The 144,179-nt window shown below is 36.9% G+C and overlaps 4 protein-coding genes across 6 annotated transcripts in view; 3 read left to right on the plus strand and 1 right to left on the minus strand.

Moving 5' to 3' along the window:
• Positions 1–23,477: 23,477 nt before the first annotated feature.
• LOC142334532 (uncharacterized) lies at positions 23,478–65,771 on the plus strand. 2 transcript variants are annotated; one of them, XM_075382631.1, is made up of 11 exons: positions 23,478–24,423; positions 33,429–33,701; positions 34,330–34,618; positions 41,684–41,823; positions 44,996–45,421; positions 45,815–46,139; positions 46,392–46,696; positions 47,368–47,469; positions 47,710–48,214; positions 58,941–59,292; positions 65,289–65,771. In XM_075382631.1, exons 1-11 carry the CDS (start codon positions 24,116–24,118, stop codon positions 65,378–65,380), a joined length of 3,117 nt encoding a protein of 1,038 aa, XP_075238746.1. In that variant the 5' UTR covers positions 23,478–24,115; the 3' UTR covers positions 65,381–65,771. The 2 variants fall into 2 exon arrangements, with proteins under 2 accessions (XP_075238746.1, XP_075238747.1); XM_075382632.1 differs by lacking the exon at positions 23,478–24,423 and adding an exon at positions 32,099–32,513.
• Positions 65,772–65,794: 23 nt separating this feature from the next.
• On the plus strand, positions 65,795–88,872 carry LOC142334533 (C-signal-like). The gene is made up of 2 exons (XM_075382633.1): positions 65,795–66,200; positions 88,258–88,872. The coding sequence occupies exons 1-2, from the start codon at positions 65,897–65,899 to the stop codon at positions 88,695–88,697; spliced, it is 744 nt and encodes a 247-aa protein (XP_075238748.1). The 5' UTR covers positions 65,795–65,896; the 3' UTR covers positions 88,698–88,872.
• A 16,341-nt stretch (positions 88,873–105,213) lies between these two features.
• LOC142334534 (kelch-like protein 10) lies at positions 105,214–117,020 on the minus strand. 2 transcript variants are annotated; one of them, XM_075382635.1, is made up of 6 exons: positions 116,795–117,020; positions 115,936–116,278; positions 107,915–108,255; positions 106,652–107,627; positions 106,123–106,303; positions 105,214–105,924 (listed from the first exon to the last, which is right to left on the minus strand). In XM_075382635.1, the coding sequence occupies exons 3-6, from the start codon at positions 108,197–108,199 to the stop codon at positions 105,354–105,356; spliced, it is 2,013 nt and encodes a 670-aa protein (XP_075238750.1). In that variant the 5' UTR covers positions 108,200–108,255; positions 115,936–116,278; positions 116,795–117,020; the 3' UTR covers positions 105,214–105,353. The 2 variants fall into 2 exon arrangements, with proteins under 2 accessions (XP_075238750.1, XP_075238749.1); XM_075382634.1 differs by lacking the exon at positions 116,795–117,020 and having other exon boundaries at positions 115,936–116,344.
• Positions 117,021–141,765: 24,745 nt separating this feature from the next.
• Positions 141,766–144,179, plus strand: part of LOC142335372 (diaminopimelate decarboxylase-like) — a 22,990-nt gene continuing 20,576 nt past the window's right edge. The window contains exon 1 of the mRNA XM_075383836.1: positions 141,766–142,822. Coding sequence (XP_075239951.1) covers positions 142,019–142,822 — 804 coding nt within the window. The 5' untranslated portion in view covers positions 141,766–142,018. The remainder of the gene's footprint in view (positions 142,823–144,179) is intronic.

Here is a 144,179-nt window from a genome sequence, read left to right on the forward strand (position 1 = left end):
GTATTAGCTGACGCTATTAGACATTTAAACAAATTGAAACAAGTGTTTTACAATAATAATTTTTAATACTCATATAGATGATGCAATCGATCACGTGGTTTACAAAATCTGCAATGAAATAACATAACAATTAAAAAAATTTTGAACTTATGATAGTCATAACTTTAGAAACTAAATAATTTGAAAAGAAATAAACAGCAAGACTACAGACGCATTACAGTTTTGATCAAGCAGATAACATAACATACATCGCGATTTAACTGACTATTTGAATGAGAACTCCATTAACACCACAAATTGAAGAGGATAAACCATTAAAACGCTCTAAGCTGCTGAGACTAACTGGAAAACTTATTATCTAAACTAAATTTTTAGCAAACATTTTTGTGAAAAAAATCTCATGATTATTAAAAGGCATTAAATTTTTACTCTGAAACCGAAAATAATAATTATAAATTAAAATTAACTAGATAAAAACTTTGCAAAACTAACAGATTTACATTATCATCTTTTCCTATAACAACCACTATAACAATTTCTATTTTAGATTGAAAACTATATGTTGACTTTACACTAAACTATTAGTTTTTGCTGCAGCAACAGTATAAGGTTCATTTTCAAAAGCAATCCAAACTGAGGGAAAATGCTTTATAAAATACTCAAAGATGTACAATTCATCTAAGCACATTCAATAAAGTGAGAACTTGAATCAATTTTATGATCAATCAAAAGAGCATAAAACACTCTATGTCAATGAATATGATGAATTGATTAAAATACAAGAAGAACATTAAACAAAAAAATAGAAATGAATATTATTTAAACCAAAATTTTTACTAGTTGTAACATTTTATCGTTGTATAAGAAAACAATTTATCAATTTAGAATTACATCTCATATTCAAAACAATCGTTTTCGAATTTTACGTTCATCGTCAGGTTAAAACTGTTTCACAATTTGAAAGAAAAAGGAATATATATTTACATTTGTCTGGGACCACAATTAAAGCAATTCTAGGAACTATCTTAAAAATTTAAACTGAAAATTTTTTTCTGTATACAATATTTTTCCTATTCACATCTCATTTTTATGAATGTTATCAATTTCTTTAAAATCATTCCTATAGCAGATTTTTGAATTTTGGCCATGTTATTTTGTTTTTCTAGGTTAAATCAGAAGTTACCCTAACCTTTATGTTTTGAACTGAAATTTTACCGTGAATTACCGCCCTTATATTCATCGCGTTTGTTCAGTGCCAACTTCAGCTTTCTGGTGTATATAGCTTTGATAGTCATGAGCTCTCCTACTCTCCGACAGCCATCCAGAATGTTTTATTCAATGTCATTCGTGGAGCCACAACTTTCAACAAGAAGTTGTCCCACCTGTGATTCCTTCTATTCAATTTTTGTATCATAGTGGTAACAAGCCGGCTTGTCTGCTCAGCATAGATGGCTACGCATCCATTATATTTTTTCGCATATACAACGTGGGATTTCAAGTCTCCATTGAAAGCTGATTTCAGGGTGGGGAGGCATGATATTGATTGTCGCGTTATAAAAACCACTTGCAAGTTGCATAGTTTCTTCAAATTGCTGGCAACTTTTTCAGTATTGTTGAAAAACAGTTGGTTTATCATGAGATCTAGACTTATTTTTGATGCTTTTTGGGTTATGTTTTCAATTGATCTTCACTGCCACTTATTATCTTTTCTAAATTCTAGTTCACTATTTCTAAGACCAATCCTCTGGACACTGATTTTTGGTCCAGCTGGTTTTGTTTTTTTAAGAGCCTGATCGATGGCCAACCAATTAGATGTTGCATTAATTACATGTGGCGTATTCCTCATTTGTTATCTTTTGGCATTTTGCACGAAAACAGTTTTTACATGACACACATTCTATTCCACTTCCTCGGAAGGTCACTGTCCGCTTGCAGTCTTGCTCTACCCGTTTTGATAAGATCTAGAGATTTTTGCACTAGGCTCTGGTTTTTGAAGTGATGCCTCAAACAATTTTTATCCACATGTTTTCTAGTATTACAGCCAGTGATGCACTCATAGTCAAACCCTCTGATTGTACATACCAGACAACGTTACCTTTAAAATGAACATTTGCCACCGCTAACTCTAATGAACTTTTCGTTGCGGACCTTGGGATCTCTGGAGATATGTTGCTTGAGTAGAGTTCTTTTAGAGCAATTTCTTTAGCCTCTCCAACCGGCACGTTGGTGTGCAAACTTTTACGTCAAGAGATAATTTCTGTTCGTTTCCCTGATTAGTAACATTTATACATTAACTGTTTTCCACTGAAGGGTATGCGTGACGTCAATATCGCTCTCAATGGAGCGAGTTTTTATTGCTCATTCGCGTGATTAAATTTTCGCTCACACTTGACTTACCTCACTCTCAAAAATGACTTCCTCTCAACGAAATTGACTTTTATTCACTCTAATTCAACGAAATAGGGTCAAATATGTGTATGTCACTCCAAATGAAGTTGATTTGCGAACAACTAATAGAGGCAGCGAAATTTTATACAGATTTTAAATCAAAATATAACATATCAGCCTTCAATGAAAAGACGTTTTTTATTGGTCAGTCTTTTTTACTAATTTTTTGATACTGCAGATCTACCAAGATATTGCGGCTATTTTATGGCAATCTGCCAGCTATGTTCTGTTCTTAGTACCTAAGTTGAACAACTACCTTTCTATACATTTGAATCTTCGGCAGTAGTATCAATTCTTTTTAATAATTGTATCTCAGCTAATATATTGTTTAGGTAACAGTGATAGTAATATTAACAAAAAACAGTAACTATGTTGCAGTTTTCGTGATGTTTACCAATAGTTGCGTAGTAGCGTCGCTTATCATTAACATATAACCATTTACATTTGAAACCTTACCAGTGGCGGCAATTGAAATAACGATGATGTCAGAGCTAAAAAACCGTTTTGAATGGATTTTTGTCTACTTCCTTAACAATAAGACCTGTAGTTTTTGAAAGCGTTTAAAGAAATTGTTTAAACTCTCCTCTTGTTCTGTAACTAAAGGTATTTGATTTAGTTTTATCCAATTTACTAAAATTAGTTCTTAAGCTTTTACTACCGTTAAATCTATTCATACTACAAATATTACTTAAACCAATACACTTGTTCCACTTTATCAAATCTCTGAAACAATATGAACTATGCCGAAATTTTTGAATCTGTGTCATTAAAAAAAGGAATGGAGTTAGTTAAATGTGATCCTTTTGTAAAAGTAACACTTAAGTTTGAACCTAAACTTATCCAAAAACAATTGATACTCATATAAGTGCTCAAAAAAACGGTCAACAGAATGCGTTATAAAATACTCAAAGATGTACATTTCATCTAACCACATTCAATAAAGTGAGAATTTGAATCAATTTTATGATAAATCAAAAAAAGATAAAACACTGTATGTCAATGAATATGATAAAATTGATTAAAATACACGAAAAAGATTAAACAATAAAGAGAATTAAAAATGAATATTATTCAAACCCAAAAAATTTTGCTAGTTGTAATATTGGTATCGTTGTAAAAGAAACAAATTTGTCAAATTTGATTTTTTTCTGATATTCAAAACAATCATTTTCGAAATTAACGTTCATCGTTAGGTTAAAACTGTTTCACAAATTGTTAAAATAAAACGGATATATATTTACATTTGTCTGAGACCACAATTAAAACAATTCTAGGAACTTATCTTAAAAAGATAATCTGATTTTTTTTTCTGTATAAAATATTTAGCCTATTTACATCTCATTTTTATGTCTGATATCAACATCTTTGAAATCATTCCTTTATCAGATTTTTGGATTTTGGCCATTTTTTTGTATTTCTAGTGTAATTCAGAATTTGCCCTAACCCTAAGTATCCCTCTTGTGGATGTATTTGCAATTTCTGTTTGGTCATGCACAAAATGTTTTTGTCCTGTATATCTATTTCAATTCAATTTTATGATTTGAACTAAAGTTTTACCGTGAATTCCCGACCTTATACTCATCGCGTGTGTTTAGTGCCGGCTTCAGCTTGCTGATGTATATAGCTTCGATAGTCATGAGCTTTCCTACTCTCCGACAGGCATCCAGAAATTTTATTTCAATGCTATTCGTGGAGCCACAACTTTGAACAAGATGTTGTGCCACCTGTGATTTCTTCTTTTCATGTTATGTATCTTAATGGTCACATGCCGTATTGTCTGCCCAACATAGATGGCTACGCGTTCATTATATTTTATCTCATATACAACGTGGGTTTTCATTGAAAGATGATTTCAGGGCGGGCAGGCATGATAATAATTGTCGCTTGATAAAAATCACATAGTTTTTTCAATTTGCTTGCTAAAATTTGAGTATTGTTTGAAAAAAATTGGTTTATCATGAGATATAGACTTGTTTTTTGATGCTTTTTTCGTGTTGTTTTCATTTGATCTTCACTGTCACTTATTTTATTTTCTAAAGTCTAGTTCACTATTTTTGGAGACCAATCCTCTGGACACTGATTTTTGGTCCAGCCAGTTTTGTTTTTTAAAGAGCTTGATCGGTGGTCGACCATAGATGTTGCATTAAAAACCCTGTGAACATTCCGTTGAATCAATTTTTTTAATGCTGAAGCAATGCCCGGCTGGGAAAATTCAGTTTTATTCCAATGTCAGTCGATTTTTGGTACCAATGACAGGTGAGATTGCTTTTGTTTTTCATATTTACGCTGATATCAAGAAAAGCCAAATCCTCTTTCATGTTAAATTTTTCTAAGAGAAACTACAAGTTTTTGTGTACTGAATTTGAAAATTTTAAGTACTTTTCCGGGTAACCACGACCACTGCATATAATATCATCCATACACCTTTTGAACAATTTCATCTGCTCAAACCGCCTCCATGTCTGTTGATTTCTGCAATACGTAGCAATCGAAACAACATCCTGCATGTTGGCGTATTCCTCATTTGTTATTTTTTGGCATTTTGCATGACACCAGTTTCTGCCTGACACAAATTCTATTCCTGTTCCTCTGAATGTCACTCTCAGTCTGCAGTCAATGTTCTTCCAGTTTTGATTAGGTCTAGAGATCTTCTCATTAAACTCTGGTTTTATCAGTGAGGCCTCAAACAATTTTTATCCACACGTTTTCTAGTATTACAGCCAGTGATGCACCCATAGTCAAACCCTCTGATTGTACATACCAGATACCGTTACATTTAAAATGAACATTTGCCACCGCTAGCTCGAACGAACTCGCGGACCTTGAGATCTCTGGAGATATGTTGCTTGAAAAGAGTTCTTTTAGAGCAATTTCTATAGCCTCTCCAACCGGCATGTTGGTGTACAAACTTTCACGTCAAGAGATGCTATCTGCTCGTTTCCCTGATTAGTAACATTTATTCATTAACTGTTTTCAACTGAAGTGCGTGTGTGACGTCAATTATCGCTCTCAGTGAAGCCAGTTTTTATTGCTCATTCGCGTCGTTAAATTTTTGGTCACACTTGACTTACCTCACTCTCAAAAATTAGTTCCTCTCAACGAAATTGACTTTTAATTACTTTAATTCAACAAAATAAAGTCAAATATGTGTGTGTCACACCAAATGAAGTTAATTTGCGAGCAACTAATAGAGGCAGCAAGTTTTTATACAGATTTTAAATCAAAATATAACATATCAGCCTTCAATGAAAAGACGTTTTTTATTGGTCTGTCTTTTTTACTATTTTTTTGATACTGCAGATCTACCAAGATATTGCGGCTATTTTCTGGCAATCTGCCAGCTATGTTTTGTTCTTAGTACCTAAGTCGAACAACTACTTTTCTATACATTTGAATCTTCGACAGTAGTATCAATTCCTTTTAGTAATTGTATCTCAGCTAATATATTGTTTAGTAATAGTAATATTAACAAAAAACAGTAACTATGTTGCAGTTTCCGTGATGTTTACCAATAGTTGCGTAGTAGCGTTGGTGATCATTAACATATAACCATTCACATTTGAAACTTTACCAGTGGCAGCAATTGAAACAACGATGATGTCAGAGCTAAAAAACCGATTTGAATTTTAGTTGCAGCAAAAGGATCAGTTTTGCTAGCTCTCAATGAATTTTTGTCTACTTCCTTAACAATATGACCTGTAGCTTTTGAAAGCGTTTAAAGAAATTGTTTAAACTCTCCTATTGTTTATAAATAAAAGTATTTGATTTAGTTTTATCCAATTTACCAAAATTAGTTCTTAAGCTTTTACTACCGTTAGATCTAATCATACTACATATATTACTTGAACCAATACACTTGTTCCACTTTATCAAATCTCTGAAACAAGATGAACTATGCCAAAAATTTTGAATCTGTGTCATTTTAAAAAATAGAAAATAGAGTTAGTTAAATATTGTCCTTTTTTAAAAGTAACACCTAAAATTGAACCATAACTTACCCAAAAACAATTGATGCACATATAAGTGCTCCAAAAATTGGTAATCAAACCTTCTTGGGTCTTTTCTGTGAGTGACACCAAGCTGAGTACATGCATAATATTTGCCGATAGCATTATGAGCTGTAAATTTGAAAAAAAATTTTCTATAAAGCAAGAACAGTATATATATATATATATATATATATATATATATATATATATATACATATGTATATATATAAATATGTTTATATTTATATATATATATATATATATATATATATATATATATTTATATATATATATATATATATATATATATATATATATATATATATATATATATATATGGATATATATATATACAAGGTCTCTTAGGAAATGCAAAAAATTGAGGAATTACTAACAAACATTTAATCTCGACATCAACAATTAAAGCATGTTGAGGATGTCATAGTATAAAAGGATTTTGAGTAATCATCTCAAGGGTTTGCGCTCATTAAAAAGGTCCAATTTCATTTAGTTTTAGTTTATCGAGTGCATTACAGTGTCCACATCTGCACATGACTTTCCATGTGCACTTGTTGTCTAAAGTGAAGAATTTTTCAAAAAAATGATGGTAGATTTTTTTCAGTGTAGTTTTGTGCAAGATCGTTCGGTAGTGCTTGTACACTCGCAAAACTTAATTGAACAGTATTTTGGTTCGTAGAAAAAGTTGTCGGTTTCGCGGAGTCCACTTTTCAGAACTTTGAACTCCTTTCTCTGTCCTTGTCGCGTCTTTTCAGCAAGTTCATCAGATTCAGGTTGGATGTGTACGTCATACTAGTTTCTGTGGAGCACCAGTACGAAAAGTAAGCCGTGCATTTCGATGTAAAGACAGAGGGGGAGTAAATTGAGCTCTAGGAGTCTGTCTTTGTATGCAGCATTTGTTGTCAAGATCCATTTGGTTGCCATTTTGTGGACATTCGTGGAGGTTTTGCTTGTTTGGGCACCACGATTGAGAGTCATAGATAACAATTGGAACGAGCGAGCCAGTGTATGCGTCGAGTTTTGTTTTAACAGAGCAATTTACAGCAAAATTTCTCCTATTTTGGAAGAGGGCACTCATGGTTTTTTGCTGATTTTTGATGAATGTTGGAAATCCAGGTTAGGTTGCAACTTACTATAAAACCAAAGTCTCTTTTCTCTTTACAAGGTTCAGTGCAATTATCGAAAAGTTGGGCGAATAATTCGCTTTTGATGTTGAGCAATTGTGTTTTACTGATGTTAGGTGTTTATGATTTTATTCAGCCATTTTCCCGCTTCTGCAGTTAGGAAGTTCTGTTTATTTTGTATGGAGACGACTGCTTTAAAATCGTCAGCATGTCCGAAGCTCGTTATGTCTTGCAGTGACATAACGGGCAAATCGTTAATGAAAAGCAGAAACAGCAGCGGGCCTAGAACGGAGCTCTGAGGGACACCACTGGTAACTACGGGAGTCCTTGATAATGAGTTATTAATTTTTACAAATTGGTGCCGTGCAGAGAGGTAAGAGTCTTTGAGTTTAAAAAATTTGCCACTAATAACGAAGGTTGCAAGTTTATTTATGAGTCGGGCATGGGGGACAGTACCGAAACGTTTAGCAAAGTCTAGATACAAGACAGCCAGGTGACCAGTCGCTATTGCATCATTGTCTTCCTAGATTTTGTCCCGAAAGAAGAGGAGCAGTAAAGTAGCAGATCTTCTTTTTCTGAAGCCAAATTGATTTATATGAAGTAATTTTCAGACATGTTTGTATACTACACCAAAGATTACCTTCTGGAAGACCTTCGAGAAACAGCAGAGCAGACTAATTGGTCTGTAATTGCTGACGTCGGCTTTGTTCACCCTCTTTGAAAAAAGGAGTAACTTGAGACACTTTCCGACAAGTGGGGTAGGTATTTTTGTTGATATAGATTCGGAATATTAGTGCCAGACATTTGCCCAGGGTTTCATGACAGATTTTAAGAAAGTTATTCCGAATATTGTTGGGACTAGTTGATTTCTTCGGGTTAAGGTTTCTCAGTATTAAGGTTACCTTTTCTGGTGTGCATTTTAGGGAATTAGTTAGAGAGTGATCGATTTCAATTTTGGTTGAGTCTTTTCTACCGAACATGCTAGTGAAGTTTTTATTGAAATGCTCGGCTTTCGCAACATCTTTGGTTGCAACACAACCGTTCGGTTTCTTACTATGAGAGATGGACGGAGTTTTTCTTATATTTCAAGTATTTTTGGATTTCATTGAAATTCTGATTGTTGACGACACTACTTTCAAATTCGGTTTGATCGTTGTTAGTTTCAGTGCAAATCTTTTTCTCTAATTTTTTGATTTTCAAGGTTTTCTGAAGGTTGTGTACAGCTTTGAACTTCAATGTTTTCAGTCTTTTGATGACGTATGAGGTTGGACTACTAATCCACGGAGGTAACAGAGCCCGATGGGAGGTGTACTTAGGGATAAATTTGTCACCTTTTGCCACAGCCATTGGTACTGTGATACCTGATGTATCTTTATTTTATTATTTCACTTGATGCAGTATATTTTATATGAAGCCCTAAATTTAATTCATTTTTTTAACCTTCATATTTTGTGCAGTCCGTGTCTTGTGATCTGCCGTTAACTTTCTGCTTAGTTTCCCGCCTCGTGATCAGACATGTCTGATCACGCATTCACGTTGTTTATGAGTGTTCATATTTCCATAATTTCGTTCTCTGATATTCTGCAATTCAAATCAGTTCTGCAAATCCTCTTTTGAATTCCGGCTCCGCGAGTAAGCACAAGTAAACTGAATTTGGATCTCGCACCGCGAACCACCAAATAATATCTTCTCCGCATACTTACACTGCAAATCACTACTCTAAATAATTAAAGTACAACATGGCGCAGCCAGCAACCAAAAGAACACCCCTTGGAATCGATCTTTCTTGGACAAACCCACACCGGATCGCTCACTTCGCTGGGAGAAATGGAGAGTACAGTACAAATTGGCACTCCTGGCTAAAGAAAACATCATTTTGGACACGCTACTCGGGCCTAAACCTGAAACGGTAGAGCTTCCTCTTGAGCCTATCTACGAAGAGACAATAGTGGGTGCATCCGCACAATCAAAGAGGGAGAGGAACGCGCGCAACGCGCAACAAAAAATGAACTGGCAAAACAAATGCCAATGGCTCCTTGAAGTGGGTATCATGTGTGGCGACAAACCGTGGTCACTGGCGGACCGCAAAACTGTTTCCCTACTCTACCTAAGCATCGGAATAGAAGGTCGCCGCATTCTCAACTGCAAGAATCCGCATATCCTGATCGATACTCTCGCCACGGTAGACTTCTGGAAGATTGTGGAGGAGGCATTCATCCGCCCCCGCAACATAACCTTCGATCGTCACGTCTTCTGGATCACAAAGCAGCTTAGAGGGGAAACTGTTGAACACTTCCACGGCAAACTAAAGGAGTTGGCTGAGAACTGCGATTTTGAGAATAAAGAAGAGACCCTGATACCAGATGTCTTTATCACTAATCTGATGTACCCTGAAATTCAAAAGGAGCTTTTCAAACAAACAGTCGAACCGCGGCAGGCGTTAGAACTAGCAATCAATATGGAACTCGGGATGCGGAATCAACATCAGATACAGCAGCACAACAAGATCGTTGTTCCTGCAAATGTTAACGCCGTTCAGTTCTACAATGACCCACGGAAACCATATTGGCAGAACACGAATAATGAACAAAACAATCGATCGACACTCTATTGCTCAAATTGCGGCGGCATTTGGCTCCCAAATCATCGTGAAAAATGCATTGCGAAGGGGAAAACATGCAATAACTGTGGGTTACTAAACCACTTTGCGAAGGTCTGCCGTAAACAAAAGAACTCGAACACAAAGCCTCAGGATCCCAAGAAAAAGATGGTCCGTGTGGTAGAAGAAGAGCCACACCCAGAAGACTCTGTTAATTTCCTTCAACCAGCTAAACTCTACGAATCGGACTACAGTAGTGGAGAGGAGGACAATACAGTCGCTATGATTGAAACTGCTGTCGAAAAAGTTGAACCACTCAATATGCCTCTCAAAATGGGCAACGTCAATACCACACTACTCGTGGACTCTGGGAGTGCATGCAGTATACTCAACCACTCACTCGCGTCGCAGGTGGTACACAGCAGCCCCGTGCATTCTGGGTCAATGAAACAACGCCTCCACAACTACGGACCTTCTCAAACGAACCTATACAAGTCGAGGGAAAGATTCAAGCTCCAATAACAAGCAAAGTCTGGGCATGTGATTCAGCCACTTTCACAGTCGTAGCCGACGGTTTAAAGTCCTTAATAGGTCGTGATTTGTTTGCTCAACTTGGACCTGCTGTGACTCAATCTACATTTCTGAAAGGTAACCGTGTCAACAACATTGCATCTCCGGAATTTAAAGAACAGATAGCCACAACTTTTCCTGGTTTGGTATCACGTATTGGACGATCAAAAAATCATGTCGCAAAATCTAAATTTCACAACGATTTTCAACCTAGACATCAAAAAGGTAGACGTATCCCTATTAACTTTCAAGAATAAGTCAATACTGAACTTAGGAAATTGCTAGCCGAAAAAGATACAATAAAACTTTCTAGTTGTCCCGACAACTATTTCATATCGCCCATTGTCGTTACGGTAAAGAGAGACCAAACGATAAAGCTTGCAATGGACTCAAAAGTATTAAACAAAGCCATTCACAAGAATAAATATCAGATGTCGAACATCGATACTTTAATTGAATCTATCTCTCAACAAATAAGTGCTCCCGCACCGCAAAACACAACATTTTTCTCGACAATTGATTTGAAATACGCGTACACTCAGTTAAATTTGGATGCTAATACAGCTAATCACTGTAATTTCAATATCATTAGTGGTGATATGACTGGCACTTATAGATTTCAAACAGGATTTTACGGACTTACGGATATGCCAGCTGAATTATGAAAGCTATGGATTATACTCTAATTGGCTTACAAAATACATATTGTTTTTTGGACAATATTCTAATAGTTAGCAAAGGCTCTTTGACTGAACACAAAAGTTATGTAATGAAATGCCTCCAACGATTAGACGACGAAAATCTTAGGATAAACTTTCCTAAATGTCATTTTGGAAAATTACAAATTGATTGGCTTGGGTATCACATCTCACAATCGGGTATCTCGCCCCTCGAAATTAAAACAGCTGCGATTTTGGCTCTTGAGGCTCCAAAAACTCTAAAGAAACTCCGTTCTTTTTTAAGATCAGTCCATTATATTGGAAAATTCATTCCTAATCTTGCTCAAATAAGTCATCCTCTCCGTCCATTACTGAAAAAGTCTTCAAAATTCATCTGGACAGCAGAACATGAGAATTGTTTTATCAAAATTAAGAATCGCATCGCGAACGCAACTGCAAATAGTCACTATAACCCGCAACTCGCGAACGCAACCGCAAATAGTCACTATAACCCACAACTCGAAAGACGCGTTAAATGTGATGCGTCCCGATCCGGCTTAGGGGCAGCTCTTGAAGAATTAACTGTAGATAGCTGGAAACCAATTGCATTTGCGTCTCGGTTTTTAAATTCTTGCGAAGAACGTTATAGCACAAATGAACTTGAACTTTTGTGTGCAGTTTGGTCAACAGAATATTTTAAGAATTATCTGTATGGAAAACATTTTAAAGTAATTAGGGATCACCGTGCACTCCTTTCGATCATGAAAGAAAATAGATCTAATAAGTCATATAACAGCAGATTGACCCGTTGGGTCGATCGTCTTCTCCCTTTTCAATTTGACATTGAACATCTTCCTGGGGCAAAAATGGGTCTGGTCGACTACATTTCCCGAAACCCGTCTCAAAGAGCTAAAAAAGTTTTTGCATACGACAAGGAATTTATCGTTGCAAAACTAAAGCTAATTTCAAAATCGATTAACGCACTAGAAGTAGATATCACACATCCTGCATCCCATTTACAACATTTGTTAGAAAACCATACTCTCGCTTGGCAAAATACACCTAAAATTGAGGCACATGACTTCGTATCGCAAATTAAACCTAAATTTGAGTCTAGCACTAAATCAATAAATTCAATTAGCACACACGCAACTCGCGTGAACGAACATGTCTTTTGTAATTCACTCGCCCCGCGAAAACAAGCCTCAAATAGTATTTGTGAATTAAACAATTTAAAATATGCAACACCCGCGTCGCAAAGTCCAATTGACATTTATCTCGCTCTGCAAAATACCAACAAAAGTAAACAATTAATCCAAATTAGGAATAAAGTAGCATTCGCGCAGCGCGAGTCTCAAAATTTTTAATCACAATACCCGCCAATTATATCACATTCCACAAATATCTCTAAAAGTCATCACCCAAAATTAAAATCAGCGCTTTTTGCCTCTTGCAACTCTACGACTCAGTTGCATCCTTCTCAATCTAAAAACTCAAATTTAAATCACTCATTGCCTGTATTAAAATACGTCAATACAATAACAAATAAAATGCCTTCTAAGAAGCGAATAATTCGTGTCCGATTTAACGATGCCTCCCGCGTAGCGGATCAGCAATCCACAAGTTGAAACGCAACTCGCCCCGCAAATCAGCGATTAAATTCGCCAAGCAACTCCCGCGCGGTGAATCAACAAGCCGAATCCTCAAATAATCCTCGCGAAGCAAATCCACCACCCAACGTCACTCCGACATCCCCGACCCCCTCATCAAGCCATAGCACTCCACTAACCCCCAGTCCGCATGTTCCGACATTCGACTACATTGTGTCGAAAATCTTTAACAAATCGTTAATAGCTTCGTTAACGAGTAAAGATGCAGTATTAAAAAAGGTCAGGGACTGCATCCTGACAAATAATGAGAGCCGATTAAAAGCTCTCAACCCTTATATTCATTCGTACTGGAGGGACCTCCACGTGCGCTCCGGGTGCGTCTGTATTGACAAGAAAGAAGCAATACCGAACGTGTTACGCGAGGCGCTAATCAACGATATCCACGCAAGTCACCCGGGCACTTGGGGAACGATTTGTATGGCCACACATTGTTGGTGGCCCTACATACACCGCGAATTATTCGTTAAAGCCACTGAGTGTAAACCCTGCACAGTCATTGGTAAGAATCTTAAATCTATTACTCCCGCCAAGCAATTCAATCCTCACATACCATGTGTAGAACCAAATCAAGAAATTCAAATTGATTTTGTGGGTCCAATTTTTGATGAAAAGGGTAATGAAGTGTACTTTCTGGCAGCAATTGATCGTTTCTCTAAATACCCTACTGCATTTATTTATGATAAAGCTAATGGACCAAACGTTTTGAAGTTTTTGGACATGTACATTGAAAATCATGGAATTCCAATATCCATCCGTTTAGATCAAGCAAAATGTTTAGTCGAAAATCAAGTAAAGACTTTTTGCAATAAGAACAATATCGATATTATTGAAGCTCCTGTAAATGACCATCGCGCCATAGGGTTGGTAGAAAGACTGATTCAAACAATTAAGAATAGACTCGCATGTATCAGAAAGGAGAAATTGCCTACACGCGACTTTCATGTAAAGCATGCATTAAAGATCATAATACACCAATTGCGAATATGTAAACAAAGAACAACAAAGACCTCGCCCTTCGAAGCATATTTTGGAAGAAAACCTAACACCCCGCTAAGAGTGATTGCAATCAAGCCTAATTTGTTAAATCTAACATATAAGCATATTATAAATCATTATTTAGACAAGGACACAGTGATGCCGGAAGAAATTCTCCCTGACGACAAGTGGGTGAATGGATATCGTAGTGATATCGAGGTGGAGATCGGCATGACCCGGGCATCCACAGACGCGAGGAATAGAGAGAGGGCTAGTACGGACGGAGAATCCCGGTTCTTGAGGACAAAGGCAATCCGACCCATACCCCTGAGGGAACGTGCGGTGGAGCTAAATCTTGCACAAAAAGTGCATGGCAAGAGACGCTCCAAAAAGAATCTTGAGGGACTGTATGAGGTACTTGCGCCGGGGTCCCATATTTTAAAAGTAAGCCCTACAACATCCACTATCAAAGAACCCGGGAAACCAATTGTGACGCTACGCAATAGCGATATTGCAAAATTTGGCACACAGTTGGAACGCCAAACTCCCCTAAAGGCCTATGCAGACCGCAGAGGGCCTCGATCTGGCGAAAAGATAGTGGAAGAACTAATACAAAGCCACATCAAAGAATTCACCCGCAAACAAAAGGAGACAAAAAGATGAAACACAGGAAACGAGAACCGGGCAGCGGGGTCTCGTAGACCAAATCGAACATTTCGCGCGCTATGCGAGGACGAGTTCCAAAAGTGCCGAATTTTCTCCCCATGCGAAATCAGCAACCGACAGCTGTAACAACCTCGCATAGCGAACATCACGCATCATCTTCATCCACTACTCCGGCCGCGGCAGCTCAAAACACGCGCACTTCCGATCGTACCCGACGCAGCCCTTCCTATTACGGATTCGAAAGTTCTCCACCCAACTCCACTATTCTGCCTCCAGCAAAACAACCCCGCCGAGCGGGAGATGTGGAAAACTTTCAACCACCACCCGAATCAATCGTCGAGTCAGGGCAAAGTATAGCTGAAAATCAGCCCGAAGAACAGAATATATCTCCTTTTATTGGTCAAGTGTCACCATCCGCCCCTCGGAATCCACCATTAATTGACATTGATACTCCCACACTCGTTCAATTAATGACAGCATTCAAGGCGGAAAAACAGCACTCGGATAATTATGAGTGGGATATGTAAACTGTACCAAAACTGCAAAACATTTCATAATTTATTAATCATCTAATTTTTTAGTTATGATAACAAATATATCGCTATTATTTATTTAACCGGGGACCTCGTATTAATTTGTAAAAATTGTTAATATTTATACTTCGAAAATTGTATTTTACAATTTTCTTTCTCGATGTAAGGGGTATGTGATACCTGATGTATCTTTATTTTATTAATTCCCTTGATGCAGTATATTTTATACGAAGCCCTAAATTTAGTTCATTTATTTAACCTTCATATTTTGTTCAGTTCGTGTCTTGTGATCTGCTGCTTAGTTTCTGCATAGTTTCCCGCCTCGTGATCAGACATGTCTGATCACGCATTCACGTTGTTTATGAGTGTTCATATTTCCATAATTTCATTCTCTGATATTCTGCAATTCAAATCAGTTCTGCAAATCCTCTTTTGAATTCCCGCTCCGCGAGTAAGCACAAGTAAACTGAATTTGGATCTCGCACCGCGAATCACCAAATAATATCTTCTCCGCATACTTACACTGCAAATCACTACTCTAAATAATTAAAGTACGACAGGTACCATTGTTTCCGCAGTTTGTCAAAATTACTGTAACCGTAAAGATTGAAGGTAATTTCTGTAATGTTTTAGTTTAGGGAGTCCCAGCCGGCTCCTTTAAAAGCATTTATCACGGAGGAATTTGTATTGCATTTGTTCGTAGCAAATTGAATGTGTGTTAGGATCGGCTTGTGATCAGAGCAGGGCTTGTTTTTTTTTGATATTTGTGGTAGAAGTTGAGATCAACACTTGAATTTATTGCGATGTCGGGATTGTTGCAGAGTAAAACTTCCACTTGAGTACTAATGAAATTTTACAGATTTAATTCGATAAATTGTCCCAAGAAGTTGCTTTCATCAGCGTGTTCAGAAGCCATATTGTCCCAATTGGTTTTGGAGAAGTTGAGATCACCGGTAGTTACAATGCTGTCGCAGAAGTGAATTTAGGCTAACAAATGAAGTGTCTGAAACAAAAAAATGATTCAGTTTGTTCCCACTTATAGATACTTGGAGCGGGAGCATTATAAATACAACAGACTAAGATAGATTGAGTTGATGACAAGAGTTTGAGCACGCAATGATCTGGAATTCTGATATCTGTTTCCAGAATTTCGAGGTATAAATTGGAGTGAACTGCTATTAGCACACCACCATATTTCGTCTTGTGAGAGACATCGATTGGACATTCACTTTTGTAGATATGATATGATGACAAGAAGAGTTCTGATTTTGGAATGGCGGAAATGAGCCACATTTCAGTAATGCTGAAAACTTTTGGGCTGTTGGAGGTTAGACAGAAAATAAAATTGCACTCGGCGCCTAAGGTCTAGAAGAATTCCTACGTTTAAGGTTAGGATTGACAATATTGATAGTCATTCCTGGCCCTGTTCATCTGTTTCGCTGCTTAGAGTACTTTTGGAGTATCGAGTTGTGCCGAGAGGTGTCCAGGTGGAGTTTTCCAGAAACTCAAGGCTCAGCTTTCGAATACGTAGGTCCTTCGCGGTAAGGGAGTTGCTAACGTCGTCGAAAAATTCACGGCGTGTTTTCAAACACTCGTTGTGTTTTTTTGTGTTCTCGTTATTCAGTTCAGGACTGATGAAGACAGGGATGTCATCAGTACTGAAGTGTTTTAACTTGTGCGCAGATTTTTTTTATCAGCTTTTTGCTAATGTCAGGGGCAGTTTTTATCAAAAGGAGACAATTTTTTTGCGAATTGGTTGTATTTTGCTAGCCGAATCGCTTCATTAAGATTTCGATCTTCGATGTCGAGAGAACTCAGAGTTGCATCGACCTTAGCAAGGTCGGTGTTCTTTCGGTCAATGGGCTTACCCTGTTCTTCAGGAATACCTCGAATAATGACTACGAGTGTTGATTTGTCGGTTTGCTCGGGAACGTACACACTCCTTCCAAGAGTGACATTTCCGACTACATTGCGGAAGCTAGTGCCCTGAGCCTCTTTAAGCTCTCGCATTTCTTTCTTAACTTCAGGCACCTGAATGAGTCCTCATTTTTCTGCGTGGGTGATGCCATTGCTGTTGTAGGGCTTGCAGTTAAGATTAAATGTTTGAGTCACTGCTGGTGCCGGTGCTCAGAAAGTTTTCTTCTTTCCGGTGCAGCTGTGAAGATGTGGAGATGGCTATTATCCAGTTTGGCTAGGACTTCGATGCTTGCTTGACCGAACTCAGTTAAGGCAATCGTTGGGTGCATGATCTTCCTGCAGAAGCAGCAGGAGAACCGTGGCCCCTTGACCTGTTTGCCGCAAGCGTCTCGAGTCATGTTACCGGTCTTATGAGATTTGATTTCGCTTTTTATCCGTTAACAGTTTTGAGGTTTATGGATGGTGTTTAAACTTAAGATTTAAAAAAAGGATCGTCAATTTAAAATTTTCTTACGAACGTTTTCGAACTCAGAGTTCATCGTCAGGTTATAAACAATACAAAATACTAAATTGAAAAGCCAGAAAATAAAATGCAAATCACTAAAATCAATCAATCAAGGAAATTTCGTGTGCCGAAATTTTTTGAAAATTCCTGTTCCGAAAACAGATGTTTTTTCGGATCAAGCGGTGCATAGTTTTCAACTTAAATTATTAAGGTCGAAAAATTCCAAAGCATCTGACACGCATCATAAATGTGACCAAAAGCGAGCTGCTGGTCGAAAAGTTCTCCTTAAGAATTTAGATAACCTCCTATTGCCCTCCGTAATTTTTGTTTTGCGCAACCATGTAGTTTATTCTGAACGAAAACTTGCCAAACTTTCTGTAAGGCAGGACAAGCTGCTAAGAGCATCTAATGAGAAGACTGTAGCGGTTCTAGATAATATCATTTTGCCGGGATTCGTTAAGGACTTGCTCGCGTTTGGTCCAAAGCATCAAATAAGGAACAAATTTAAAGAGTTGCATTTCTTGGCGGCTATAGACAGTTTGATAAGAAATCTACGTGAGAACAATGTACCAGGTGAAAAAATTGATCAAAATTGAAGCGGCAGCAAAATGGTACTCAAAAAACATCAGAGAAACACCTTTAGATAGAGCACTAGCAAAAGTGCAAAAATATCTGCGTGACAGCGCCCTGATTGCCAATCCTTTTGATAAGGGTGTTATGAAAAAGAGCACGTACGCTGAAAAACTGGAAAAAGTTGTAGATTGCGAACAGTTCAGAAAACTTGAAAAGAGTTGTGATAATATTGTTATGAAAAATGAAAAAGAACTAAACAAAGAACTTTTGGATATGAGGGAAGATACCGGTTAAGGTTTACGAAGCATTAAAGAACACTGGAGCGCAACCGGCAAAGTTGTATGGGTTGGCTAAAGTACACAAAAAAGAAACCCCTCGGAGAACTGTTCCCTCTATACCGAGAAGTTGTTACCATAAACTTAACAAGTTTCTAACACCCTTTTTCCAAACGATTGAAGGAGCAAACATAGAAGCTAACGCCAATGACGCACGAAAGACTCCGGAGCAAATAAAACGTGAAAAAGACGATTAAATCCTATCATTAGATGTAAAAAGGTTTATACACCAACGTTCCCGTAAAGAAGCCACTAACATTGCCCTGCGATCGCTTTATGCTAGGGACTAAAAACCAGACATACCTAGAACAACAATGAATCGTCTGCTTGAATTAGCCGTGAAGAACGTCCATTTCAAATGCAATGAAAGTTGGTACTGTCAGAAAGACGGGTTGGCAATGGGTCCGTCCTTGGCGGTGATACTGGCAAACCTTTGGATTAAACCGTGGCAGCCGCAACTGAAATTACGGACACCGAAATGTAAAACCAACACACAACCTAGCACTTGGCGCAATTGTGAACACCGTGTGACAGCACGTTCCAGGGGTGTTGAGTGTGAAGTTTGTAATAGATGTTTCCACGCAAAATGTCAGCAAATCGGTAACACGGAATATGATAGCGTGGAAAACCAGTTCTGGATGTGCTCATTCTGTCGTGAAAATGATCTGACTGAAATTAACCATTCGCCGAAACTAAAGTTTTTCTAAGATATGTCGACGATATTGTGAGAACAGTTAGAGGTGACACAAAAGAGCTGTTAGATAAGGTCAATAGCCTTCATCCAAATCTCCAATTTTCATTAGAAGCTACAGATGATAAGAACAGTTTGCCATTTCTGGACATGTCAATCAACGTACAACCGGAGGGGGACACTTTTTGCACATGGTATCAAAAACCATCAGATATTGGAACAATTCTGAACCATCGTAGCTGTGCACCCCTACAACATAAGAAAAGCATAATACAGGGAACAATACACCGCCTGTTCCACCAGCAATTGGGAAGCGTTCCATGAAGCATTGACAAAGAATGAAGAAATTTGGGAACGTAATCAATATCCTAGGCATTGGGTAGAGAATATTGTCACGGATGCAATTAGCCAGCTGCCAATGAAAGAACAAAGAAAAGCACATAGATATAACGTGGGTGTAGCCCTAAAACAACAGGAAAATACAGAGACAACAATTTGTTTTACAGTACAGAGGCAACATCTCTAATGAATTTGTAAGGCAGTTAAACAAAATTCATCCTGTACAGACGATCTTCACCACTCGGAAACATAAGAGCTGTTTACCTAGCCTCAAGTGTAGCTTTGTTAAGGATCTCAAATCCCACGTGGTTTATGAACTCACTTGTAATGGATGCAAATCAATCTATGTAGGGCAGACATGCCGACATATTACCACAAGGGTTGCAAAGCATGCGAAGGCGGACCTATCGATGGGAGTACATGCAATCGAGTGCAACGGTGATAGAACGGCTTTCCAGTGGAAGATATTAGACCACTGCAGCAACCAATCTAAGTTAATGACACTAGAGGCGCTCTAAATAAGAACATTGAAACCAGCCATCAACACGCGCGACGAATACCGAACATGAGAGTTGACACTGAAAGCTTAGTTTGGAGATTAAAATCCAACTTGAAAGACACGTTAAGATACGAAAATTTTAACTTTACAATTGAACAAAAGCAAAGTGAGTTTAAAGCAATATATGTAGTGTAAAAGAAACCAATTTGTCAAATTAAAATTACTTCCAATACTTAAAACAAACGTTTTCGAACTTTACGTTCATCGTCAGGTTAAAACTGTTTTACAAATTGTTAAAAGATAAAATGAATATGTATTTACATTTGTCTGAGATGACAATTAAAACAATTCTAGGAAACATTCTAAAAAATTCAATCGAAAATTTTACCTTATATACAATATTTAGCCTATTTACAACACATATTTACATCTGTTATCAATTTACTTAAAAACATTCCTATTCCGGATTTTTCGATTTTGTCCATGTTCTTGTATTTTTAGGGTTATTCCGAATTTGCCCTAACCATAAGTATCCCTCTTGTGGAGGTTTTGCAAATTTCGTTTTGTCATGCACAAAATGTTTTTTGCCCTATGCATTCTCATTTAGTCAAAATTATGATTTGAACTAATATTTTAGCGTGAGTTCCCTCCCCCTATATTCGTCGCGTGTGTTTAGTGCCGGCTTCAGCTTGCTGATATATATAGCTTCGATGATCATTAGTTTTTCTACTGACCGGCAGGCGTCCAGAATTCTCCATTCAATGTCATTCGTGGCGCCACGACATTCAACTAGATGTTGACCCACCTGTGAATCCTTCTTTTGATGTTCTGTTATCCTTGTGGTAACATGCCGGCTTGTTTGCCCAACATAGATGGATCCGCATCCATTACATTTAATTTCATATACCACGTGGGATTTCAGATCTCTATCAAAGGATGATTTCAGGATGGGGAGGCACGATCTTAATTTTCGCGTTGTAAAAACTACTTGCAATTCGCATAGTTTCTTCAATTTGCTTGCGAAGTTTTGAGTGAGGTTGCCTCTGTATTGTAGAAAAATAGTTGGCTTATCATTAGATTTAGTCTTGCTTTTTTGATGCTCTTTTGGTGTTGTTCTTAATTGGTCTTTACCGCCACTTATTATTTTTTCTAGAGTCTGATTCACAATTTTTGAAGACCATTCCTCTGGATATTGATTTTTGGTCCAGCAAGATTTGTTCTTTTCAAGAGCTTGATCGAAGGCCAACCAATTAGAGGTTGCATTAAAAACCCTGTGAACCGTCCCTTGAATATGTTGAAGCGGTGCACAGCTGCGAAAATTCAGTATTATTCCAGTGTCAGTTGGTTTTTGATACCAATGACAGGTGATATTATTTTTGCTGCTCACATTTACGTTAATGTCAAGAAAAGCCAAACCCCCATCCATGTTCACTTTTTCTAAGGTAAGTTGCAGGTTGTTGTGTAATGAATTTGCAAATTTTAAATACTCATCCGGGTCACCACGAACCGTGCAGATAATATCATCCACATACCTTTTAAACAATTTCATCTCCTTATCGTGTCCCACTGTCTGTTGGTTGCTGCAATAAGTACAAATCCAAACCACATCCTGCATGTTGGCGTATTCCTCATTCGATATTTTTTGGCATCTTGCAAGAAACCAGTTTTTGCATGACTCACATTCCACTCCTTTTCCTCGGTAGGTCACTCTCCGGTTACAGTCTTTGCAATTCCCGTTTTGGTCGCATCTGGAAAAGTTTTTACTGAGCTCTGGTTTTTGAAGTGATGCCTCAAACGATTTCATCCACACATTTGCTAGTATTACAGCCAGTGATGCACCCATAGCCAGTCCCTCTGATTGTACATACCAGATCCCATTACATTTGAAATGAACATTCGTCACCGCAAGCTTTAGCAAACTTTTCATGGCGGACCTTGGGATATCTGGAGCTAGGTTGCTTGAATAGAGATCTCTTAGAGCAATTTCTATAGCCTCTCCAACTGGAACGTTGGTGTACAAACTTTTTACTATCTGCTCGTCATCTTCAAGAGTGAGAGACTCTAAGGCTTTTCTAGCATCTTGCGTGTTGGTTTCAATGTTTGCGCCCGGTAGTTTCTGGAAAAATGGTGTCAAAAATCTGTCATATATGTAGGTTTTTTAATAAAAAAAACATGTCGATATGCATCTGCTACATCAAATCGAAAAAGTATTACTCAGATGTAAATTTTTTGTAGATACGATTATAGATATGTAAAAATTCGTTTTAAGTTTCCTTGAATGAGTGATTTTAGTGATTTGCATTTTATTTTCTTGCTTTAAACTTAAGGGAGGAGGCACTCGTATTTCTCACAAAGTTCAACCTAAAGGTGCATTTAGAGAAACAAGTGCCTAGGGGATCTTATAATTCTCGCCAAGTGCACCTGAAGGTACGTTTAGAGAACTACAAGTGGAGGGTGGACAACGATTCTAGTATCTTTCTCGAGTAGCACCTGAAGGTGCTTTTAGAGAAAGCGACTAAAGTTTTTAATAAAGAGATTACCACTGCCACTAGTGACTGGAGTTCCAAGAGGCACAGGGTCAGACGCAGGAGTTCGTGTTGCAGGTGATGACTTCAGTTTTGCCTGCCAGATAAAGTTCACGTTTGTACTGCTTGTATAACACCTTCTCTTTGATCAGGTTTTTGATGTGATTTAACCGTCGTCGTTGATATGTGTCTTGTACTTTCCTTTATGCAAATGACGAAGTTGTAACCCACTGAAAAACTACAGAGAGAGTGAAAATAAGGGTGGGTAAGAGACGCGTGGTTTCCCGAAAGCCTGTTCTACTACAACAGAAAGATATCCCTATTTTTCTGGCGAAAAAACGCACAATTAGACCTATTTATGAACAAGAAGTTACTTGGTTTCAGTTACAACGGTTATGCATCAGTTATTGTCTTAAAACTTTGATTATATTCATGATTTTATATGACACAAAAAAACAATAGAACTGATTTTGCTATATGTTGTCGCAAATAGAATTTGTCATTTTCTTCTTACGACTCGAAATTTCGTTTGCAGCCCATAGTTTCAAGTCAATAGGGCACTTAAGTCTTAAAAATGACGTCAATATATTGTACAACGTTTTTCAAAACCATTGAAAATTGATTTAACTCAATTTTTTTAAACACTAGCCAAGTGAAAAGCGGATTATTCCAGCTGTGTTAAATGAATTGTTATTGTTTTTTTTTCAAGTCGCAACCTAGCAACGAACTCTGGGAGTCCACTGGGTGTTTTTCGAGTGTTGATTATCAGTGAACTTCCATTTTGCAGTCCGATACCTTTTAATTGCTTTTTCATTGATAAATATTTTTCGAATCTGTCCAGAAATATCAAATATTTTAGTATCTGAGTTACTTTGCTATATGATTGACTTTTCTATTTGATGTACTGTTTGATGCATCATTTGATCTTTTTGTGCAGTAATTGACATCTCAAAATGTTCCTCCCTGGCTGGCGCTTGGCTTGCGCGATTTTTGACATATGAGTTGCGTCATCTGTCACCGGTGAAGAATTCCATTGGGAATTAAGATGAACCTTTTGTTTAATGGCAGTGTTTTTAATATGAATTTAAGCTTTTGTACTTTTGTGAATTGTTTATTGTTGAATATTGTCGGTTTTGATAGGAGCTGTTGGTTGGTGGTCGCTACCTCTTTGTTCTGAAGCGTTCTTTGCTACGCTTTTGCCAACTCATGCGGATTAGAGAAAGCTGTGAAGCGTGTTACAGGAGACAGGTTTCTGCTTGCATAATTGAAGCTGAAAACAATAATCGGACAAATCGAACATTAAAGCATTCTTTTTTCAAATCACACCACTCGCGGATATGCTAGCTGTAATACCACAATTATTAATTAAATTTATTTTACTACAAAAGTGTGCTCACCAAATTGAATAGTAACAACTTGTACATATTTTATCTTTGATTTTCTCTTTTCTAACGAAAAAGCTGTTGTTAAAACTTTATTTATGTCTCTGAAAAGTTCACAACAGCTGAACGTTAGCATGCCAATCCGGATATCAAAACGATATCCAAAGAAATCCTCAACTTTTACAGCAAGTAATTCTATAAACGCTAAGCCTGGTGCAAAACTAGTTGTTACCGAAGATAAAGAAAATGATACCCGAATTGACATTAATGGAGCATTGAAAGTTATTGATTTGAGACCTCAGGAGACGTTTCGTAGCAACGAGCTTGCAATTATTATCGAGAGAGATGTTGTTGAATCAACAGATGCTAGTGCAATCAATAGTCCATTGCAGTCTTTCATTGAGACGTGAGTACAGCTTGTATTGAAATCCACAGAAAGACAACACAGATTAATGAATCTAGTAGGTGTGGCTAGAAATATTGATAAATGATATATTCTTAATATTTTGAATTATTAGTATGTTTGGAATCATAGGAAATCATTTTAGGAAACGAAAAACATTTGTTTGTCTTTGGGTTTGGGATTCAATCTAAAACTAATTATAACGAACATGATGACATCAATAACTATAAAATGTATCGTTATATTGCAGTATACTGTTTAATAGCCGCAAAGCGATAGCTGAGGCTGTTATTGACCTTCCTTGGTTTTTTTGTCATCAAGGTTTTTGTTACGACCATATGACGCCACAATCACTTCAAATTAATTTTTCGTTTAGTCATTCGTGCAATTTCAACTGAATTGCGTGCGTGACGTCATTTTTCACTCTCAGTGCACAGAGTTTTTTTGTTTTTTCGCTGGATTAAGTTTTTGGTTACATGTGACTTACCTCACTCGCAGAAATTATTTCCTCACTCTGAAATGGATTTTTCTCCACATTAATTCAATGAGATAAGGTCAAGTGAGTGCGTGTCGCTCTAATTGAAGGGTATTTGAGGGCAACTAATGGAAGCAGCAATAAGTGAAAAGGATTCTTAATCAAAATATAACATCTCAATCTCAGCATTTATAGAAAAAAGGTTCTTTTTTGGTCTGTATCTTTTTGAGACTGCAGATATAAGAAGCTATTTTTTGTCCACTAAACTACTACTTTTCGTTCTCAAAAACGGGATAAAATGGTGGCGCCCGGAGGGAATTAAGTTTTTACGAGCCTTTCAGCTCTCTAGTCTCCAAGTATGCAATTTACAGAAACTGGTTTGAAGACGTATACTCCTGGTGTGAAGGGCGGTTTTTAGAGTTTGACCCCCACGCTCCACCCTTTCACTTCTTCACCCTCTCCCACATCAGCCCCCCTTTACACCCCTCTGCCAGATCACCCTTCCCTCCGCCACTTCACCCCTCTCCCATATCAGCCCCCCACTTCTCCGCCATCCCCACCATTGCACGTCGTTCAGGCATTAAGGATGTGGCCCCGTGCAGCCAAAGACCCCCACCGTTGCCCCTCCCCATAAATTCACGACATCGCTGCGCTCACGTGCCTTTAATTAAGCTAAAACTAGCCTCACTAAACCGTAGCTAGCTACTTACGAAGCCAAACGTTCGGCGGTAGTTTGAGAGCAATTCGCCCGACGTTAGTCGGTTGTGTTTTTTTTTTGTTTTTGAATGTTATTGGCAAGAAAATTGATTTTCTATCTCTCTAGACTTCGAATGTTTAAATGTTTCGAACCTTTTTTCGATTTATGAGTCAAACCCACAAAGGTTTCCATACAAAAATTTTTGCAACAAAATTTTTGCACAAAATTTTTAGTACAAAATTTCTGCTGAAAAGTAAGACACAATTTTGTTAAGAGACACAACAAGTTTCTTTCGGTTATTTCTTGCCTTGTCAATTCCCAAAACCAAGATTTAGAAGTTTATTTCAAGCCAATGGTAGCGTTTTGAACATTACCGTTGAATGCATATACAACACTTGAACATCCAAGCGCTGTATCAAGATGGCGTATCAAGTTTAACGTGTAGCAAATAAAACAATAATGGAGCCATTACAAACAAAGACATCAAACTTTTGTGCTGAGAATGATTTTTTCGCAAAGGAAATGCGAAGAATTCAGAGGCTTGAGAAGTGAAAATGAAATTACAGCATTTTAAGCTGCATGTCTACAAATTATAAGATTTCTTACCGGGAGGGGTGACAGAATCATTCAAGCGAGATCGTAGTCTGCAATAACACTAACAAAAGTAGAAAATAAGTTTCAAACAAACTCTATTCGTACAGAGGCGCATTTGATTTTACTTGATCTCTAGTAATAGACACCATTTTTAGCACCTAACTTTTTTGCGTCTAACTCAAGAAAGGTGATCTACGCTCAGAAAGATTTTCGATATTTGGCTTGTAGTTTACAAATTTATACTTCGCAGCTACATGTCATCATTTGAATTAGTTTAAGCACTGTAATTTGTGAGTTTACTCAGCATTTTAAATCCCACACGAAAAAATTTGGAAATAATACTTAATCAAATTTAGACCGTTTCCTCCCGATCTTGTCTCTTTTTGTTAGTTTGTTTTTCCAGAGACTGTGATGGTCATCAATTAGAGTTCATCCAGCTGTATTGTGGGTGCGAACTTCAATGCAGATTCAATTTCTTTAGTGATTGTTTCTGTACAAAATACTTCTTTTCAAATGCCCGCCTGTTAAAATTCAAGAGGCTGTTAGAGATCTTCGATGAATGTGGAAGCAAGTTGTAAACTTTTGCGAGAAATTTGGACAATAATTTTAACTGTTCCCTCATCTTTAACTCATTCACAACATTTGCATCAATTGTGCGTCGTAATTTTTTAGATTTTATTTGCTGTTAGTTTTTCAAGGGAGCAGTTGATGGCAGTCAAGTTTGAGTCATCAGCAAACTGAAAAGCGCCGCTGGTCTAAAACACAAGCGGTAAATCATATGCGTAGAGAAGAAAAAGAAGAGGACCTAATACTGACCCTTACGGTATCCCACAATTAACTGGTTTCTGGTTAGAGTAAGCGCCATTGCAGGAAACATTGCATCCTATCGGATCTTTTCCGTTTGTGCGCCCCCGAGTACATCATGCTTCCCCAATTGAAGAGCACGTGTCATTACATGATAAATCATGTAAAAATATGGCACGTGCTTCTGGGGCCGCAAATAATATGCACCCACTAAGCTGGGGGTCAAAAACGGAAAAAATCCACCCTATCTTTTAAGTAGCTGCTCAACCATTCGTTGCATGGTCCTTTGATACTAATGAAATCTAGTTTTGGATAATTAGCGTGATCGATACAATCTAAGGGCTCTGATAAATCCAAGAATAAAGTGGTAATGTGATTCGATTTATAGTTTTCTCTTAACTTCTCTGTGATTTCTGCAAAAAGCGTCGACTGTCAAATGCTTTTTTTGAAAACCAAACTGCTTTGTGTGCAAACGATCAAAACTGTCTAAAATTGATTATACTCTGTTGTGCATTGCTCTTTCAAATACTTTGCTGAAAACAATGATTAGAGAAATTGGACGATAGCTATTCAAATCGCATTTGCAATCACCGTTGTGAAGTGGAATTATAATTGATTTCTTCAACTTTGATGGGAAAATAGCTGTTTTGAATGAAACAGGCGGTATTTGCTTGGAACAGCTTTTAACAATCATATTTCTTATATGATCGGCACCAGATGAGGTTTTGTTTTCGAGATCTTGAATGATGTTTTCTAGTTCCGAAATAGTCGTGGGTCTCAGCCAAATTGAAAATTCATTGAATTCTAATAACTGTTCAGAACTGACATTTGTTTCTTTTATAGTGCGATGCAATGTCTCCGCAATGTTAGAGAATTGCTCAATAAATTTTTCTGCAATCTGGATGTCATCCATACTGCCTGTCTTTGAGCAGAGATGATCAGTTCGACGAGCTTCAATACTCTTACCTCTCTAGTCTTTCAAGAGTTTATAGATTTGTTTTGTATCACGAATACGCTTATAGTATTGAGAGAAATAACAAATTTTTGATTTTTTGAGTTTATTTTCTGCATGTACTGTGGGTTTTCGCTATTTTTCCATTTTCGCTGCATTTAGTATCGCTTGTTTACTACATTAATTATCCTGTTATATATTTTGGCACGGAGAAAACCTTTGATGGAGCTACGTGTTATATCGGGTCATGTTTGTTTAAAACTGCGAGGAAAAGGGAATGAAAAGTCCCACTATTTTATTTGGTATTAAGAACAGGACACCCACAGAAGGTACTGATGCTTTCATCTGATTTTAGATAATTGGTGTCTCTGAAAGTACTTTATTTTCTGGACGAATGGTTCTTTGATTTGAGATCCGCTTGGAATAGGGCAGGAAAGTGATCACTATAATTTTCTTGCAATAGAGATTATACAGAGGTCAACCCTGTATCAAAGTTTTTGCAGATAGCATGATCTAAACATGACCCTCCGTTTGAGAAAGGTCGGGTTGTTTTGCTGCTTAATAAATTTTATCCGTTTGCTTCTATAGTTGACGGATATCTAAGAGTTGCATCGTTTTGCTTTAGTAAGTTATTTTTGATGTCTCCTATAATTAGGACAGGCAAACTCTTATATAAATTTTCCCAACAACTGATCAAATTTCGATAAAACGCAGTTTATTTATTCTCGGTGGATTATAAACCACGGCAATCTTATTTTACCACGGTATTTGACCTTTAGGAGCAGGCATTCGACAAACGTAGAGTCAAATTCATCAACTACAGAGACACAATTCAAACATTGTATCATTACGCTTCTTCCACGAGTGCCTCTAGGTTTGTTAAACACTTTGTAATTTGGAAGAGCAAAGCCGTTGGGTTAATCATCAGAATTTGACCATGTTTCAGTGATAGCTAAGATTGTTGATGACTTAGTATAAAGGCCTCTAGTGTTTTCTGATAGAACGAGAGGTAATAAGTAGCACCTTCAGAACTTTTTGGAGAGTTTCCCCACACCCAGCACAAAGTCTTCCAGTGTTTCGGGGGTCTGATACGTTTTCCCTTAGGTTCTGGAGTAGAGCCTGATAACGGTCTTCTAGGCCGGAGTAGGCTTTCGAGCTCTTACCACCAATATTGTTTATTAATAGCCGCAAGGCGATAGCTGGGGATATTATTGGCCTTCTCTTGGTTTTTTTATTTCGTCGTCAAGATTTTTGTTACGACCATATGACGTAACAACCATTCTTGTTCATTCGTTGATGCAATTGTTACTGAAACACGTGCATGGCGTCATTTTCGCTCATAGTGGAGCGAGTTTTTTTGTTCATTTGCGTGATTAAATTTTTGGTCACACGTGACTTACCTTACTCTCAAAAATGACTTCCTCAGTTTGAAATTGACTTTTGTTTACTTTAGTTTACCGAGAGATATGGTCAAGTGGATGTGTCACTCTAAATGAAGGTTATTTAAGAGCTGCTGATAGAGGAAGCTAATCTCAGCCTTCAATGATCACACTATTTTTTGGTCCATTTTTTAAACTGCAGATCTACAAAGCTATTGCGGCTATTTTTGGACAATCTGCAGCTATGTTTGTCAGTTGGCAATAGGATGATGCATCAATGATCATAGTTGAAGGTTTGAAGCAGTGAAGCTGTTTTAACAAACTTTTGGATCGCCCAAAGCATTTACTTCCATTGGTTCTGACGGTACAGAGTTTACTTTTCTGCGAGTCCTCTTAGTTGCCACGTTTTCAAATGTATTGACATCATTTTTTTCGTACCTCCGGAAACTCTCGTCTCCTTTTACTGTTTGTGACTTAAACTTTCACAGCAAAATTTTTCGTAGAAACTTTGGGATGTTTCTCGGCTACGGCATTACGGCATACTTCCAAATTTCTCTGTCTTTTTAAGGGAGGTGCTCTTTCATGCTTATAAACTCTTGGTTTCTTCTATTCTTAGCTCCAGAGAGAATTAATTGAGATCTCCACAAAGTTTTTGTCAGCGGAAAAAACAAATTTAACAATCACTGAGTACTGCCCTTCTCCACTCTTAATGAAATGACAGGCTTTCAGATTTTCCGGCGGTATATTTGAATTGAAGTTGTTGTTGATGAAATCGATGACTTGGTTTTGCAGTGTCTTGTTAGATCTCGGATCATAGGAAAAATTTTTGAATATGAGACAGTCTTGTCTACTCTAGTGCTCTAATTGCAGCACCTTCGAAAGGTCATCTACACAGTTGGTGAGATACACGATGTCTTCTCTTCGTCTTTTCTATGGATGTCATTCTTGAGGGCAGTCATCTCACTTCTCACGAGATACAATATATTTCCCAGGCTGTGGTTATCAATACTCAGTTGATCAATAGTTTAACCATGTTGTAGGGGCTTTGAAGGTTAACCATGTTGTAGAAACCCAGGTCTCAAGCAGTATCTATTTAATAAGTTTATCACAACGATCAGGCTACTTTGAATAGTTTGAATATTTCAAACTTCCACGATTTTTTGGTGACTTTTCAGATGTCGTTTTTTCTACCGGATATGATTTGTCGCCATCCTAATAAGATAGCTTGAATCGTAAACGGTTATTTGAATTATGCCAGAGATTTAAAGGATTTACTTTTGAAAAGTCTAGAAAGTGTGCAATGTTAGTTCTTCAGTTTTCTTTTCTCTAACAGAATGGTTGTGTTCTACCTTATCCTCCAATTTCACTTTGCATGTGAGCGCAATTATGCTCTCTGAGTCACTGATCAGCTCTCTTATAGCTTTACTTGCCCTGCTGTAAGAGTTGGGTTCATCGAAGCTGCTGAGGAAAGCTTGAGTCGGCAGATATTCTTGGTTTGCAGGGTGATTTCGCCCCCTCCCAAAAAAACCGTAGCCAACCCCTCGCCTATCGGTTGAGAGAATTTGTACGATGCTAGTTGATTTAAGTATGTTAAAGAAAAGATGACTGGTTACAATTTCAAAGAAGGTTAATGTTAGACATGGTTTGGCATTTGACAGCTTGGAACATATGCACGAACGCACATTGCCGATCTTTTTGCCATTCATATGGGCATGCTCATTAAGTCAGTTGTTGATTTCAGTATCCAGGGTCAAAAACTCTAGTCTGGTTCTGATTCTGAATTCATACAACCTGCTTGGTTGTAAAAAGTGCTTAGATATTCTCTGGATCGTTTGAATCTTAAGTTTTTATTGTACTTCGCTGGACTTTCAAGTGCATGTTGCGTTTGAATCGAATGTGATATTGTGACTTGTTTGACTCCATCATATGACTGATTAATAATTTGTGCCAGAGGGAAGCATTAGATAAATCAATGCAATGGTAGAGTGGTTGGTGGTGGTGGTTGAGGTAGTATTACTAGTGAAGGATTGAGCTGATGATCTTTGTGTTCACCTATGAAGCGACGTTGATTGATGGACGCTTTTATGTGTCAGGTTTAAAAGGGGCTGAGCAGAACAAAAGCTAGCGACGATTAAAGTACTGCGAGGCAGTTTTGTGAATGCTTCGCTTCTTGCTTCCAAACACCTGTTCAAAGCACCAGTCTCTCAGCCACAAAACCCATCGCAACAAAAGCAACACTTTGTCAATTCAGTCTCATTACCTCTCGTCTCTAGTAGCCGATGGAAGCCGGGCAGGATGGTTTACATAGGCGTTTTGTTCTGTCAAATTAACTGAATGCGTAATGTTTATAATAGAATTTGTCCATTTCCATGGGATTTTTTTGCAATTTTTGAGAAAACATTTATTGTAATGTCTCATCGTCGATTTGTTCGTTGCAGGGTATACCCGAACTCGAGAGGCATTTGGTTTGTTAATTTTGGTTTTAAGAAAAGAAAGCTTGCCAACTTCATTAGTTTAATAGGCAATAATTTAAATGAGGTTGATCATTTTTCCCTGATTATAAGAGTTATTCGGCGTCATGTGCTCTTCGGTTAAGCCACATAGCATCAGTGCCTAACCTTTATTAGATTTTTTGCCTGTTACAAACGTAACAAATAATGGCTTTAATGTTTCGCTTCTTTGCTTCGCTTTTTCTTCAATGCACCAATCCTGTAGTGGATTTAAATTTTACTACATAGAATATAGTAAAAATTTTATTCCAATGGTGCAAAAAACACGTGCGTTAAATTGGCTCGTTTGTTTCACTGAAATACTGTGTTAAACTTTAATTCTATCAAGAGAACTCAATCGTACACGCACTTGGTAAATCTTTACTTCTATGTTTATTTTCTTTGATACACGCGTTTTAAAACAGCGTTTGATGTGCTCTCCTTTAACGTATTTAAATCCAACACTGTAGAAAGTGCAGCCAACCATTTTTTGTCATACTCTAAATTATGCTTCAAAATATTTAGCCAAATTACCGGTTTATGATGCCTTAGTTGGCGAGCCAGACGAAGATCGCTGACCATAATGAACCAAATGTGTTGGAATTGTTTGTTGAATAAATTTATAGAATTTTTAAAGTTTAGTTTATTTGCGATAATTGGTTTAAATTGTCCCCAGAATGGCAGCTATTCTCGAAAGCAGCAAGTAAGTGACGATTATTATTAATTTCTCTCAATTTTGGCGTTTGTTGCAGCCATTTCTCCAACTTTTTTTATTGCAGGCATTTTAAAATTGATTTATCGTACGTATAATTCACCTCAATTCGTTGCCTATAAATGTGAAATTTCAGTATGTCGTTGTTCCAAGTCAACAACGTTGGCGTGGTGAATATGAGTTTTATCGGTTCTTAAAATTATTATAAAACTAAAAATAAAACTCAGTTCATAAAACTCAAAAAAAAAACATTTAATAAATTCCCTATGACCGGGTCTATACTCTTCTCTACAATGTGGGCATTTGTAACAGAGTAGAAAAATGAGGCTTGCTTTTAAACTACAGCCATGAATATATCGTTTTGTAAAGTGAACGTATCATTTGAGATCTTACAGATTTTGGGGTCTTTCCCATTATAGCCCCCCCAAGCTTAGTGGTCAGATAACCTATAGCCTACCCCCCCCCCCCCCCAATCATGGTAAATATACCATAATGGAGGTGGGGGCTATAATGGGAAAGACTCAGATTTTGTTTGATTGGTATCCGCGAGAGTCAACTAATACTTCGATTTTGTGTAGTGTGAACCTTCGTGAAAGCTAATCAAAGTTGATTAGACGTTTTGTTGTTAGAGTAACGTTCAAAATTATACTACACAAATTGACTTGGATTTGATGCCTTCACCTACGAAAAATCTCGTTGTTTGTTAATTTGCAGTTAAGTTCCAGTTAACTTTGTTCAATTGCACAAACTATAACGGGTTCACAAAAACCTCAAACGTTAGATTTCACCTAGGCGAAATGTGAGTTTGCAAATAAAATGTGCAGTTTAATTTTGAACATAATTGGAACCATTGAAAGAGGACAGAGACTTGCCTAATGTTTTCTTATTGTTCAAGTTTTGATTCAGAGCATCCTTGAATGATCATGGCTTTCCGTCGCCACTTTCCACCCCAGTGGGGGACGGGCCTTCTTGTGGGACTACGGAAATCAGGAGCCGGGCATCCTCATCGGGGTCTATAGGCAGAGTGAGGTCTGCGAGAACACGCAGCAGTGGTGCGACAAGGAGTAGGCATACAAGTGGGACTTTTGGATCATCCGCTAGAAAACAACGGAATTCGCAACTTCAATCGCCAATTGAAACTGACGACTACGAAGCGTACCTTAGCAAAGCCATAGAGAGGTAGGACATATAAAATTTTTGATCTATTGTTTTGCCCCTCCCCCCAAGTGTTTTTATCCCCCCCCCCCCAAGTGTTTTTATGCCCCCATATTTTTTTATTACCCCAATTACAATTGATGTGTTGTTATATAAGTCGTTTCTAGTATAAAACGAGCACGTGCGTCTTCGGGCGAAAAGTTGAATCTTTTCCGTTGGTGCCCCCCGCCCCCCGTATGTTATGCGCCCCCCAGTTACAGAGCACGTACCATTACACAGTAAATCATCACGTAAAAATATGGCACCTGCTTCTGGGTGGTGCAAATAATACGCGCCCACTAAGCTAGGGGGGGGGGGCACAAACGGAAACGATCCGTTAAGTTATACGCACAGTAAGTCATGGGGTTGCAAAAAAAAACTTATTTCGTAGAAATTAATCTTTTCAATTGGCTCTTTCGCCCTTGCCTTCATTTAGTAGATACAATTCACGATTTTGGCGAAGGAGCGTAAACCTTCTAGTTCATCTGTGCTCTACACTTTCCGCTATTTCTTCACCTTCTTGTTTTAAATATTAATGAAACTCGAAATAGTAGCGAGGACGTTGTCTAAATTACATAAGAGCAAATAGTGAATAAGCAAACTATGGTTTTAGCTATGGAGCTGAAGAGGGTGGTTTCTCTCTCGATGACTCTTTTGAGGACAGCTGCAGTAACCGAGTGTCCTCTTACTTCAACAACTACCCTTCTATAGAGGAAGGCTCACAACTGGGAGGGCTCAATGCAGCAAGTGGCGGCGGAGGAGGCTTTGCTGGGGGAGGTGGTTGGAGCCGAGATGTAAGTGGAAGCAAGAGTTGGCGAAGACAGAGGAGCACCAGGATCTCAGCTTTACTCACATCTGGAAATAGCACCGACAGATCCAGCACGTACTCATGGGGCGAAGATGTAAGTTGATGTGGGCTTTTCGGAGAAAATATTCCAATTTGTTTTAGTTTTATCCAGGCCATATCCAAATGTTGAGTACATATACATACATATATGCATTGGTATTGCTTTTTATTATTTTCTATTACAATTAGTTCACGCTGTCAGTTCTTTTGTCTCTCCGTTCAGCTGTGACGTTTAACACAGTGACTGGTCCAGTCAAGTTCTATGACGCATACGTATCGCAATCGCTGTTTTGGGCGGAGTTGAAAGAACGAAATATGAAGAAACATGATCAATTGATTTTTCTCGAATAAAGTTTGAAGCAATTATTGTAAGCGTTTGTGTCTTTTAAAGCAGTTTTTGCTCAACCGTTTTCTTACTTTTCAGAAATTCTTTTTGCTCGGATGCGCTAAGCAATTTAAGTTGGCTTTCCGTCTTAAAAAATGGGTTAAACAGGTAAAGCCCGGAGGTCATTAAGTACCTTAGAGCGTTTGTAGGCTCTAAGTATACGGTTCATCGAATCGGCTGAGTAATGCTTGAGGAGGTGCATTCATCGTATAAAGGCTTATCTTAGACCCCCCCCCCCCCCGCTTCATCAACGGCCCTTGAGGCTAGCCACTCTGTGCTTTGCTACAACCATGCTGCTTGTTACGACGAAGGCCAACCCCTCGACTATCATTCGGGTTAAAGCATTATCAGTAAATACTAAAATTGGATGTTCCAGTTTAAAGGAAATCTGAAAATTTTTTGTTCATGCTTGTACTGAAGGGCAGGATTATCAGTCACTACTTTATCTAAGCGTATATGGAGTTCTTATTTCTTCAATATAGTGTTCGATAAAGATTTTAAAATAAGGCCAGGTTTTTGTCTTTTTCTTAATTATAGCTGCGAAGCTGTAAGCTGAGCGTAGCTATATTGCGGTGCTCTTGGTTTTTTTTGTTTCGTCGTCTGACGCTCTTTTTTCGTTTTACATTTGTTCACACAGCAAAGCTGAAAAAGTCAAATATTCTGAATGACTTCTTCCTCTCACTAACAGCGTTTGCGCGCGTGACGTCATTTCTCACTCGCTTTAGCGGAGGTTTTTTGGTTATTTGCGTGATTAGATTTTGATCATACGTGACTTACCTCACTCAATAAAATGACTTCTGTACTTTAAAACTTGAGTTTAATTTGAATTTGTTTCAGGTCGAAGGAACTCATATGTGCAGTAAAGGTCCCTAATAAGAGGCTTCTGTGGAATGAATGTAACAAGCTTTATTAATTAATCGCTGAAAGTTTTTTAGCCTAGTTTTTTGAGCGGAGTCGATTTTTTTTCAATTTAGATCTGTATCTGTTTCTATCTCTATTATATGGCACGCAGGTCTATTCTTTTGCAGCTATTCCGGCAATCTGCCGGCTATGTTTTTAAATAGCCGCCGTCAGCCTCTCAATAGCTATAATTTAAGCGCTCTGCTTTCAACTCGTTCAACTGAGTGGAATTTAATATTGATTTAACATTTTTACTTAAAAACATTCAAGGTCAGAAGGCGAAATTAAGAAATCAAACGAAACAGGATAAACTAATAAATCGTGGGCACTAAGAATTAATGTTTAAAGACTTACTGCATTATGTAATCAAAGTTCCTTAGAGTATATTGCTAATCGGTATTAGTGTTAAGCTTATTGTCGTCCATTATAGACGCTGACTTTGCCAGGTTTTATTGAATCTAATGAAACTGCGGGCAAAATTAGAACACTTTTTGAAACTTAAAAGAAAACTATGCTGTCGTCAACTTTCTATTTGTGCGTTAAGTAAAGAAAGTTCCTTATAGTATACTGCTAACAAGCGTTAGTATTAAGCATTGCGTTGTCCAATTTAAAAGAGGATTCATAATTATCTAATCTAATGAAACTGTAGAAGAAATTAGAACACTTTTTAACAAGTAGAAAATATATTAGACTGTCGTCAAATTTTCTCTTTATTTTTTTTCTAACAGTTTCATTCCCAAAGGAGGTCTTTAAGGTCAACGGCAGCTTTTTGCCGGCTATGCTTAAAGTTTTTTTCCAAGGTAAAAAAAAATCGAGCTAATTAATATTAAGTTTAGCTATTAAGTTTCGCGAAATGAAGTGGAGCTAATCCCTGATTGGTGAAATGAAGGCGTTTTTGTCAGAAAAAAATCTCTTCGATTTTTTTCAATGCAAATCTAAGAAGACGAAAGGGTTGGAGTTGGATGAAAAAATGCAATTGTGAATGGCCCAAGTGTTCACGACGTTTGCAATTTTCTAGCAATTTGCTCACAAGTTGGTTTTATACAAAGGCCCACGTTATTATACTTAATACACTCTTAATCAAAATAGAGATCACCCTATTTGTGTAGTAGATATAAGCGAACAACTGATTGTTTTTCTTTCTTATTAGTTGATATTTTCTCACCGTAGTTCACTGCTCAAGGCAAGCAAGGCTTTGCGAAGTAATTTTACAATTAAGAAAAAAGATAACTTTGTCCTTTCTTTGAAAATTTTTTTAATAGTTTATCAGCAAATTTTTTATAATAGTTTATCAATGAAATTAGCAGTTTGCTAATAGTTTTTACATAGCTGTCTGATAAATTTGCTCTCGAACTATGTTTGAAAGAATTATTGTAAACGTGTTGATCTCTTTTGGAAATTTTTGCTTGACGTTTTTGACTTTCAGAGTGTGAATACTACGCCTTTGATTTTTCGTTTTGTGTCACAAGTTTCAGCAGCTAAAGAAGTTCACTACTAAACGTCAATTGGAAAGGGAGCTAAAATTGGTGAATTTTCTCACTTTTATTTTTATTAGTGGTATAATAAACTTATTTCGGCGTCATTTCAAGCCTACTTAGTGAATTTAGCTACTCTCACGACTGAAGCAAGCTGCAATAGATAACAGCTCTCACTAGTTGATCGAAAGCAATTTTTCCGACCTTAGTCGCTTCTGTTTTTTCATTTTTTAATTTTTGCTCAGCACCGTGTTGAGGTAGAAATGTGTTATTAAGTTTTATTTGTTTTTTTTTCAAAGAATTTTTATAAGTTCGAATCCGGGACCTGTCGTTTGTTTGATTTTGTTGAGATCCAACAGATGTTCAGCCAGATGAAGTAAGATGAAAATATGGTACGTCCAAATTGATGTTTCTTGCGATAACCTTGTTTTTAACGTAAGAACTCAACAGAGTTTGAAAACGAAGAATTTGCTTTCGTCCCAGTTGTGTTATGTTTTCTCGGACATGGACGACAACGCTATAAAGCTGCATATATTTTGTCTTTTATGGACTTGTATCTAATTTGAAGGTATTGAGATGTTTTCTAAGGAGATTTTGAAGTCCTTAACATTCAGAAAACCAGTTAATGCTACAATCTTTATTTTGTTTTGAATTTAGGTTAATTTGAAAATGAACATTCAAATTTATTGTCGGTCTGGAGATTTTTGAGGTTTTATCAATTTCTGATTGTTTATATTGAAGATTTATATTGTCACTTGGATTTTTCGGTCTAAAACTGAACAGCTGATCTAGTTGTTGAACAGCTGATCTTAAGATTTTTTTCTGATTTTGATAACGCAAAAACAAGTGCGTGGTTTTAGAATAATCTTTTGTATAGTGCGTTCTCAATAAAGCTCCTCTACAAATTTAACTTTTGAATTGAATTCTGAAACTGCTTTTAGCTTGGCAATTATCAAAGATTTTAGCTTGTTTTAACATTACTCACATTTTTTTGTTGGCGAAGCGATTGCGGAAAAAATTTAACGCAGAGTATGTGGTTTTAAGAAAAGTAACGGAAAGTACATCTATTTTTTTTTCTATTTTGAATTCTGCGTTCTGTCTTAATTAAGTTACTCTAGACATTTTTTTTTGAATCTCAATAACTATGATTTTCAGATTCCTAAATTGCTGAAGCAGTTGTTGTAGCCGGGTGTGTATGCCGCTTGACTGTTTTGATCTAGAATAATCGTTCACTTGCTGACTGTGTCCTAAGAAATCATTTGAGATCGAATTTGTCGAAGTTGTAATTTCTCTCGAGGAATTTTTTGTTTCTATAGAGCAAAATCTCCGTGAATTATTGTTGTATCTTATGCAAAATTTTGGTTTAACTATTTTTGCAATTTGATCTAAATAATTTTTTGCTTCAGTGATTTAACTTTTCTTCACGAGAATTCGGTTTCACTGATAAAGCCTGAGGAGGGCATTTGATTTTCTGTAGACTAACTATATGGATCACCGAAGTTACTGAGGAAGCAGAGCTTTGTTTTAATTGGAAATTTGAGTTTTCGTAGTGCCAAAGCCGACCCCTCGTTTTTTGTTCGAGAGCTGTTCATTCAAAGGTTTTAGTTTTGTTTTTTGAATTGGTTTAAAGCTGTTTTTATGCTTTTTTATCCAGAGCATTTATCATGTCGGGTTTCCCCAACTCTAACATTGGCTCTGCCTAGAAATAAATTGCTTGAGGTTAAAAGAACCTCTGAAAACGCGAATACTATAACTTTGAGCTAATATTTTCTATTGTGGATTATATCTGGTTTTACGCTCTACCTTTCTTTTCAAACGATGTTAAAATCGCTTAAATATATAAAACGGTATTAACCATGCTTTGGCACTTTAATGGTTATTTTTGTTAATTTTCTGATTTTGGAAGGTATTGTAAAAGATTGTTTTTATATTGATGCTGTGGATAAATAGGAGTTTTTCACTGCATTAATTTAAAATGTTTGCGTTTTCTTTCCTTTTATCTAGAAGTTCTGTAGTATTACGAGGACGATATTAATCCATCATGTTTTTATCATCCAAAGATTTTGTACTATTGTTGCTATCTTTAATTCCGTTGAGATTGATAGAACCAATAGAAAAATGATGGAACTATAAAGGCCATGATGGCATTGAGTCCGTGCGGAATATGATTCGGATGCTAAAAAATTGCAAGGTAAACTAATTTTGCTAGATTGACAAAGGCGGGGGGTGCAAAAGTCTTTTTTCTTATTTGATTCCTTTTATTCGAACTCCAATTTGAATCTTTTCGCTTTGTGCAAAATTGCTGAAAAAAGTCTGCGTAATTGCTAAGCTATAATGCAATTAGTTTGTATGAAATAAATCAATTTTTAAAATGGAAATCACGGAATTGATCTGGTCGCATTTTTTTTGTTACAAACCTTGTCCTAAAAAGTGTTTTTCGCTACATGTTCACTTTGCAAACATTTAGATTTTCCTTAAGGTTTTTTGCTGATTTTCATGAGTTCAATTGGTGGTCATTGATTGTGTGGTTGATCTAGCACTTAGTTGAAGAAAATTGTTGTTTGAGTTTTCGTGAAACTTCCTGATAACATGAAAATGACTTCCCTCTTCCTCTCAAATTGACTTTTCTTTCTTACTTGGGATAATTTGAAGTCAAATAAGCTCACTATAACCGAATGATATTTGAAGGCAATTTTACAAGACATCTGTCTAATTCAATCACAACGTTATAACATTTTGAAGGAAATCTGGTCTTCGAGGTTTTTTATTTCGGAATATTGTTTTGTGGACATTTGAGTTCCGTGTGAATTAAAAGAGTTACATTTCACAGCTGTAATTTTTTTCACTTTCCCGTGTCTGCTAGCTGTTTTATTACGGTTCTAAAAATTAACTAATAAAGGTAAGATGATATAACTTTTTATTTCAACATCGGTATGCGAATTTTTAAGTTCGAGTTGTGCACATAATGAAAACCAAATTTCAATTTTCTTTTCTATTGATGAGTAAATTTATGAATTTTGAGTTTGTCATATCTTTGTCGTTGAATAGCTACCACAAGTCACTTTTCACTACCAGAAGTCACCGAGTCACATATTTGTTGTGTTTTCTTATCAGAGCTTTTATATTTCCCCGATTTCCAAGTGCTTTCAATTTAATGGGTCTGATCCTTCATATGGGATGTTCTGTAAAAAAAACTGGGAGCGTTAAATTGTTGTGCTGTAGTTTTATTGGTGGGACGCAGATGTGCTGTAACGCTTGAAGTTCTTTCCAATTTACGATAGAAACAATTTCAGTGACGTGAGCTGTTGCTTTTCATAATCGCAAAAATCCGGTTCTATTAGTTTTATTCTCGTAATCTCTGAAATTAATATAGCTGCTTAAATTAAATTCGCAACTCTTTTGTGCCACTTTCAAATCAGAAGAAAGGAACTGTTGGCCGCATCTGCGTGTAGGTTTAGCTTTGAAAAATGTTTGAAATTCAAAGGTGCCATTCTAGTGCGCAAAGTGGCAACCTCCAGGTGTTTTTTATGCCTTTCAAATGTTTGTTATTGTTTTGTGTTGTGAAAACCATCGAATTCTAATTTATTCTCCCATGTGTGTGAGCAAACACCAAAATCTCTGTTCCTCAATACCAAAGCAAAGCCAGATTCCGTCATAAAATTTTTAATCATGTCGCTTCTGAAAAATTCACAACCATTTCTATTCTTTGATAGCGGTATAATTTGTGAATAAGGACATTTTTGCACGTTTTGATATATTTTTTTATAACTGATGACTGCAGATTTTATAGTGACGTGTGTTGTTTTTATGGTCAACGGCAGACTAATTTCTTTCCAATCAAGACATCAATCTTGAAATGGTGATTTGACTCAAACAATACATTTACAACCTAATTGCGCTCAATCCAACTTTCTGATCTCAGTCTGTTTTAACTTGGTGTCTAAGTTTGTAGCTAGGAGGAATTGGTGGAGGCATTGTAAAAAGATATGTACATTGTTTTGCATTTTGTGCTCTTGCAATAAAACTGACAGATGATGCGATATTTGGGAGCAAATTCATATTAAGCTCAAAAACGAATAGCTTTTCATTTATGTTCAAACTAAATTTGCTCAAAGATTCGGCTTCAAAACTATTGGAATCATTACTTGTTTTTTTTCATACACTGTAAATTATAGGACTAAAGAAACTGCATGATCTACAGAATAAATTGCCTGTATAATTTCTTTGCTTTAATTGCAGAAGGAATTATTGTTTCTGTTTATTGATTAGTTTTGTGTAACCGCACGCTGAATTCAAAAATATTAGAATTCACCTTTTTTCAACTTGTTTCTGTGCAATGTGAAATGTTTTGTTCTTTTAGGAATTCGACAAGCATGCAACCAAGTGCGTGGCCTCAATGTTTGGTGAGATAGACAAGGTTCTGTACGAGAATTTCAAGTCACGCAACGCGGTGCTCAACAAGGAGTGCAAAGAATGGACTAGGGAATTTGTCTATATCAGGTTAATTTAACTGCTCATTTTCGTTAGTCAATTTTATTTGTTTATTTCCGGCGTCAATTTTTTCACGTGCGTCTATTTGACTTCTGTTTTCAGAGTTTCTTTTCCTTGAGTGCTTTTAGCATGATAAATGTGTTCTAATTGCGCCTAGTTGAAATTGCTAGAATCCATCAATGAACAACAGAAACTTTTACGACCTGAAAACTTTTTGTCAAAAAACAATAAAGAATATTTGATGTTGCCCCCTTTTAAAAATTATTTCATTGTCTTATCACTTAGTATCATCAATGACAGGTCTCATTGGTTGAAAATGAGGCGCAAAATAATTTAATCTTGGTCCGATTTAATAGCTTCATAGTTTTCATGACTTTCACACTACTTTTTCTCAAAAAAGATGAGAGTTAGTTTTCGAGTTTTTGTTATTCTTTTGTAATTTTTGTTTGACTGATATTTCGCTGCCCGTTTTTAAAAAACTATTAGTGAATTTTTGAGTTTTGCAAGTTTTTATTTAACTTACTGCTGTCTTATAACTTAACCTCATTCATGGCAGGTTTCATTGTTTGATAATGAGAAACAAAGGGATTGAATTTGCGGCATTGGTTCTTAGAAATCGTCTTTTGATTTAAAAATCTGATTTTTTAGTCTTGATCATTTTTTTCTTATTGTAGTAAAATTGCTTAATTTCAATGGGGTCAAACGAATTGTTCTCATTGGACATCCAACATGGTCTATTTTGTCAGGTCAAAGCTAATTCAATTCTTTAGATTGTAATTCAGCACTTGTCCTGCTATTTTTTTTAATTCGCTTTATCTTTTGATCACGTTTTTCGTTTTACATAAGATCAAAATCCAACTGAAACTGCACGCCAATTTATAACACTTTTTGACTCTGAAAAAAACTGGAAAAATGTTGGTCACTTTATCTCTTTTTTTTCTGTTTCAATCACAATGTGCATCAAACGCGTCAACAGCGGGTGTTTTCCGACAATCTGCCTGCTATGTTTATTTATTCCGATTTCGTGCTACCTGGCTTCGACTCCCTTTGACCCTCTTGTCATTTCGACCCCCTAAAATATTGATAGGAGGAAGGTTTGTGTGGCACTATTGAAAAACCTCTGGGGAGTAAAATTTTTCTGCAGAATGTATATTGAATTTCTTTTTGATGAGATACCAGGTTAGTTAATGATCAGGTTTTCTTTCAAAGTTCATGGGAAAAGTAAAATGGGAAAAGAGAGTTTCTAATCCTAAGTTTTTTTCGATGATTGTAGTTGCTGATGTACAATAAGCAGCATGTCAAAAATATGTAGAGCCATATAAACTTAAAAGGTTTTGAAAACAGGAGCTCGTTCTCAGAAAATTGCTTCTTCTATTTTGAAACCAGTTTGAAATTAAAATTGAAAACTTATATCCAACTACGAAAACCAATGCCACTCCGGGTTTTTGTTTTCCTGGCGTCGCCTAAGCGATAATAATTTCTGATCTTTCAAAGAAGCTTTGTTTCGACTTTTAGTTATTTTTTTCTTATAATCTGGAAATAGTAAAATAAGTACTAAGTTCAGAATGTAGTTTGAAGGCAGGAAACAATCTAAATGTTTTGAACTTTTCGTGAAAACCAGAAGTGCAGTAATATGTTTTTGCATGTTTTTATCTTTTTGTCCAACGTGCTCTTCGAAGTTTATAGTGGATGCAGTTTAACAAATGCGCCGTGGCTGAACTGAACAAGTTTTTACCGTTAACGTATTTACCATAAAACAGTCAAATTTGATAATTGAAAGAGAATTATTGAACCTACCCGGTGATTTATCTGCCAAAATAAATGCCATAAATCTTTTTAATTGCCTGCAATCGAAGTTTGTAGCAATTATATTAGCCCTGTGGTCTTTTTAATACGATTTTTCGCTTGACCGATTTATCGTCTGACCCTTTTAACTTTTGGTCCTCGAAAACAGGTAAAGCCCGGATGGCATTAAGTGATTGAGAAGCTCTTAGAGCCTTACGCTTTACTAGTCTCTAGATATGCGAAATAGCTTAATGTTTTGAGGAGGCAAGTTCATTGTGTGAAGGGCGGTTCTAGTTCTTAAAAGTTTGACCCCCTCAGTCGCCCCCTCCTCCTCCTGAGTAACCCCCAACACGCCCCTTGTCCACCCTCCAACTGGTGATCTGAACCCCCTCCCAACGTTTGACCCGCCCCCTCCCAACGCTTCTTGTCCCTCCAATCAGGTCGCCCCATAATGGTAGCATCTCTGAGACAATATCTCGAAAATAACTTTCTGCTAATCAACACATCCTGTCAGTAAGCTCGCCTTCCAATTGTCAAAAAAACTTAAATTAAGAAATGCCCCTCCCCAACACTAGGTGAATATTGGGTGACCGGGGCGCTTTCAGCACTACGTCTTCATAAAGCATTTCAAATTTTTCATGTCTACCAGTAGAATGAAAATATTACACAATCATCAGCTGAGAAAAATGCAAAACAAAATGCCCACGACTCGTCCAATCATTAGAGCTGGTGATGGAACTCGAGGAGAAGTTTACACTGTAAAAGCTCCTTACATAGGCTCAGTTGTTTAAGTAATGGTTAAGTGACTCTGCTTGAAGTCGCTGAGAACTTCTGGCGTTTACCGAGAACCGCGAAACATTTATCAGAATTTCAGAGTGACTTCTGCAGAGTCACTTAAACTTGCTTAAAACACGAAACGCCCACGTTTTAAAATGACAAAAGTCAACGGAAGTCAACTTCTTGCTAAGTAACAACTTCTTGCATTTTAACTTTAGCACTGCAGACTTTCGGCATTTTAAAATGTGCACGTGATGTTTTAATCTTGATTAATGATTGATTTGTTTTCTAGCGTAGACCCACCGAACGACTGTACTGCTCTATAAGCCCGGAGAGGTGTATGCGGTATAGAATTCGCCGCAGAAAAAAATGATAAATGCTAGATTTAGATAATTATCGGAAAGTAAGATATTTTAATTTTGGTGACCTATTTAGAAGTGTTTTCTGGTCTTAGAATTTCCACAATAGCTTTTGAATAGCACGCAAGTTGGGGGAGTGCGCAGTACCAGAGCCGTTTAAAGCATTTTGCATCGTAGTAATTCTGTTCCTCATGCCTGAGCGTGAACTGAAACGTGTGCCTTAACGAATGATTGTAGCTTGTAAAGAGTTTTGATTTTAGGGTGCTGGGGAGCAGCCTGGGGGATAATGAATTTTCGGACTACTTGTCATCACTAACCACCCCAGTGTCGGCAGCTGTCACGCCTGTACCACCGAAGTACCCCTGTGGAAATTCTAATATGAGAAATTATAATGAAGAGCACGGGAAAGCGAGCAGCCATTCTATCTCATCAGCTGCACCTTCAGCATCAACTTCGTGCAACCACCATCATGGCTTAACAGAGGCGGACAGCTCCAGTGGCTTTTACTCTCAAGAAACTCCAGCACAGATGTCCACTACTGCTGACTCGTCATTTAGTGGAGATATAAACGATTCGACAGTTAATTTGAAAAGTCCACCGTCTAAACGCAATTCTGGGGGTAATCTTCAGCTTAGGGCCTCTTCAGATCTCAACCAGGCTGATCACCCGTCATCATATTTAAATGAGTGAGTTGTCAAACAGTGTTAAAGATAGTATTAGTGGCTGCTTTGAGCTTTGATTCCTGAAGTGAAATATTTTTAAAGCTGAGTGTGTTCCTTTTCTTTTTTGGGTAAAATGGTTGACCCAAGAAAGACGGGTTATTCAAAAGATGAGATAGTTAGGAAGTAGTGTTCAATCCATCACATAGACTGAGGCCAAACTCTAATGGAGGTCAAATTGATTGAACAAAATCGATAATTTACATTTGCCAATCCAATATCAAATAAGATGTTTGTTGAATTATTGTCAACTAATAGAGACAAAATGCATGTCCGAGGTTTTTTCTTTTATCCACATGCAATGCGGTTCTCGCTTCTGGCTTGTGGTTGTTCTTTCTTAGAATGCACTCTATTTTCCAGGTTTTCCATAACCGGAATATCGATTCTTATCAACGTAGTGCCAACTCCAGTAGTTTCTTTTGACGAGTACGAAGCTTCTACAAATCTGGGCGCACTGGACATGTTCGTGGAGGAGACATTTGAAAAAGATGGCGATATTGAAGAAGTTTTTGCCTATGACAACCAAGAGCTATCAACAGAAGATATCTCTCAAACGACAGAGGTAGATTCAGAGAAGAAGTTTCACGTACCTAGAAGGAAGAAAAAGGGATATCCTCCTGTGACCCCTTTTGCTTGTACCAGAGATACAACTTTTGGCAATATGCTGCTGACATGTTGGCCTGAGGTTAGTTTAATAATCATACTAAAGGTCCGATTTCTCGTCGTTCGTCTCTCTCTAAGTGTGAAGATCTTTACAATTCGTATGTATTATCCAATTGAAATTATTCATAAATAACGAACTCCAAAACCGAACTTGGGCACAGTGCACACGACAAGTTTCACAAAAATGCAACATTTAGCTTCCAATGACAGATTTTCTTTAAAGTAAAATATGAGCTTGATGCTATGGCTAAATTTCTCAGTTTCTTTGTTTCAGGTTATTCGTCTGGCTGGGGATTACCTTCGTAAACGATGCTTGAACATTGCAGAAAAGCTAGCTGATGAGTTTCAAGGGAGCTTTGTAACACCGGAAGAAGAGCAACTTTCGCCAACATCCAAAGACTTAATGGTCGTCATGCAGCATCACCAAAACAGAATTTCATCTGTTATTCCCAGTGGATACACGACGTCACAAGTGAGGTTGAACACTGCTAATTCGCAGGCTGCAGAGCTGAGTGACGTGCTCTCTATTGCTCCCAAGAAAATTGGCCGCAAAAATGAACTGGGTCGAGGACTTTACAGGTAGGTGCACAAGACTATTATTAAGGCGCTCTCCTTTTTTTCAATTCAAAGAATTTGAATTGTATCATTGCTTCAATTCAATTTTGAAGCAGGAAATGAAACGTGTGAATAAATGTGAGTGATTTGAGTGTTCACCGAAGAGTGCAGCGGAAAGATAGTGGTGTTTGTTTATATCGCTGCCTTAGAGAGAGCGAGAACATGAGGTGTAAAATTTTTTTCTCAAAGCGAGCAAATTTTTTTTATTACGCGCGGCTTTTTAAAGCATTTGTTTTTTTTTTGTTTAGGAGGTTTAATTATGATATTATTTTTGCTCTCAAACGAAGTTTGTAGTAATTATACAGTCATTTTATGCAATTTTTCGCTTGCTTGATTTTTTGTCCTCAAAATTGGGATCAACAGTTGACGACCACTGGGCATTAAGTTCTCTGAATTTTTTTGGCTTACTAGATTCTATTAATAATTGATTATAATAATAATCTTTTAATCTATTAATAATAATAATGGATAACAATCTTTTCTGTTTCAATCCCAATGTGTGTCAAGCGGGTCAACGGCGGCCATTTTCCGACAATTTTCCGGTTATGTTTATTATTTAAGCACTAAGCTACTGCCAGGTTCTTGTTAATTGTATGTAAACTCACTAGTTGAAAAAATGGACTTGATTATTTTAGTGAAGATCAGTCAAGTACAAGCTCAGCAGCCAACTTCTACTATCATTCCAATTTGAAGATCCAACAGCCCTCTATAATTGCCAATGGCATTGCAATATCAAGGTAAGGGTGTGTTCAGTTGTTAAAATTTCTTGTTTCTTTGAAAAACGTTTCTTCATTGTAATGCTTTTTTGGAATCTCTGAATTACATTGTTTTTAATTTTTTTGCGAAATAAAATGTAGAATAGTCTGTTGATAGAGTAGTTTATCCTTTTCGTTTGGTTTACACTTTTTTTCGTCATGTTAGTACTGTTATGATGATAAATTGAGAAATAATTTTGAACGTTTAGTGCCTTATTTCAGCAATGCCACCAAAAACAGGTACCCTTCAGCCAAAACACGCCTGCAGCCAATCTCAATAGCTAGAAACAAACAGCGGTCCACGGCTATCACCTCAATTTATAATACGAGCCACGTTATCCACCCTAGTGTGACCACACAAGCTATGGCCCACAACCCAATGGTGGTGCGGAAGCTATTCCCCGAAACTCAGATGACCACTGACCGTATCATGACACCTCCTATATCGCTGGGAGGAGGAGGCTACAGGTACAACCAGTTGCCTCCTATCGATCCAACCCAGGAGTCTGACTTTCATCATCAAGCAGCAACCCTCAATCACACCTCAATTGGCAAAGGATTGAAGGGAGCAGTGAATTCTGGGATATCAAAAAACGGAGTTAATTCGCGCGTGTTCAGTGCTAGAACTGATGAGGTGGGCGTGAAACGAGCGGTGAAAAATTTTGCGTTGCAAAAAGAGAACTATTTCCTGGACTACAGTCGGCCGAGCACCACTGCAGAGATTAGAGTAAGTTGTATAAATTATTGGCCCCGTTTAAATTTCAGGCTTTTTGGGATGGCTCGCACATTTCGATTTCCCGAAAGTGAAGCGAAGAAACATCTTCGGTATCTCAGAAATTTTATAAATAGCCGCACTCATCTTCTCAGCCGGCTATTATAGCAGGCCTTTTCTTTACAATTCAAAGAATTTGAATTCTATTGGGGCGCTGTCTTTTTACGGCTCGAAGAGGAGTGATGGCGATCTATTTGTTAACAATTCAAAAAATTTGAATTCTATTGGGGCGCTGTCTTTTTACGGCTCGAAGAGGAGTATTGGCAATCTATTTGTGTACATTTCAAAGAATTTGAAATTTATTGCGGCGCTGTCTTTTTTTAAAGGTCTGTTCACCCATTTTCATGGTTTTTGATGTCAAATTGAAGTGATGATTTTGGTCAAGCCCGAACAGGATTTGGAGTGGAAAAATAGAGTGAAAAAAAATTTTTTTCACTCATTATTGGAAGTAGTGAGACAAAACTGTGTATCCAGAAATTCGCATTCTCGTTTGTGGTTTTTTGTTCACATGCGGCGATTTGACTTTGATTTGTACTGTTTTTAATAGCCGCCCTCATCTTCTCAGCCGGCTGTTATAGCGCTCCTATTTTTTTTTGCTTCGTCAAACTTTTTTTTCGCTTTACCCAATTTGCGGCTTCGACATTTTGCGTGAAATCTTTTTGACTTCTCTAGGCTAGTTTCACTCTTCTGTCATTCTGCTCAAAGTCCTTTTAAACATTAGCTGCTCAGCAAAGCAATTCAAATTGAAGAGAGTCAGTATAAAAAAAAATCAAAGTCAGAAATATGAACGGGATAAACCCATAAAGCCCATTTTTAGATGCCCGGTACTTGAAATTTGTTCTAATAAGTTGTAGTTACTTTCTATAATGCTTATTGGTATTGATACTAAACCCTGTAGCCTCTCACGGAGAGACAAGAGTATGTTCAATTACGAAACGACATCAAAATAAATCGCACTTAAAAATGTTTTTATACAAAATCAATTTTTGTTGATGTTTTTTTTTCTTTCAATCCCAATAGAGTTATGGGAATCAACGGCGGCTATTTTCCGGCAATGTTTTTTTATTTTTGTCTTAATGGTATTCCATTCTATTAATGGACCATTCTGTGTCTAGCTTTTTGTATGGTCAATGAAAATTCTTTGAAATTTAGGTCAGGACTTGTCTGTTATGTTTTTTTTATCTGCGAGTTTGATGTATAGAGGATGTGTTTCAGAGGAATTCAAATGCCACACGAAAGAATTGTTTAGGTGCATCTGTTGTACAAAGCCAAAATTTCGAGAATTTCGAGGGTTTTGTGCGAGCATCGTTCAGCGAGGGAGGGAGGGAGAGAGAGAGCGTGCGAGCGCGAAGAGCCACTGTAAAAAATGAAGAAAATGGAATAATTTTGAATCAATTTCCGCCCTGTTTTCATTTTCAGGTTTTACGCCTATATCTTTTTAATAACCGCACAGCGATAGCTGGGGCTTTTATTGGCCTTCTCTTTTGTTTTTTTTATTTCGTCGTCATGATTTTTGTTACGACCATATGACGTCACAGCCACTTTTTGTTCATTCGTTCATGCAATTTCAATTGAATTGCATGCGTGACGTCATTTTTCGCTCTTAGTGGAGCGAGTTTTTTTGCTCATCCGCGTGATTAAATTTTTGGTCACACTCGACTTACCTCACGCTCAAAAATGACTTCCTCACTTTGAAATTGACTTTTATTTACTTTAATTCAAAGAGATAAGGTCAAATGGGTGTGTGTCACTCTAAATGAAGGTTATTTGAGATCAGCTAATAGAGGCAGGAATAACTTATACAGATTTTTAATCAAAATATAACAGATCAGCCGTCAATGAAAAGACGAATTTTTTGGTCTGTCTTTTTTACTGTTTTTTAGACTGCCGATCTACGAATCTATTGCGGCTATTTTCTGGCAATCTGCCAGCTATGTTGTTTAATTGCTCAGAAACGAAATTTGTAGCAATTTTATTAGACCTGTCGGTCTTTTTTATGCGATTTGTTGCTTGACCGATTTTTCGTCTGACGCTTTTGTTTTTTTGTCCTCAAAAACGTGATAAACAGGTAGCGCCCGGAGACAGGAGTATGTTCAATTACGAAATGACATCAAAATAAATTGCACTTAAAATGTTTTTATACAAAAATCAATTTTTGTTGATATTTTCTTTTCTTTCAATCCCAATAGAGTTATGGGAATCAACGGCGGCTTTTTTCCGGCAATGTTTAAAATTTTTTGATCTAATTTTTGTCTAAACGGTTTTTCCAATCTATTCGTGGACCATTCTGTGTCAAGCTTTTTGTATGGTCAATGAAAATTCTTTGAACTGGAGGTCAGGATTTGTCTGTTAATTTTTTAATCTATGAGCTCGATGTATAGAGAATGTGTTTCAGAGAAAGTCAAATGCCACATGAAAGAATCGTTTAGGTGCATCTGCTTTACAAAGCCAAACTTTCGAGAGAATTTCGAGGGTTTTGTGCGAGCATCCTTCAGCGAGGGAGGGAGAGAGGGAAGGAGAGAGAGAGAGAGAAAGAGAGCAAGCGAGCGCAAAAAACCACTGTAAAAAATATTGAAGAAAATGGAATAATTTTAATCGAATTCCGCCCCATTTTCATGATTTCTGGTTTTGCGCCTCTATCTTCTGTTTAATTGCTCTCAAACGAAGTTCGGTCCTTTCGATTTTTCGCTTGACCGATTTTTCGTCTGACTCTTTTGACTTTTGGTCCTGAAAAAGGGGATGACAGGTAGAGCCCAGCGGGCACTATGTGCTCTTAGAGCCTTTCAGCTCTGTTTCGGATCGAACTGTTTTGGAGACTAATACTTATGGTGTGAAGGGCGGCTCTTAGAGGTTGAAGACCCCTCCACTGGTGACCCCCCACTATTGCCCCCACTCCACCCCACTCTTGCCCCCTCCCCTCATCAGATCTCGGTGCACCCCCCCCCCCCTTTTCTAGCTACTGATGAACAGCCTGTCGCTAAAAACGCAAATTTATACTGTTTTGCATTTTTTTCAAGTTTTTTTCTAATTTTTGACATTTTTCATTACTCTGGTCTTTCCGAACCCTGGGGCCAGAAAACATCCTAAGGATTGTAAGTTACTGACAATTTTTCATTGGCCATGGAATTTTTTTCAACTTTTTAATGTCAAAAATTTTAGCAAATTTTAAAAAAACTTAAAAGAATGTTTTTATAAAAAGTTTTGTCGTTTTTCAGATTCTTCAGCCTCAAGAGCCAAAGAATCTCGTCTAGTGTTTGAAAATAGGTTGCTGTACAATTTCAAAATGTAATTGAATGTCTGGCAATATTTTAAGATTTTGAATTTTTGCCAATTTTTTTCCAATTTTTTTGAAATTTATAGTCATTATTCAGGTTTTTTGAGCCTCAAGTTTTTTGATAATAAGTTACTGAACATTTTTTGTTGGTCATGGATTACTTTTCAACTTTTTAATATCACAAGTTTTAGCAATTTTTTCTATAAAACTTGCAATTTTTTTTCAGTTTGAAATTTTTTTTCATTCGTAGGTTTATCTAGCCACAATATCCACGGAACTTTGTCTACGGTTTGATAATGTGCTACTGCATGGTTTATAGATGTAATGGAATGTTCAAGATTTTAATATCACGAATTTAAGCAATTTTATAAAATGTTTGCAATTTTTTCATTTTTTTTTCCGGTAGCAATGGCCCTGGGAATGCTTCCAAGAATTGATAATAAGCTGCAGCATAGTTTATAGAGTTAATGGGATGGTGATTACTATTTTCTATGACTCTGGTTTTTCGGATAAAACTTAAAATTTTTAAATTTTTGGAAAAATTTTGTTCCAAGTGTATGGATCTCTGAGCCAGTGACACTATTTCAGACTTGAAACAGGTATACTCGATTGTCTCTTGAGACAATGAATTGGTTCTTAAGATATTATTATCTTGAATTTTAAGCAGGATTCTGTTAAAATTTGTAACTGTTTCCATAATTTTTCAATTTTTCTCGAGTTTAACGACCATTACTGGCACACGAAACTTTTTAAGTCTCGGAGATGAGTTACTTGAAAGAACTTTCGCGACAAAAAGTGGTTTTGATTTTTTTACTACGAAGGTGAAACCTTTTTGAAGTTTTGCGTTCAGTTTTTTCTATATGATTTTTTACTAACAAGGCTAGAAAACTAGAAGTTGCAGAATCGAATCCCATCATGGAAATTTTTCCTATTTCTCTTTCTCTCTCTGTCGGTAAGGGTTTCTTTCCTTCACGTTCACGTTTATCTCTCTCTCTCTCACTCTATCTCTCTCTCTCTCTCTCTCTCTCTCTTTGTTGATGCCTCACTTCAGCTGCTGTTATGTGGCGTAATGTCATCATCTGATCCTCATTCACAATAAGTTAACGTAGAAATGTTTTTTATCCTAAATGACTTAGAAGGCACTTCATTGCTATCAAATCCTTGTTAATTGCTCTGAAAAGCAATTTGTATTAAATATAGTAATCCAGTTTGTGTCTTTTCTACAATTTTTTGCTTGGCCGGATTTTCGTCTTACTCATTTGACTTTAAGTCTTCAGAAACGGGATAAGGAGGTAGCGCCCAGTTTGCATTAAATTCTCCTAGAGCCGGTCAGCCCACTAGCCTTAAAATCTGCGATTAACAGAAACTGTTTTGGAGACTTATACTTATGGTGTGAAGGGCGGTTCTTGAAGATTGATCCCACACCCGAACGCCCACACATCAGTCCCCCCAATCCACTTTTGCACCCCCGCTGCGCTCACCTTCGACCCTTTAATTAATCTAATGCTAGCCTCACTAAACCATGGCGAGCTACTGAGGAAGCCAACCGCCCCCGGTCGTTTGAGAGCAATTCACCCGACGTTAGTTGGTTATGTTTTAAGCTTTTTGCTGTTGATTTTCTTGTTTAATTTTTAATCGGGAAATTTTCGTAACGTTACCGTGAAGTGTCACTTCTATGTTATACAGAAGAATTATCACTGAAATAAACTATCACATCTGTTTTTTCTCAGGTTTTTGTGGTTTCATTTAACAGCGATAGCTGGGGCTATCATTGGTCTTCTCTTGTTTGTTTTATTTCAAGATTTTTGTTACGAACATATGAAGTCACAACCACTGCAAATCTGCATTTTGTTCATTTATTCGTGCAATTTCTTCTGAAGTACGTGCGTGACGTCATTTCTCACTCTAAGGTCATTTCGCATTTGACTTGTCTCGCTCTCGAGAAATGACTTCTTCACTGAAAAGTTGTTGTTTCTTTACTTCAATTGAAAGCAATAAGTTCAAGTGAGTGTTTGTCACTCTAATTGGAGGTTATTTGAGAGCAGCTAATACAGGTAGATTTAACTTATACGATTCCTAATCAGAACTTTACATCTAATGCTTTAATGAAAAGAGAATTTTTTGGTCTCTTTTTACTGTTTTTTTAGACTGCAGATCTAAAAAGCTATTGCGGCTATTTTTTGGCAATCTGCTGGCTATATTAGTTTAATATGTTTCTGAAAGTATTAAAGTGGTTTACTGATTGAGCTAACGAAGTGTTAATAGCCTTTCCCGGAACAATTATTACGTGCCGCATTGCCTTTTTGTACGAATTTTTTGAAATTTTTGTGAAAAAAATTAGATTTCTTCCTTTTCTTGGGTTCTCTCCCTAACAACCGTTTTTTTAATCTATTGATAGTCGATTATTGAATGAAAACTGTTTTTGCAGATTCTTTTCCAAGCAGTTCTTTTGCAGTCGCAGCTCGTGAAGCAGTTTTTCAGATGTTTTATATCAGATTTAGCCGTTCTAATTAATGTTACTGTTATTGTTTCAAAATGATTAATGTAATGTTTGAGTGTTTGTATGCAAATATCAAATTCGAGTTTGTTCAGGAGTCTGCAAGTGAGGTTTTTTTATAAGATCTATTCACTCATTTTGCTTGATTTTTGAAGTTGAATTGCAGTGATGATTTTGGTCAAGCCTAAACTAAATTTCGAGCGAAAAAAACGACCGGTTTTTCGGCGTAAATTTTGTCACTCTATATCGAAATTAGTGAGACAAAACTGTATTTCAACAAATTGCTTTCTCGTTTGTGGCTTTGTTCACATGAGACTATTTGACTTGATTTTTACTGTTATTTTCAATTTTTTCGATCGAATTTTCTTCCTAATGGTTTCGCAATCCATTGATATTCTATTTTAGGTCTAGTATTTTGTATAGTCAATAAATTTTAGGCCAAGATTTGACGTTTAGGCCAGGATTTGTCCTGCTCTTTTTTCATTTCGTCGAAAATTTCTCTTTACCTAAGATCACTGCTCGTTCACCAGTTTACTTTCACCAGAATTCTTTTCTCAAGGCTAGTTTCATTCCTCTCTATTTCTGCAAGTGCTATTAAACAGCAGTTGCTCAGCGGAGAGATGTAAATCTAGAGCAGTCAATACCTGAAAAGGAAGCGAAAAATTGAAATGAGATAAACCCATAAAGCCCAATTTTAAATGCGCGTTAGTTCAAGGTTGTTCTTATCAGTCTTAGGTACCATTTCTAATGCTTTTTGGTGTTAATACTATTCTTCATCCTCTCATTATGAAACAGAGCTAAAACAAACTGAAATAAAGTTTCCACTTTAAAAATGATTTGTCTACAACAGTCAATCTTTTTTGTACTTTCAATCCGAATCGGGGTTATAGCAATCAATAGCGGCTATTTTCCGGCAATCTGTGGGGTATGTTTATCTGGACTCTCATGTTCTTCACTTTTCTTTTCGCTTCCTTGTGGCTTTTAACTTTCTCATTATGATAGCAATTACTGCTTTCTGAAATTAGTGTTCTGAGCGGGTTGTCAAATATACTGAGCAACATTGCCTTAAAATCGCCCGGCACTAAAGTGGCACATAATTTAAAGAGGCAAAATAATCATGAGCGTAAAACGTTTTTGCTTCACTGTCTATATATGAACGATAATGAATATTACCACACGGTTGTTATCGCCACCGAGAAGCTATCAAACTCCGAGGCGAAGCCGAGGTGTTATGATAACATCGGGGGCGATAACAACCGTGTGGTAATTTTTTTAAATCAACATTGCGATCATTTCAACACAGTTTTATTGGTTTTTCATTTTTATTTTTTGTGGATAAGTACATTTTCAAAGGTAAGTGACATTTCCTTCGGTTCTGTTCTTCGTTATGTCCTCATCTGCCCACCCCCCTCTCCCACACACACACACAGACACAAACAAACACAGACACACATACACTTACACACACTAAAACACTCACACGCTCGAACGCACACACACACACACACACTTAAACACTCACACAGACACACACACACAAACTTACACACACACACGCACACCAAACACTCACCACACACAACACGGACAACACACACACACACACGCACAAACATACACACACCACACACAAACCGCGCATACCACCCACACCACACACACACATGACACAACACACACACGACACAAGTTTTTTAGATTACAAGTTTATCAAACTGTTTCCATCATTAGACTACAACTTTATCACCACTCTTTTATCGCCACTGTTTACATAGTAACGGTGGCGATAAAAGAGTGTGAAAAACTCGTAGTCTAATGCTGAAGTGTTTTTCCAGTGTCGATCGGGCATTAAAATTTATTACACTGGCAGCTTATTTAACTGCTAAAATCGCAACAGGTGTTGATTAAATCCTTGGTGTGACACATTTGTACTCTGTTGTTGTTTCTTCATTAGTCAATATTAGCGGTTTCTATGATATCTATTTGAACTTTTTTAATTAAGAAATGAAATTACCATTCAGCTGAATAAAATTTCACTGGTCGTTTGACTCATTTGAATTTTCGTCTTCAAAAATGGGATGAACAGTTAGCGCCCAGAGGGCATTAAGTGGCCGAGCGGCTCTCTTGGAGCCCTTCTCCTTAAATGAACACTAAGAATGCGATTCACAAAAACTGTTTCGAAGAAACAATTTCAAGCCGTGTAGGGCGGTTCTAAGGTTTAAACGTTTGACCCACCTCCACCCCAACGCCGCGTCCAGCGTCCTGGAATCCAGATATTCGGACCCATATCTCGTACAGCTCCCATAATCCTTCGCCCATCACTTGACCCCCCCCCCCCCCCCCCCCCCCCCCCCAATTTGCTCTCACCCACCTGATGCATCCTGAAGCCCAAGCTGGCTACTACCGATGTCCGCCAATCGTTTGCGAGCAAATCGCCCGAAGTTAGTTATGTTTAATAGCCGCCTAAGCTTCTCAGCCGGCTGTTATAGCGCTTCTAATTTTTTTTCACAATTCAGGAATTTTAATTGTATTGGTGCGCTGTCTTTTTTTAAAGATCTGTTCGCACATTTTAATGATTTTTGAAGTCAAATTGGAGTAGTGATTTTGGTCACGCCGAAACAGGAAATGGAACGAAAAAGCGAGTGGTTTTGCGGCGTGAATTTTTTTCGCTCTAATTTTAAAGTAGAGTGAGAAAACGGTGTTTGAACAAAAATTCGGTTTCTCGGTAGTGGTTTTTTGTTCACATGCGGCAATTTCACTTTAATTTTAACCGTTTTTTCGTCTTTTCGGATTGAGTTGTTTTTCTTAATGGTTTTCCCAATCCATTCATAGTTAATTCTAGGCCATATCCATTCATAGAATAAAAATTTTTCGCTTTACCTTAGTTCACAGCTTGTTGAACATTTTGCGTGATATCTTTTTGACTTCTCTAGGCTAGTTTCACTCTTCTCTCGTTCTGCTATAAGTTCTTTTAGGCAGCAGTTGCTCACCCAAGCAGTTCAAAATGAACTGAGTCAGTATCAAAAAATGAAATCAGAAATTGAGACGGGATAAACCCATAAAGCCCAGTTTTAGATGCCCGTTACTCAAACTTCGTTCCTTTAAGTCTTAGTCACCATCTCTAATGCTTATGGGTATTGATACTAGCCCATATGTGAGCTCACTACGAAACAGGAGTACGTTCAGCTCTAACATGACATCAAAATAGTTCGCACTTTAAAATTGTTTAAAAATAATTTTTTCACTAGTTTTTTCTCTTTTCAATCCCAATCTTGGTTATGGGAATCAACGGCGGCTACTTTCTGGCAATCTGCCGGGTATGTTTTTATTTCATGTTGCAATGTTTCTAAGTGTAACCTGTCATTTTAATCGGCGGTCTTGAAAACAAAAAAATTGTTTATTACATGTATTTTCCGGGCATGAAACTGCTCATGTTATAATTTCAGGTGTGAAATTGCTCGCAAGTGTGACAAAGCTGTTAGCTTAGTAGAAAGGACAGCTGAAGAGCTCGAAAATGCAACTATGTCAAACATTATTGTTGTCACCTTATTATAGAGAAAAGTTGTTGAAAGCCGCTGTATCTAAAACCACAATCGGTCTGGTTGTTAAAGGAATACTAATTATTTTAACATGAAGAGTAAATCTTATGCATTGAGTTGTACGTCTGGTACGTGAACAAACTTGCTGCAGGCAGATTTTTCACAGATAACCAACCAAGTAGTACGTGAACAACGCTCATTTGGCGTCTAGCGTGTTGCCATTACAACAAATTGGATAGTTATTATGGCGTGTACATGGTATAATTGAGCAATTTCTTGGCTATGAGTGTGATTAGTAACAGCTTGTGATTGTCATTTTCTTGCAAATACACACGCATCTCATTTTTACTGCTTGCCGAGCTCTTTGTAACTGAGCGCGCCTGAAGAAACTCCTTGTAGCTCAGGTGCCAAACATTTTCTCAGCGCACCAAATCACCTGTAACAATTGCTGTTCACATTTGTGAGTTTTAAAAGTAAAGTTTTGTCGGTATGCGTAGATTTATGGTGTCTTCTACACGCCTATGAGCACCATTATTTTACGCTCTGAGAGTAAAAATGTATTGAATTTTTAATTGAAAGTGAGCGACTTGCTGTTTAGATTGGTTGATGAAAATAAAAATTGAGTACCATTTGACTGATATAAAATGGCTATTCTTTGGATAACATATTTAGTTTGAGTAAGTAGGTGGCTTGTCATTTATACAAGACCGAAGTTGGCAGTATGAAAGAGTGCTTTGACAGCTTCATTCCTCCCAAATGTGCAATTTTCTGGCCCTTAGCGGAAGAGGCATTGTTTAAATGGCTCTTTCGAAGCACAAAATCCAGCCTGTTTTGATAATGAATTATTTATTGCTTCAGGTCTTTTGAAATTGAAAACAAAAATCAAAAATGAATAATGCACCGCTTGGAATGTTTGTTTTGGATACTAAAATGTTTAGGGAAGCTCTCCAAATTGATTTTGTGCAGTCCGCCTTTTCCTTTGTACTGCTTTCGAAGGCGGCAGTTGGTGCATTCTGCACATTTGCGTACAGTTTAAATTGAAATTTGAATTATTTATATGAATGTTGTTCAATTTGAGAGCTGAGTTTAGGAAACCTATCTATACAGATGTGTAGTCTGTCTCCTTCATTCGAAATTAGAATGAAATTGAGCTAAAATTTTGGTCTACTTCAGTGTACTTCAACCGCAACACCTGTATTCACAGCACCAAAATTTTCGAACCACTGCTGAATTTTTACAGCCTATCCTCAGTAAAAACAAAAGAGCGTATAAAGAAAACAATAAGGTGTCTGTGTTTTTTTCGTAGCTCGAAAATTGCTCAAGTAAACACGTTTTCATTGATGTTATGAGTTGATGTTGATTTTATTTTAGGATGAGATCCCTGGTTCACCATTGGGCAATTCTAAATGGAACCCATCATCAGTTCTACACCACCAAACGCCCCAGCAGATTTCACCTTTGGCAACTACACAGCTCAAGTCCAGACACTCCCAGGAGTTTCTGAGCCTCAGTCATGGTCTAGTTGGCGTATCCATGAATTTGAACAACCGCGAGGACAGTACACTGAGTGACGAAACGATAGGGCACTACGGTGGCTCACAGCTCAGTCACCACAATGCGAGCAACAGCCATAACCACCCCAACTATTACCCTTCGCATAACCATCATCAGCAGCAACAGCATCACTTGTACCACATGCACCATTCCAATGAAATTCAATACGGTAATATTGACTTTCAAGTCAGCAAATAAGTAAAATCTTATCATGCGATAAACACAATAAATTTGATAATGGGATTTAATCGTTATGAGCAGCCCTGTGTTTTACGTTTTTATGCAATTCGCAGAATAGGCCGCGTAACTTTCTGAGAGTTGCTTAATTTTAAATTTATCAGGATAAAATTTTCTCATTTAAATCTGATCTCTAGTAACAGTAATCTTGTTGATAGGAGAACATAATATTTCATCCTATGTTAGTCCAAATTTTGAGCTGAGTATGATTTTTTTCCTGTAAAAGTTTTCACTGCCAAATAATTTAGCGAATCGGGGCACAAAAAGAAAATTGATTAGGATCAACCTATATGTTCGCAAAGTATCCAGCGTTTGTAATAAAGGCTATTTTTATCCAAAATTTAAAAATTGGTGTGTGGATAAATTAAATACAGAATTTAATAAATTAAGAACCACCGTGCATAAATTAAATACAGAATTGGCTGAAAGTTGTGAGGTCTGATTTCACGGTTACAAGGACCATTTTCAATTTATTTGGTAGCTGGATTTCTGGTTTTGTTAGTTTTGGCCATGCAATACGAAGTATAATAGCCGCAAAGTGATGGCCGATGATAATATTGAGTTCGGGTTTGTTTTTAGACTTGATGAGGAATATCGGTTATGTGCCGGGCTTTAATTTGAAGCACGTTTTGGCAACTCATTTATTCAGGACTTGATTTTTCACTCTTTTGTTTAGACCATTGACTTCTGTTTTTGAGGTTACATGACATTATACCCAATGCCATTATACCCAATGTATTTTAATATTGTCGTTCAATAATCCGACTGCAAATTAGCCGCCGCTATCAAATATATGTTTTAACACACTCAAGCGGATAATCTAATCCCATGTTCGGTTGTGATAGTTTCATCTGAAGTCCCACGGGTTGCTGAGGCATGGCCACGGCCATTAAGTACGTTAAAACATGTTTGTAATAGCGACTGCTAATTGGTAGTCGGATTAATGAACAAAAATATGAAAATGCATTGGGTATAATGACATTGGGTATATTGGCATTTGTTATATGGGCATTGGGTATATTATCCTGACACCTGTTTTTGAACATAAGCATTTAGAGAACGCTGCACAATTGCTCTGCTTGCCAAATTATTACAAAAGCTTATTCCTTCCTTTTCGCAGCTGCCTGCCATTATTCCTGAAAGGTGAAAATGTATGTGTTTATTTTTTTCTGTAGTATTATTGGTACGTTACTTTAGTTCTTTGTTGTTCTCTATTTCAATATTTTGATCTGTCTGTTTTGTTCTTTAGGTGGGGTTAAAGTTCAATTTAAACTAGGCAAGCTGTTTCAGTTGATCTGTCGGTTCCGTTTTAGCTGGTCTTTGTAGAGTTTTCTTGCGATCATTTCTTGATCAAGTAGTTTGTCACCCAATGAGAGAGGACAAGCAACTCAAGATTTTAACACAAAGACTTTGATCTCACCCATTGAGCGGAGAGATTGACATCCGATACGATATTTCAATTCCAGATTACTGGATCTGTGAAGAGAACAAATAACCCTTTCTCTTTGTCCGAATGGTGAATTTACCAAACATTGCCAAAATTGACGTTGTCGACATGAAATTGAAACTATTGTTTCAATTTTGATTTTATAATCAAAACAAGGAAGCTCGTTAATGTGCGTTCGAACATGATGTTCTGACCCGAGCTCATCTACATTTTTGACTTAATTGTCAACTAATTGAAGAGATAATCAAATATCAAAGTTTGAGTTGAAAAATCTTTGCATATACAAACTACTAATTGAATTGCATAATGCCATGCCTCATTACTGCGCTCAAAAGATCTACAATTAAAAAGTCTGTAAGAAAAAAGTAAACAACAAAATCAGCAAAAATTAAAATTTCACAGCAAAAATTCGATATCTAAATTTGAAAGCACCTGATAGCAACGTCAAAAAATGCAATCAGATAAAACCTTAGCTACCCAAACTTCCTTTTTAATAGCCGCACAGCGATAGCTGGGGCTATTATTGGCCTTCTCTTGGTTTTTGTTATTTCGTCGTCACGATTTTTGTTACGACCATATGACGTCACAACCACTTCAAATCTGCTTTTTGTTCATTCGTTCATGCAATTTCATCTGAAGTGCGTGCGTGACGTCATTTTTTGCTCTTAGTGGAGCGAGTTTTTTGTTCATTCGCGCGATTAAGTTTTTGGTCACACTTGACTTACCTCACTCTCAAAAATGACTTCCTCACTTTGAAATTGACTTTTATTTACTTTAATTCAACAAAATAAGGTCAAATATGTGTGTCAGTCCAAATGAAGTTAATTTGCGAGCAGCTAATAGAGGCAGCAAAATTTTGTACAGACTTTTAATCAAAATATAACATATCAGCCTTCAATGAAAAGACGTTTTTTTTTGGTCTGTCTGTTTAATGTTTTTTGAGACCTCAGATCTACAAAGCTATTGCGGCTATTTCTGACAATCTGCCAGCTATGTTTCTTAACTACACGGCCGATGGGTCTTTTCCTTAATGGGACTAGGTAAGAAGTCAACAAAAAGAAATAATGATGTAAAATTCAAAAAGCAGTCAACAATTTTAAAAACGTTTCATTGCTTCAACGTCTTAAAAACTCAACCTTCAACGAAACGATTCTTGATAAATTTACTAAAAAGTTATTATGAAAAGACTTGTATTTGCTCCGACTAAGCCATGGAAGCGAATCAAATTTATAGAAAAACTAAAAAACACAAATTGCGAAAACACAAATTATTGAAGCCAAAAAAATCCATAGCATTTATCTGAATAGTGTTGCTGAAATCAGCTAAAATTACACTGAACCATTAAGTAAGTTCACTTGGTAAATATTTGAAAATGATTGGGATCTGTTATTACGCTAATATGCTAAAAAGAAAAGAAAAAGAAACACAAATACTGACCAATCGCAAATTTTTTATGAAGACGCATATCGTCCAGCAAACAAAACATTAGTTATGATATAATATCAGTAGTCTTGTTTACTTTTGAATTACATGGAATTGAATAGGACCTCTCAGTGATGAGAATAAGTTACAATTTGACGAAAAGAACAACAAAAATTGAAAAGTTTGAAAAATTTTTGAAAGCGATTAATATCGAAAACATTAGGACTTTTTGCTTCAAACTGACTGCATTGAGAAACATCATTCATTCATTCCTCAATCAGAAGTTTATGAGACCTCTCTGCACTTTACGACTGCAAAAAATTTAATAAAATGCTGTCTAAAACAACAAAGTACAAAAAATTCAGAAAGAAAAGTGTCGAAGCCATTAAAAAGTAAATTTTTCAGTGCGAACTCTTTATTTTCGATTATATTTTAACAGAAATGTGATACTTCTGTTGTTTAAAAGAATATGACTTCAAAAATAAAAAATGAACTTGTATATCAAAACCACGAAGTTTTTGAAAAAACACAATCTTAACGCTATTAATTTCAAATACCTCTCAACGGAATTCAATAAATGTAAACTCTAATTTATGCCTCGTTGGGAAAACTATGTTGTTTGTCATTCTTATGTCATCAATAAGACATCACAATCAGTCTTATGACAATGAAAACAACAACAAATACGGGAAAAATTCAAAATTTCAATAGAAAAGTGTGAGAAAGTGTTTCGAAGCCATTTAAACTATAAGTTTTTCTCTGAAAACTTCCTCTGCGATCCATTGAACAGCTTTTTTAAGCAAATGGGAACAATCTCGTTTATGAAAATGTTTTAAGAGTTGAAAAGGAACCAAAATAATGAAAAAAATATCCAAAAATTTGAAAAAAATTAAGAAAACTCGTGGCATCGAAGTCATAATACTAATAGTTAGAGGTCAAAATCGCTGTACAAACAAATGTTAGTTGCAGTAGAAAGCGAGGAGGTCCTGTGATTACTGAAAATGACCTAAGTTCAAAAGGGTTCGAGACCGGTTAATTTTCAAAAAAAAATTCGAAAAATTACTTTTAATGTCTTAACCGCTATTAGCTGTCTACTCAAAGCACTTGATAGGTTCATTTAATGATCATTAGCAAGCCTATTGCACTTTCAGTCCACAAATCTGTGCCATAAGAGCTACAAAATTTAGTAAATAGCAAAAAGAAATTCAATTTTTCATTAAAAATTACAAAAACTCGAGTAGAAGCCAAAGGAAAACAGGAACGTATCCTAGAAAACGGATTTTTTGTTCATTAAACTTCATTTGACTGTAAGTGAGGTTAGTTATTAACGGAATCTCGATATGAAATGTGACTAGTCTATAAGTGACCTTAAACGAACAAAGAAATGCAAAAAGTTTTCCAAAAAAAGTAGTAGAAGTTCTGGTTTTCCACCTCTTCTGAACACAAAGGTAGGACAAAAACATCTCTCAAATGGAATTTCGAGTTTTTTCTCCATAGTACACTTAACCCATGAGACCAAAACTTAGCATTTTTGTCGCCTTTCGTCTATTAAGAATGAAAAATTGTTTCATTTAGTAGCATGAAATGTCATCTTGAATTAATAGTTTTGCAGAAAAAAATCTTAATTTGAACGAAATTTGTGCTAAAAGTGAACAAAATATCCTGTGTTCACACAAAACTTTAAACCCCGATAACTCCTCGAAAAAAATCGAAACTCACAAAATTCTTTAATTATAGCTGCGAAGCTGTAAGCTGAGCGTAGCTATATTGCGGTGCTCTTGGTTTTTTTTTGTTTCGTCGTCTGAGGCTTTATTTTCGTTTTACATTTGTTCTAGAACATTCTGTCTCGTCACTGCTTTAATGGCTTTTTCGCGCTTGATTTCACGCTTTCTGCGTGACCTAAATTGCGGTTATTCAGAAACAGAATCTGTTCCTAAAACAAAGTTGATTGTAAGAAAACAGATTGTATGGTCCGACAGCCGTGGTTAAGGCGACTGGCTGTTAATCCGGAGATCGCCGGTTCGAGACGCGACAGGGAAACTTTTTTGCACCCAAAAACAACCTCCTTTGAAATAAACTTTAAGTTTTATATGCGGCGGCGATAACTATTATCAACTCACTTCTGTATCTTTTTCCATCTGTATTTTACGGCACGCAAGTCTATTTCGCAGCTATTCCGGCAATCTGCCGGCTATGTTTTCTAATTCAACGCTGGACGAGCTTTTTTAATGATACCAATCACATTTCTCTACGATGAATATATCGATCGGCCAAAATTGAACAAAAAAACCCATTTGAGTATATAGTTCCTCCCCCCCCCCCCCCCCCCCCCACATGTGGGTCGGAACAATGATTGTCTGTAGTTGGCCTGACTGTCTTGATTTGAGCACAAAATTTTTTGGTAAGCTTGAGAAGCTAACAACTGCTTTTTTGATGGATTCAGTCTGTTGGACGGATAGTTATCTGTTATTTCAGGAAGTGTATTGGATTGCATGTATAGGCTCTTAAACTGATTTGGTTTTGAAGTTTAGAATTTTCAGGGTCGGTGTTAACGTTGTTTCTGGGCATAATTCTAGTGCTAATTAGAAATATCTCAATTAAGGAATTGTTGACAACTGTGACTCATTTTTTTTGTAATTTTGGGAATGTCAGGCAATAAATAGTCCTTACAAACCGTCCTTGCAATAAACAGTCCTTACCCCAGAAATAGCGTTTCCTCTTAACGTTGAAAAATTGTTCACATCTATAAAAAGAAATATTGGATTTTCTATACTAGATAGATATTATTGACCACGACTTGAATCAGCGGGCAAATATTTTGCCGTTAATGAAAAGGGGGCCAATTGTTCGGAGTAGTTTTTGAGAATTTTTACCAGTACCGGCGATTTTTTCTGTGGTACAATAGTTCTTTTTTTTTAGTGGGAATCGGTGTTCATCCCTAAACCCTTTGAGCATGCATTTTATGCCGTACTTTTAAGCGTGAGAATTGTTTTTTTTTGTGGTATACCGTCAACATGGCTCAACTGTGCTTTATTTGTTTTGAATTTTGCATGTTGCAGGTCATTTGGATCAGCAGCAGCAACAACAGCCTAACAACAGCAGACCCTCTTCAAGGCATCCGCGTAACTCTAAACTGGGCACTGCTAGATGATGTGCTGCCAAAGTTCCTGCATCCTATTCTGATTGAACAAAAACGCAGATAGCAAAATTCATTGGATGGTGTTTTGTATCGCTGTAATTATTGTAGTTCCCTTTAGTTTGTGATCCCAGCGCATTCTGTTTCTCTATTTGCGATAAAACTTCTATTCAATATTTTTCTTTCAATATTTTTCTTTTTGGGTTTTTCGATAATAACTCTGAAACCGTTTGAAATGAACTTACTCAGTTGTGGTGCTATTTTCTACTCTTCTATTTTGAGTATATATTTCACAGTTTGCATTTGATTGTGGCTATATGGTTTAAATTGTAAATATTCTGATCGCGTTCTGAACTAAATACCAAAATGGAAAGGTAAATTTAAACGTTTCAATTATTCAATAAAATTTCTTCGTCGAGATAAGAGGGTTAAAGGTCATTGATTGATTCTGATAAGTTGATAGCCGAAGTATCAAATTTTGATATCAATTCGAGTTTTCTGATTGTTGACTGATAATTGCCTAAGGTAAGTATGAAGCCAAAAACTGTTTTAATCACCGGTGCCAACCGAGGAATTGGTCTTGAGTTTGTCAAGCAGTTGTTGCCGCTGAAGCCAACTTGTATTTTGGCCACATGTCGAAATCCAGATACAGCTACTGATCTTAAAGAACTACAGAAGAGCAATTCCAATATTCATATCCTTAAATACGATGTGTCAAAACCAGATGATCACGCGCCTTTGGCCCAGGAAGCCTCAAAATTGTTAAATGGACAAGGTCTCAATCTGCTGATCAATAATGCAGGAGTTCTATCGAGAGTTCACAAATTACATGATGGTTAGACATCACTTCGTGTGCATCACTTAAACTTGTTTTCATAAAGCATAATAATTTTGCTGGTGACAGGGTCGGGTTGTCTTGATGGCTTTATTAATTGAGCGCAGAACAAGTTTATAAATAATTTTCGCCCTGTTTTGTGGTTGTTTTGTTTTCGAAGGCATTTTTTGTGATTTTTGTTTGACAAAATAGTTGCCAGTCAATATTCAGCTTCTGATTTTATTTCAAGCCTCTGCATTGGCTCCTTTTTAACTGCTCTCAAACGAAGTTTAGCAAGTATATTAGTCCTGTCGATCTTTTTTCTGCGATTTTTCGCTTGACCGATTTTTCGTCTGACGCTTCGTCCTCAGAAACGGGATAAACAGGCAGCACCAAGCGGGCAATAAACCCTTACAGACTTTCAGCTCTGTTTCAGCTCAAACTGTTTTGGAGAATTATACTTATGGTGTGAAGGGCTGTTCTTAGAGGTTCAAGACCCCTCCACTGTTGACCCCCCACCGTGCCGTTACCCCTACCACCCCACTGTTGCTCCAACACCACAAACCCCATCAGCACTCAGTGCATCTCACCCCCGTTTATAGCTACTGACGAACAACTGCTCGCTAAAAAACTTAAAAATTATGCTAATCAAGCTTTTTGAATTTTTTTGACATCTTTTGATTTTTATTAGCCCCAGGTGTCACGGAACCTCCTCTAGGTTTTAATAATAGGTTACTGCAGTTTCTTGTGGTAATGGATTGGTTTCAACATTTTAACTCCACGCATTTTAACATCAGGGGTTTGATAAAAAGTTACTGACAAATTTTTATGGGCCATGGAATAGTTTTTCAGCTTTTTAATGTCACAAATTTTATCAATTTTTTGATAAACGTGCTTTTCAAGTTTGTTGAAAGTTTTTGTCTTTTTGCTTTTTTCAGCCTCAAGAGCCAAGGAACCTCCTCTAGGGTCTGAAAATAGGTTACTGTATATTTTCTAGATGTAATGGAATGTCTTGCAAGATTTTAACGTCACGAATTTTGGCATTTTTTTGACAACTTTTGCCATTTTTTCAATTTTTGATAGCGGCGTCAGCAGTTCCAGGCGGCTATTATTGCGCTTCTAATTTGTTGACATCGTCTAACAGATTTTTGTTTTGTCTTACCCTGATTTCTTGGAACTGATTTTTTCAATGACTTCAGAGACTGCTACTGCTTTGCATCTAAAGTTTGTGTTCGTGACGTCATTTCTGCTTTCAGGTCAATTGCGTGACTTAGCTCACTCAAAAATGACTTCTGAACTCACTTATGGAACATTGAATATTATGAACATTTATCATCGTAGTTTAAGATCAGTAGTGTGCATCTAAGTAGTGCTAAACTTATATGCTCTAATTCTTGAGTATAGAGTTTAGAGTTTTAATATCGAATATTAATTTTGAAAAAGCTCCATTAGGGCTTTTTCCTTGTAGAGCAGATGTCTTTCATAAAAATGACATTCCGAATCTAACCTAAACAGTCTAGTGATCTATTGAAAAGCCGGTAGTCGATCTCAATCTTATTTCATTAGTTGTTTCAATTAGTAGTTATTTCTTTTGTTGTAGGCCACAAGCGTCAGTCGCGGCTTTTTTCGGCAATCTGCCGGCTATGTTTGACACTTATAGTCATTATTCAGGTTTTTTGAGCCACGGAACTTCCTGTAGGGTTGGATAATATCCTACTGCATAGTTTATAGATGTAATGGGATGTTTTCAAGATTTCAATATCACGAATTTAAGAAATTTAATAAAATGTTTGCATTTTTTTCATGTTTTTGAATTTTTTCAATTACCAGGGGCCTTGGGACTTCTTCCAAGGTTTGATAATAAGCTGTTGCATAGTTTCTAGAGTCAATGGAATGGTGATCAACCTTTTTTATGACTCCATTTTTATTAATTTTTGGATAAAATTTATTTTTTTTTCAAAATTTTGAAAATTTTCTTGTTTCAACTGTATGAATTTTCATGAGCCAGTAAAGCCATTTCAGGCTGGCAACAGGGATACTGTATAGTGTCGTGAGATAATGAAATGGTTCTTCTGATATTAATATCTTTAATTTTAACAAGATTTTGTTAAAATTTGCAATGTTTACAAAATTTTTCAATATTTTTTGTCCTTTTCTGACTTTAGCAACCATTACTGGCCAAAGAAACTTTTTAAGTCCTGAGATGGGTTACTTGAAAGAATTTTTGAGACGAAAAATGATTTTGAACTTTTTTTTACTGCGAGGTTGGGAACTTTTGTTTTAAGTTTTGCCTTCTCCAGTTTTTTCTATATGATTTATTTACTAACAAGGCTAAAAATATAAGAGTTTGAGTGTCGAATCTCGAATCACATCATGGAAATTGTTTCCATCTGTCGTTCTCTCTGTCGTTTAGGGTTTCTTTCCTTCTATTTTTTGTTCACATTTTATCTCACTATCTCTTTCTTGATGCCGTTTTTCAGCAGCGGTTTTGTGGCGTAATGTGATCATCTCTGATCCTTCTTAACAATAAGATACAGTATAAATGTTTTTTCTCGTAAATAACACGACAAGCGTTTTTTAGGAAAACATTGTTAATTGATCTCAAAAGCGATTTGTAGCAAATGTTTTACTCAGTTTTGTATTTGTCTGACCCATTTGACTTTGGTCTTCAGAAACGGGTTACAAATGTAGCGCCTAGTTTGCATAAAATTCATTTAGAGCAGTTCAGCCTACTAGTCTTTAAGTGTGCGATTGACAAACTGTTTTGGAGACTTGTACTTATGGTGTGAAGGGCGTTCCTTAGAAATTGATCCCACAAGACCACCCACCCGGTGCCCCCACATCAGTACCCCAATCCTCTCTTGCACCCCCGCTGCGCTCACCTTACGCCCTTTCAATTAGTCTAAAGCTAGCCTCACTAAACCGTGGCTAGCTATTGACGAAGCCAACCGCCCGCCGGTCGTTTGAGAGCAATTCACCGGACGTCAGTTGGTTATGTTATAAGCTTTTTGCTATTGATTTTTTTAAAATTTTTAATCTGGGAATGTTCGTAACGTTACCGTGGATAGTCACTTTTATGTTATACAGGGAAATTATTGCTGAAATGAACTATCACATCTGTATTTTCTCAGGTTTTTGTGGTTTATTTTACAGCGATAGCTGGGGCTATCATTGGCCTTCTCTTGTTTTTTTGTCAAGATTTTTAGTCTGACGCACTTTTTCGTTTTGAAATAATCACACAGCAAAGCTGAAAAATTCAAATTTTCTGAATGAATTCCTCCTCTCAGTAACGTCATTTGCGCGCGTGCCGTCATTCTCAATCTCCAGCAAATTTTTTTAAGCTCATTTGTGTGATTTGATTTTGACCATACATGACTTACTTCACTCAGTAAAACGACTTCTGCACCTTAAAACTTAAGTTTAATTCCAATTATTTTACTGTCAAAGGAACTCATATATATATATATATATATATATATATATATATATATATATATATATATATATATATATATATATATATATATATATATATGTATATATATATATATGTGTGTATAAGTAATGGTCCCTAATAAAAACGTTTCTGCGCAATGAATTATAACAAGCTTTATCAATTTATTCCTGAATAGTTTTTGCATAGCTTCGTGAGCGGCGTCGACAACTTTTTCAACTTATATCTGTATCTTTCCATCTCTATTATATGGCACGCAAGTCTATTCTTTCGCAGCTATTTCGGCAATCTGCCGGTTATGTTCTAAATGAAAGGAAAATAATAGACCATTAAAGTTAATATTTGACTAAATTAAAATGGAAACTTTATTGAACCTTTTTTAAAATCAATTCTGCTAGGGATTTATCAGTTTTTTTTTACCAGAGAACTTTTTTTTTCTTTTATTGCTCTCAAACAATGTGCTGCTTTTTTTCGACTGGAAGAGGAGTATTGGTTTTCTACAAATTTGCTCACGATTCGAGAAGGTATATTGGTATTCTATAGTTTTTTAAATGGTCGTAAAGCGATAGTTGGAGTTATTGGTCTTCTCATAGTTTTTCTTTCCCCAAGATCGAGGGCACGACTGCTGTTTGTTCATTCATTCATGAAATCTCGACTGAATTTTTGGGCCTTTCCCTTTATAATCTTTCCCCTAACCTACACACCTACGCTTCCTCCGCAAACCTACACACCTACGCGTCCTCCGCAATAACCTTAGCGTACCCACCGCCCATACCAGCCTCAAACATATCTGCCCCTTAACTTACTCCTCCTCAACCAACCCTCGCCCTTCAACTATCCAGCTTTCTCACTAACGTACCCACATCCACAAACTGGTAAATTTGAAAAGTAAACTGTTTTCCTTGTGTGCTTTTGACAGCAAGTAATTTTGCTGACAAAAAACTAGCAGAAATACCGCTGTACAATCCCCACTACAAGCAGCACCTCCACCAACAACCTCTCACCTCGCCAAACTACCGACACCCGCAAACTGATAAATTTTGTCTGTATCGATCGGATACTTTAATTTTGTTGGTAAATTAATTTATGGCTTTTTTGTTCTTTTCGCTATTTCTTTGATGGTTCTGATTTAGTAAGTTTAGTTAGGTTATATGGTGTAACTCTTCAAGTCGTTTCGGGTATTCTACGCTTCTTTATCTGAAGCGAATTTGTTCATGACTTGTAACAGTAGCTTAGTCACTAATATATTATAATTAAGGACTTCTGGTAATACTCAAGTTTGAAAGGTCATACTGTTGAGATTTCTTCCCACAACATTCCGTCCTCCCTATTCAAACTACAAACACCCCCACCCTGCCCCACCCCACGATACACGTTCATTTCCCTTCACTTTTCAAGCAGTTTCTCTTTGAATTGTTCACACTCAAACATTGGGCACTAACAGTAGCTTAGCTTTTAATGTTTAATTGCTCTGTGCTTCTATACCTTTTTTGTCTGACGCTTTTAAATTTCGACCTCAATGGATTAATTAAGTGGCTAATGCGTCTCAGTGAATCTTTTCATCTTTTCAGGAGACTTAATTTTATGGTGTGAAGGGCGGTTCGTTCTCTTTGGAAGTTGAGCTGGCTGCTATCAAAGCTAACGGCTCGCTTGTTTGAGAGCAATTTGTCGTGGTCTCGAGCACGAGTAACAAAAGTTTTATTATTTTAATAATTGAATTCAAAATGGCCTAAATGTACAAAATTTCACAGATAATTATAATCCGTATCAGTATGAAAATTTACAGATCCATCTAGATATAGATAAACTGATATGTGTTAATTTACACCTTAGATGTGAACAAGTTTTTCCCCTTGCCGTATATGGCAATTACTAGTGCAGTTTTTTGCACTTAACACATTGTTCTCCCTGCCTGAGAACATGTCATTGCTATCTACTGGGAGGGTCGGAGAGTTGGTTACTGATCGTGTTTGGTGGTGGGAAGGTCGAATCTATCTCACAAATTTATGGTTTATGTACATTGATAAACTTGTGGTATAAACAAATTTGAATCGACGATTCGGTTCACATTAGAAGCCATTATTCAATTTCATTTCACCAAACATCAGGTAAGAAAGTTTTCTTTATATATCGAAGTTTTAACTTAAGTTGCTAAGTTCGCTACTTCTCGATATATCACATCCTCCCTCCTTTTTTAAGCAAGTTTGTAGGAATAGCTTCTCCAAATCTTTCTGGCTGTTTTTTCTGCTTGAATTTCTCGTGGCCACTGAAGGTTGTTCCCCTTCAACTACTGAGTTTCTTCAGTAGAGTTGGGTGATGCCACGTCTATGTCGTCCCTACTGCTCTCAGACTGTGAGTCAATAGATTCAGTCTTGATGTCGTCAGGTTCCAACCGTGCAATTTGGTTGTCACTAACAAGAACTGTCTTGTTTGAATTCTCTGGCTGGATGAACGGAGTGTTCATTCCTTTACGGATAATGAAAGTAGCTGGAACCGTTGGTGAGCTGTTCGTCGGTTTGAAGAGGACTCGTTCACACAGATCAAAATCAGTGACTGCTGGAAGTCTTTTTTTGCGTCCCAGTAGTAGTTCTACAGGAGTTTTGCCCCGCGTCTTGGAAGTGTTCCGATGTGTCATCAAAGCCCGCTGTAGGAAAGCGCCAAATGACACATTCAGATTTGGACTCCAGGCTTGAATAGCCCGTTTCACTGTTTGGACCGCTCGTTCAGCAATCCCATTTGCTCTTGGATGGTAGATGGGAGATTCCATCTTTTTAATCCTAAGAGATTCACACCATTGCTTTAGGTCACTGCTCACAAACTCAGGACCATTGTCTGATACTAATGTTCTTGGTATCCCAAATCTTGCAAAGATTTGACTCAAGTACACCTTCACTGTTTGTGAGGTTCTATTTCCCGCAGGGAAGGCTTCCATCCAATCTGATCCCGCGTCTACTATCACTAAGATATTACCTTGATCCTTAACGTAGCCCCAGTCCATGTGGAGTCTTTCCCAAACTTCAGCTTCCGGCCAAGTAGATACTGTTTTCCCCAGGCTAGGCCTGTTTTCTTGGCATTCCTTACATTTACTAACATATTGAAGAACATCTTGACTGATGCCGGGCCACAAAGCCATCATTCGAACTGCTTTTTCAGTTGCATTTTTGCCTGGGTGAGTCTCATGAGCTTTGGCGATCACCATGGGTCTTAGTTTGGGTGGAATGAAAGGCACAACTCCTCGAAAGATGGAAGTTGAGCTGGCTTTGGAAGTTGAGCTGGCTGCTATCAAAGCTAACGGCTCGCTTGTTTGAGAGCAATTTGTCGTGGTCTCGAGCACGAGTAACAAAAGTTTTATTATTTTAATAATTGAATTCAAAATGGCCTAAATGTACAAAATTTCACAGATAATTATAATCCGTATCAGTATGAAAATTTACAGATCCATCTAGATATAGATAAACTGATATGTGTTAATTTACACCTTAGATGTGAACAAGTTTTTCCCCTTGCCGTATATGGCAATTACTAGTGCAGTTTTTTGCACTTAACACATTGTTCTCCCTGCCTGAGAACATGTCATTGCTATCTACTGGGAGGGTCGGAGAGTTGGTTACTGATCGTGTTTGGTGGTGGGAAGGTCGAATCTATCTCACAAATTTATGGTTTATGTACATTGATAAACTTGTGGTATAAACAAATTTGAATCGACGATTCGGTTCACATTAGAAGCCATTATTCAATTTCATTTCACCAAACATCAGGTAAGAAAGTTTTCTTTATATATCGAAGTTTTAACTTAAGTTGCTAAGTTCGCTACTTCTCGATATATCACATCCTCCCTCCTTTTTTAAGCAAGTTTGTAGGAATAGCTTCTCCAAATCTTTCTGGCTGTTTTTTCTGCTTGAATTTCTCGTGGCCACTGAAGGTTGTTCCCCTTCAACTACTGAGTTTCTTCAGTAGAGTTGGGTGATGCAACGTCTATGTCGTCCCTACTGCTCTCAGACTGTGAGTCAATAGATTCAGTCTTGATGTCGTCAGGTTCCAACCGTGCAATTTGGTTGTCACTAACAAGAACTGTCTTGTTTGAATTCTCGGGCTGGATGAACGGAGTGTTCATTCCTTTACGGATAATGAAAGTAGCTGGAACCGTTGGTGAGCTGTTCGTCGGTTTGAAGAGGACTCGTTCACACAGATCAAAATCAGTGACTGCTGGAAGTCTTTTTTTTGCGTCCCAGTAGTAGTTCTACAGGAGTTTTGCCCCGCGTCTTGGAAGTGTTCCGATGTGTCATCAAAGCCCGCTGTAGGAAAGCGCCAAATGACACATTCAGATTTGGACTCCAGGCTTGAATAGCCCGTTTCACTGTTTGGACCGCTCGTTCAGCAATCCCATTTGCTCTTGGATGGTAGATGGGAGATTCCATCTTTTTAATCCTAAGAGATTCACTTCATTGCTTTAGGTCACTGCTCACAAACTCAGGACCATTGTCTGATACTAATGTTCTTGGTATCCCAAATCTTGCAAAGATTTGACTCAAGTACACCTTCACTGTTTGTGAGGTTCTATTTCCCGCAGGGAAGGCTTCCATCCAATCTGATCCCGCGTCTACTATCACTAAGATATTACCTTGATCCTTAACGTAGCCCCAGTCCATGTGGAGTCTTTCCCAAACTTCAGCTTCCGGCCAAGTAGATACTGTTTTCCCCAGGCTAGGCCTGTTTTCTTGGCATTCCTTACATTTACTAACATATCGAAGAACATCTTGACTGATGCCGGGCCACAAAGCCATCATTCGAACTGCTGTTTCAGTTGCATTTTTGCCTGGGTGAGTCTCATGAGCTTTGGCGATCACCATGGGTCTTAGTTTGGGTGGAATGAAAGGCACAACTCCTCGAAAGATGATTCCGTTGTGAATGGTCAAGGCGTCTTTCTGTTGTTCAAATCCTTTCTCTGCTTCTGAGCACTGTTTCCAGATGCCGCTTTGTATTCGTTTGATGACATCTTGAAAGAGTCGATTCGATCCCAGCTCAGTTTTGTTGTCCGACTGAGTCACCAGGTCGGATTGGACGAAGGAGATATTGTCAAGAGCAAAGCAGACTCGATCATTGTCATCGTCATCATCAAAGTCTAGTCTACTCAGAGCATCAGCGACTTCAATTCGAAATCAAAACCCATCAGCGCTATCGCCCATCTTGTAATTCTTGCTGATGCTGTTTTCGGAATTTCTTCGTCTGGAGCGAAGAGATATTTGAGAGGTTTGTGGTCAGTCTGTAGAGTGAACCTTCTTCCGAGTAGGAATTGTTTCAATCTTGTGACCACAAAGACTATTGCAAGTGCCTCTCGCTCAATATTGGAGTAATTTTGTTCGGCTTGTGACAACTTCCTCGATACGTAGATCACAGGATGTCCTTCTTGTGAGAGTACCCCGCCTATAGTTTTCTCTGAGGCGTCTGTTGTCACGGTTGCTTCATTCGTCAAGCTGTAAGGCTGTACAAGAGGGTTAGCACATAACTCGTTTTCAATGTTTTCAAAAGCATTTTGCTCTTCCTTGTCCCATCTGAATTCTTCTTTTCGAATTTCGTTAAGGGGTAGCATTTTGGTTGCAAAATCCGGTATCTTTCGACCATAAAAATTTGCTAAGCCGACAAAGGACTCGAGTTGTTTCATATTTGATGGCGGTTTTGCATTTTTGATTTTCTCTTTTTGAAAAGAGTAACCAAGAAAATTTACGCTTGAAATTGGTTTTGAGTTGGATTTCTTCTCATTGATGGTGAAATTTTTTTCACGTAGCCGATTCTTGACTGCAAGCATTCGTTTCTCGTATTGATCCTTTGTTGTTCCATATACCAGAACGTCGTCTTGGAATATGACCACACCCTTGATTCCTTTGAGAGTTGACTCAATGCAATTCTGGAAGATTGATGAAAAGTTCTTTAGGCCCTGAGGAAGCCTGCACATTTTGAACAATCCTTGCGATGTGTTGATTGTGCATATTTCTTTTTTTATCCTCGTCCAGCTCAATTTAATAGTATGCATCTGATAAGTCAATTTTTCCAAAGTAAGAGGCCCCATGGAGATTATGGAAAATGGTCTCCATGTCTGGGATCGGATAGTCCTCGTCCATAACTTTGCCATTGATGTGAACTTTGAGGTCCACGCATAGTCTCAGAGTTCCATTTTTCTTCCGCTGCCACACTACTGGTTATGTATTTGTGACCCCACCAGGTTGTACTGGCTCCAGGATGCCCTGTCGTACCATTGTCTCAAGCTTCTCTTTGACCCTATCTTGGAGAGGTAGAGTTATCTTTCTGGCTTTGCAGAACATTGGCTGTGATCCCGGTATGAGTTTCACATGCGCTTTGTATCCTTTGATTGCAGGTAGTCTTTCATCACTCACTGCATTGATGCCTTCATGGAGTAGTATGTCTCTCCCAGGTAGTCCAAAATTTTTGTCGGATTGCACAACTGCTAGTTGTTGTTGCCTATACTTGCTTCCGTTTCACATGTTAGTGATCCCAGAAGCGTCAGTTGATGACCATCATTGGCCTCAAGACGTCTGACTTTCCCCATTTAACTGAGGTTTACCAAGCTCAGTCCAGATTAAGGATGATATCACGGTGCTATCAGCACCAGTATCAACTTGCATTTTTATTTTATGGTCTTTTACTGTAATGTACTCCCATGTCACCGACATGTTAAACACGTTTTCCCATGTATAGTACATTCCCATCTCCATTTCGGATGATGTTTGACCAGGCAACTTACCCTCTTCCTCGCAGAAGTTGTTGTGCTGGTCAGACTTAGGCTGGGTTTTACTTCTGCACAATTTTGAAAAGTGCCCCACCTTTTCACAGGTGTTACATTTCTTGTTCAAGGCCGGACACGGCTTGCTGCTGTGAGGCCATTGCTTGACTTCTGAACTGTAAGCTTTCTGTCATTTCAGACAGAGACATCGTTGGCTTAGTTTTAATGCCGTCTAATAGTCTTAATTTGGCCTCAGGGTCTCTCAAACCTGAGATAAATTTTATTTTCAACTCTTCCTCAGGGTTGGTTACTGTTTTAAGTTTTTCGAAGTCACAATAACGTGCTTCTTCTCTGAGGCGCGCTAGAAAATCGTCGTCAGATTCTCCAACGCCTTGGACAACGGACAGAATCTCTCTCCTTAGGTGAGATATAGTTTTGATTAGCTAGTCTGATCTCTTTAAAAGGAGTGTCTAACAATTTTTTAGGGCTCATAAGGCTCCTAAGTTTAAGAAGTGCGTCCTGGCCGCATATAGTAAGAAAGATTTGTTACCTGTAGGTCCACGATCGTACCGTCGTTGTTGACTTCATCTTCTTTCTTCTCTGCTCGACATTTCGCCACAAGACATAATCCAAGCAGTACAGGATTCAGCATTCTGCAGATCCAAGGTTTGTCGGTCGTTTGGTGGTCTGGACACCAGTGTCGTGGTCTTGAGCACGAGTAACAAGAATTTTATTATTTTAATAATTGAATTCAAAATGGCCTAAATGTACAAAATTTCACAGGTAATTATAATCCGTATCAGTATGAAAATTTACAGATCCGTCTAGATATAGATAAACTGATATGTGTTAATTTACACCTTAGGTGTGCACAAGTTTTTCCCCTCGCCGTATATGGCAAGTACTAGTGCAGTTTTTTGCACTTAACCCATTGTTCTCCCTGCCTGAGAACATGTCATTGCTATCTACTGGGAGGGTCGGAGAGTTGGTTACTGATCGTGTTTGGTGTTGGGAAGGTCGAATCTATCTCACAAATTTATGGTTTATGTACATTGATAAACTTGTGGTATGAACAAATTTGAATCGACGATTCGGTTCAAATTAGAAGCCATTATTCAATTTCACTTCACCAAACATCAGGTAAGAAAGTTTTCTTATATATCGAAGTTTTATCTTAAGTTGCTAAGTTCGCTACTTCTCGATATATCACATCCTCCCTCCTTTTTTAAGCAAGTTTGTAGGAATAGTTTCTCCAAATCTTTCTGGCTGTTTTTTATTTCTGCTTGAAGTTCTCGTGGCCACTGAAGGTTGTTCCCCTTCAACTACTGAGGTTTCTTTAGTAGAGTTGGGTGATGCCACGTCTATGTCATCCCTACTGCTCTCAAACTGTGAGTCAGCAGATTCAGTCATGATGTCGTCAGGTTCCAACCGTGCAATTTGGTTGTCACTAACAAGAACTGTCTTGTTTGAATTCTCCGGCTGGATGAACGAAGTGTTCATTCCTTTACGGATAATGAAAGTAGCTGAAACCGTTGGTGAACTGTTCGTCGGTTTGAAGAGGACTCGTTCACACAGATCAAAATCAGTGACTGCTGGAAGTCTTGTTTTGCGTCCCAGTAGTAGTTCTACAGGAGTTTTGCCCCGCGTCTTGGAAGTGTTCCGATGTGTCATCAAAGCCCGCTGTTGGAAAGCGCCAAATGACACATCCAGATTTGTTCTGATCGTGCAATATGCTTTTTAATCAGATCAGCTTTTGGCAGTTGACATTTTGTTGGAAATTGGATTACTCGAAACTTGAGCAGTTTTGAAGAGCGAGCGGTTGAAAAGCATTTGAAGAACAATCGATTTGAAAAGCATTGTTTTTAGAGTAAATTTTCAAAACTGAGTCACTTCAATCAAAATTTAACTGTTTTTTAAAACGGCGCCATCTTCTTAGTCGGCAATTTTTGCGCTGCTACTTTTGTTTTTTTTTCCTACCTCATATAAATTGTTTAGCGCTACCTAATTTTGACGGGAAATCGCTGTTTTGCGATGCGGTGCAAATCAGTTCAAAATAATCGAGTATACTAATCCTTTTGACTTTCAGGATTGAGACTTATTGCTGAATTAGGATGATAGCTGCTTTCTTTGGCATCTGCGGATGTTTTGTGCTGTTTTAAATTTTGGTATTAACTTTGATTATTCCTAAAAATGTTCTATCACGAAAATGTAATTGTATTACAAAATATTAATTGTAATTTGCGGAAGTTAATAGTAACAAGAAGGCGCGCTTGATTCTGTGTGTGGGACAGATTGTTCCCGCATTTGAATTCATAGAATGCATCATTCACCACATCTTTTAAACGTCTTGTTTTAGCATTAAACTTTGTGTTTTATAAGGCTTCTGCGAATATTGCAACAGTTAGGGAACTTGCATTTTAAATAAGCAGCGAATAGTGAAAGTATTTAAGTTTAAGACAAAACGAAAATGCTTGATTAGTCTTCAATTATGAAAGAGTTCTTATGTTCGCCGATTATTTTGACAATTGTTAACAAATTGCTTCTTATAATAAAGACTTAAACTAATTGTTTCTTTTTTATTTGATCCCGTCCTTACTCATAACGACTAATTTTGAGAACTTCAACAATTTTAAGATGATTTTAATGGACTCCCAATTCGGAGTTTGCTGCGTTGCTTATTGTATGCTTTTCACAGAAAGCTGTTCTGCTCAAAAACCTTAGCTAAAATACAGCTGTAATAATTTCAATAACGTTAGTAGAGATGAAGTTTTTAATAGCCGCCGTCAGCCTCTCAAACGGTTATTATTTATGTGCTCTCCTTTTTTTACGACTCGAGGAGGAGTATTGGTTTTCTTAAGGTTTTTTTACGACTCGAAGAGGAGTATTGGTTTTCTCAGTTTTTTTTTTACCGGAAGTACTATTCGTTCAGACGCTGCTTTGACCTAAACGCGAAAGTGAGTAAAATTGCCGTGTGAACTAACTTTTTCTGAGCGAGAAAAGTTTTTTGATCATGCACTGCGTTTAGTTAATGACCTTTGGACTTTGAAAAGTATTTTCTGACGGAATGGCACATATAGCTAACCGTTTTTAGCCATTTTGTTCGTCTAAGGGGCCCAGTTTTTTGCTTGTAATTTGGTTTTTTTTGTAGAAATAATTTTTATCCGATGCTATATTGAAATGTAAACCTCGCAATTTGATACCACAGTGTTTTGCAGAGCCTGAAAATGCGTATCAGTTTCAAAATTTGCACATCTTTCTTGATTTTTTAGTTAATTTTTGGCATTTTTCTATTAATTTCTTCATTTTTGAATCTTTCAGCCGTCTTTTTTTCAAAAATGAAATAATATGGCAACTTCAATTTGATAATTCACATCCTCGACGCTTCTTTCTACTTCTATGTAACTTAGTTTTGTAAAATTGTACATATGTTATTTCGATTCAGGTAAATTTTTTTCCAATTTTCTGTTTTTTAATTGTATTTTGTTTTTAATTACTTGAAATAGACTTTTTGTGAAACATCAGACACTTTAATTGCGTTTCAAAAAATTCAATCATCTTTTTGGCATTAAATTTTTGAAGAAGAGTTGAATTTTTTTCCATATAATCAGTCTTAAAAATTATTACACCATTTTTTTGCAAAATGTTTTAATGTTTCGTATGTTTTCGGTTTTTACTTTTTTTTCTGTTCATGAAGATGGCTTTTTGCCTCGGATGACTCGTTGTCTTTTCTACGTTTCGATTCCTGAACGATGAAATGTATTCGTTTTTCTTGATTTTTTACTTTGACTTTTAACTGTCTTTTTTCGTTATGGTGTTTCTTACATTGTGTCCATATTCTTCTCATTCTAGTTTGTATCATTCTATCGTTGTCCTGGCACCTTCCTTTGTCTTCATTATATTGATTTTTCAGTTGTTTAAAAATTGAGTGTTTTCAGCTTTTTCTTAGATTTTCGTCATTTTGTCTTGCAATTGATTTCATTTAACATAAGGCAGTACTTAGTTTGCGAGAGAGCCTTCCAAAAGTTTCCACTTCTTGCAATTTTCTTGTGGCCTTGGTAATGTTTTTAATCGTTTTTTGCCTCTCAATTCCTGAACAATAAAATATATTCGTTTTTCTTGATTTTTTTACTTTGACTTTTAACTGTTAAAAATCAAGAGTTAGTCTTTTTTGTTATGGTGTTTCTTACATTGTGTCCATTTCCTTCACATTCTAGTTTGTATCATTCTATCGTTGTCCGGGCACCTACATTTTTCTTCGTTATATTGATTTTTCAGGTGTTTAAAAATTGGATGTTTTCTGCTTTTTCATAGATTTACGTCATTTCTTTGGTTTACAATTGATTTCATTCAACATAAGGCAGTACTTAGTTTGCTAGACAGCCTTTCCTAAAATTTCCACTTTTTATTGCATTTTTCTTGTGGCCTGGGTAATGTTTTAAAACATTTTTTTGCCTTTGAATTTTTTGCTTGTTTTTTCTATGGTTAATTTGATATCGAATTAGTGTGAAATCATTTTGTCTGGCATATATACAACAAGGAAGCAGTATGTGTTGTTTTGTCCTAATTGTAGTGATTAGAAAGCTAATTGTAGGAGTTTTCTGATTCCTAAATTTGAGCATTCTTTTTTTTTATCTGCTGCTTGCTTTTGCGATCTTTTAGAGACTAGAATTTTTACGTTTTTAGGGAAATTGATAGCCCTGTCTGCTTTTTGAGCCTAAGGGTATATTGACCTTCCTAATTATTTCGGAATTATTTCAACGTTACAAAAGGTTTTCAACAAGATTTTGTTGCTTTTTGTTTCTCTCGCTGAGTGGTTTAAATTTCACCATTTTGTAGATCAGATCTGGGTTTGTTAATGGTTTAATACAAAAGGTAATGGCTTCAGCTGCAATAACGGTTGGGGAAGTTTGGACGCTTCGGTTCTCTCCCGGAATTCTTCCGGCTATGTTTTTTTACCGGAAGTACTATTTGTTCAGGCGGCGTTTTGACCTAATTGTGAAAGTGAGTAAAATTGCTGTGTGAAATAACTCTTTCTGAGCGAGAGAGGTTTTTTGTTTATGCGCTGTATTCAGTGAATGACTTTTTGACTTTAAGAAGTTCTTGAGAGATTGGCGCATATTGATGACAGTTTTTAGCAGTTTTTTCGTCCGTTTGGCCCGAATTTTTATTTTTGCTTTGTTTTTTGTAGAAATAAATTTTTATCGATGCGGCCTGAAAATGCAACCAAATGAAATTGATGCCACAATGTTTCTGAGACTTTAATAATGCGTTTCAAGTGCAAAGTTGGCCCATAATTTTCAAATTTTTTGGTCAGTTTTTGGGCGTTTCTCTTTGTTTTCATTTTTGGCTCTTCTAGCGGACTTTTTAACCAAATTTGTAAACATTTTAACGTGTTCTTGATAATTCCTGAATTGTATGCCTCTTCTTGAGGTGAGGTACACATACTAATCCAATTTTGGTGGTTTTTGTCGAAGTTTTTTAAGTGTTTTCCGTACTTTGAGTTTATTTGCTATAAAAAGACTTCTAGTGCACCGCTGTTGCTTTTGGTTTCGTTGTGTTGCCAATTGAATAGTTTTAAGTATTTGCGATAATAGTTTTAATTGCGATAAGTATTTAAAATTCAATGAAAATGTGCACCATATTTTGAACATTTTAAAATATATATAATTTTCTGCAATTGAGATGTTTTCACTACTTTCTGAGAGAGGAAGAAGGCTATGTAATGCTCTGAAACCTCGATATCTCAATGACAAAAATTCCGTGTTTTTTTTACTCGTTTGTTCATTTTGATTTTTAATTAGAGTTTCCAATTTAGTTTTTTAATATTCCCCACAATGTTTTTGGTCTCCACAATCTAGCATATTGCTTTCCCACATTCCTTTCAGACCTATAGTTGTGTTGTCTTTATTAAATTGAAAATTATCGATTTGAACTAATAATTTTTGTCTTTTTCGTTTGAATTTTTTAAAAATTTTTCTGTTTGCAATTGATTTTATCTAACATCTGACTTTGAGTTTTTGCTAGCATCATTTTTAGCAACGCTCTTTGTGAGCATATTCTTAGTGCTTGGTTTTAGTAATATACGAATTTTTTTGTTTGAATATTGTTCTGTCTCTTTTGTCCTTTTCATGATTAATTTCGATTTGATAATTTTTGAAGCCTTGTTTAGATTTATCGCGTTCATTGTGATTTGCAGCGACAGTTAATGTTTTTTGCTAAACTATAGTTATTGTTATTGTATATTTAGTTACAAATCGGTTACTTTTTCATTGTAAAAATGTTTCGATTGAGAGAACTTAAGGAAATTGATAATTTTTAACAATTTTTGGCCATTTCTAGCGTTATTCAATTTTTTCTTCCAAAAAAAGTTATGGGAGCCTAACATAGCTTCACTTTTGCTGCTCGCGTACTTAGCTGCTTCATATTGTGTCCAAAAGTTTTGTCTTGTTTTATATACAGGAGTAATGTATTTTTTTAAATTCAGTTGGTTTTTTGGGCTATCTTCTTCTTTTGACTGATTTTTTTGTTTTTAGTGGTCACTTATGTCGGAATCAGTTGATTTAAAGTTCAACTCTTTCAAGAAGACTACTCTTCGAGTCGTTTCCGGAGTTCTTCTGGCTATGTTTTACAATTCAAAGAATTTGAATTGTGTAGGTGCGCTGTCTTTTTTATGATCTGTTTAGGCTTTTTTTGGCTTCTTCACGTCAGTGAGAAGTGAAATTAGAGAGATGATTGTGGTCACACTGAAATAGTAAAGGGAGCGAAAAATTGAGTAGGTTTGAGTCGTTACTTTTTTCAAAATACCTTTAAAGTGGAGTTAGAAATTGGAGTTTGAACAATTTGGCGGTTTTTCAGATGGATTTTTTAGGTGCATCAATTTGACTTCTGTTTTGAGAGTTTCCTCTCCTTAAGTGCTTTTAAGACGGTACATATGTTTTCTAATTGTGCTTATTTCATTTGTTTGAATTTGTTAAGGGTAGCTAAAGGTTTTATTGATTTTTCCACTATTTGTTGTCAAAATTATTTGTGATTTTTAGATTTTGCACCCTTTTTTAAAATTATCTGTTGTCTTATTACTTAGTATCATGAATGACAGGTCTGATTGCTGGCTAATGAGGTATAAAACAAACTAATTAATGGCTCGATTTAATAAGTAGCTAATGATTCTCGTGACTTTGACACTACTTTTTCTCACAAATTTTTTAATTCTGCATGTGTTAATTGTAATTTTTGATGTCTTATCATTCAATCTCATTCAGGACAGTTCTCTGTTGTTGTTAATAGTTATTTTTTTAAATTAATTGTTTTTGTTTAAAGCTAATAATTTCTATGACTTTGACACCAATTGTTTTCAAGAAAATTGATCGAAATTTTACATAGTTTTCGCGACTTTCTTTTCAACTTTGTCGTCTTAACTTATTCTCATTATCGACTGGTCTCATTGGTTGCTATAAGGACTTCAACTCAAGCAATTCATTGCAGATCAAAGCTATTGCTTTTTGTGACTTGTAAGCTTGTTTCTTTTTAAAAAATATCAAGGGGATTTTTTTTGGTTTTGCTAGTATTTGTTGTACTTATTGCTGTTTTATCACTTAATCTCATCGATAACAGATCTCAATGGTGGTCACTGGCGACTCAAATGGTGATTTTTGTTTTATTTCCTAATTTTATTTGTGTGAGGACTCATGGACATTTAATGACAGGTTGCTAATGAGAAATAGAGGAATATATTTGACAGTTTGAATTCATAGCAGTTGTTTTTTGATGTTGATCCTGTCTTTTCAAAAAATAAAAGTTTCAATTTTAGTCTTGCTTGGTTTTGGATTTTTCCTGTTATGTTTTTCCTACTTGTCCTACTTTCAGGGGTCCTGCTATGTTTTTTAATTCGCTTTACCTTTTGATCACGTTTTTCCTTTTACATAAGTCACGGTTTTCACGTTTGACTTCTGACTTACCGCACTCTGTTTCAACTGAATGGATTTTAAATTCTTTTACGCATTGAATTATACATTGTAGTGAATACAGTCAAGGTCAAAAGAGCAAAATGAAAAGAAACGGGATAAACCGATAAGCCCGGTCCTTAATTCATAGTGCATTAGGTTATCAAAGTTCAATAGAGCGATTGCTTGCCGATATGAGTAAAAAGCTTAATAACCTTAAGTTCAGAAGCTGAAGTAGAGGTTTAGAATCTAACTGAAACTGCATGCTGAATTAGATCAATTTTTGAAACTTAGGAAAAATTTTGTCAATTTCAATCTCTTCTTTTTTTTCTGATTCAATCCCGATCGTCCAGTGCGTCAACGGTGGCTATTTTCACGCAATCTGCCGGCTATATTTATGCCTTATCTTGATAAACAAAAACAAGATCAAATCACGCAAAAAAAGCAGCTGATGCAGTTTTATGATCGCGACCTGAGTTCATATCGGCCTCTGTTGCCATGAGATTTTGTTCAATCTAGCACTTCTTTAAACTGCAGCAATTTGATTTAGGATCAGTTATCTAATTTATTTATGTTTTAACTAAAGACAAAAACTGGTCGAAGTTTTGCGGTGTGTTAAATTTCGTTTAATATTTGAATATTCTTGCAATCAAATCAACTAGAAAGTCACGTCAGTGGTTTTTGTATTGAAGTTCTTTTTAAACAGAACAAATGAAATAGACTGGCTGGTCAAAATCAAAACGATTGCATGTATTTTTTTTTAAAAAAGGAGGCATAATTAGGGGAATTTAAAAAGATTCTCTTTTCAACAAAAAAACGGCACGGCAAGTTTATGGGTTTGACAGAATCACTTGCCTAGCTTGCTTGGTGATGTTATTAAAAGAGGTGTTCTTGTTTCACAAAACCGAACCAAATCATTTGAGCTAAAAAAATCAAATAAATTTTCTTATTTTAGAGCTCTAGTCAAATCAAATTAGTTTTGACTAAAGCTGAACTTCCGAAGTAAGAACAGATTGCTTGCTATTGAAGTAGGTCACTATGGAAGCATGAAAGAAGTGCAAAATGGCAAATTAATGCGGTTCATTAAAATAAGTGGTTAAACTATGAAAACACAACTAAGTTAAAGCCGTTGAATAGAAGTTATCAAAAAACAACAAGCACAAGAAACTGCTAATGTAATCATCTGTCGAAGGTAACAAATATGAGTAATTCAGAACCGAGCTCAGAATTCACAAACAGTTCTGAGCAAGTAAGGCACCAATGACCTAAATTTAGAATTGGAAGTTATGCTAACACTGTGGTCCTTAAGCAGTAAATTTTGTTCCAAGAGGACAAATTTGTTAGTTGAATTTTAAATAAATGTTTAGTAACAACGTTTTGCATGCTTTCTCTTTATAATCAAAATCAAATCCAAGACAAATTGAATTGTTTGTAAAATTGAACTGTTTACAAACACTTAAGTATTTGCTTCCATATTATCCGTCTTAATTATTTCGGTTGCTAAAACGAACTGAATGAAAACAAAAAATCGTCTTGTTTTTTTATGTCGAGCAGCACCAGGTAAAGACAAAAACAGGTAAAAAACAAAAATGCGAACGCACGAATCAAGATATTCTGAACAAATGAAAGTGATTTCGTCAAAAACTTAGAAAAAATGGCAAAGGTAGCCTACATGGAATAAGGAGCTGTTTGGCGGGAAAAAGATCAATATCTGTGCTGAAAATGTTAACGCGAACCTTCAGAATCAAGAAAACTTCCTTTTCTTTTCCTATCTATTTGACAAAAAAGCATAGCGGAACAGGACGTGAATAATAATTTAAAAGAATACAAAAAATGGTGACGTGATTTTCGAGTTGATTTGATTGGAAGAAGAATGTTTTTATATTTTTGACGCATATGATTGACGCATTTGAACATTTTAGAAGGTGACAAATGATCTAAACAGATCCTATTTATTGGTGGCTATTTTTAAAAGAAAATTACATATTGGAAAACCTAACAAAATTGCACTATGAATGTGACGACAAGGTAACTATGGTGAAAAGAAACGAAGGAAAAATGGGCAAATTGAATCAGACTTTTGACGTAAATGACCGACTTTTGACGTAAATGACGTCATATTTTTAAAGCACTACATTTTACAACTTTACCAGAGCGAGTTCTTATTAACGAGAAGTTATATAATTTCATTAGAGAAACTGATTCTAGACAAAATGATAAGAGCTCGTAGCTCAACTCAAAAGTTTAAACTTTTTGTGAACATTTACAAGATTATATAAATCACAAGAGAGCAGTTGATAATTTTCACTTTTTGGTTTTCTAGACAAAATAAAGAAAACACCCTATGCCAACCTGTAACATCTAAAACTTTTACCACTTTTGACTACAAGTTTACATGTATTTACTGAACAAAGAGTTTTGGGTTCAAAATGCAAATTATAAATGTTCTCCGTGGAGTTAAAATCGTCGAATTCCAAGTGAAACCCGAAAAAAATGAGGCCATACTAATTATGATGGGGATGAGTAGATGATGGTGGTCTGTTTAGACGAAAAATGGCGGAGAAAATATAAAACTGAAGAAATTATTAAAAATTTTTGCAAATCTCAATTTTGCAAAGGGAAGTAATTGAAGAGCAACCGGCCCTTTCTGTTTTATATTTTGTCATTCTTGCCTGTACTAAAAGCACTGTCTTAAACATATTTTTCCACAGATTTTTTTAATTCGGTTTGAGTTATTAATAGTTTTTTATGACACTGTTTTCAAAATGCATTTTGAATTTTGACGTCATTTAATTTCGCAAAAATATGGAAAAGGTTTGAGTTTTTTTAAAATATTTTCTGTATTGTTTGTTTTTTACAAATAAACTGATCAGTTTAATTATTGCTGACCTGTCCAGATGGTTTCCTCAAAAGGCATAATTGAAACTTCTGAATGTGTCGATAGTTTTTCTCTACAATATTGTACTGTCGACTAAAAAATTCATCTCATTAACAAGATATTTTATCTTTTTCATAGGCAAAACTATGCGCTTTGCTCCATTGTTTTTTTTTTAATTAACTGTGTTGTTTTATTTCGTTAATAGCAAATTTCAAAAGATTGATGCTCTATTCAGATCGTTTCCGTTTTTCTGCATATGTTTGTTTATATGAATTGACGACTAATTTATTAGAGCAACTTTTTGGTACATTCCGATGGCGAACATGAAATACTTCAATCGTGACATACCTCGTGATTATGGAGCTTGGGTAACCTATTTGAGTTTGATCTGATTTTGCATTCTCAATTTAGGTTTATAAGTGAGTGCAGAGGTAGTTTTTCATTTTTTTCCAGCTTCTGGGCTCACTTGTGGACTCAATTATTGTGGACTCAATTAGGTAAAAGTTAATTTTCAAGTTGATAAAATTGTTTTTTTTTAACTTGAGAAAATGCATTAGAGCTGATTTAGTTTGTCGTTTTGTTTGTTCGAGTGTTCATTCTATTGACATAAAACAGTGCTCTCACTGGTGTGAGCTCTTTCTGTATAGACGCTTTTAACTTTTTTAGGGATCTCTCAAAATTTAATTGATAAAATTTAAATACTTTAGAGGCAGTTTGCCTCTGCTGCAGTTGTTAGACAATTGAGACAATTTTGTTGGTGCGCGGGGGTCGGAACATTATGTGCCATTGCACAATAGCTTATTCAATGCTATGACGAATTAGCTGAACTGACTAATGGCGTTTTTTTACGTATCGGCTAAGTTTAGATTGTGATCTAATGACGTTTGGTTTACTCGAAAAGATAATTTGAAAAAGCATTGCTCGATAAAGGCAGGGCGAATGGATTTTTAATCGAGAGATTATTTCATGGGGCTACTAAGCTGCCTCAATTAGCTGCAACATCTTCGTCTATATATCACTTTAGTTCAAATTGTGCTAGTGCAAACATGGTATTTTTTGCTATTTAGTGACTGTTGACATTATGATCAGTGAATACATGACCAACTGTGTTGGGCCCCTTCTGGGCACTCAAGCTCTGATGCCGCTCATCGAAAAAGCTGCTGCGGATAACTCAAGTATGCCCGTTAGCTGTTCCCGCGCTGCCATTATCAACATCTCAACCAAAGTGGCCTCAATTTCTGATAACGGAATGGGTGGTATCTACCCTTACAGAGCTAGCAAGGTTGCGCTGAATATGATGTCGAAGAATATAGCTATTGAGCACGGATCGAAGGGTGTGTTGGTGGCTATACTGCACCCCGGACACGTTCAAACTGACATGGGCGGAGGTGCGGCTGGAACCCCCACTGAAGATAGTGTCAAAGGCATGATGAAATGCATGAGTGAATTGACTGAAAAAGATCAAGCCACTTTTAGAGATTTTAACAACAAGATGATCCCATGGTAGTCACATTTGTCATGTCATTACTTAACGTAGGCCATTGGTCACAGAAATTGATGTAATTATCAAGCTAAGGTAATATTGTACAAATTTTGTATTTCATCGGATGTACTGAGTGAATTTAACACAGTTATCAAAGTTGTCAGATAGCTTAATATATAAATTGAACGAATGTCAAAAATGTATATTTTTGTAAGACTCAGAAATTTTATTTGACTCTTAGGAAGCATTTGCTAGTCAATGTCTCCCTCTCAATATCTCTACTTGATAAAACTATAAAGTGAGATGACAAGTGAGATGGGCTGTCAACCTAAATGACAATGCATTACATTTGCTATGGAGTTTAAGCAGGAAATTAATGGCCGCTTTAAGGCAAAACTTTTGCCAATCGGGTCATTTCTCTGCCCTTTTGGAATATTTCGGTTTAATGACGCTGCAGGTTTAATAAACGGTTACAAGATATCCACGAATATTGTTTTTCTCTGATTGGTTTTGCTCGCGCTCTACGTTCATTGCTACGGTTATTCAATAATGCTGTTTTTTAAGAACGAAAGGTTGTAGAAGAATTGCAGAAACTAAATTAATATATCGGGCCTTAAATTTTGGGATTGTTGTGCATAGGTACAACTCGCATTCTCGGGTCTTGGGTTCGGTATTGTGCTCAAATGGCCGAAGGCGTCCAAGGTTTTTGCTTTGATTTATAAACTCTGCTGTTGATTTGTTCTGTTTCGAAACTCGAAAGAGAAATATTTTGGAAACATGAATTGTTAATTTTTGCGCATCTCCAAGGAACCTTATTTTCATGTTATCAGCAATATTTTTCTTGCGGACAGTTAGCTTGTACTGACGATTATTCTCAATTTTTTTACGCGAGTAATGAACCAGAAAACCAGTTTTTGTTTTGGGCTCAAATGACTCATTTTGTTCAATTAATTAGAAATGATGCCAGAGCATTCGAAGTTGCGATCGAATAACGTCCTGCAATCCAATTACTTAATGTCCATTTGTTCAGGAAATTTTGGAGATTATTATCCATTGAACTGGAGCCTGTGAGGAGTGAGTGTAGCTTAAACAGAATAGATGAGTTCTGCTCGGATTCAGACTGTTCTTGTCGGTACACCGTCAAAATGATTTTTTCGATGTCAAAGTTTTGAAGAATTCTGGCAACAAGAGAAGTAATTTGTTGCTAACGTATTTAAAGGTGTAAAGTTTTTTTATTAATGAACACGACAAAAAGTTCCATCGATCTTAAGAATTTTTAATTGCTCTCAAACGAAGTTTTTGTGCGATTATATTAGTCCTGTCGGTCTTTTTATGCGATTTTTCGCTGAGGCATTTGACTTTTGGTCCTCAAAAACGGGATAAACAGGTAGCGCCCAGGGGGCATGAAGTGCTCTTAGAGCCTTTCAGCTCACTAGTCTTCAAGTATGCGATTCACAGAATCTGTTTTGGAGACTTGTTCTTATGGTGCGAAGGGCGGTTCTTAGAGATTGACTCCCCCCACTGTTGCCACCCCGTCAGCGCCCCCCGCTGCGCTCACTTGCGCCCCTTCAATTAAGCTAAAACTAGCCTCACTTAACCGTGCCTAGCTACTGACGAAGCCAACCGCTTGCCGGTCGTTTGAGAGCAATTCGCCCGACGTTAGTCGGTTATGTTTTTTTGCGCTTACGTGTAGTTTTTCATAATAATAATAAATTGTTCGTAGTGGCATTATCACAAAATAGTAGCAAGAAAATACATACATTGTACAAATACAATCGATTACAATTTGCGACACTGCAAGGTCGCCATTATACCTATCTGGCTTTTTTTCAGGCTCCTCACGGAAGAGTTGTGCAATTTTAGTTGAAATAATGAAAAAAATGTTTAAAAATGAAAAGTTATTCTATCTAGTAGAGGTTAACTATTGAAGAAACTGTGTATGTAGCAATCAAAAACTTTTCTCTAATGAGCATGAAAGAGTCTGTCAAGCAAGTCCTGGTTACCAATTATATAAAGATTCAAAAATGTATGGCGAAATTCTTTTATGTTTGCTTCTTTCATTATTCTAACATCTTCAATAAAATAGTTGTTATGATTCAATGCCTTTTTTAGCAGCCCAAGAACTCTACATTTCAGTTAATTACTATCGAATCTTGGTCTGCTAATTTTTACATACAGTCCACGATTTCTCTTGTCCATGATCTCATTAAGATCGAGTCAGCTAATATGGTTGAAAAAACTTCACTTAGCGTTTGCTTTTTTTATTAGTTTTTCTAGCAATTTGAATATTTCAAAAGCATGTAACTCTGAGGCGTTGCTGATCAAATTTTGAACTCGTATTTGCTCGATTGACTCGTATTTACGTTTCCAGAAAATTATTCGTTAATTGGTTTTAAACGATTTTCATTAGTAGATCCGTAGGTAAAAATTCCAGATTGTATTATCGGTTTGACATATATTTTCAAAATTCTTAGAAGCTGTGTTCTTTTAAAAATAAGGCTTAATCGGTAAAATAGGGAACAAAATTTCAAAAGCTTCTCTTTGACGTAGTTAATATGATCCTTGAACTTCAACAGGTCGTCTAATATTAATGCTAGATACCTAAAAGAACTGATTTGTTCAATTTCTGCTTTTCAATTGTCTTTCTGTGCTGCTTTAAATTGCGTCCTGTTCCAAACACCATGTGTTTTGTTTTTGTTGTGTTAATTGTCAATTTGTTTTAATGAAACCAGCTGGCAACTGCCGCTAGTGCGGCTTCGTGTTTTTTTTTCCTACAGTGTCAATATTACCTTTATTAGAAACAACTGTATCGTCAGCAAAAAGTATAGTTTAGCTTTCGTTTGATTTTAGAGATGGAACATCGTTTAGGTAGATAATGAAAAGCAGTGGACCGAGATTTTGATCCTTGTGGGACTCTACATTTAACGCTTTTCTTTTGAGATTCAACTTTTCCTATTCTAATATTTTGGATTCGGTCTTTCAGATGGGATTCAAGCATTTTCAGTACGGTTCCTCGGAGTCCGTAGTGTTCACACTTTTTCAGCAGTAGCTCATGGTTCACTGTATCAAAACCTTTTTTTAGATCAATAAAAGTTCATTTGGTTTTTTGATTTATACCAGATTGCTCTGATATCTTCAGTTAATAAAGCTATGGCGTAAACGGAACTTAATTTGCTTCGAAAACCAAATTCAAATTGATTTTTTGAAAATGTGTTGTTTTTCCTCAAAAACGTATAAATTCTTTTAGATAATAATTTTTCAAACAGTTTGCCAATTGCTAAAAGAAGTGAGATTGGTCTGTAATCTGTGGATTTGCTGCGATCACCGCTTTTGAAAACAAGCACAATTTTGGCTACTTTCAGGGTCTGTGGAAATAAGCCGCGCTTCCGACACTCTTTATTTATTGTTTCAAGTAGTGGACTAACAGCCCGAGAAACTTTTTTGAGAAATAAGTAGTTTGTTGTGGCAGTCTAAACTAAACTTTGATGGAAGCACTCGCAGTGTGTCAATGATTTCAGAACTGGTTATTGCGAAACATAACAACGTATTTGTGTTAGTTTTGATTTCATATCTCTGCTTTGTATCAGACGTTTTTGCTAGCTCTACTCCAATGTTTGCGATAAAAGTGTTTAAGGTTTCTATGTTTTCTACTATTTGTTTATTGTGGTGAGCCGGTAGCGTTTTGCCCGATGTTTCATTGATGAGATTGAAAAATCGTCGTTTGCCATTGGCTGCTTCTTTTTCGATCTTATTTTGGTAAAAATGTCTTCGTTTTTGTTTGATTAGATTTCTGACAAATTTGCATTTAGCCTTGTAATCATTTTGCAGAACATTAATATCTGGGTTTTGTAGACACAATTTTTTCAGGAACTTTTTGTTGCCTTAGCAATTTGCACATGGTTATCTATCCATGTTGTTTGTACTCCAGTTTTAGTTGAATCAAATATTGGTAGACTTTCGTCAAGGGTATTAATCAAAATTTCATGCAGTTTTTCAGAAGCCTTATCGGGGGACCATTCACTACCATTACAGGCAATAACTTTCAATTTGTCCATCAAGATATTGTTGAGGTCTTAGACAAACTTACGGTTCTCTAGTTTGGCCCATTTTCTTGTAAACTTTTTGTGCCTGTAGGACGAGTTTTCCAGAGATTGTTCGAGTCCTAGTGTTACTGTATGATGGTCTGAAATGCCGGAATCAGTAGTGTGGACAGAAGACAAAAAGTTTGAAAAAACGCATCCAGTGCTGATTTCGTGCTCGAGGTTTCCCGAGTTGTTTCAATGTTTTCAACTATAGAGAGGTTATTTCCTGCCAGCAAAGTGACTATTTTCCCGGAATTTTTCACTATTCACCAAAAAGTTAATGTTGAAGTCTCCGCATAGCATATGCTTATCATCAGGATCAATTGTTAAGGTGTCTAAGTAATTTCAAGAATTTTAATTTTAAGAAATCAAATCGTTCGCTACAAAAATTCCAACGCCACCGCCTGTTTTCCTTCTCTCACAACTGCATAGTTTTTGGTATTCTTTCAGTGAGAATTGTGACGTTACGTAGTGGTTCTTAAGCCAAGTTTCTGTCAGGCAAAGGGCTATAGGTTTTACATTTTGAGGTTTCTAAATGAATGTTTAGCAGATCAAAGTTTTTCTGAAGGGAACGTATGTTCTGTTGAAAAATAGCTTGCTGATTCAAAATCATCTGTCTAAATTTGGAGATTGTAAAAAAGAAACAACTAACTTACCTACTGCAACTGTCATTGATTTTGGTTTGCTGTAGTTTTGCGTTCAATGTTTTCAACTATAGAGAGGTTATTTCCAGCAAAGTGACTATTTTCCCGGAATTTTGCACTATTAACCAAAAGGTTAATGTTGAAGTCTGCGCATAGCATATGCTTATCATCAGGATCAAATGGTAAGGTATCTAAGTAATTTTCTAGCTGTTGAAAATTCACAATGTTTTGTTTTCTATGTGGAATGTTTCTACAAGTAATAATCAGATAATGCTGCTTATGTGCTTTGATCTTTATTGTAAGAGCCTGCAGATCGTTGTGATCGCATCTTGTCACTTCAACAAAATTCAAATCGTTCGTTACAAAAATTCCTACGCCAGCCTCTCTTTTCCTTCTCTCACAACTACATAGTTTTTGGTATTCTTTCATTGAGAATTGTGACGTTACGTAATGGTTCTTAAGCCAAGTTTCTGTCAGGCAAAGGGCTATAGGTTTTACATTTTAAGGTTTCTAAATGAATGTTTAGCAGATCAAAGTTCTTTTGAAGGGAACGTATGTTCTGTAGAAAAATAGTTTGCTGATTTAAAATCATCTCTGTCTAAATTTGGAGATTGTAAAAAAGAAACAACTAAATTAATTACTGCAACTGTCATTGATTTTGTTTTGCTGTAGTTTTGCGTTCAATGTTTTCAACTATAGAGAGCTAATTTCCTGCCAGCAAAGTGACTATTTTCCCGGAATTTTGCACTATTAACCAAAAAGTTAATGTTGAAGTCTGCGCATAGCATATGCTTACCATCAGGATCAAATGGTAAGGTATCTAAGTAATTTTGTAACGGTTGAAATTTCACAATGTTTTGTTTTCTATGTGGAATATTTCTACAAGTAATAATACGATAATGCTGCTTATCTGCTTTGATTTTTATTGTAAGAGCCTGCAGATCGTTGTGATCGTATCTTGTCACTTCAACAAAATTCAAATCGTTCGTTACAAAAGTTTCTACGCCACCACCTCTTTTCCTTCTCTCACAACTGCATAGTTTTTGGTGTTCTTTCAGTGAGAATTGTGACGTTACGTAGTGGTTCTTAAGCCAAGTTTCTGTCAGGCAAAGGGCTATAGGTTTTACATTTTAAGGTTTCTAAATGAATGTTTAGCAGATCAAAGTTTTTCTGAAGGGAACGTATGTTCTGTAGAAAAATAGTTTGCGTATTTAAAATCATCTTTGTCTCAATTTGGTGATTGTAAAAAAGAAACAACTAAATTAATTACTGCAACTGTCCTTGATTTTGGTTTGCTGTAGTTTTGCGTAAGAACATGTCTTCAGGTTGCTGATAGGTCCTACTTTACCGTTTTTATACTTTTCTTCCCTCCCCCTTCATTTTAAAAATAAACAAATTAGGTTTCCCGTTGGAAAAAGGAAAGCAAGTGTTTATTCGCGGCTATCGCAAATAGACACTGCAGTAGCCGTGTTATTCCTCTTATTCATTGCCTTTGTCAGTCGCGTATTTAGCGGCTAGGCAAAGAACGGCCCTCGGATATCGCCAGCAGAGAATAACTCGGACTGAAAAATAAATAAATCGGAAAAAAAGTGAGAAAGAAACAGTTTTTGGTTTTTGAATGTTATAGAAAAGGAAAAGACACACATCCCTAATGGCTACATTGAACATCTTTTAGGTCGTTGTGACGATGAATTTTAAAATTAAACCATAGCAGTCAACGCAAACACAAAGAATTGAGTTTGGGATCAAACTTGTTTTTTGTTTTTTTTTCAGATATTGTTATCGACAAAATGTTCTTGGGCGGAGACGTTATGTTATCCTCTGATCGCCTGTCCTGCTTTTCGTTGTTGCATTTTTGTTTTTTTCATCACATTTACTCTATCAAGATCCTCCAGTTCGTTGACTCTCGTAAACTTTGTTTAGTTTATCCTGTTCTCAACCAGACTCTACACAGTTGGGTGTTGACACAATCATGTCGCGTTTTTTAGCTTAGTTGGCTATACTGGCTTCAATCTCTGGGAGGGGTTCGTTGATATTGATGTTTTTATTCTATTGATGGGGTTGTTTTTCTTTTTGAGGTGCCATATTTTGTAATAGACGTAGTTTATGTCATCAAAATACAAGAGTTTACAGATTAACGACGGCAATTGCATCGCGTTTCCAGTCTTGGGCAGTATATGGCAAGCCTTTATGTTCTCAAAGGGAATATGAGTTTTCAAAAAACTTTGGAAAACTCTCCGTGCTTATGCAGTCACGTCGTTATCTTTTCTCGCATCGAATGGGGGATTTACGATAATAATGGAATCCTTCCTTATATAACGCTCTTGAGCGCGCAATCGGTCGTTCAAGTTTTTTGTTATCTTCTTAAGGTTTTCGATTTCTTCGCATTGTTTTTGAGAAAATTTTTTAACTTTTTCCAACTCGGAAACTATTGTATTTACCTCGTCTTCTGTGTACTTTTTACTCACAAGACGTAAAGAGCCTGGGTTTCCACTTGCATCATCCATTGAATCCATCAAATGATGATAAAATGATAACAAATGCTGTACGAATTAACAGAATAACGAGAATAGAGAATTGAATACAAAGTTCTTATGTTTTAAAGTTGTCAATATAAAGACAGTTGCAGCTCAAAAAAATTTAGAACATCATTATAGCTGAAGGTCAACGACCGCTTTGCCTACATTTATCCAACATATAAAAATGTTTAAATGTGTCGACGTATTTACATAGGACTATTTTGAATATAGTCACGAATTCTTCTTGCGAGGCAAGATTTCAGCAAAAATTTGGCAAAGCCCTGTCGTGTCCTCGCAGCAAGTACCGTCGTAAATCAAGCACCTTGCATCAAATAGGCACTATGTACTTAATGGAGCTCAGTGTATCAAAAGCTTTTTTTAGATCAATAAAAGTGCATTTGGTTAAGTTTTTTTATTTATACCAGATCGCTCTGATATCTTCAGTTAATAAAGCTATGGCGTCAACGGTACTTAATTTGCTTCGAAAACCCAATTCAAATTGATTTTTTGAAAATGTGTTGTTTTAGCTCAAAAACGTATAAATTCTCTTAGATAATAATTTTTCAAACAGTTTGCCAATTGCTAAAAGAAGTGAGATTGGTCTGTAATCTGTGGATTTGCTGCGATCACCGCTTTTGAAAACAAGCACAATTTTGGCTACTTTCAGGGTCTGTGGAAATAAGCCGCGCTTCCGACACTCTTTATTTATTGCTTCAAGTAGTGGACTAACAGCCCGAGAAACTTTTTTGAGAAATAAGTAGTTTGTTGTGGCAGTCTAAACTAAACTTTGATGGAAGCACTCGCAGTGTGTCAATGATTTCAGAACTGGTTATTGCGAAACATAACAACGTATTTGTGTTAGTTTTGATTTCATATCTCTGCTTTGTATCAAACGTTTTTGCTAGCTCTACTCCAATGTTTGCGAAAAAAGTGTTTAAGGTTTCTATGTTTTCTACTATTTGTTTATTGTGGTGAGCCGGTAGCGTTTTGCCCGATGTTTCATTGATGAGATTGAAAAATCTTCGTTTGCCATTGGCTGCGTCTTTTTCGATCTTATTTTGGTAAAAATGTCTTAGTTTTTGTTTGTTAGATTTCTGACAAATTTGCATTGAGCCTTGTAATCATTTTGCAGAACATTAGTATCTGGGTTTTTTTAGACACAATTTTTTTCAAGAACTTTTTGTTGCCGCAGCAATTTTCACCTGATTATCTATCCATTTTGTTTGTACTCCAGTTTTAGTTGAAACAAATATTGGTAGACTTTCGTCAAGGGTATTAATCAAAATTTCATGCAGTTTTTCAGAAGCCTTATCGGGGGACCATTCACTACCATTACAGGCAATAACTTTCAATTTGTCCATCAAGATATTGTTGAGGTCTTAGACAAACTTACGGTTCTCTAGTTTGGCACATTTTCTTGTAAACTTTTTGTGCCTGTTGGACGAGTTTTCCAGAGATTGTTCAAGTGCTAGTGTTACTGTATGATGGTCTGAAATGCCGGAATCAGTAGTTTGGACAGAAGACAAAAAGTTTGAAAAAAAAACGCATCCAGTGTTGATTTCGTGCTCGAGGTTTCCCGAGTTGTTTCAATGTTTTCAACTATAGAGAGGTTGTTTCCTGCCAGCAAAGTGACTATTTTCCCGGAATTTTGCACTATTCACCAAAAAGTTAATGTTGAAGTCTCCGCATAGCATATGCTTATCATCAGGATCAATTGGTAAGGTGTCTAAGTAGTTTCAAGAATTTTAATTTTAAGAAATCAAATCGTTCGCTTCAAAAATTCCTACGCCAGCCCCTCTTTTCCTTCTCTCACAACTGCATAGTTTTTGGTATACTTTCAGTGAGAATTGTGACGTTACGTAGACTTTCTTAAGCCAAGTTTCTGTCAGGCAAAGGGCTATAGGTTTTACGTTTTGAGGATTCTAAATGAATGTTTAGCAGATCAAAGTTTTTCTGAAGGGAACTTATGTTCTGTAGAAAAATAGTTTGCTGATTTAAAATCATCTGTCTAAGTTTGGAGATTGTAAAAACGAAACAACTAAATTAATTACTGCAACTGTCCTTGATTTTGGTTTGCTGTAGTTTTGCGTAAGAACATATCTTCAGGTTGCTGATAGGTCCTACTTTACCCTTTTTTTACTTTTCTTCCCTCCACCTTCTTTTTAAAAATAAACAAATTAGGTTTCCCGTTGGAAAAAGGAAAGCAAGTGTTTATTCGCGGCTATCGCAAATAGACACTGCAGTAGCCGTGATATTCCTCTTATTCATTGCCTTTGTCAGTCGCGTATTTAGCGGCTAGGCAAAGAACGGCCCTCGGAAATCGCCAGCAGAGAATAACTCGGACTGAAAAATAAATAAATCGGAAAAAAAGTGAGAAAGAAACAGTTTTTGGTTTTTGAATGTTATAGAAAAAGAAAAAAATACACATCCCTAATGGCTACATTGAACATCTCTTGCGTCTTTGTGACAATAAGTATTAAAATTAAACCATAGCAGTCAACGGAAACACAAAGAATGGAGTTTGGGATCAAACTTGTTTCTTGTTTTTTTTCCAGATATTGTTATCGACAAAATGCTCTTGGGCGGAGACGTTATGTTATCCTCTGATCGCCTGTCCAGCTTTCGGTTGTTGCAGTTTTGTTTTCTTTTTATCACATTTACTCTATCAAGATCCTCCAGTTCGTTGACTCTCGTAATCTTTGGTTTGTTTGTTTATGCCGTTCTCAACCGGACACTACACATTTGTGTGTTGACACAATCTTGTCGCGATTTTTAGCTTCGTTGGCTATACTGGCTTCAATCTCTGGGAGGGGTTCGTTGATATAGATGTTTTTTCTATTGATGGGGTTGTTTTTTTTAGGTGCCATATTTTGGAACAGACGTTTTTGTCATCGAATTACAAGAATTTACAGATTAACGACGGCAATTGCATCGCGTTTCCAGTGTTGGTCAGTATATGACAAGCCTTTATGTTCTCAAAGGGAATATGAATTTTTTTTAAAAATTGAAAAAATTTCCGTGCTTCTGCAGTCGCTTCGTTACTTTTTCTCGCGTCGAATGGGGGATTTACGATAATAATGGAATCCTTCCTTATATAACGCTCTTGAGCGCGCAATCGGTCGTTCAAGTTTTTTGTTATCTTCTTAAGGTTTTCCATTTCTTCGCATTGTTTTTGAGAAAATTTTTTAACTTTTTCCAACTCGGAAACTATTGTATTTACCTCGTCTTCTGTGTACTTTTTACTCACAAGACGTAAAGAGCCGGGGTTTCCACTAGCATCATCCATTGAATCCATCAAATGATGCTAAAATGATTACAAATTCTGTACGAATTAACAGAATAACGAGAATTGAGAATTGAATACAAAGTTCTTATGTTTTAAAGTTGTCAATATAAAGACAGTTGCAGCTTTAAAAAATTTAGAACATCATTGTAGCTGAAGGTCAACGACCGCTTTGCCTACATTTATCCAACATATAAAAATGTTTAAATGTGTCGACCTATTTACATAGGACTATTTTGAATATAGTCACGAATTGTTCTAGCGAGGCAAGATTTCAGCAAAAATTTGGCAAAGCCCTGTCGTGTCCTCGCAGCAAGTACCGTCGTAAATCAAGCACCTTGCATCAAATAAGCACTATGTACTTAATGGAGCCATAACTGTGGCTAACCCAGAACTGGTTTCTGTGCGAAGAAGCGGTTGAATGTCTTTTTTATTCCGGTTTAGTGTCATCCTACCTTCGATTTTTATTCCGGTTTAGTGTCTTTTTATTGTCTTAGCTCTACTCCGCTTTGATTCAATATTGACCCATGCGCTTAGATTGCGTTCTCGACGAGAAGTAAATATGTGGAATCCTCTGTCAAGGAGGTCGCACTCGTGGGATAGTTACGGTCTTTAGAGTTTGCTAAAAAGAACCACAAGCAAAAGCTGAATGCAGAAAACTGTTTTGCCACCAAAATCTCAAACAGAAAAAAATCGTGTTAAACTCGAGTGAATTAAATATTTTAAAGTATGAGACAATAGTTCGAAGGATTTATGACAGAAGATTTTGTAGTGCTGCTGGAAACTTTGAAAAAACAGTTTAAGAAAAGAGCGTTAGTGCTATTATTAAAGCATAAGTGCAACTTGCCTTGTTTTTAATTTTTTTTTGAATTTTTTTTTCAGGGCTTATCCTGATCTGTTGAACTCATTGACGTGAATAGTTGATTAGTCAGACAGTAATTCCCTGTCTGAAAATAAGTGATGTATTTTTAAAAGCGAGTCCTGGATGTCATAAAGCACCTCTTTGAGCAAAGTAAATTGAGATTAGGTTCCCATTTTTGTTTAAGAGAATATTTTGACCTCAAAACTAGTGAAAATGCAACCCCTGACCGAAAGCTTATACTCTTTCAGTGGTCGTCTTGGCAATCTGCCACCTCTCCTCTGCTCCCGCAGCAGCAACATTTTCATTCGTTTATGGTTTAAAAACAGATGCCTTATGTTTATTTACTACTTCGATATCGTCTATTATCGAAAAGAATTGGGTTTTTTGTGCCAACCCTCCAATCATTTTGGGCGTTAGGAACTTTATACCAGCCCTACTTTTTTGTTAAGGAAAACATTAGCTGAAAACTTAATCGATGGTGTCAGTCAGTGTCGGTAAGTTCTTTTCATTCTATAGCAACGGGCTGTAAATAGAAATGCGTAGTTAGTTTTGTTTGTAAATGATTTAACGGGCTCACTGAATACTTTTCGACTCGATTTTTGCTCAATTGAAGCGAGCATCGTCAACATGTTCAGTTAACTTCTCTTTTATCAATGAGGTTGTGGAAAACAAGCAAAATTGCTAGCAATAAGAAGAAACTAGCTAAAGAAACCATCAATCAGTCTAATTTTTTCTGTAATTCTGTTGTAATAATTCATTCTGTGGCATGCAAATATGTTGTCTTTTTGACTATCCCTTTTCATGTTTTTCAGATATCAGAAGTTGAGACTATATTTAACAAGGAGGCTCGTTAATGTGCGTACGCACTTAAGGTTCCGACCCCGTTCATTCACATTCTTGACTTAATTGGCTACCAAATGATGAAGAGATAGAAAACTTTCAACAACATACACATCGTTCAATTAACAACCAATGGAATACATTAATGCCACGATGTAGGGCCGATGAAAGTTGTTGATAATAGGACTACTAGAGAGGACATTATAAAATCAAACAACAAACATTATTTACGAACAAATCTCGATGTTGATAATGAGAAAAATCATATCAAAACCAAAATTGCATCATACAAAACCTAAACAAGACAATATAACCTATACTTCATTAAAAAATATGCGGGACCTGTCCTCAATGCGGCTTGTTAACACGTCGACAAAAAAGAAATGCTAAGTTCAAAAATACGTTTCTATTTATGAAAACAATTTCACAGATTAATGTCATTAGATATCAACTGAAATCACTAAAATGTTCATTTATATCTCCATAAGAAGCAATTGAGACATGTGATTATCCAATTTGCAATTGCCCAAACTTCCAAAGCCAATAGGACTTACGATTATTGTTATAAATTGAAAAGAAAACGAAAATCCTTTAAAACGAATAAATAGTAAAAAATAGTAAAAAAAATAGTAAAAAATAGTAAAACAAATTTTATGAAATCTTGTATTAAAAGTAGCGGCAAAGCCAAAAAACGAATGTTTGAAACTGACACAAAGATAAAATTATAGCTCACTTGAAATGGGTTGTGACCTTTGTTTATACAGCATGAGCCCCAAATCGACCGAAAACTTTAAAAAAGACAAAGCTCAAAAACCGAATTACGTTTTTGAAAACAAATACTTTCAGAAACCGTGACAAGCTAATGATTTCCATAAGAAGCGATGGATTCTTTTGGAACACATCAGCAAGCCAGTGGGGCCCGTTAATAATGAGACTAAGTCACGACCCCACAAAATAACAAATACATAAAGAAGCCGAAACTTCATAAAGTTTTACGACATCACACTGTTCAAGGCACTATAATTATAATATGTTACCTGCAACAACTGTAAATAATAATTTTCTCCTCATCTTAACATCAGCGAGTCTTCCTTGTAAAAGGACTACGTAGACTTGACAACAAAAAGAAACCCAAAAATTGAAGCACAGAAATTTCGAAAACTTTTTATGAAACTGTCGAAGAAATCAGTCATTACATATAACGAATCTCGAAAAAATTATTTGAATTAACAATAGTAATTAAGACTTCTCATTAGTGAGATTGAACTACTTGGTGACGAAAATGAAAGCAGAAAGGAGATTTAGGGGAGACAAAAAGGAGACTAAAAGGATCTTTTAAAACCTAAATTGAAAGTCATTAAAACAAACAGCTTTATACTGAAATATATAAGTTGAGTTATACCTGGAGAAGCAATTTAGACCTCTCTTTATCAGGTATACGTACTACAACAATAAAAAGAAAGACAAACAAAAACAAAAAATCTACAGATTTTGCGAGATAAATGTGTCTCAGACAAGCAGCATGAAATCATTCAACAAAAACAATTAACTTATCCAGATATGATTTTTTTCCACTGCTGTACACTTTCCTACTATGCTTTACTGCTTTTGGACTTGTCAATAAAGTGATAATTTGACAAGGAAACAAAATGAACTCATAAAAAATGCAATTCTGTTCACAAATAAAAAAATTGAAAATGCGTAGTATCAAAACAAAGAAACCATTAGTTGAACATAAAACCGTTAACGACATAAAAACGTTAATGATTTAAAACTCACAGTCGCTTTCTTTTAATGGGGACTCTTGGTCATTGAGCAAATGAAACCAAAACTCGAAGTCCATAAAATTTTCACAAAAACAATTGGTCGGAGCCATAAGAAACCACGAGCTTCACTCTGAAACCATAGTATGATCGCGTGGGGTCTCGTTTATTGTAAATAGTTTCTCATTCTTTGAGATTTGCAATTCTTTTCTTTGATTTACATAAAAGACATTTACATAGCGGAATTTTTTTAAAAAAAATTTTCGGGCCCCATTTGAATCTAAAATTCATTTATCGTACAGATCCATGCTGAGATCAAGATCAGCCCAGATTTTGATGCGCGTCTAAAGAAAGACTCAATTGTTCAAATAATTTTGAAATAGAATTTTTTATACAAAATTTGTGTGTCAAAAACAAATAGTGCATTTTGTACTATAATCGAGTTTAAATTTGGAAAAATTGGCAAAATTATAATCACAGAAGACTCTTAAAGCCAGCGGGAATACAACTAGCTCTAATTTGAGCTTAAGAAGAATATTGCCGCAGTTTTAAGGTGTCTTCTTCCAGCAATTTTAAAGCAAGTGGGCTGAAAAAAAAGCAAGTTTGGTCCCATTTTGGTCGAAGTCGGAATTTTGAAAAATTTAGCCTAAATTTTAGCCAAAGAACTCGGATCGAACAATTCAGCAACCCTCCCGTATCTTATGATATACAATAAATAACATTAGTTAACATTTTTTACATATATTTTAATAAAATTGACGAAAAATTGGACAAAATACCGAAAATGTGAATAAAAACAGCCGAATTACGTCTAATATTCACAAAATTTCAAACCTCGATAACTCCCTATTAAAAGTGAAAATCGAAAAAATCTTTTTAATTCCGTATTTTACGGTGGATGGGCTTTCTAATGATACCACTCACAACTCGCTACGATGATTATATCGATGGGTCGAAATTGTCTGAAAAAAATCCATTTGAGTATATAGTTCCTCCCCCACTAAAGTGGGTCGGAACAAAAATCAAATTTCTTTTTACCGACAGAAAGGTTAAATGCAAAATCAAGAAGTCTAAGTTGATTTTTGTAATATTAAATTTGAAAAAAAAACAAAATAGTTGGCTTGTCTTGTGTTTGCTATCGAGCTTCAAAAATGATTTTCAAAGAAGAACAAATGAGAGTAAAAAAAGGGGCCTTATTGGCATCTTGTAAGGAACTTCTTTAAGAACACCAATCTCTGCTTCTCGAAAATGTTGCCAAAAATATTACCTCTTTTCACCTTATTTTTCTCAAAAACAGGTAGAAATCTTTAAATGTTCATAGATGTTGAGCAATAAAAAGTGTTGAGCAATATATCTTCCACCGCTGCTATGGAATAGTGTTAGTATAAACCTTTTGCTTCCATACTCCTCTCAATCATATTTGAAAGCATTTTTCTGCAATCGTTATGGGCAGGGTAATTTAAAAATTACTGACCCTAGCAATTAAATTGCACTAATTGATTGTAAGTTAAAAAAGAACCTCAATTTTCTATGAGAATTGAATGAATAGAGTCCTTAGTTTTCATTTTTTTTGACGTTCGCTTATGCCTATAGCTTCTGCGTAACATTTTTGACCTTCGTCTATTTATAATTTCATCTTCAATTGAATACTGAACCGTATTATCAGATCCTCCAAATGTTTGTTTTATTAGTTTTTGAGAAATGAAATGGATGGAAAAGAGGGAATTTAATGTTAAAAATTAACGTTAGCTTTTCTACCATCTTTGTTCTCTAGCACCCTTAAATCATCTTACCTATTTTTTACATCTTCTCGTCTATGTTTGAAGGCAATTCTTTTTTTGTTTCATTACAAAGTTTTTTTCGATATGTTTTAACGAGTCCACCATAAATAGGAATAGCTGTTGTCTGAATTAAATGTTGTTCGATTTTCAACTATTCTCAAAGTGCAGAAGAGTGGACTAAATGCAAAAGCTCTAAAACGAAATGGCAAATTTTTGAAGTAATTTGGCAGCAAATGACAATTTAAGATTCCTTTTTTTTACAAATCTTGTCGTTTTTCGATTTATCTTGCCTAATTCATTTTGGAAGGAAGATCACATTCAAGATAGTAAAATTATTCGAGATCCTGCTCATGAAGCAGGGTTGGATTATGTTCAATTGATGTGTAGGTAACCTCTTGGATTAGGTAAGTTTTCAAGTTTTATGCACTTTATCATTTGATGGATTGGAACATTGTGCACATTGCCGGTTCTCGTTGTTTTTCAGTTATGCCAAATATTGTTGATTTGGTAAATAAGATTGTTAAGATTTGGCATGTATTGTTTCTTATAGTTTAGTGATAACATGTGGAACACTATTTTGTATTATTCTGGTTATTTTACTATGACACATTGACTTTTGTAGTCTGTCCTTTTTGCATAATTTCCCTCCGTCCCGTCTTTTTTGGGAGCCATACCCAATGCCCTTATTTTAGTGTTAGGTTTTTCAGTGTTTATCAAGTTTGCTGGATAATAATTAGAATGTGTTTATTTCTCTTTAATTCTCTTCCGTAGTACCTAAAACTCTGCGGTCATAACTTGAATTTATCAGTAATACAACTTTGGTTTAATTATTCGGGCTAAGTTGCTAATTTGGAACTCCTCTGTCTTCTTTCTCCCTTTGTGCTCTTCCTTCTTTTGTTTAACTTGTTATTGTCTATGCCTTATTGTGCTGACGAAGTCAAGGTGTGCGTTCATCTTTCTGAGTGTTACAACTGCTAATGCACTACATCCATTCATTATTGGCATTGGTGTTATGGGGAACCAGGCACCCTCGTTAAAGCAGAAAACCTCGCACTCGGCAGTCGTCTGGCGTCGCTCGTCATCGTATCCTCCAAAAACTGCTACGTACTTGCCAAACACCTCAATTCCAAAGTTGCTTCTGGCGACCGTCATCTGACCCTCCAACAGGTCCCACTCGCCTTTTTGCTCATCTAGAACTTCTATCGTTTTAAGACGGCGCTCTCCGTTAAATCCTCCAATGACACATAGCTTTCCTTTGCAACTGATGGCCCGTACACCTGAGCGGGGAGTAGAAAGGGAAGCGGTGAATGTCCATGTCTGGTCCTCGGGGTTGAACACCTCGACTGCGCTGTGAACAGTGTCGCCATCGAAACCACCTATGACGAAGATTTTGTTGTCTTTGGTCGTGGCACAGGCATCGGATCTAACTAAAGTCATACTCGGCATACGGTTCCACTGATTTGTGATTGGGTCATATCTTGCAATTAGGGCAACCCTAGCTTGAGAAAACTGCACTGCTTTACAATGACCCTTGTTTAGATATCGCGTAATGTTTGAAACAGTTTATACTCATATTCATGAAATTAAAACATGACACCAATTTTCACCCTACGCGCACTGGCTGCTCTTAAGTTTATAGAGTAAGGTTGCCCTAATGAGGATCATTGACAATCACCTCTCGACTGTTTTCAGTCTCGCGGTTCCATCGTGCCCGCCTATGGCGTAGATGAAACCTTTGAGCGATACTACGCTGACATAACATCTCTTCTCGTGCATTGGTGATCGTTCACTCCATTGCAGTGTCTTATTGTCAAGACACAACAGGGTACTCAGTCTCTCTACTCCGTTGAAACCTCCTTCAGATAAAAATGATTCAGTATCAAGTTAAATAGCTACTTACGCGTGACCAGAGAGTTTTCCAAGCAATTTTAATGTTTTGGCTTTAAAAAATGTTTGCCAGTTACAGACTTCGTTTTAAACAAGCGATATATCGATTGTATTGAAATTGAGGTTTTAAAGTTCATAAAGAGGTGCGTTGAAAAAGCGTTTACCTTGGGTTTCATAGTTTTGTTTGCAGTTCCTCAAATTGTATCCATTTTCTGCATCAAAAGTTTTTCAGTAAGTTTTCCAGTAAACGACTATTAAAAGTCTCGTTTAAATTATTCTCAAGTAGGGTGTCACTTAGAAGTTTGAAGAACACTGACCTACGCAGTACAACAATCCGTTTAGCTCGACCAGACCATGGTATGCTCTAGCAAAGTTCTCATCGCCAGCCAGTTTAATCCATGCGTTAGATTGTGGGTTATATATTTGAACTGTTGCAGTGGGTGCATTGTCATTCCAGCCGCCGATGGCAACAACTGTCTCGTAACTTGAGCGGGGCTTATACCATACTGATGTCACGACTTCATCTTTTGAGGTGTTATCGTGCAAGGGTTCCGGAAACTGTTGAAATCTTTGATGCTGTCTTAATAAATCCAAATGATTAGTACAGTACTGACATGATTTTACATGGGCCTCAAGCATCGGATAATCGTCGAAAGAAGGCTCATGAAGAGGACACATTTCCCCTATATTTCGACATTTGCACCCTAACTTGCCTCTGTTCTTGGCAAAACTGCAGCAGTTACAAATAGGGTTTCGCGTTAGTTTACCCAAACGCACGCCCTGGAACAAAAGCTTGCAGAAATGCGAGTCTTGGAACCTTGCGACGCTTTCTTTGGGCTGCCCGTTCAGGGCCCAGTCATAGACACAATCGATTATGGTTCTCTCGTTTCGAATCTTCAAATCATCCTGACGAATTATACTCAGTAGCTGTTTGCAATTCAAGTCATACAATCCTGAGTTTTTATTTTTGACCAGTTTTGAAAAATTACGCAGAGAGAATTCCTTGGCTATTTTAATCAGCGGGGGATTTCCAGCTCGTTTTGCCACCTTCCACAGCTCTAGTGCCTGGTCAATATTCAGATGAGTCTTAACGTACTCCAGACACGTTGACACAACGTGCTCAACCATCAGATAGTCCGCCAGATATAACACATCGAATACGTTGTCCTGGTGTAGCTCGAAGGATCCGCCATAGATCATGTCCAGAATTGTCAGAAGGTCGCTTGGTTTCCATGTCGATGCTAACGTCACACTCTTGGTCTTGCCTTCGTAGAATGAAGATGTAAATGCAGCCTAGAATGACGTCTTAAGTTTTAAGATGTTTGTTTTTCCGGTAGGCGTAATCAGCATGGCCTTGTCTTGTGGGCGCCAGCCACAACACACAATGATTAAAACATTTTAAATAAGAGCGTGCTTGCTAATCGTGATCTACATCCAGGAATATTTAGTTTATGATTTGAAATGAGAAAGCAGCTGATTTTAAATCATGACAGAGAATTTTGACAATGAGGGTTTTGACAATAGCAGTGTTCCGTGAGCGCATTTTGTAATTCTGTTAATAAAACTACAGAATTGTTTACCTGGAAGTACTTGCTGTAGGCTGAGAGTATGACAGAGTGTGCTTTGATGGCGTAGTCGCCACCTGCACTGAAGCTAATGTTGTTGTTTGAATCTTGGGGCTGTTCCTGGAGGTGTTGTTGTGGAAGGCGTATGATGACGTCACAGCAATTGCGCTCGTGCTTGTAGTCTTCCCTGGCTCTGTCGAGGGTGAGTTGGTTCTCCTTAATTCGGGTAGCAAAGGCTTTGGCGTCAAAACTGTGGCTTATCTCTTCGCTTGAGGATGTGTTCAAGAACACTTCTTCCATTACTTGGAACAGGCGCAGCAGCAAGTGCACAGAAAGCAAGCTGTTCAACTAGAGTCCTTAACATGAACATTAATGAATAAAGCCACAAGCCGAGGAGTGAGGCCATCTGTGGGCGGATCAGATGATCGTATTTACCGACCCACTAGTACAGTTGGGCAGGTATGCGAAAGCAACTCTTAAGGTCATGGGGGGAAGGAAACTTGTTAACAAAATCGCCATTGACGAAATGACGCATGTTTTTTCAAGAACATTTTCGTATCGTTTCGGAAGTCTATTTGTTTTGGTTGTTTTATTGGTGAACGCATATTCATCAGAACTTGAATTATTTGATTTTCTAGAAAAAAATTCTAGCACGGAAAATCCAGATAGCGTGTTGCCATATTCTGAGTAAAGGTGCAAGTTGATCATGCAGCTCTTGAATTCCTAATGCAAAAAAGTTGCTTGACGTCATCGACAAATATGAGGTGTTATACAGCCCGTTGCACTACGCAGTAAAACAGGGGGCGTAAAAGTTATATGCGCACTAAGCCTAGGGGACAGAATAAATCCGAAATAGATAAGGCCAACTGAGAGTGAGAGCATTTCAATCTAACGATTCAAATTAAACGGTTTTGAAATTTCAAGATTATTTTATAACTAAAACCTAAATTTTGAAGTATCGGTTTTGTGACTCTGACGATTTAACTTAAGGTTGTGCATACAAAAGCTTCTGGCATTAGAACTTCTGACACTGCAGACATTCGGAATTGTCATCATACAAATTAATAGAAAGATTTAAGATATTCGATCGTTTTACCATCGGTATTTCTTGATACTGCAAATGCACTAAATTTTTGCTTAATTAGCTGCTTTCGAATTACCCTCAACTAGAGTGATATATAGGAGCGAGAGCGAGAAAGAAAGCAGAAAGCGAGAAAAGGTAGAGTCAAGCCAAGAGAAACACAGAAAAAAATGGAAGCGTAATGAAAGAAAATGACAGTAACAAAAAGATAGAAGGAGAATGGAAAATAAGAGACAGAACTAGGAAAGCTCAAGAGAAGGGAAAAATATAAAAAAGAGGGTCCTTCCCATTATAGCCCCCACCTTAGTGGTCGGATAACCTATAGCCGCCTCCCAATCATAGTAAACGGGTAAATATATCATAATGGGGGCTATATTTTCGCGGAAGGATATAATGGGAAAGACCCCAAACAAAATTAAAAGCAGAAAAAAATGATGGATATTTAAAAAGCCAGAAAAGAACCAAAATCGTCTAAAGAAAAAATAGGCTGAATGGAATAAATTTAATTAAGAGAAAAGAAAATCAAGAATCGATAAAAGACGCGAAAGAAGAAACCAGAGTCAAGAGAGAAGGAAGATGGGTTGAGAGACAAAAACGGCGAGAGGAAAAGGGAGATGGTAGGAAAAATGAAAAACACGCGAAAGAAAAAACCTCGCTCCAATAATTGTGACAAAATGACGTCATGCTAGTAAATAGAGATTGGATGGTTCAGTGAACAAAAAGCAGTCGATGAATCTTTTTGTATTTTGAGTCAATGACTCTTTATCAATGTGCGTTTTTCTGGAATCGACCTTTTAAGAGATCAACCTTTTCGCCATTATGCCTTCTTCACGTCGCGATATGTCATCTTAACCATGTTGCTCGAGATATCTTAAAAATGCTCCTCAGAGGCCCTTACATACATTTTTGAGGGCTTTCCTATTGTTGAGTTACGGATTTTCGAAGTAGAAAAAATTAGATTCTCAAAATGAGATAATAACAAGAATAGTATTTTACAGTAGAATTTAGAGATTTACAGGAGAGATGTGATTATTGGATCAAGATGGTGAATTGATTTTGGGGGTGAAAAAAACTCAAAAATCAGCTGTATGTATACCCAATATCAGTGCGCGAAAGTCAAGATACAAAACTAATCTTAGCACAATGATTTACAGTGGGGGTCGGAAGGGTTACCCAATATGGTTTGCTTCTGCAAATTTCCCAGAAATCAGTCGCAGGGGGTACCATAGATGGTATGCATTTACGCTTTTCTAAGAATTCATTCACACTTCCGGTGGTATCATCTTTCAATACATGCTGGAAAGATTTTACATCAAATAATCTCACTCTAATATTAGTTTTTTATATTCACCAATTTGCACCGAATATTGTTTCTAAGCACCATTTCTTGACGATTCATTTATATAAATTCTGTGGTTAAAATCAATTTGCTATTGTCGTTGCAATCTGGTAAGTCAAACTTTCTTTCTAATTCTCACTAAGTTCAAGACTATAGTTTGATTGATATTCTAACACCCCCACTCAGACTCAGCTGATTGCGTAGAGTCTGTTCCCATCAAAACAGTTCTGAATGTTTCCACTTTCCATACGGGTAAAGATTTCGTGAAGATGTCGGCTGCCATTTTGTCAGTAGGAACGTAATGAATTGAAATAGTCCCATCTTCCTTCTTGTCCCGAATGAAGTGAAATTTAGTCTCAATGTGTTTGCTCCTCTTGTGCATGACTGGGTTTTGGCAGAATTTAATACAACTCTGGTTGTCCTCACCCCCACTAAATCATAACTAGCTTCTTTTGTGTAAGTAAGTTTTAATCCTTTTGAACCTTGGAGATAAGGCAGAAGTCGTTTTCCGCACATTCGTTGATTGGTGGTTGCGTTCATGTGTCTGGACAGAAGGTTGACTCTGAACATGATGTCTGGCCTCGTCTGTTTGGCCAGATACAGAAGTGATCCAACCAAGCTTCTGTAGATCCTCTGGTCCACTTCTTCGTCTCCGCTCTGTGCTGTCTGAAGTTTCAAATTCAAATCGGCTTGAGTTCTTGAGGGTTTGCATTGATCCATATGAAACCGCTCAAGCATTGTTTCTATGTAGCGTTCTTGGTCGACTGTGACTTTGCCGTCTTCTCGTCTGATTTTTAGACCTAGAAACCAGTGTAATCTCCCTCTGTCTTCCATGTGAAATGTTGACTCGAGTGCCTTTTTGACATCGGAAATCACTGTCATGCTTCTTGATGCCACTATGATGTCAACCCAGACCAAGATGAAGGTGTGACCCTCTGCCTCTGCTCTCGCGAACAAGCAATTGTCATTCCTGCTTCTGGTGAACCGCTGTCTCAGTAGGAAGTTTGCCAGTTCCTTATACCAGTTGTTAGCTGCCTGTTTCAAACCATCATTTGAATTATTCAGTCGACATACTAACTTCTCTCCATCTGGTCCTTGTTTTACAAACTCCTGTGGCTGTTCCAGATACTTTTCATCCTCTATTGGTGAGTGCAGGAAAGCCGTCTTGACATCAAATTGGTGCATCACATGGCCCTGCTTCGCTGATAGTTGAAGTAGAATCCTGAATGTCTCTGGCTAACAGGTAGGCGCAAAAGTGTCGAAGTAGTCCTGTCCTTCCACCTGTTTGCAGCCTTTTACCACATAGCGCGCTTTGGTTTTTTCGACTTGACCATAGGGTCCCAATTTCACTTTGTAGACCCATTTGTCTGGTATGAAGTCCCTGTCTGTGGGTGGTCTCACTAGGTTCCAAGTCTCGTTGTCTTGGAGTGCCTTGACCTCGTCCGTCATTTCCCGGTGCCACTGGTATCAATCATCACCTTGCTTGGCTTCGTAGACTGTTTTGGGTTCCCTCATAGTCACCCTCAGTCACAGCAAGATGGGTTCTGACTTCTCCAAGAAATTGCGGAACATTCCTTGCTGGTGTCCCTCGTCTGGGATCTGCCCTGTCCGCTTGCTCCAGTGCCTCTTCAAAGAAGCCAACTGTGACTGTGAGAAGTCCTCTATGTCACTGTCTTCCAGCGACTCCGAGTCTCTGAGACTCCCTCTTGTTGCAGTAGTTTCTTCGTCTAGTGCTGGTTCCTCAACATCCGAGGCATCTCGTCTCAGTGTCGTTTCATGAGTGTTCACGCTCTCTGCGTCATGTCACTCCTCCTTTATTGCAATAGATGTGCTCTGCTCCTCTTTGTTGCCATCCTCCTGATGACCTGATCCTCCTGGGTGCCAGATCCCCAGTTGCTGTGACCCCTCATTTAGTAGGTCGGTGGGCGTCTCCGTGTTGACAAGGATTGATCTGACTTCGGACTCCTTGATGATCACCTCTCGAACTGCCACCAACTTGCGTGTGTTGGGTGCGTGCACCAGGTATCCGTTGTCTCCTTCAGTGTAACCCACAAACTTTGCTTCCAGTGCCTTGGGTTCAAGTTTGCTGACATCTTTGTCCCGCTTCCTCATAAAAACTGTGCAACTAAAAACGGATAATTTACTAATTGAAAGCTTAGGTTTTATACCGATTCTTGTTGCGCGAAGAATTGCTGCTCCCCACATCATGTTAGGAAGACCCGAGTCAATGAGCTAGCATATGGCCATCTCCAGCAGTGTCCTGTTGCACCTCTCAACAAACCCAATCCATTGTGGCGTCTATGTTATGGTCTTCTGGAAAATGCCTGCATCTAAACAGTGACCCATTGCCACTGACTCATGTTTGCCTCCATCTCTTTTTCTCTTGCATGCCCTGTCTAGGTGACCTTTCTCGCAACACTTGCTGCCTTGAGCTGTCTCCTTCCGCCTGCAGTCCTTGGCAAAGTGTCCAGGGATCCCACACACAAAGCAGTTTCCTTTCTTGGGTCCCTTCTTGAAGTCACGCTTCACTGCCAGTGCCACTGAACCACTTTGTCCCTTGTGCCTCTGTGCTGTGCTCTCATGGAAGTTCTGAAGCCTTTTCCTCGACTCTTTGAAGTTCGCTGCCGGGTTAAAGCCGGGTTTGTTGCCTGTATAACAAAAGTTTCATACCTCATTGGCAGACCGTTGAGGACCAAGGCGTTGAAGAAGGTCTATGAGACTGCTTCCCCTGCTTCTTAAAGCCTTGGGAGCAACTCCTGTCCTCTGATGAAGAAGCTATCCAAATCCTCAGCATCCTCGAGCTGCAGTCGAGCAAGCTGCTCCACCAAAGTCACCACTGTCGAAGTCTCCACACTCTGAAATCTCTCTTGCAAAAGCTTCCAAGCCTTTGCTCCATCTCCGATGCCGTCATCTCCCACATAGTCATATCTCATCAGCATGAGGGTTGTTGCATCTAGAGTCAGTGCCAGATGGCACCACACCTTGTTCCGTTTCTCCTTGATGTCGGCAACTTCCTTCTCACATGCATCCTTCAGCACCTTGTGGTTCTTCTCATCATTTCTTGTCCCATTGGCTAGTGGTGCAGGCTCATTGAGTTGCTCCTCTGTCCCAAGTAGTGATTTGTAGAGTCCCTTCGTCTGCATCATTGCCACAAATTTTCTGCTCCAGATTGGAAAGTCCTGTGCCTTTCCTATGTAGGTCAGCAGCTTAACTGTATGTTGATCCATCGTAGTTTGAGCAGGTAAAACAGTTGTAAAAAGAAAAGGTACTAAGCAGAAAAGGATTTTGACTGATAACGACAAATTAATTTTGTTTTATAAATTAGTTTTAGGACTTAGAAAATTGCTGGGTTCATAACCTGTTGGGTTATGAGTCTTCGCAAGCGGAATAAAAAGCGTTTTTGACTAGGTACAAAAATTAATTTATCAAGAATAATAACAAGAACGGTATTTTACAGTAGAATTTAGAGATTTACAGGAGAGATCTGATTATTAGATCAAGAGATTTGATTTTAGGGATGAAAAAAAGCTCAAAAATCAGCTGTATATATACCCATTATCAGTGCACGAAAGTCAGGATACAAAACTAATCTTAGCACCATGATTTACAGTGGGGGTCGCAAGGGTTACCCAATATGGTTTGCTTCTGCAAATTTCTCAGAAATCAGTCGCAGGGGGTACCATAGATGGTATGCATTTACACTTTTCTAAGAATTAGTTCACATTTCCGGTGGTATCATCATTCAATATATGCTGGTAAGATTTTACATGAAATAATTCTCTCTAATATTAGTTATCTAGATTTACCAATTTGAATCGAATATTGATTCTAAGCACCATTTCTTGACGATTCATTTATATAAATTCTCTGATTAAAATCAATTTGCTCTTGTCTTTGCAATCTGGTAAGTTAAACTTTCTTTCTAATTTTCACTACGTTCAAGACTATGGTTTGATCGATATTCTAACACCTATTGTAGCCCCCCAGCTTAGTGGTCAGATAACGCACAGCCCCCCCCCCCCAATCATGGTAATTATACCATAATATTGGGGGCTATAATAGGAAAGACCCATTTTTGCTTTTCGTTAACTGTCATGCGTTGCGTTTAATAGGTAGGATTTCTTATTTAGCTGCAACAGATAGGTTATAAACCTTATCGGTTTTAGACAAATCTCACACTGTGGACTGTTTCAGTACTTATTGAATGCGTCGTAATTAGTTCCAGATACTTATCGTACAGAATTTTGATGGCGCGGCAATTTCTGATAATACAAAGTTAATTATCGAAAGGAGATGGCGTTTTGCTTGGGAACAAATATGGGTTTTGTACGTTCTCATTTCTGAGACATTTTGGATCTTTTTTCGTTTATGCCCCAGCAGAATGTAATTTGACCCCTAGTAACAGAACAGGTTTGTTAATTAGCATTTTACATTAAAAAATGACATGAGTTTCGACGGATGCATAGAAGCCCGTTATGGCCCCGAAGGAGTAATCCATGTTCCTCTGTCGCCAAACAAAGTTGAACCAAGTCTAACAGCAAAAAGAAGTGAGGGGCCACCGTATCAAAATGCGGGTCTTTCCCATTATAGCCCCCCCCCCCAATCATGGTAATTATACCATAATGGGGGGGGGGGCTATAATTTCATGAGGGGGGCTGTAATGGGAAAGACCCCAAAATGCGAGATTTATGTGCAAAAGGCAATTTGGCTGCTATTGTTGCAATTTGGCGCCTGTGTGTGAGAGTAGTAGTGTCTTTGATTAGACTTCAGTCAAGGCCCTTGAGGAGTGTTCCATATACTTCTTTGAAGTGGGACGAAGCCCTCTTTTAGCGACGTAATGGTAGTCGATAAGAATCAAACTATCATTTGTAATAGTGCTACAAGTTTATCCGCCCCCTCTTACATTTTCACGCCAAATTGCTCGCAGGGCGGCTTTTTTTGAAGAAATTTCTCTATCTCTAGTCTTTTGCAAGCCTCAATGTCTTTATTTTTTGCGTTGTCGCTGTACCATGTGTACGTGTACATAAAGCACATGCATATGGAGTGCGTAAGGGGTTTATGTCCATAAGCTGGGGTCTTTCCCATTATAGCCCCCCCATGAAATTATAGCCCCCCATTATGGTATATTTACCATGATTGGGGGGGGGGGGGCTATAGGTTATCTGACCACTAAGCTGGGTAGCTTTAATGGGAAAGACCCCATAAGCTTGGGGCTGATATGGAACAAAAATGGTCCTTTCGCTATTTTTTTCGGATCTGTTCTGTTCCCCCCCCCCCCCCCCCCCAGTGTTTTTTATGACCCCCAGTTACAAATTATATGTTGTTATATAGCACGTTACTATGTAAGAAAATAGCACGTGCGCCTGGGGGTTATAAAAAATTTATGCTTACTAAGCTGGGGGGCCGAAACAGAATAGATCCTTTTTTCGCTGTGTGCAGCACAAAATAAGAACTTTCCATTGTTATTAAACGAAGCGTTAATAGCGGATTAGTCCTGTTTTTGGGTTTTCCCCCACTATAGTCCCTTTGCCGTAGTGGTGGGAGGTGCTGTTGTTTACTGTTTTTCTCCAGGGGGCGGTGAAGTGGTCATTAAAAAATCTGTTTAAATTTGCCTACCGCATGTGCTTTGTAGCGTTGAAGACTTTGCATGAGTGCTGTTAATAGTTCCGTTTGCAATTTGATCGATGTTAATTAGGAGTACAACATGCCTAGCGTCCCGTCTGTCTTCACATCTCACCAGTCTCGGTCATGTTGTGCATTCGGCAATGGAGACATTCTTTGGTTGTTTCCTTTTATGGAACTTGGTATAGTGTTGTTTGGTCGCCTTCGTAAAGATAAATTAAAGCTATCAACTCCAGGTCAACTCGCTCCACATAGATCCCAATTGAAGTCCCTGGCAGCCCCTCTTCAATTTCAACAACTCTGTATTTAACGCCTGGCGCTGATTACTGAATCTTTTCTGCTAATGCCCTACACTCACGGCTACTTATTTTCCCCGCTTCAATTCGCAATTCTTTCCTCTATCGCCTTCGATATCTTTAAATTGAATTGTGTCTTAGCCTCCCCCCACGAAATTATAGCCCCCATTGTGGTATAATTACCATGATGGCGCTCTGGGTTATACGGAGGGTATAATAGGAAAGACCTGAATTTTTGAAAATTTTTTAAGTATCTGTCAGTGTATTAAATAGCTCCAATTATCATCACGCTCCTCCTTGTCAAGAGCATAATCTGGGTTTTTCCCATTTTAGACACCCTAACTCAAATTACGTATGTCCCCCATTACCGTAAAAATATACATTAGGGGGCTATAATTTCATGGGGTGTCCGTAATGGGAAATAACGTTGTGAATTAGTTTTCGAAAAGGAGGTTGTAAAAAAAGTAGGTAGAAAAAAATAAAATTGCTTTAGATGCTATTTATTATGGCGTATTGAATTGAAGGATAAGTGCATTGACAGAAAAGCGAAACTAAACTTCGTAATGAAAGACCAAATTGCTGACTGTATAGTACAATTGATTCTTGGGTGTTTGCGCTGTGTTGCCAGAAGAAGTTTTCTGCTGATCTTCTGAATAAATTAAGTAAGCAAATCAGTGTCGAAGCTGTCGACTACTCTCTTCGCCTGATGACTCTTGCACTAGGGATGTTCTATTCTATATAAAGGCACGTGCAAATATTCTCACTGTCTTCAACTGCAAGTTCTCTTTGCGTCTCAGCCAAAAATGACCTCTGGGTATCAATTTACTTGACAGCGGTAGCTATTGATGCACTTGTTTATCTGTACTGGATAAGCAAATTGGCAACGACATTGGGGACACCCAACCAGTTTTGTCCTCCCTATTTATTGCAAACCTCATTTTAGTAGGTCTTTCGGATCTATTCTGTTTCGGCCCCCCAGCTTAGTGAGCTTATATTTTTTACGCCCCCAGGCGCACGTGCTATTTTTTTACATAGTAACGTGCTATATAACAACAAATAATTTGTAACTGGGGGCATAAAAAACACTCTGGGGGGAACAGAATAGATCCCCCAACACTATCCTGCACTTGAAGGATTCGGATCTGTGAGAAAAGAAACTTATTGCCTATTACTTGAACGAGCCTGTTATTGTAAAACATTGAATCACTGAGCGGTGCTGTTCTGAGCGCCAGATTTTAAATTTGACTAGGGAAATGACAATTAAGTGTTGTTATATTCTACCTTGCGTGAAAGGAAACAGTTCCCACCATTGTGTATTAAATGTACCGCTATTTGTTCCAAGATTTCTCTAGAGAAATGGCGGAATAATTTTGGAGACTGGCTTTTTCCTCTTACCAAATGGGAAATTGTTGTATTAGTAAAAGTGCTTCCAACATTGCAATAAAACTTATGCTCTTGAAATGTAGAATAATTTTTTTTTCAAAATCTGGATCTTTTGAAATCACAAAAAAATCTTCATGATATTGCTTGTCGGGGAGAATGAGGCTTTAGACTAAAACCATTGTTGAGTCCCCAAATTTTGCTCTGGAATTCTGTCGAAACAATTGCAAAATAAAATTACTGGAATTGCCGAAACAACTGCAAAATAAAATTACTGGCTGATAGTAAGTAATATAATTAGCAACAGTTACAGAATAGACTTCGTGATTTGTAATGCCTATATGAATCAATGATATTTTTTTGAAACAAAATTTTGTAAAACTTCTCAATGCTTTCTTCGGCTGCGATATTTTAGTTTTAACAGTTTTCGTTATAAAGGTATATATGGTCACACAATCGACCATGAAAAACTTTAGAGCAACCTCAAAAAACCGGAAAAAAGTGTAAAAAATTTAGGTGTTGAGTAAATCAACTATGATCAAAAATTGATAATGCAGGTCAACACAAGACTCAGTGTCAATGAATGCATCAGTAGTGATGTGTCTTTCTGGGCAAACTACGGGGGGGGGGACATAAGTGTCTTCCCGTGAACACTACGGGGGGGGGACACAAGTGTCTTCCTGGGCAAACTACAGGGTGGGACACTTTGAAATTCTTTCTCCTTATTTCCCCTGCCATGCATGAAACTAATCTTAGAAAACCATTTTCCCTCCACTTGCGTGACTGGTTTGCCGCTTTGGGCTTGAAACCATTTTAACTACCACCGCTTTGAAAGTGAATTCGTCATATGTCTGCGCCAGGGTACTTTAATCTTGTTTTGGTCTGGGCCCATTTCAACATTTTACCCACAGTTATACAGAACCTACACACCCAATACCAGAATACGAATTCCAAATGCCACCAAGGCGAAAACGTTGCTTGTTGGACTGCTTTCTGTGTCGCTCCAAATTTTTAAATTCTAAAGATCTTACTCATTTTGAAGAAATACACCCCAACAATTTTAGATATCAATGTGAAAACTGCAATCAGAAAATTTGGCGTTTAATTGACACACGATACCACCAGTGTGAAAATTCAGCAGTTATTGCGCCCCCTCCAATTATCCAAAACCCTGTTTTAAGGTGTAAAATTTGTTTCAAAGTTTTTACCCAGCAAAATGGTTTGACTAACCATGTTAAAAGTCATTCCCCCATGGAAATTATTCTTAGTCGTCGTGGAATCCCGATAAAACGGCGTTAGAGAAACCTTTTATTTGTCTTCTTTTTATAATAAAGTTTCAATTTTTACATTAATTTGTATTTAGTTTATATGAATGCTTTTATAATTTATCCATGCACTTCAACTACAACTAAATGTAAGTTATCAGTTATCTTCACTGCTTGAATTGTATAATACTAGACGTCTGCGTTTTGGTGTTGGTTCTATTATAAGACTATTACTTGAAGATAAATCAGACATATCACTATTATTGCTTGCTTCGCATTCAACTGCTTCCAATTCTAGAAAAGAATTGTCAAAGGCTGGCGGGGAAATTGCGTAGGGTTCATTCCAGTCAACAATATCTTGATCGAGCTCACTTTCTGAATAATCGGGCTGATTGAATCCTGGATCGGGGGGAGAAAAGCTATTGTTTTCAGATATCACATTTTCCGGGGTTGGTTGTGAAATTGAATCCAAGTCGCTTTCGTTTTCTGACTCCCAATCCCAATCATTTAATATAACATTGTGAAATGCAAATTCTCTAATATTTTTATGTCCAAATGGTAGGGAGTTTATTGGGTCAAGGTAAAACCGCTTGTCACAGTAGGCCGAAAGCGCAACTCTGTTTTGTTCCAGTGTCATCAACTCATGTTTCTCTGATTTGATGGTCACATTTTTGACGCGGACAATTTCCCCGCTGTCCAATACTCTCTTGAAGACCTCGTGCTTTAGTTGCTTTTGCCCCTCATGTGTTATTCCCTTTGCACTTTTCTTCTGACAGTCTGAAAGAACATTACAATCAATCCATTTTCTATTTTAATCTATGTGCTTTCCTAATCTAGGTTTCAATGTTCCTGTTATATTAAAAAGACGCTTCCATGAATTTGGTTAGTTTCAAAACTGGAATTTGTTTTAATAAAATATAATGTTACACATACCCTTCGTTTGTATTGAATACATTTTGGGTTTCAAGCCACAGAACTCTTCCATTACCACCCCTGCCAGTTCGTCTTTGAATTTGAGAGTTACCATGTGATTTTCTGTGTTGTACAATGCGTTATCAGAAGGGTAGTTGGAGAAATCGAATTCTGTGTTGACTTCTGCTCGTGCTAGCTCCTCATACAAGTCATCACAATCAACAGCATAGGTAAGTGAGTCCGTATCAGAGTATAAAAGTTCACACTTAAACCACTGTTTCATATTCTCGTAGTGAAATCGAAACATGAATGCTTTTGAAAGATCCAGAATTGAAGCACCAACTATTGTAGGTTTCACCCAGTTTATTTTCGTTTTTCTTGTAGTCACGACTGCCATTTTTTCATCAAAAATTTTAAAGGATTTCATGTTAAACTTATCTGTGTGGTTGAGGAGAGCTCGTTCATCTCGGACCAGGAAAGCGTTAACTCGATTTCGCATGCTTTCACAACACTTTCCAAAAGCAGAGTTGTTCATGAGTTTGAAGAAGTTTTCAGCAATTTTGCTGGTTGCTGCTTGCCGCAATCTTGTGTTCAGTTCGATATACTTTGCCATCCACTTTGATTGTCTGAACTTGAGCACATTGTGCAGTTTTGAAACTTTAAGGCCGTTTCGTTCATAAATCTTCAACGTTACATAGTGTAGTGTATAATCCTTCTTATCATAGAGTGTTTGAAGCAGTTTGTTGCACTTTGAAACTTTTGGGAGATGATATTCTTCCAAAAGGTCCAACTGGTAACTACTCAACCACATGCTGTCTACAGGTTCTCGGGTGGGTGCCATTGGAAAATCTTGGTGAGCATCGTGAATTGAGTCGGGGTAGTCCAAGTCGACGCAGACGATATATCCAAATTCAGCGTCGTCTGGAGTTTGCAAAATTTGTTCAATCGTCACTTCTGTGTCCGTCTGGAAGGAATTGAGTGGCAAGCAGAAATCCTTCATGATCCCACCATAGAGGTTATTAGCGTCTATGGTGAGACCATATGTTGATTTTTGCGTGTCATCAAAACGTTCCAGATATTTGTTGTTTGGCGTGAACAGTCTTTTTGTGTATACCGAGGACATACCCCCTCGCAACAATTCTTCTGCTATATCAAGATGGTTGCGATCTGTGAGAAGTTCCAGGTCGGGTTGACATATCTTCAGAAAGGCATCGCCCGCTAAGTGTGGTGCTGATAGATATTGAGCACAGTCCAAGCTGTACGAGTCCAGACAGACTGCTCGTAGCCGCTCAAACCAGCAGGCGAGCTGTAGGGTGTCGACTGTCAAGTACAGATCGTGATATTCACCCATGTTTCTACAATCAAATTTTTCGAAGATCAGCTCTGCTTTTTCGTAGTCAGCTTCGGTTATTGTCACTTTTCCTGATTTGAGTTTGTCGACCCAGCACTTCTTAGGCGGCAATTTTTTTAGCTTGAATTTTCTGAAGGTGTCCATGTAGGAGTAGGGGTAGAATCCTTTACCGTGCAGTAGTTTCACATCATTTTGGTCACAGTATTCGAAATGGTTATCGAGTATATCGAAACTGTCTTCAGGCAAAGACTGAACTAGTCTATCTAAAGACGATTGCATGAAGCGAAGAGAATCGATAAAGCGAAGTTCTTCGTATATGGGTATGACGTTTTGATTTTTGTTCACAATATCTTTGATCCAAACTTTAAAGCTAAAACTGATATAATTCTCATCAGTTTGAGGTATTATTGAAAATTTATTGTTAGGGTTGCAGTGATGTAGACTCTTTACAACATGATGCAAGTCATATCCTGACAAGTTGTGTGCGATTATGGGGACGAAGCTCTGTGTTCTGCGCTGTAGGTTACACTTTGAGTGAGCCCAGCCAAGAAACTGATTTGAGAAATGGCAGTGATCCAAGACTTTTCCGTTGTCCGCAGAAAAACTAGTTTCGCATATCCAACAGTGAGTCGCAAGCTCTTTTGCTTGTCCAACTGCTCCTGTGAAGTACCTGTGTTTTTGCTTTTTCTCGTAGATATCTTTTGCCAGTGTCTCCAATTGCTTCACAAAGACTTGCATGCAATCTTCACCTCTGTACAGATGGAAGAACTCCAAATTTGGACTTCCATGTGAAATGGCTACATAACAGTAACCGCTCGGAATGTGTTTGTCCAACACACGAGTCCCTGAAGTCTGGGTTTTGTTCAACTGATGATACCGGAACAATGATTGACTCTAGGTCAAAATAGACAACCAGTGGAAGAGCTGTTTTTGCTTGAAATTTTTTGAAAGCGAGACTGTTGCTGTCCGGCTCAGGTAGCAGAACTTGACAAGTTTCGAAGTGATAGCAAAGTTTTTCGTGTTTTTGAAGCGTTTCGTTGTTCGAGCAAACATGAAAACAGTTGCGACAGATTTTTGCGCGTGCATCAATCTGTCGCCCTTGCACTTTTCGAACTAAGTTTACCAGGTCCGTTATCAGCACGTAGTGATAACGTTCACCATCAGTTATCAGTAGGAGATCAACGACAAAATCAGAGTTGTGCTTTGAAATTCGCAAAGGATACAAACTTTTCTTTTCGTATCGAAAAACGTTCACTTTTACTTCATTACATCTTTCAAACGCGCTTATTTTGTCAATTGGCATCGGCATCGGGAAATCTCCTACTGCTTGATGAGTTAAAGGGTTTGAGCGAGCGTATGTTGCGGGGTTTGTTTTTTTGCTGTACCGATCCCCAGGTTGCGTGAGGGGGCAACCTTTCCCCTGCAAATGGTAGGCAGCCGTGAAACAATACAAGAAACAGTTTGGATCGTTAAAGTTTCGGATATTGAGCAGACATTTTAGAGCGCTAAGTTCAGTTGGAAGTGCTATATAGGTTGATCCCCGAATAGGGTTGAATTTTGCAAATCGAATTTCGAGTTTTTCTACCTTTTCAATAATCCAACCACTTCCACTTGTGGCATACATTGAAACCACGTTGACAATATGCTGCACGGACTCAAAGAACTGCTCTTCGGAGAGAGCATCCGTGTACACAATTTGCATTTCAGCGTTAGCGTAAATTGTTACGTGTTTTTCTTCTTCATTAATCCCCTTAGTGAGTGTAATGCTTAGAGAAAGTTGAACTTTCTGAGGACCTTCGAGGGTCTTTTGACGTATAAGTTCATTGATGTGATACCTCGAAGAGTTCATGAAAGACAAAACGTCAGTGTGATCATTACCTTCAATCTCGTAGATCTCCAGAGCACCTCGACTTGCCGACTGTACTGGTACTGCTTGATTATTGCTTTGGCCTCTGTTCCAAACAGGCAATCCGTGAGCATTCTTCAGATGTTGATGAAAGTTACTCTGGTTGTTGAAAACCAGAGTGCAGTAGGCACACTGATTTTGGACTTCTCCACCGTGCTCCCGTCGGGTGTGTTGGTTCATTATCAGGATGTTGTGAGTCTCAAAACCACAAGTGCTACACTCCAAGGCTGGGAATTCCGGTTGAACTCCATGAACGCGCTGTTTGTGTCTTCGAAGGCTTCTTTTGTCGGCCAGTTCCTTTGCGCAAATTTCACACGGTTGGGTCATTTTTGAGTTTTTTCAATTTTTTTCTTTCGAAAATTCAACTGACTGCTTTACTGAGAAAACGACTGAGCAAATGAAGTCAAATTGTAACAACAGTTAACTGGTACAATTAGAGGGAGTGTTAGTTGGTTGAAAGTTGTGTTCTACACGAGAAAAATTTCCCTATAAGGGTGTGCTTGCACTTTGACACTATTTGCCAGGTTTGGAACGCAAATCTTGGTAGGAGTGTAGGTCAAATTTAACCCATGTTAACTTTTGACCAATAAGCGGTGTGTTCATGTTTCAGAACTACTCATTTCCATTATTTCCATGCAAGGTAAAAGTTTATTGTGTAATTTTAGTTATATCTGTTATCTACCACAACTGAAACATAGCTAACGCAGTATACTTACAATATACTCTTTTCTGTCGGGAAACAGTTCAAGTGTTCAAAATACTCTTCTACAAAAGTTGTTTTAGACTTTCTCTACTCTTCGAGGGTTGTATCGAAATTCCGTTCTATTTTCAACCTTATTATCAGTTTTCACTTTTAGGTTTCTTGAATACTTGGCAGTATTCTTATACCATTGACTAAAATTGTTCTAAACTGCTATTATCAGCGTGTTTCATGTGAACATAAAGTAATTCCATGAAAGACACTCTATCTTATCATTGTGCAAAAGTAAATTGTAGCTATATATAAGACAAAGATAGGTCGAAAGCAATTGAAATTAAGGATTTGATATTTACCACTGGTACTGATAACACATTTACCAAATGTCATTTGGTGAAAACCATAAATGTGGTTGTGGAATAACTAAATGCATTCTATTTACAGAAAATGAACTTCTTTAGAAGCTTAAAAACTTTTTTCTACTATATGATGAATAAAATAAAAGTTTTTTGTAACTACTTAAGTAGAGAGATTTTTGCACTTTTACAGAATTCCTACATATGAAAATTGACTTTTTACCATTTAAAAACCTTTTTTTACCCTATGGTTAGTAAAATAAATGTTTTTTGTAACAACTTAAGTAGTGAGATTTTTGCACTTTTACAGAATTCCTACATATGAAAATTGACTTTTTACCATTTAAAAACCTTTTTTTACCCTATGGTTAGTAAAATAAAAGTTTTTTGTAACAACTTATGTAGTGAGATTTTTGCACTTTTACAGAATTCCTACATATGAAAATTGACTTTTTACCATTTAAAAACCTTTTTTTACCCTATGGTTAGTAAAATAAAAGTTTTTTTGTAACAACCTAAGTAGTGAGATTTTTGCACTTTTACAGAATTCCTTCATATGAAAATTGACTTTTTACTGTTTCAAAAACTTTCATTCTTCAATATGTGTTTTAAACAGAACTTTACTTGCTTGCTGTGTTTTTATGTTTTAACATATGAGATTTTCTTCCAACGTTCACTAAGTAACAATTTGACGGAATACTTTTTGATTCTGCCTTCTCTTTCCCGTTTTATTCTCTAAACAAAAAAGAGATATTATGATGTTCAATTAAAATTAGAAATGCAAATTGATATGTTTTTACATTTTCACACCAAAAAAAATATTATTAAAGCACACAATTTATTTAGAGGTTCATAGAAATGGTGACAGTTTCAAAAAGTTTCAGTTTTCCGAGTTCAGGTTAGTCCTCAAATATATCTATAAGTGGTGTTCGATTGGCACGTTTTTTCTGTGGAGCATTGCATACTTTGGGAGTCTCTGAATTCAAGGGTGTTGTGTTGGTTGAGGTTCTGTACGTTTCGAAGGATACTGTAGCATTCTCTGCACTCTGCGTTGGTGTCACAAAAGTTGTCTCTGAAAGAAGAGAACTATCGAAGTTCGGTTCGAACTGCTCGGTTGACCCCATATTCCAAGACAATTTGTCCATGATTGAAGCGATGACTGTTTTTCGTTTTGTGTCTGTTGTTTCCGGCGTAACAATGGGGCTTGGGTCGTTCGTTGCCGGTGATCCAATTGGTGAAGTAGCTGGTGAAGTTGGCGAAGGTTGAATTCCCCAAAGTTGAGCCAGTTCTTCAATTGCCTGGAATTGGCCGAGTTGATTCTCAAAAATAGGCACACAGTCACAATCGTATCGGTACAAAAGTCTCTTTGTGTCTGGAGAAAGTGTCTCAATGTCATAGGGGAAAAGTAGGGGCATTTTCCGAGGAACACTGTATCCTCCAGCTGTTAGCACAGTTTTTGTGCCATTGTCTTCTGTAGATACGTATTTATCTGGTAAGGTTGCAACAAAATTCACGAACATTTTTGGTATGATGCAATGTTCAATTGATCTCCAACAGCCTTTTTCGCTATTTTTCTTCTGCTGTATAAAAACTATGTAGTTTTCGTATTGAGTGTGATACACAATACTGCGCTCCCAAGAATCTTCAGACTCGCAAAGAATGTGGTAAGACATTATTTGTAAAGCACTTTTACAGTTTGTTCTCTTTAAAATGGAGCAGAACTGAACAACTATAGTCTTGAATTTAAAACGAATAAATAAAATCCGGCAAATACCAACATTAGCAACACTTGTGAAATTTGTTGAATACTTAACACACCCGGGTCAAGGGTTGTAAATGCAATTGTGAATGTTCACTCTACATGAACTTGTCTGTGTTATAGTTTTATGTTTTTGTAACTAGTTGCAAAGTGTATAAGAAATTCTTATCTACACAGACTTAAACACAATAGTTTTCAGTTTTATTATGTTGATATGTATACTAACGTTTATAATGTATGCAATAGCAAGAAGTTTACAACCAGTTTTGTTTAGTATAGACTGTGTTATATCAAAGGCCTAAAGCCTTCTATCAAACGCTTGCTGTGTAATTGTGAGTTCTTTCTTATCTATGGACACACCCAGAGGTCACATTTGTTTTCCATTAAATTGTACTAGTTCCTGCTCTATGTTGAGTAATATTATCCAAATATAAACTTTATTACCAACGCAATAAAACAGTTTAAGTGAGGGTCGCGAGTTTTGTCTTACATTTTTATAACCTAGACTTACATTCAAATTCAAATCAGAAGCTTAAATGTTAACCAAGAGCGCTCTTATCAGTAGTAAGCATTTAAAGTGTTGTTTGTGTTTTGTGTGTTAAAGGTACTTGTAAATAAAAATCATTTCCGAAAATTCTTTCAAAACAGGTAGTTTGACACAGTTTAAGTACACAATTCTTGAAAATGCCATTTACTGCTGATAAGGACGCAGAGTTTGGCGACGTGTATTTTGAAATCTCTAGAACAGAGAAAAGATTGATACGCGCAACAGTGAAGTCTTATGAAAATACGGGTGCCTATGTATTTCTCAAGCTATTTAAAAAAGTTGACAAGGAATATGAACTTCAACAACGAATTACTCTAACTTTAGATGAGTTTGAGCTTTTGTCAAAAAAGTCAGCAAAAATACGGTCTGCTGCTGTAGGTACAGCTACTGAAAACGATCAAGCTAACAAAGCTCCAGCAGCGAAAAGACGTAAAACTAAAAAAGACGACGAGCACGACAATTCAGACTAATTATAATATATTAGAAAATGGTGGAAGCGATGTATGAGCGTTCTCCGGGTTTCTTCAAGCAGTTTCAGAAAAACTTTAAATATTTCATATCGGAAGAAAAACCTAATTTTTCTTCTCTCAAGAACTTTGCCTTTTGCATGCATTTTGAGAGTGTCCACTGTGATTACAACCCTACTAATCATTACCATGTTCTTATCGACGTGTCGGAGTTCTCAGCAGACTTTCTCAAACAAACAAAACCGTGTTCAGTTCCGTGTCTTTTTACAACTTTCAAGTATCTGTTCTCGTCTTCGGATACACTGGAGGCAAAGGGAGATGTTTTTCCAAAACCCTTGCTGGCAGTGGAGTACAACAAAAGCAATTTCAACGGATTCTCAAAAGCAGACACTACTGCTTCCATTCAAAAGCGTTTGCCTATTTTTACGAAAAACGTCACAAACAAATTTCAACAACCTGACTGCTTATACCGAAACATTGCTGGACACAAAAGTTTGGAATTAAATGCATCGAAGCAAAAAAATCAACCAATTCAAACTGATCAACTAACAACTGAAACTCTGAAAAGATTTCAATCGATTCTCTCTGGACCGCATGTTGGTGCTTTTTGTCAAGTAATGGATATTTTTATTAGTGGATATGGAAAGTTGGAAATTGATTCTGATGTTCTGTGTGTTCGTTTCCTTTATGAAGAAAAAATTAAATTTTGAAAAAAAAATTTATTTTCAATATAGGTTAGTAATATTAGAACATCATATGAAGCGCAAAACGAAGCAAATCAATATCACTCATTTTTACAAGTTTTTGTCCACTGAAAATAATATGAGCAATATAAATACAAAATAATCCACACAAAATTGAGTTTTGTTTCTGTATAGGTTGGTTTCTCAGTAATTCATATACGGTATTAACATTAAAGTTTGAGACTATTCTGCTCTGCAAGTGTTTGTATGACGATAGAGTTTGGCCTAAGGGATCTGCAAAAATAATTTTTTGATCTTTTTGGCAGAGAAGAATCCAATGGGTTCCAATTGATGCAGACGTTGAAATATTGACTATAATGAAGCTGTTGTCGGTTAAGTTGGTTGGAAAATTATCAGCCGCATAAACTCCACGAAATTCGTATTTGAGTTCCGAACATCTCTGAATTAGAGAGTTCAAGTTGTCTTCGTCCATTAGTTTGTTAAAATATGATTCTTTGAAACTTTCCGCGCCGAATCAATATAAATGGTACTTGCTTTTTCCCCAATAATGAATATTTCTACATTATGAGCTAAGGCAGCAGAAAACTTTAGTTCAATTGATACAGAACAATTGGTAAGTTCAGGGTGAATAAAATCGTGAGATGCCTGCTGAGTACTCGTCAGATCGAAAACCATAATAAAATGATTTGGGTAGTCTTCTAGACTGATTCCATGTCCATTGTCGATATAGGCTAGATCTGACATAGTGTTAAAGTAAACACGGTTTGAATCATCAGTTGAAATAGGACTATCAGCAACGGGAAGACCATTACGGTAAATGCAAATTTGTTCCAAATTGAATTTTCTATAGTGAAATGGGTTAAGCAGCTTGCTTCCGAGGAAAGCTTCGTTCGTGTTTAAGCAAATGGCGAGTCTTCTAATGGGTTCTCTGCCAAAAACATCTTCTTGCTTCCAGCTCTGCAAACCGGCAGAAGCCAGAAAAGTTTTAGTAATCGTTTCTAGGTAAGGATAGGATGCGGGACTGGACAGCAGGGTCTTTTCTATTGCTGACACAACATCATCGTTCAGCGTCATTTTCCGTACATATAAGTTAGCTTCTGTAATTTTTATTTTGTAGGATTTTGCAGCGTCATCTGAAATTAAAGAAAAATCGTCAATTGATCGCCGAAAAGAGATTCGGAGTGTTACACCACTGAGAAGATGTCGATCACAGGTAAAGAAGTCAACCGCCACCTTTCCGTAAAATGTACACTCAGCAGATGCTCTGACTAAAGTTTTTCGTCTGGTGATTTCGGATGCTGCAATTCCCCCGGGGTTTGCTTCATAAGAATAGCATTGACATGCCAACCACGTGCTTTTGGCATCTTTATTGTGAGAAAACTCGGTTTCGATGAAATTTTTGTGGGCATAGTTACCATTGGCACTTGAAATTTTCAAACCGTTACCAGATACTGTACAATCAGAAAAAAGTGAATGTAGGACATTGTTGCAAAAGTATGGCGCGTCTGTTTTAGTCACATCTGCAGCAGCAGTGTTGTCATATTTCAAATCAGCATCAGAAGACTGTACAATCTTGCACTTGATTTCAAGAAAAATTTTTTGGAGATCAATGAAATTGTTGCGGTCTCCTGCAACTTCAAACTCTAGCATTGGTCCATTAGGGCTGTAAACCGGTCCCAATTTCTGACAAAAACTTCCATCAAATGTAACAAGGAGAGCTGGTTTCTCGAATAAATCCAACGAACTATGCGTTGCTTCGGCTGGTAACATATTACCGATCATCCTTTACTTTGGCGAAGAAGTCCGACCGACTTCTTTTGGGTACTCTTTTTCGTGAAATGGTGGTTTTGCGTTTGGTTGTTTTCCTTGGTCCAGCGCGTAAGCGTTTTGAATTCCTTCTAATTCTTCTCGTTCGTCGCATTCGGAGGGCTAAAGATCCACCTGTTTGTTTTTTCACTGTGTTTGATATGGTGTTCTTTAGAGCTTGCTTTGGTGATTTCTTTTTACCGATAACTTCCATCAACTCAGGGACGCCTTGTAGCAACAGTTCTTTTCCGATGCGTTTAGCTGCTGGCAGAACAAACTTCCGAGCAAGTGGCAGTGCAACACGTCCAATACCGCTAGCTAATGCTCCAAAACCACTACCTCTTTGTCTATAGTGACCGGAAAAGTGAGGCAATGATGATGCTTGGTTTGCGTAGTAGGAATCCATTTAATCACCAAATTTTTTAAATTGTAGTGTTAAAATAACTTTACCAGTCCCCGAAAAGGGAACTAACTGTCCCGTTTCAGTTCGTAGCTCAATTGATATTGATTGAATGGTGTTCGAAAGTAGTTTTTTGTAGTCTAAATTTGTGAAAACTATCCGGTGAGTTGGCTCCAACTCACAAACGCCACCGTTTTTCAAACGCTGTTTTGAATCAATGACTCTTAACAATGGTGCTTTCGCATCACCCACATACTGATACTCAATAATGTTTGTGTAAATAAAAATTAAATGCTTTCCAGCGCAAAGGTCTGCTGGAAAATCACCATAATAGGCTTTCGTATCATCATTTTTCATTAATCGGTTCGCTGTTGTGGGAATCATTTTGTATCCAATATGAATTCCGTAGCCATCTGGAATACCTTTAAAGCCAATTATACTGGGTATTTCTTCACTTGGAAAGGTAATTCCCTCGTATTTACCAAAAATCATTTCGTATTTCCCACTGCTTTTGATTTCTCGGAAAGAGAAGTTAGGCAGTCCAACTGTTCTCTTGATAGTTGCTAAAAGTTGAGCAACTGTATCATAAGTGCCAGCCATAAACGCTAATTTTTCTCCATTGTAGGGTCGTGAAATGACGTTGGATCCAGTTGCGCGATTTTGTGATTCCTCATATCCCCTGAGACTGAACGCAACCAAATCTCCATTAACTATGTGTTCAATTTTTGTTGGAAAAATGATTTCACTCAGAGCCACTCTCCAGTCTCCTGTGAGATTAATTTCATCATTAAAAAAATTTCTGAAATTTGCTAAAGTGTTTTCCTGGAAAACGTCCATCGAAGCAGATGATATAACGTGTACTGTGAACTCATCCTCAAAACGGTTACTACTCATTTTGATTTGGAGATTCTCGTACTAGTTGTAATTCTGGCTGGTAAAACTTGCCCTGGATAATTTCTTTATTAGAATCAATAAGAGAATATGTAGGTGGATTAAGCGTCGGAATAAGGGCAATTTCAAAAATTTCGTCAGTGAAAGATTGCTTGTATCCTTTTCGGAAAGTTTTTTCCTTTTTAACGATTCGAACAAAATCACCCACGTAAAATTTTGGTTTTTGACTGCGACGTGTCTCCACAGTTAATGATACAAGTCTTGGTACATCTTTTTTGGTAACTTTGTTAGGAGCAATTTTGGTGACACTATTAACACGGGAGTTGATAGTTTTTACGAATTGATCCAAATTGTTAATATAAGAATACGTCCATTTTTCCTCCAAATATCGGTAAATAATATTTTTTAGTGACCTGATGTTTCTTTCTGCAAACGCAGACTTCTTTTCGCTAAAAGTACTATACAAATGAATTCCTCGTATGTTGCAGAGTGTTTTGAAAGCTCCCAAAAACTCAGTACCATCATCCACCCAAACTTTTTGTGGTTGCTTGTGTTTGATCATGTTTCGGAAGGCCTTTGCGGTTTCTGTTGCATTTTTTTTTTCAACGGTTCAACACGTAGATACCTCGAGAGGCAGTCAACTGCTACGAGCAAATATTTAACATCACGATTGTATTTTGCAAGTTTATCAACATGAGCTAAATCTAAAGACCAGATTTCATTCAGATCGTTGACGATTACTTTTAATCGCGGAAAATTCAACCGCTGTGCACGATATTTTGTGAAGGATGGTTTTGTTTCCAAATACATTTTGACTTTTGTCATTGGCAGTTTACTGAAATCTTTTAATCGCTTTGAACTTCCGAATGATGCTGGACCTTTAGAATAGAGTCTATCCAGTAGTTTCACATCTTTAATAGTTAGCCCATTTTTTTCCTTTCGTCTCCTGCTCTGTCTTTTTGTTTGTTTGATTTTTTGGTTCTGCAGTTTTTGATCCGGAGGCTTTACTTTGACTTCCACTGCTCTGTTCGCTTCTTTGTTGTTTTTCTGATTCTCCTTGAATTTGTTCGGTTTCCTCTTCTTTCTCCTCATCGCTGTAAACGTCTTTGAGAACTTTTTTAGCATGAGTGTTGGATACTAAGTGCGGGGGTATCTTGAGTTCGTGCAAAATATTTTTGTACACGGCTAGATCAATTTTCTTTGTCGGCTGTTGCAAATTGTACAAAAAAGTTGACACTTTAACTCTCATAGGTTTGTCCTCAATATGAAGGAAACCACTCGGGTCCTCAATGGAAACTGTTTCTGAACTTAATATCTTGTTTAGGATGATTTCCGCTCTTTGGATTTTGTTTTCTTCCATTAATTCTACTTCTGACATTATAGAGTCAAAGTCTGATTGTCTTTTTTTCAATGAGGGCTCAATTTCGCCATCATCACTAAAGAAAGACTGTACACTTTCACTTCCATCATCCAATTCACTTTTTAAATCAACACTACTTGTTCTTCTTCTTTTGCGCTTTTTCACGATATTAGTTTTATTAGTTTCCTGTTCAGTCGCCTCTTTGCTTTCAAAATCGGTTGGGTTGTTTCGTTGGAGGAGTGACAATTGAGCAGCTTTCTGTTTATAAATGGGATTATCCAAAATTTCTGTCCTAGTCGGTTGTTTTGACACAAACATTCTTTTCGGTATCAAGACAAACTCTTCCGCATGCATTACTATTTCTTCAAGTAAAGGTAACAAGAGAGACTTATGCTTCGAAGTAGATGTAAATTTTTTACCAATAGCTGACGCGTTTTCCTCAAACTTGTCTCTTTGGAAAGAAAATGTCGGAATGATGTTTCGTAGTTTTCAAGTAAACTTTTATCTGTGGGCACGTTTCCATTTATAACATTGAGAAAGCATTCACAGAGAAATTTTATAAATTTATTTGATGATTTTTTGATGAATTTTTTTAGCATGCTTTCCGGCATTTCGAGCATTCGCCTCAGCATACATATCTCTTTCTCTCTCATTTGTGAGGTGGGTAATTACAGCTTTGGAAGATGGCAGATAGAAAATTGTTGGCCCCGGTGGTACAATATTTGAACAATAACGTAGTGAGTCGGTTGTTTTTGGGTCTAAATCAATCAATAAGTGTCCGAATGGTTGTTTTGTTGCAAGATCATAGCTGTCTTTTAAAAAGTTTGTGTTATTGAGTTGTTTTCCAATATAACTTATCTGCTGTATATCTCTGGGAGATTTGAACAAAATGATGTGTGTTGTGTTGAGATCAATTGTTCGAGACCATTTACTCTGTTGAAACAAATTATGCTTAACATAGATAACACTGATTTTTTTGTGGCGTCCAGCTGTTGCAAGTTTTGAAAACTCCTTGTCATTGAAAATTTCCTCGCAAGAATCGTCAAAGACGAGCAAACAGTTTTCCAACTGTGAAATGAATTCAAATCCCGAGAATTTGGTAAAATAAATGTTCAAGTTACGCTCCATCGTTTGAAATTTTGGTTGATCATGTTGATAGAAATAGTATATTGACTTGAAATTAGGGAAAAACGTATTCTTAAGAAGCATTTGAAAAATAATTTCGGTCTTTCCACAACCTGAAGGACCACAAACTGCCATGAAGAGACGATCACTCGTTGAGATTATTTTATTCATAACTTAGGATTTGGAAGTGCGTATCCAACTGTGCACGATAGCAATGAAAACCAAAATGTTGATTCTTCACAATCGAGGTGGAGGAAAACTAATTTGGTCAGCGAAACTACAATAAACTATTATCGAAACTTGTGTAAAATAAACTACCTCAGAGCGCGGTAATCTAGAATTGCAAAACCTCCAAGACCGTCTCTCTTGGTTTTGATCATCAAAAACCAAGTCAGTGATTCCTGCTCCACTGCCAGCGCAATCTAATTGATCTCCTGATTGACTCATTTTGAAAGCAAATGATTTTCAAAAATGAATTTAATTCAAAAATTCTGTTAGTTTATTATTTAGTTAGTTCATCAACCATAAAAAATTCGTATGTAATAAATTCAGAGTTTTTGTCTTGCTTCTTATATTTTACTTTATAGTTCGCTTGGAATCCGTAGTCATTGCCATAGTAGACAATTGACTCCACCTTTCCTTCTCTGACTACCTCTTTGATTTCATCGGGGAGACTCTCATCGTCCAGGGGTACTGGTACTGGCACTGGATACTTGGGCGTAGGTAAAGGGGTTAGTTTCAGTTTTTTCATTTTCTCTTGTAAAGACATTGAAAGTAAAGACATTGAAAGATACATTTGAAAGTACTCCAGCAGTGAAAGATATTTCTTTAGTGTTTCAATTTCAGCAGTATTACAAAGTATTTGCTGCTTCCTCAGTATAGTTTGTCCACGAGAATCAATTTTTTCTTCTTTCAGAAAAGTCACTGTCAACTGGTTATCACTCGCAATGCAACTGCATACTGTCAATTTTGGAGATAAATTCACTTGAAGAACTGAAGGAGTTGCTTTCTCCACACGACGACTCATTAGTTGGTAGTGTTATCCAATAAAAGTACACCTGTGCCTTTCTCTTTGCGCAATGCTTTTTCTTTTGTTTGAATGGTAGTATAGATGAATGAAGTGAACAAGTCAAGTGCTCTACTGGAGTGAAGATTTCAATTTTTGGACATAGCAATGTTTCTAAATTTGTGACGTCTTTTTGAAGGAGTTTTTGCAGTGTCTCCGTCTTCTCCTTCCCCTTTGCGTAGAATTTAGCAGTAGGAAAACGGATCTTGATTGCTATAAATATTTGTGATAGAAACCAGTAAGGGTAGCTGCCGCTGTCCCACGAAATACCATGCAAATGCTTCGATACCCACTGATGCGATTTCCTCTCACTCGAGGACAGCGAGTTGAAGGAAATTGGAGGAAGAAAAAGAACCGTGTCTGAGTAGTTGTTTGAACAAATAGATAATTCTTTTATAATGAATCCACTCTTTTTGTGTCGAAAACCTTCAAAATCTATAACAACAATCTCCGGACTCAACATTCCAGCAAACTGAATAAGTTACGTTTAAAAGTTTTCACGAACATGCAGAAAATAAACCTGTCAGGTGACCAACGTAAGCGTTTGTGATTGGACAAGGCAAAACGTAAGAGTATCCTGGACCCTTTTGGCTATACTCTGCAATAAATCCAGAGGCATCATGAAGAATTGCATGTAAGCGAAGCACTTTAAATGATTTCAAATAAGTATCCAATGAAGAGTTATCTATTCCAATGATCCCACCATAAGGCCTCAGTTTTAGTGCAATTTCGAGGTTAACATCAGGGTCCAAGTGCAAGCAGGTTGCCAAAAAGTAAAGAAATCTTTCATTATGTTCTGGATAGTCTGTTTTTATTAAATTATAGATTTCATGAATGGTTTTTAAATCTACCGTCGCGATTGTTGTCGTCATGCTGTTTTTGAGCAAGCATTATAGACAAATGAAAATTAGGTGACTTTTGCAGGGTATGATAATTACTTTTTTTTGTTTGTGTCTACATGACAGCTCCTTTTCCCCCAAGGTTTTTAAAATTCTTCCTGGTTGGTTTCCTTAAAATGATTTTTTTTTAAAATGCAAGTGTCCCCCCTCCCCTCCATAAGACTCAGAGGAAAACAAAGAAAAAATCTAAGTGTCCCCCCCCCCCCCTGTAGTTTGACCGGGAAGACACTTGTGTCCCCCCTGTAGTTTGACCGGGAAGACACTTGTGTCCCCCCCTGTAGTGTTCACGGGAAGACACTTATGTCCCCCCCTGTAGTTTGACCGGGAAGACACTTGTGTCCCCCCCTGTAGTGTTCACGGGAAGACACTTATGTCCCCCCCCCCCCGTAGCTTGCCCAGACCAAAACAAGATTAAAGTACCCTGGCGCAGACATATGACGAATTCACTTTCAAAGCAAAAGCGGTGGTAGTTAAAATGGCTTCAAGCCCAAAGCGGCAAACCAGTCACGCAAGTGGAGGGAAAATGGTTTCCTAAGATTAGTTTCATGCATGGCAGGGGAAATAAGGAGAAAGAATTTCAAAGTGTCCCACCCTGTAGTTTGCCCAGGAAGACACTTGTGTCCCCCCCCCCCGTAGTGTTCACGGGAAGACACTTATGTCCCCCCCCGTAGTTTGCCCAGAAAGACACATCACTACTTGCATCGAATGTTATTAGGCACAAAGAGTTAAATAGTGGCTTGAAAATATGACTAAAGTTTCTTCTTAGGGACTTCTGGTTTTAAAAACCGTAAAATGAGCATCATTGGGCGAAAAAACCAGATTTTAGCAATATGCCTGCGCTCATCTTGCAGCCTTGCATCTGCAGCTTAGCGTTTTGAAACGCAAAGTAGGTTTCAGTATGATTAATAACAGATCCAAAGAAATGAATCTTACTCCCTTAAAAATTAATGGCGCAAAAACAGACTTGTCAACAAATATATGTCAGCTTAATCCTTATAACATAAGCTTAATCGTAAGAAGATCAATTTTACAATTTTTAATCACCGTTTGATTTACTGGATTTGAGGCCGTGTCCAGACAAAACAGTCCCTGACAGAACAGTCCTGAATTGCAAAAGAGTCGCAGACAAAATTGTTCTATGAAAGCAGACAAAATAGTCCTAGACAAAATAGTCTTAAATAAATGTCGAAACAGTTTTTATATATAATTTAAAAGCAATAAACAAACATAATCTATGAGCTAAGCTTCCGGATGCATTGATTTATTTGATATGAATTAATGGTAAACCAAAAACTCGGTTTAAAAGCATAAATTGGTTAAAAAAAACCTAAGTTTTAATCAGCTTAATATTTGTTCAGTGACATACCATTATATGAACAGTTTAAGGAGTTTCGTTGTTAATTGATGTATGTTTAACCCTGTTTATTTGGGACTGTTTCGTCTTGGAATCTCTTTGCTATTCGAGACTATTTTGTCCGGGACTGTTTTTTCTGTTCAGTATTTGAGGTGTAGAATGTCTTCTGGGGTGTGACTATTATTAGCTGAAATCTTTACCATAGAACCTTAGTAGTTCTAGCAAAATCGTGTCAAAAGTCCGCATTATCATCAAAAATTTATCAAAAATTAGTTAGATTCTGTAAAAGAGTTGCCATTCTGGTCGTTATAATGTTTAGTGAAATTGAAACGTTTTCCTTTAATTGTGAAATTTGGACCTGTCTCTTCGGTTTAATTCAATTAAGTCTTTTTGAGATCCGGCATGTAGCAATCAGGGCAACCAGAGAGAAACTAAAACTCTAAGTTGGTAGTTTTATTAAGCATCTTTTCCTTATATTTTGAGAAAACTATCTATTAACTGTAATATTTGTGATCGTCGCCAAATTTTGTCGTTTTTAAAGGGAGTCAGTATTGCTGGTATTCGGAAAACTTTCGGAAACATAAAAATTTTGAAAAAAATGTTCTGTTGAGTTGCTGCCATTCTTTTACTTTTTTCCGTCATTTTGTATTGAAGCAATGACTGTCGCTCTAAAATCAAACATTTAAAAATTTAAGATGTCTAATTGACGGTTTGCACGATAAGAGACTTTTTTCTGCTTTTTACGAGGCCTTGTTTATCATTATGGGTTTGGGAACCGATCGTGCTCTCTTGTACAGACTGTTAGAAGACTGTTAAATTTAATATGAAATCAGAATATTCAGTTAAATTTTGTTTTTGTGAAAAAGGCAATGAACTGTTGGAAATTGACTTGATAAAAATATGATTTTCTTCCCCTCTGTTTTTGGGCAAAAATTATCGACATTTACTTCATTCTATTTGTTTCAGTAGCGACAAAACAAAAATAAAAAATCGTTGAAAAGATGTTTGTGGCACTTCTGAATACATTTTTTGAAATTTTGATTTTTTTGAGCACTTCTTTTAATACTACAAAATTTGATTCCCTCCGGGTGTTCAGTCAACTGAATTTTATTCTCTGCAATGTGTTCAAAATGCGTCTGGAGTATTTTTTGTAACATATTGATTCAGATTATTTCATTTCAAACTGATGAATATCTTTCTTTAACCCCGCAAAGAGTCTCAGTTTCAAAATTAATGATACACAAATACTTTTCTCTTTTCGTTTTTACGGCGCAAAAGGCTTGTTCAAATCATAAGATACTTTTTATACATAGTTTTTAAAAACAAAAATTTTCAAAAATTTATGAGACAAAGTATTGTTTTCGTTTCTATGGCTTTAATTTCTGTTTCGGAAAAGGTTAACAACGTCTGCTCTAATACTTCCGAATCAAAGAGGGTTTCACTGGCTCCAACATAAATGCGAGTGCGCAAAACAGCACAGTTGATTTTGTTGTAACAGTTTTTTTTTCAGATAGCCGATTTATGTTTGCTGATGGTTAGCTTGTAATTTAAAAAACACTTGAATTGCAAATGCAAACCTTAACATTATCAATCATATACAATTCCGAAGTGTATATCAGTTATGAAGCGCATTAATTAATTCAATCAAATTGCAAAAAATAGAATGTCGACAATTCGCAATCATTTTGATTGTGTAAGAGCGGTAACAACAGTAAATCACCGGTGAGCAATTATCTCTAGTCACAGCTAACGCGAGCAGACTAAGCTTGTCCAAATGGCACAAATCAGAAACTAAAATTATTTCGAATATTTTTTTATCACCATTTCTTCATGCTCTAGTAAAATCTTCTCCTTTTCAAGAAAGTTGGAGCTCTATTTTCTTGCTTTGAATCCGTACGTAGCTGCTGCATGAGGATGAACACAAGAAACACTAGATATTAGAATTTACAGTATATGATGAAAGAATGTTTTTTGTTATTTTGCATCGGTAATCTTGGTAACCATTTCTGAACTTTGTTTGCTTTGCTTGAAGTGATCTACAATTATATTACAGATCAGGAACTTTATTTTTATTTTTAGCGTGACAAATTTGATTTTTAGCTTGACTTTATTTTTAGCTTGACAAAACCTTATCTTTAGCTTGACAAATTTTTTAGCTTAATTTAAGTTTTAAAATTTTCGTATGGTTAATGTGGAAATTCGGTTCTCTCCAATTTCTTATTTTACCTTCGCTCTGCAGTTTCTTATTTTACCGTTTTTCGTCGATCTAATCGTTAGCTAATCACAGCTGTAATTTTGAGTTTTCAGCTTTTTGCAGAATCTGTTGTAATCAAGGGCAAATAGAATAGATTTCTGATAGAATTCTTATGTTATCTTTTCGTATTTTTTTTGCAATTGCGCGCAAAATGTTTTAACCCATTTTTTCACTGTTTCCCTAATAAACTATTATAATTTCTCAAATTACAGTTTGACCGTTACTGTTTTAATTCTAAGACCTAACTTGTTGTTACCAGTGCAATTGATATTTTATCAAATTTTTTGATACAGATCTACTGCACCTATGAAGTTTTGATACAGCAGGCAAACCTGCCGATATATTCTACTGTCTTCATTGAATGTTTTTTTGGTTTTTGGACTTCACTTTTATGTTTTGCAGTTATATATGCAGCCAACGGTTTGTCATAATTAGCTGTCTTTGAGTACCTTTAAGTTGTTCATTTGACGTTTCTTCTGCAGAATCCAGACTTCCCTAAAAGGCTACATGAGTTAAATAGAATAAGAAGCTGCTATCGAAAATATTTATTTATTCAAATTGTGGAAAATGTTTTGCGTTTTTGAGATTAATTAGATGTTGCCATTCCTTTTTTCATAGAGCAATGTTCATTTTTGTTTTCTGGTAATTAGATTGATTTTTGTCGTCAAGATTTTTGTTACGACCATACGACGTCACAATCACTTCAAATCTGCTTTTTGTTCATGCATATTGAACTGAATTGCGTGCGGGACGTCATTTTTCACTCTTAATGGAGCGAGTTTTTTTGTTCGTTCGCGTGATTAAGTTTTTGTGCACACGTGACTTACGTCACTCAAAAATGACTTCCTCACTCTGAAATTGACTTTTCTTTACTCAGAGATAAGGTCAAAGAGATAAGCTCAAGTGAGTGTATATCACTCTAATTGAAGGTTGTTTAAGAACAGCTAATAGAAGCAGCAACAAGTTATACAGATTCTTAATGAAAATTTAACATCTCAGCGCTTAATGAAAAGAATAATTTTCTGTTTTCGTCTGTCTTTTTTTAAAATTTATTTTTCGCGACTGCAGATCTACGAAGCTATTGCGGCTATTTTCTGGCAATCGGTCAGCTATGTTTTAAATAGTTGCTACAGGTCTAGCTTCTTGCAAAGATGTTAGAGTTACTAATTTTACGCCTAATTGTTTAACTTTTCATGCCTAATTACATGTTGAGTGACAAAATGTATGAACAAATTTTTGCTTTCTTCCTGTGCGGCAGTTTGTTTCTCAAGTGTTTTTTTCTATCAATTTTTGGGAATTGGATGTTGAGATATATGACAGTTTTTTGTTAGATTGTTTCGTTGAATCAAGCTAGTTGTTTGGTGACGCTAGTTCCTGATGGTATTATTGTGAAATGCTTCTGATGTAGATAAATCAAATGATGTTTGAGCTAATTTTTTCTAATCGATAGCGAGTTTTACTTTTCCGATGCGTAAATTAGAATTTGATTTGTGCTATTAATCTCAATTGTTTTTTAAAAGTAGGTTTGTGTTTATATGACTTGGTTTGATGATGCAGCGGGCTTATCGAGTCGTTTCAGGAATTCTTTGTGCTTGTTAATTTGAATCCACTAGAAAATAGATGTTATTGCAGCCGGAAAACTTTGCACTCATTAGTTTTAGTTATCGGGCATTCTTGCTATTGAGTCACACATTCTCAATAGTTAATGCCATCGATGTTCTTTTGATATATAGAAAAAATATTGGTTAAGCTTTTATATGCCATATACTGCTCGTTTTTGCTTTTTAGAGATTTTCTTGCAGCTTTTGTTTTGTAGTCTGAAGCGTCCAAAGCTGAATTATGAGTTTTACTTAGTCTTTCATTTTTTTCCGATTTGTTGCTTCGTAACAATTTTTTTCTAGTTGCTCTCGACCTAAGTTTTGAAGCAATTATAATAAAACTTTTGTTTTTAATGCAAAATTTTTACTCTATAGTTGTTTTAGAACATTTTTTTTATTTCACTTCTCGATTGACTTGTTCACGCTTGACTTCTTGATCTTTGCGTGACCTAAATAGCTCTTATTTGGAAATTAAATTTGTTGCTTAAAACAAAAGCGATTTTAAGATACGCCATCAAAAGGCAGGAATAGCCTACTGGTTAATGTTGATGTCTACTACGGCGTTCAAAAGCAATTTGTCCATTATTATTCTGTTAATGTTATCTTATTCCTTTTCATTTTTAAAAAAAGAACATTGCGTAGCGGTACACAACTTTTTACTCAACAATTTGACAATTATTTATTTAAAAATGTTCTGTTTCTATTTCGTTTTTTTTTTCAATATCTATTCAGAACTTTATACCGTGTGTTTGATATTTTTGTTTAACATTACTTTTCGCTTGCACAACATACCAAGCTGGTTGAAATGTTTCCCATGATTCCAGAAGAAAATTTATTACAAATTTTGGATGAAAATTGTTTTTGAGAGAATGCATCTTTCCTTTTATTCTTTGTTCTTAGTTTAGTAGTTATCTTGGCTCTTTACTTCGCAATTGATTGATTGCGTCGGATGGTTTTCTGATTGTTTATTTTCTTTGCTTTTTTATAGAAAATGATCGAAGCAGTCTGTTATAAGAAACTGTTCTGCTGTTATAAAATTCTTATTGTTAATAAAATTATAGTTTTTAGGAACTGAAACTTTGGATTCTGATTTGTTAGACATGAACGCTGCCTCAATTTTATGTAAATTGCCAGACAAGGGACAATTGGGTATTTATTGTCTCTTACTGGTTATGTTAAATTGCAATTTCATGGAACTTCATGCAAACTATGTCACTGGATTATTTTTCATACTAATATTTTTAATAATTTTTCAGATGGGATTTCGGCCAATTTTCATAAATGGTTTGTAAAGTAAGTTAAGGTGTCAATGGTGTCTGAAACACTTGCGATTTGGGGTTTTTGTGCTTGAGAAACTTGCAAAAAATCACAAGCCAATTGGAGCTGAATGAGTTTACTACACAACACTTGTTTATTCAGAATTTATCTGATTCATCTTCCTGCCTATGTATAATCAAAGTTAATTAATCAATTAACCATGCACAAACTACGTTTAGATTATAACAAGCCTTTTTGAAGCGTGAACTTATTTTGTGACGTGAACTTTTAATAATGAGACGGTCATATTCGCAAAACAACTAATTGAGAGTTAGTTGAATTCTTTTTATTTGTGTTCATTTTAGGTACATTGTGTTACTAATTATTTATTACTATCAGAATAACTATCATTACATCAAATAGCGAGATGGTCGATACAAGCAGATGTGACATTCTAAAGGCTGCCTTGACCCAAAACTTAGTTTCAGAATCTGAACCCTGTGCTCAGTTTTTTGATACTGATTACTTTGACAAGGTATTGACAAAGTTTCGTGAGTCTTTTCCTCCGCATGTCAGCTTTCTCCATTGTTTTGCGGTGAAAGCAGCTCCCTTGCCAAAGTTGCTGAAACGTTTGCCAAATCTAAACTTTGGAGCTGAAGCAGCATCTTTGACTGAGGTTGAAATCTCGTTACGAAATGGAGTTGAGCCTCAGAGCATTATTTGGGACAGTCCGTGTAAAACTAAGGACGAAATTAGATTTGCTCTGGAAAAAGGTGTGAATATGAATGCCGACAACTTCCAGGAACTGACGAGAATCAATGACATCATTCTTGAACTGAGTGCCGAGCAGACCGTGTTTCCAAAATTTTTGGGATTTCGTATAAACCCGTGCGTGGGCTTTGGAGCGCGAACAGCAACAAGCACTTCTGACATCAACTCGAAGTTCGGGGTTCCAATTGATCTGTACAAGGATGAAATTATCAAATCCTTTGAAATGTATGATTGGCTGAACACGTTGCATATTCACATTGGGTCGCAAGCTTTTGGCATTGACGGTTTGGTGGAGGCTATTAAAAAGATATGCGACCTTGCCGAAGAGATTAATGTTAAAATTGATAAAGAGAAAGTGATCGCAATCGATATTGGTGGAGGCCTTCCTGCTCTATATGACGATGATGACTACAAGAAGCACTTGGATTTATTTCCGGAATTTGTGAAAAAAATTAAAGAGGTAAGCAGTTTTCTGATCTGGTAAAAGTCTTATGGAAAGTGATTTGCTGTCTGGTCCCTGTCATTTGGTGAAAATAATCTTGATCAAATAACTTGTATAATTTATACAAGTTATTTGATCAAAATTATTTTCACCAAATGAAAGGGACCAGACAGCAAATCGAAAGGACAGTAGATCGATAAATTTTGTAGGAATTGAGATGGAAAGTGATGTAAACATTAGGTGTAAAGGGTACCGAAACCGTATAGTATGTTCTAATCACAACTTTTTAGACGTTTACTAATTTTTAATTGCTCTGGAACGATGTTTTATGAAATTGAAAACGTGTTTTGGGCAAATTTTTTTGCTTGACTGTTTTTGCGCTTTTGTTCTATAACTTTTTTGACGTCTTGAGTAATTTTATGACGCTTGAACTCTTCATTTTTGAGTGATCGAAATTGCTCTCTGTTTGAAATAAGTTGATTCCTAATAGAAGTCATTGTGAGCGAATAAGAATCAGCGCCTTTGTAGCTTAGTGGGCAAGATGTTGGACTGGCATCGGATGTGTGTTGAACGCGCCACCTGTGGGATTTTTCCACCCATAAAACATTTCTAAGCCTAATCTCCTTGATTAAATGGCCCTTGGCTTTCGTTTGAGTACAATTCATCCAACGTCAGTCGTTTTTTGTTTAAACTAGCTGATTTAACCGTGCTTTGCGCGCCATAAGCATGGCTCAGCGGCCCATGGTACTTAATATGAATCTATCACCACCGAATAAACTACCGCGACCGATTACGGTATGCACAACAACTGTGTATTTTAAACATAATATCCCAAATCGGACCATTATTTCTCCAACCCTAAAATATATGAGGGTTATTTTTGGGTAGAGAAACTAGTAGTTGTTACAACTAGTAGTTAGCCTAATTGTTGTGATAAACTTATTAAATAGATTCTGAACAAATTTACAAACTGTGTAATTTCAGATCAAATTGAGCTAAGGACTTGAACAAAACATATCCGCCGGTGCCGGCATTGGTTCCACAGGATTATATTCCAAAGACCCGTCGTTCCTAGCTTGACGGGCACTTTTTGTTGCTGTATATCCCCAGATGCGCTATCACGTCTTCAAGAGTTCGACCTCAAAAAACATCCCAAATAAAAGATCTCAACTTCCCAAACTTCAATATTTTGTCACTACTCGGTGCTGAAATTCGCCACCTTTCAGAGTTTTTCCCACCAGCCCTTTCCTACGGCCGAATTGTTATCTTCATTGGCGGCAACGACCTATTCAAAGGCGATTTGCCGTCAACCCAAGAACCTCACGAAGTAGCCGAGGAACTCAATAATCTAGCAAACGAGCTAGTTCCGCTTGCA

This window comes from Convolutriloba macropyga, chromosome 2 (assembly GCF_964194025.1).
Source record: "Convolutriloba macropyga chromosome 2, txConMacr16.3, whole genome shotgun sequence".
NCBI classification, from domain to species: domain Eukaryota; kingdom Metazoa; phylum Xenacoelomorpha; order Acoela; family Convolutidae; genus Convolutriloba; species Convolutriloba macropyga.

What these genes read in the sequence shown, in the direction of transcription:
- LOC142334533 (XM_075382633.1), top strand. Translation starts at nt 65,897, where the DNA reads ATGAAGCCAAAAACTGTTTTAATCACCGGTGCCAACCGAGGAATTGGT. An exon ending in AGTTCACAAATTACATGATG is followed by an intron (nt 66,201 to 88,257) that starts GTTAGACATCAC and finishes TTTGCTATTTAG; the next exon opens with TGACTGTTGACATTATGATC.
- LOC142334532 (XM_075382631.1), top strand. Translation starts at nt 24,116, where the DNA reads ATGTCTCTGAAAAGTTCACAACAGCTGAACGTTAGCATGCCAATCCGG. An exon ending in AGGGAATTTGTCTATATCAG is followed by an intron (nt 41,824 to 44,995) that starts GTTAATTTAACT and finishes TTTTGATTTTAG; the next exon opens with GGTGCTGGGGAGCAGCCTGG. An exon ending in TGCTGACATGTTGGCCTGAG is followed by an intron (nt 46,140 to 46,391) that starts GTTAGTTTAATA and finishes TCTTTGTTTCAG; the next exon opens with GTTATTCGTCTGGCTGGGGA.
- LOC142334534 (XM_075382635.1), bottom strand. Translation starts at nt 108,199, where the DNA reads ATGGAAGAAGTGTTCTTGAACACATCCTCAAGCGAAGAGATAAGCCAC. An exon ending in CCTACAGCAAGTACTTCCAG is followed by an intron (nt 107,628 to 107,914) that starts GTAAACAATTCT and finishes ACGTCATTCTAG; the next exon opens with GCTGCATTTACATCTTCATT. An exon ending in CGGATTGTTGTACTGCGTAG is followed by an intron (nt 106,304 to 106,651) that starts GTCAGTGTTCTT and finishes TTTTATCTGAAG; the next exon opens with GAGGTTTCAACGGAGTAGAG.